The sequence below is a fragment of the Diadema antillarum genome, unplaced genomic scaffold (assembly GCF_040938485.1).
Source record: "Diadema antillarum isolate AM-2024a unplaced genomic scaffold, OU_Dant_1.0 seq00000688_RagTag, whole genome shotgun sequence".
Lineage (NCBI taxonomy): Eukaryota > Metazoa > Echinodermata > Echinoidea > Diadematoida > Diadematidae > Diadema > Diadema antillarum.
The window spans coordinates 514,515-658,693 of NW_027271593.1; the positions used below are offsets into that span (position 1 = coordinate 514,515).

The following is a 144,179-nucleotide window of genomic DNA, read 5'->3' on the forward strand; positions in this document are numbered from 1 at the left end:
GACTGTGGGACTAAACTCTGCAACATTCGCCGTTTGTGGTTGGTCTATCTCCCCTATACACTTCTTTTTCTACAGTGACTTAATTTGGCTTGTCAATCGAAGGTACAGATGTCAAATCTTACTGTTAAGTCATGCAGAGTTACGCCCTCTATCTCCTGATTCGTGACACTGTCTTCTCGGAAGAAAAGAGAAAGAAACCTTTGAGAAAGTCGACAGAATATTGAAACATTTGCCGTGTACAGAAGCACAGACTAGTGTGAAGGTGTTGATGAGTAAAAACAAATTATGTTTGTATATTGTTGATGCGTATATGATACTGACTGATTGCAACTAAGTTTTGAAAAGAAGTCTTAGAGAAAAGTCAATAACGAAAATAAAAAAAATAGAAAAAAATGAAAACTAAATAAAAACAGGAAAAAATTGAGAAAAATGAAAAAAGAATATTAGAAAACTTCATTAATATTGTAAGTTTGTGACTTACATGCACGCTATAGGAAGGAAATATTTTTACTCAAAAATAAATTTGAATCTTGTGCTATTTTCAAATAGATGCACTGAGAGTAGAATGTTACTATATATTTTCATTATACCCGAGGCAGTGTATGTTTCGTCATACTTCGTTGATGAACTTGTGAGATTACTTCCTTGCAGTAGCATTTAGTACAGGATGAAACAATTGAAATTCATGTAACATTTCAATACAACCTGTCTTACTTTAAGCAATAGAATATGTCAAGTGTTAATAAGTATATTCTCTTGAGATGGTAACAATCGCTCACAATGTACATTGCATACGTGCTGGTAGAATTTGTTTGTGTCATATTGTCAATAAAGAATAGGCTGGACCTAGGTATGTAACATGCAAGTTGATGTATGTGATGTATTTGCTTATACTGTGTCATAAATGTATGTCTGATGTGTTTGATATTCGTAAATGAGAGTCACAAGAATGAGCTTGGAATTGTGAAGCAAGAGAGAGAGAGAGAGGTGTGTTTGAGAGTGTTCAATGAACAGATAATATCCATAACAGGAGAACAGAAAAAAAAAATCCCCCGGAAACTATCATGCTGTACACCAGTAGTACTACCCATTATCTTCAATACACAAATATTCGGGCACTTTGAATATTGTACACAGAATAAGTACACATTCAGATCTAATGAAGTTATACATACTTGTTGTGATAAGCTGTATGTATGGATTAGATGGGATCCCATGTCGTGTGGTTGGTTTGGCAACATACATACATACCTGTTTAATGAAAGAAAGATATTATTCAGAAGGGTGAAGGTTCAGGTGCGAGTTTCTTCACTTTGTCGGAATTTCGGAGCTTGGGTATTTGTTCCATGTTCATCGCGTCACTGCCGGCAACCAGGGACAGCCTGGTGGTAGTGTCGCTGCTCGGAAAGCAGTAGATGACTGGTTCGAGTCCCACTGATTCCCTTTTTCCGACATGTTTGTTAATTTATAGATCAGCAGTTGCGATCTTAACAAATTCAATTTGTAGAGGGAGACAAACTGAAGAAATTCGCACCGGAACATACCTGTTGTTGAGTGATTCGATGTGTCTAGAAAACTAGTTGTGTCTGTGAAAGTAAGATGAAAGTGCTTATACTAGATACTAGATGACGAAGATGAAAATCTAAGAATTTAGAAGTGAGAACAGTGGGACACGAACAGCCAGAAACTATTGATCTTCTTGGGTTATTTCCTTTATGAATCTTAAGGAGAGAGTACAGGTCGGGACATAATTGGACCTCCTTTGGAGTGAGGTAAGATTTGGTTTCCCTATAATACAATAGTCGGTTATTCTATGGTGTTTTCTGCCATACTGAGGTGACTCTCAGTTAGGTCATGTGTTAACTTTTTGTAGGTGTTACTGTTCCCCTCAGAGAACTTTCTCACTCGCCTGCAATTAAAGTTTCATTCGATTGGACAACCACGACAGACCCTTTGGCCCGAATTCACGAAGGTGGTACAAATGAAACCATGGTTTAAACCATGGACAAAAACCATGGAGGGCCATGTGTCGCATGGAATATTTCGTTACGAAATCAAGTCATTTCGTCGATGAAATGATTATTTTGTAACGAAACGACAACATTTTGTAACTAAATGAACATTTCGTCCACAAATTGATAATCTCGTTAACGAAACGGTCATTTTGTCGACGAAATGACCAATATCGTAACGAAATATTCCGTGCTACACTTGGCGCTCCGTGGTTTTTGTCCATGGTATCATTTGTATCACCTTCGTGAATTCGGGCCTTTGTCTGCAGTTCCGATGATTACGTCACGGTTGCGGGCTCTGTAGGGCTTTTCGTTCTGCTTTAGTGAGGTTGTCCTGGTGCTTGGATGAATTCTATACACTTGAAATGTAAGAAGGTAGTAAAAAGTCTTACGAGAGCTTTCAAGCGTGTTTTACTTGAAAGGTATTCTGGAATTACTCAATATAGTTCTGAATGGATAAGAGATTAGTGTGATAGGGGTGCGTTTGTGAAAATGTCATAATGTGCTGGTGTATGTTTTGTCTGTGTGTGTATGTATCATGTATGTGTGTACTTGCATGTGCCGACCTTTTTGTCAGTTATAGTTTATAGAAAGAAGAGACAAAACGCTGTATTTACTTTTCCGGGGTTAGTTTTTGAATACGGCCCATTTCCTTCTCATTAGCCCCTTCCCTTGATAACTTTGGTTGTTTGTTTGTTTGTTTGTTTGTTTTGTCACTTTGTCATGTTATACTTGTCATACGGTCGGTCGTGGTTGTAAACTTGTATAGCTGCGTTTGTTGGGTCCGTTGATCGCGTTGTTTTTGCATTTCTCCGTTTTTTGTGGTACTCTACTTTTCCTGAAGTGTCTGTCGTGTCCTTTTCCATTCAAGTTCGGATTGTCTCGTCGAACGGTGTTATCTCGACCGGGGCTGCCAATTCCTCGCACTGTCTCTATTTCATCTCTTTGGAATTTGCGTTCTTCTTTCACGCTGAAGTGAGTTTATTGTTTGGTGGTAGTTAGCAGGATCAGTGGATTACCAGAACTCATTCTTCCGATGCTCGAGGTTTAGCATTAGTCACAGTAAGCCTTTCTTCAACCTGATGGATAGAGATTTGGTGCAATTGTTTAGCAGCCGTCGACAGCATCTTCTTCCTATAGGGGAATCCCAGTCTGGGAACTGAGGATATGCACGTATAACACGAGTTTATATAGTAGGTATACACAAAGATGCAAGAAATGTCGAGCCAACTGATAACTCCTATAGGTGGTGAATGCATTGTTTTGGCTTAAGACAGTATGATATTTCATTGATCCTGACGTGGATTCTGTTTTCTGTTTCCTTTATTTAGTTCGACCTTTCGGCCCTAGGCCTTCATCAGGATATGTAAGGGACGGCCGTACTCAAACATCCCAAGAAGTGAACGAATTTGTGAAGATTCCTCTCTTAGTAAGATTGGTGATGAATTTTATGATTCATTTCAATGTCGACTTTTTCATAATTTTCGTAACCAAACGCTGTAGAAATATCAAATTTCTGGAAACACCCCTACGCACTTGAAATGGATTCACTTTTTAATGACACTACTAAGGAGACATGTCTGTGAAGATGGCGAAATTCTGTAAAGAAATTGTTCAACATTTCGCTGTAATAAGTGATAGATCATTCAGAGTCTATATCAAAACAGTATCGATACAGTCAAATGACTTTCATTTTTTCTTTAAATACAATGATTAAAGATGATTTGGTTGGTGGACCTTTGGTATTACAACATTTTGTATATAGTATAATTATCAATAATTTCGTGTTTTAGTGCTCGCAGGCGGTGCCTGTAACGTTTCTGTCACCTTATGTCTGTGTATATGTTATCATATTTTGTATATAACAATAATTATATGTAGCATTTGAACTCGCTTACCCCAAATGGGGTGACTGAGTCAATAAACTTTCAAAATTCAACATTCAATAATATATGTCGATGGGAAGAGAGAGGGTATGGGTTAGTGTCATATCATAATGTCCAAATGTATCAACCACATAAAAACATAATTATACCTATGTGGTCTGTTTCTTGAAGTCATCACATAAAAGTCTTTACATAAATCTCGACATGGCCAAAGTCTCTCATAATAGGTAGCTTTATGAGACTTTCAAATCTATTTCATGAAGTCTCTCATAAGTGTATAAACATATGAGCGAAAACTCTCTCTCAAGACTTTCTTGAAGCGGACCTATAGGGTTGTATATTATTGTGTATGATACAAGGCTACAATAAACCGTTGAATCTCTGACCTACATACCTACATCATATCAGTATTTCGTTGCTGACAAAAATCATAATTTCATTCACAGAGTAAACTACATTTTCAAAGTTTAATCATTCAGAAATGACATTCCAGAGGTTTGATAAAGTCTCGTATGGTTGAAGTGACAAAAAAAGAGTCGTGTATTCTCACTTCCTTTATAGAAGTACACAGTTATTCCACAGTGTTCTACATTGAGTACAGGAAAAAGAAAGAACACTTGTTACGAAGTGTAAATTGTAATCAAATTTTCTGACTGACGCATGAACCACTCGCTCGTAACTGAATGTACTGAAGTTGAACTTGGCCCGTTAGGTAGAGCCTGAAGAACTTATTCATCTCTTGTTATAACAGAGAGAAAACTGAGAAACGCCTTTTGATTGTTATGAAAGGTAAATTGCGATTTGTTTCTTTGTAACTGTCACGAAACCAGCAGCTCACCACAAAGGGTACCGAAGCTGATTTTGACCCGCTCCGGTTTTGATTGTTACCACAGTAACGTTGTGCGTAATCGAATTTTATCCATCGTATAGTTTCGTACGAAACTCTCACTGTAGAGGTTAGATCGACCCACATACACATTTTGTTGATAACAACCATAGATTTCACTGTGCCGAACAGTATGTGTGTGTGTATTATCATCCCCTATGATCACCCTCGAAGGACAACCAACCGCACCCTGTGCGAATGTATTATAGTATATTATGCACCCGGTTTTTTTCTTTTTGTGCGCTTTATCAATGGTAATCGCGTGTTAGCAATGTTCCATCCACGAATCCGAGAGTTGTGTATCTGCGTATACTCTCCCATCACAATAGAAGGTGATGAATGGTATAAATATGCCTTCGATCAGACTTTGGAACCAGTGAAGCGACGACAGAGCCTGAGCGTTCCCACCAGACGTGATGGGAACAACATGTATAGCTATAAAATAAGTATTCCTATAGGCCTATTCTACCTCAAATTGTGATTTTACTGAAACATACGCTGCTGACATGTGATTATGTAGAGCAATTTTGTTCATTCGAATGCAGTCTGAGGCAGAACTTTGACAGAAATGGAGCCAAAGGACGCATCAGTCTCCGAGGTCCACCGGCCTGAGTCGTCGCCCCGGTCGTTCTGCAGTCCTGGCAAACTGTGAGTATCATCCCAAATGACATCTCAGCTAGAATCCGTAGGGTGAGATTGTCTTCTAAACTTTAAAAAATGTGTCTTGATTGTTATCTTATATCGTTTCTAGATCATGAAAAGATTAAACCTTCTCAGTAATCAGGCATCAACAATTAAAAAACCACATGAAGATCTGTATACACAATTTGTTAAAATTAAAATCAAAATTGACCGGATATTCTGCCGGATTTCTCATAATGGGAGGGCTATCAGGTTACTAAATAATTGTCCATGCTTAACATCAATTACATGATCTGAAAGGCACATTTTATGGACATGCCAGACAAAAACCTGAACCTAAAAATATGAAAAGAAAATATTTGAGAAATCCGAAGAAAAGAAACATCTTTTTACACGGCTATAGTTTCCCCATTGATTCTGCCCCGCAGCGCAGAATATGGCGAACATAAATCATTCAGACTGAATGGAGCTCCAAATAAGCAACAACAACAGCAGCAGCAGCAGCAGCAGCAGCAGCAACAACAACAACAACAACAACAACAACAACAACAACAACAACAACAACAACAACAGCAACAACAGCAACAACACAACAACAACAACAACATCAACAACATTCTTGCTCTGCAGTTTTGGCACTGCGCTTCAGTGATTGACCGCTGTATCGCAGTGCGATAATGTGTATCGTGGAGAAATGGAACCGATAACACTTTTATACTGAATACATGTATACTGTACTGGTAATGTATATCAGTTATACAAACGTTCGAAAACCTATATTGAACAGTCAATGGCTACTGTAAACGTTTTCCCCCTCTATGCTGAACCATAGGTGTGAGACCAACTAGACTCCTCTCCAGGTGTCCGATTATTGTAACACGTACAAAATGGGAAACTACGCAACGATCAGATTTGCATAGTGGCGGACGGCTTTTTTTTTTTTTTTTTTTTTTTTGCGCGTGACTATTTAAAGGACAAGTTCACCTTCATAGACATGTGGGTTGAGTGAATGCAGCAAAATTAGTAGAACACTTCAGTGAAAGTTTGAGGAAAATCGTGCAATCCGTTCAAAAGTTATGAATTTTTGAAGTTTCTGCTGAGTCACGGCTGGATGAAAAGACTACTATACCTTGTGGTGTCGCATGTGTACAACGATATAAAGAAAGTATAAAGAAATTCAACATATTTTCACTTTTCTTGCATAACAAAAGAGCACTCAACTTCTCTCTTTCAAAAGGCAGGGGGAATAATATTACCCTTAACCCTATAAAGCCCAAGGGGGGGGGGGCAGATTTTCATTCGCCACTACTTCGCCCTTAATCCAATTTTAACCAAATTTGGTGACTTTTCCTAAAATCTTATTCCAAATATTTTGATATGTAGTTTAGCTATATTTGATATTGCTGGTTGCCATGGCAACCATAAACTGACAACCATGTCGGTCAGATTTTACTTATTTTTCTGTTCCATTTCCAATTAACAATATTATAACGTCTGAAATGGGCGTTTCTTGGTTGAAATTTGCTGAAGAAGCAACACGTGAAGTAATTATGGCCCTGAAATGTTTTTTCTATTATTTCCCTTGTTTTTCTGTGACAACAGCATAAAACAATAGATATAATAGAGATACTTGAAAATAACAGTATTTTCCAAAGATTGCCGTTCTATTTTGTGTTATTTTGATTCCTTCACCCAAGTTATACCTCTAATATCATTTGTTTATCACATCATCAATCTGCAAACTTAAAATTCCAATACTATGGGAATATGAAATATGATAACTATGCATATATCTATCCCAAACAATACATCACAGGTCTCATAATGTATTTCTTTATTTTGTTATGAATAGCACCTCCATGTGGTGACCTTGAGAAATTTCAACCATAACAAATAATGAACTTGGACTTGCACATCATTTGTGGCAAATATGAAAAAATATTGGTCAATGATAAGACATATATACTGGGGATAAAGAAATTATACAGAAAAATCATGTTTTTAGCATATTTTCTATGTATTTCTTTATATTTTGGTAAATAGCGCCCTCTATATGTGATTTTGAAAAAGTTCAAGTATGCAGTCATGTAGAGTATGAGTTGTTCTACCCATGTGCCAAATATGACGATGAAACATCAAAAAATAACAAAGTTATATAGGGGGGCACTATGTGCCCCCCCCCCCCCCCTTGGGCCTGGGAAGGGTCAAAATAGCTTGGGCTTTATAGGGTTAAAATACATCAGTAACAAGTGGAAGAAATGTGCACTTTATTCAAAAAGTAAAGTTTTTATGACATTCTCTTTTTATTTTCCTTATATCGTTGTACGCATGTGGCATCATACACTGTAGTAGTCTTCTCATCCAGCAGTGACTGCACAGACACTTTAAAGATTCATAACGTTTTAACGGATGTTCTGATTTTTCCCAAACTTTCACTGATGCGTACCACTATAACATTGTTGCATTCACTCAATCCACATGAAGGTGGACTCAATCCTTAAAAGTTTTGTGATATAATGATATTGGGCATATAGTAATAGTCACATACTGAAATTTATTATGGCAATATCAAAAGATGACAACATGAACATCGACGAAAACATTAAAAAGCTCTTCCTCTTGCAATTGAAAATTACTGTTGCTTTACAGCTGAAAAATAGACATGCGGGGCATCATTTCATTTTTGTGAATTTATATAAAAAGATGTTTAAACTGTATATTCAAAGATGATGATGATGATGATGATGATGTTGAAACAGCATTTATATAAGTGCAATTTATCTGTAGAAACATTCAAAGGCGCCCAGCTCCCACAAAATGTCACACATCATTTACAAAGTTGCTGGAAATATATTTTAAGCCAGCCCCAGTTATTCCAATTCCCGACCCCAAGGAAAAGAATAATTGTGCAACATAAAGCGAGAAGAATGCCATTCTCCGTTCTATTTTGAAAGCCTACCAAAACTCTACCGAAACGCTCGATATGTGACGTCACTGAATGAACTCAGTACTAAAGCAAAAGCAGACTATGTCCTATACGCAATGCACACATTCAAATTTGTAACTGTTTTCCTAGGTGTTTGAGCGTTGTATTGATACAGTATTTAGCCGGGATGAATATTATATCAATGCAAAGTGAATCCTGAGGCTTTTCCATGTAATTTAAATAGTCCGCTATAAAAACATGAACAATAATTATAACTATCTCTCAAATTAAAGGTAAAATTCCATGTCCCTCATGCACTTGCCCACCCCGAACACTTTGGCCATAATAGTCACCGTCAACATTCACTTGGTGTTGCTTCTGTTGAGTTTTGCATTAAGCCGCACGGCCGCGCCACCCGCGGCCGGGTGGTTTGCTGTTTATCACGTACACTATTGTTAGGTGGGCTTTTCGAACAGAGAAATTATAGGTCCGGAAAAATTATAGGTCCTTGTCTTCTAAAGACTTGAATATGCCTTTCCAGTGATGGTTTCTAAGCTGGGCACTGGTGTAATAGTGTTCTGTGCCACCATTTCTTTGGAAGAATGTCACAATTAGCATAATTCGAAGTAAAAGTAGCGATGAATGAACATAGGATATTTCTTTTTAGCTATGAAACGTCGTCTGCTGCTGGTAGATTGGTTAAATCTGTTAGGAGGATTAAAATCATTCGCCGAATTTCCCCGAATTCATTCGAAGTGCTTTCATTACCGCAGACATGGTATGAATTTTCTCTTTACCCTTGTTGCATTCCCCGTTGTGGACTGAACAAAAGTCTTAAATGTTGTCATTTCCAAGATTCTAGCGTAAGCACAGGATATAATTTGTGCCAAACTGTAAATTTCTTTAAAATTCCACTTTAAGATGACGTCACTAACTTAAGGAATGGTTCCACAATGATGTAGGGATAGGAAAATACATGTGTACTCAGAAACTTATAACATTATGAAGGTGCTCAATATTTTTATGACACAGCTCAGCACTTTCTTTCTATTTTTTTTTCTTTTCACACAGCCACGCCCGATTGTTTTCCCGCTTTCCTGTGCTGATGGTTTTCATTCAAGTCGCTCTTATCGCACTGCTGACCTACGTTACCATTTATTTCTACGGTCCACCAAATTTTGACGATGCCTCGAGGGTAAGAATGAGATTTTGTTTTTATCTGAGGCAGGATCTTAAGAATATAGACCCTGCAACGAAGAATAATCGCAACATTACAAACCCAACGAGAATGGATTTAGGTTTTGAATTTTGCAACTGAGCTTCTGTAAATAAGGATTAGGATTCAATGTGTACAAAAACAAGCAAACAAAACACGCATCCAAGGAAAGAAAAATCAAAACCATACCCGTGTATATCAAAATTTCCTCGTCATATTAATATTTGTATTCACATTATTCTGCCTGTATATTCTTATCCTTCCTGAATATTCAAAGCGACATGTAGAAACATATTAAAGTTACCGTCTAAAACATTTCTATAAATCATGAGGCGAGTTGACGTACATATGACATGTGTGTGTGTGTGTGTGTGTGTGTGTGTCAAAGCATCATTCATATTCATTCTAGTCAGAATTTATCCATATTCTTCGATACCAATCAAATTGTACGTCACTAGCACCTCAAATGAAAACCAAAACACACAGATGCATAAAAACATGCAATAATGCTTTCATGTTGACATAATTATTCATGTTTCTGTATAGTTGTATGCTTGGACAAAATATTTTACATCTAAATCAACATGTAGAAACATGTTAAAGTTACGCTCTACGACATTTCTATATGAGGTGAGTTGACGTATACATAAAATGCATTTGTGCGAGCGTGTGTGTGTTTGTGTGTGTGTGTTTGTGTGTCAAAGCATCATTCATACTCATTCTTGTCAGAATTCATCCATATTCTCGATACCATTCAAATTGTACATGTCACTGTATAGCACCTCAAACAAAAACCAGCACAAACACTGCAAACATACATACAAAAATGCGATAATGCTTTATACATGTTGACATATTCATGTTTCTATAGTTGTATGCTTGGACAAAATATTTTGTTTTTCATCTCTGCGTGTCCCTGTACATCTCTTCGTTTTCTGTTGAGCAGGGCATTGAGGCCAGGGGGACGCCTATTCACGATCGTGTCATCCCTCTCGAAAACATTTTGACTGAGAGTGAGATTTTCTCACCAACGCTCACCTTCGACCAAGACATCGACTCGGCCATCGATCCCGCAACTACCCTACCGCTCACGGACCAGTCAACATCACCCCCTGATTTTACGGCAGCTGCATTGACCTCCACTCTGTACACTGCCGGGACACCGTCCATTCCTTTCTGTGGAAATCCTGGTACGTTTGACACCTGATAACGCGAAGGAAACACATACTGCAATGGGCTCTAATCTATCGTTTGAAAAAAAAAAAAACACCCCTATTGTGTTTTGTTGCAATTTTTCAGGGTCCTATCAAAACTGCCACATATCACTTGTGTAACAGATCAGCTCAGTGCCATAACAAAAAGAACCCAACTCGAAATCACGTTGACATTCACAATGCGATACAGAGGTTTTTGGTGTTTTGTGGTTACATTTAATATCAAAATTTGGATTTGGTGAAGTACATAAGAAGCGATTATTCTAAACTCAATCTTTTAATGTCTTCAAATTCTTCAAAACAGCGAAAAAGGTCTATGATACAACATGGTGTAAGGTTCGTTGCAGTTATGATATGATGAGGAAAAGGAATACCCAGCCAAGCACGCACAATGATTGTAATATGTCAGCATCAAGTAGCAATAAGTGAAGCAAAAGAAAGCAAAAGAAACATGATGCAACGTACAAGGTTTGATTTCAATTTTCGGTAGAATATTCCAGGCTCGAATCTCTGCCGGTGAGTCAACTATTTTTGTATATTGCACTTGTGACTATAAGCAGGAACACGTATGGATAAATATCTGACAGCGTTGGGAAATCTTAGAATGATAGGGTCCACTGGGAGAACAATCTTCAAACTGAAGACATATTGACGAGGATAATAGTAATTGTGACCGTGTAATACAAACCCAACAAGAAGCCGCCAAACATGGGATTTTAGTTAAGGCAAGATTCTGAAAGAACAGACTCTAAGCTTTAAAATGATGTATAACTCAATTCAAATGGACTCTCCAAACCTATCTAAATATTGGAAAAACACATACTCTGGAAAGTGTGAACTGGAGTACAGGTTCTATTTGTGCGCTTTAATCTTTACCAAACCGTGGTAGCTGTGCGATGAATGGGACAAAAAGAGGATATAAACCAAAGGAGCAACAACAGTAAAGAAATCATCAAATTAAGCTGAAATTTGGCACGTTCTATTAACACATTTTATCCATGAATAATGCCAATTTTCAGAGCAGTAGCATTATCTTTTCAAAAGTTGTTACATTTAAAAGTGAGGAATATGCAAAAGAATTTCAAGAAATGAAAAGGGGTCTCTAAGACATACCTGGTCTCACTACTTTATAAGAAAAGGGTTGTAGAAAAACTGCTGAAAACACGCTTTCCTATTCGTTTTATGATCCCAAACTTAGAAATAATGTAGAAAAGGAAGAGCTCTTTCAGGAAATATAAAAAATTTAAGATTGACTTGGTTGACCCGTTTCACCTTTTTTTTTTTGGGGGGGGGGGGGGAGGGGGGAGGGGGTGGGAGTCCTCACGTTAAATCAAGGAGTGCGACTCTTTTTTGGTTTTGTTATGGACGCTCTAATTTGTTATTGGTGACAATATGAAGTTTAATCGTCATCAGCACTATTCGCAGTATGATATCATCATGATCTTGGAATAACTCACTGATTCTTTGGTAAAAACAAACAAAAACGCTCTTATTATCTTCTACAGAGGGCAGCAGTTTCCGGGCTGTGTACGTCCCATCTTCGTATGCCGAGGAGCTCCTTGATGTTGAATCTCTTCGTTCAATGTGCCAGCAAGACGACACGTTCGTCCGCAATAGTTCAACTTACGACGAGGTGTGCAACAGGGCTGATTCGCTGTCATCTTGCTGTCCAACCTGGTCGGTTCCAAACTACATCAGCGCCCTCAGCGGTAGAAGCTCTTGTCACGATCTCACGGCTGCTGACGTTGCTTACGCCAGGGATCTCCTGCTCGAGTGTGCGCCGTACTACACGTCAGGGCACCTTCAGGCGGAATGTGGTTCAGGAGTCACGTGTCCAGGTGTGCCAACCAACTGCACAACTTACAACGCGATCTACGTCATTTTGTACGGTCTCACCCCTAGTGACTTCTCCACTCAAATCACAGAAACAGGCGATCTCACTCTGAAGACTTCCCTGCAAATTGTCTCTCTCGCCGGCAGTACGGAAAGCACGGAGGCCAAGACCCTGTACCTGGACGCGGTGGGTAGACGTGGAGTAGACAATGGCATAACTCGCATTGAGGCCATCGGTACTAACAGGATCGTCAAATTCACCGTCATTTCTGGTCCTTTGATGATGGATTTAATCCTAACAGGAATAGCGGGAATAGCTGTGTTTTTCATTCTGTGGATTTACTTACAGTCTGTTTTCATAGCGTTCATGGTGCTATTGGAAATAGTGTTCTCCTTGCTACTGGCTTACTTCCTTTACTTTGTTGTCTGCCGGCTAACATTTTTTGCGTTTGGAAACATGCTGTCCGTTGCTATTGTTCTCGGGGTAGGGGCAGACGATGCCTTTATATTCTATGACATATACGTGAGCATAAGAACGAGATATTCCGATAAAGATTCGCGGTTCATTCTGGAGCATACAATGAAGGAGGCATTTCCGACAATGTTCGTCACCAGTCTTACCACAGCTTCGGCTCTGTTCATGAACGCCACAGGATCTATTACAGCTATTCGTTTATATGGTGTGTATGCAGGTCTTGTTATTCTGTGCAACTTTTTATTCACCATGACGTGGTCTCCTGCCACTCTCGTTATATACGACAGATATATGAAACGTGGGACATCTGCTTCTGAAAATATCACGACATGGACGTGTCTCAAAACAGCGAAGAACTGCTGGATGAAGATGTCGCAGTTTACTAGTAAACTCTTCACAGAATACCTACCGTGGCTGGTTTTCACGTTAAGGTATCTGTGGCTGATTGTTTTCACTCTTCTGTCTACTGCTGCCTTTCTCGTTGTATTTTGGAGGCCGCAGCTAAAGCTGCCCTCATCGAATACCGAGTTCCAGGTTTTCACTCTAAGACACCCCCTCGAGATGTACGATCAGGTGTTCCGTCCCCAGTTCGACATCGAGAAGGCCAAACTGGCTCCGCTGCAGATAATCGTTGTATGGGGAGTCGTTCCCGTCGACAACGGAAGCCCGTGGTCCCCGGAAGAGCGAGGGTTCATACAGCTGGATGACACGTTCAATTTCGATGATCCTCAGTCACAGGTATGGCTGCTGGAATTTTGCTCTTCTCTCCGCCAACAAGGATTTTACCAGACTCCCACATACATCTATGAAGACTGTTTCATCGAGGGTATGAAGAGCATGATGGAGGCTCCTTGTGTCCCGGATGCTCTCGGAAGTGACCTTTCACCTTGCTGCAATCAAACGTCATTTCCGTATTCTACAGAGTTATTCAAAACATGTGCTCCGAAATTGGCGGCCCTTCGTTGTCAGCCGTTCGGTTGTCCGCCAGAGCTCCCTGGTCTGCGATTTGACGCGAACAATAACATAGTGGCATTCTTTGTCCAGTTCCAGAGTACGGCCTTGTCTCAGCTGGAGTTCGCTCCTGTCAAGGAGTATTATGACGTAGCTTCTGCCTGGGTCGCAGAACAGGTCAAGACTGCTCCTGCTGGACTTCAAGGTGGTTGGTTCGGAACCATCACACTCGCCCAGCCGTACTACATAGATCTCCTCATCCACTTGAGTAAGGACACGCCCCTATCGCTTGGTCTATCCCTCGCCATCGCTGCATTTGTTTTATTGATTACGAATAGAAACGCATTAATAGCGCTTTATGCTGTCTTGTCGATAGGGGGAGCAGTCATTTTGTCTGTTGCGATCTTTGTCCTTATTGGTTGGCCGTTGGGTGTCTTTGAATCCGCTCTCATAGTCTTGACAGTTGGGTTAGCCACTGATTTTACAATCCACTACGGCGTTGCGTATAGGCTTGCACCCTATAAGGACAGACGTTCTCGGGCGAGACATTCATTATCGACACTGGCGTCTGCGAATACCATGGCAGCCCTCTCTAGTTTCATTGTCGGTGCCTTAGTAATCCCTGCTGATGTACTCATCTTTGTGCAACTCGGCATCGCACTCGACATTGTCATCGTTTGCAGCTGGTTATACGGAACGTTTTTCTTCATATCACTCTGCTACGTTGCCGGACCAGAGGAAAACTGCTGTCTGATTCGATGCTGCCTAACGAAATCTGCCGTCGTAGCAAATAGACATGAACCAGAAGCAGAGGTAGAAAAGGTGGAAATGAGCCCCTGAACTAATGGATATGACAAAGTTGCTGCTGTGAAATACTATTTTCCCATGTGTGTGTGTGCTTTTTTTTCTCTGTGCTGCTAGTCGACATTGACAAGGAGACATCGTCTTTAAAAGAAATCAACCTTACTAAATGGGAACACTCATACTGTCATAATGACAGAATATTAGCATCAGCGTTTCATTTGACATCCTTCTCGTCTTCTTGCCGTCTTATGCCTTGGACCCTCGTTTAACTATACATATTTCAAGCCATATAGTTGTTTTTCATACACGTATTGCCGTAATGTCGGGAAGGTGGATCCATTTCCCTGAATAAACATGGTTATCTTAACTAATACTGTTTGTATATTTCTGATGATCAATAAAAATGAAATATGTATTTTTACATTGGAGAAATCGTTGTTGTGAAACTTGCAAAATCTCAAATGATAATGCCTACTCTATCATTATTATCATTATTATTATTATTATTATCATTATCATTATTATTTCGTTTTATTTATACAGGGTGGCCCCGTCAGTAATCAAGTACTGTTTTCCAGGGGGCCCTGTAAACACATACATACATACATATTGTAGGTTGGCATTAATCCTTACTTGCGACTCAAACATGCACGGTGTATCTAAAACTTTCCAAATGTATTGTCATTTGTTATTTGTATTTTTACAATAAAGAAACCATATACAGATAAAACACGCATGAAATTCGTTGATCTGTATGGTTGTCGTGAAATGAATGATGTAATGAATAATTGATAATCTCATTGTTTTCAAAGAATTTTAACAAAGTTTGGTTGAAACCATATTGAGGTCATCTAGGGGTGAATTTGTGTAGGACAGCCAAATAATGTATACCAAGATTCACAGGACGATGTCGTATAAAGTCAATCGACCGCTGGAAGGGCAGCACACTTGGCTTGGAGAAGCGTAACTCACTTCAACTTCAGCTGTGCGATAGGTCGATTGAATTCAAAAGTATTCACATAGAGACGCTGAGCTGTACAAACACAGATGTCACTAAAAGATATACGAACATTCGAATGTCTGTAGAAATCAAATCTTATTAATAAAAAAATATGGATATGGGTAAGTAGTAATATGCACTTCCCTATTTGAGATTACAGCAACGAACAAAACAGTAAAAAAAAAGAACAACAAACAGAAAGATACTTTATTTCACATGTTCCAAAGGGGAAGTTTGTATCCACCTCGATTTTGTTGGTATCATTTACTTCGACAATGACTCCCTGACCTTTAACAGAGTGCAAGAAACAGATGTAGAGGAAATGGTTTGATGATATGCGAATTTTCATACGTAATAACATTTCCGGTGTTTTCTTAAACTTTCCATTATCTACGGAGAAATGTTGGTCCGCCTAAAAACTGAGCCATTATTGCAATCAGTTTGAGAAAAGAAAATACGTTTAAGAGAAGTTTCGTCCTATGTGGGAGGCAAAATCTCCTACAGATCAGATTGTTCAAATTCGACAAGCTTATTGCAGACTAGATTACAGGACAAGTCCTCAAGTCGGAGGCGAAATACTCAATAAGGTACAGAATAATTTTACGTGATTGTGAAAGAAGAACATATTTCTAAGTCCTTAATCTTTAATAATCGTCATCTAAAGGTTCTCAGAAATCTGATTCCTTTGTAGCCAGCGGTGATAAAAACAGATTTGGATTTGGCAAAGATTAAGATACTAACCAGCCAAAGGAAAGTCAAGAAGCTGTCATGACTGTGATTCCGTTTTTACACACAAATACACACAAGCATTATAAATTGAAGCTGTCCATTACAGTTCCTCCTACGGCTGAATATTGATTCACGTCTTAAGTTCGACCTGATCCAAACGAATAAGGATTTATATGTTAGTGTAACTATCTCGGATATTCTTCGAAACCTTTCTGAACCCTTCTGAACTCTTCGGAATTCTTCGGAACCGTTACACGTCTGGGAATCTATCTTTTCCTTTTTTTTTTTCGGAGCCCATATCGAAGTCAATTTGATCCGATTTTTATTCAGGGGGACTCTAAATATGAGCAGCAAGGTAAGGAAATTTGATAAAACGGGTGGTGTGTGTGACTATTTTTCTAAGTGGGTCTTTATTAGCACATGGGCGTCATGGGGGGGGGGGGGGGTGGGCTGGGTGCGAACGCATCCCCTTCAGACCCTAAACAAACAAACAAACAAACAAACAAACAAACAAACAAACAAACAAAACATCTTCAGTCTCCGAGCCACCTCATCGGCGGACGTTAGATAATTAGGTTTGTTTTGTTTTGTTTTGTTTTGTTTGTTCGTTTGTTTTTATTGCACCAGGGACAAAGATTCTCGCGCCCCGGGCTCTGGCAGCACTGATTGTATATTTTTTTACAGTGTTTACTATTTATCGACCGTACTATACATCCGTACGGTACGGAGCACGTACACGTTTGCGTGTACGTGTACGTGCACGTGTGCTACAAGGACGAAGGGTCTATGTACAAAACCTCACTTCTTCTCACTATTCCAAACTGAGAATACAAGCGGGGCAAATCTATCATTGTGCCCCAATAACTCCCTGGACGAGAAGATTTTCTTGCTTGTTTGACATACAAAATGCCCCTATGAAAAACATCGGAGGGGCAAGAATATTATAATTTTGGCCCCCTCCCCCATAATTAATAATTCCCGTGATGAGAAGATTTTCTTGCTTTTTTGGCAGGAACAAAAGTTTCCCATGAAAATACTGAACGGGTAAGAATATTATTTGCCCTCCCCCTGAATCTAAAATTCCAGAGATGAGAAGATTTTCTTGCTTTTTTGAAAGAAATCTACCAAATATTTCATTCAAAGTGTGCACCATGCAGGTTGCTGAATTTCGATTCTAAAAATGCAAAATCTCTCTCGTGTTGGAGAAGCATACCTCTTCCCACACCCTCCCCAGTCTGGTCTATTTCCCATGGACTGAATACACCTTTACATTGACAGATTTACAAATTTTTCATCGAAAGTGTGCACCAGATCTGTCATTTCACTTAAAAAAAAAATGCAAAGGTTCCTTCGTGTGGGAGGGGATAATTATCTCCTTTCAATTAACTCTTTGCCCGCTTGGTTTCCCTTCATTTATTAGTACACAAAATTCTTGGGGGATTGAGAGCTTCATAAATTCCAAATGTCTTTTTGAGATATTTTCATTTGAATTTTGAAGATGTGAAAGCTTCCCCGTATGCAGGGGCATCGATCTCAGAGGACAAGGGGGAAAACACGCCATTTCGTCCCCCTATTCCCGAAATGAGTAAACATTTTTCTTATTGTGCAACGGATTGTTAAGTTTCAATTCTGAAAATGCTAAATCTCCGTCGCGTACCCTCCCCCGGTAGGTCTCCATCCAAACACTTAGTAATCTTTGGGATTGACAAATTTCCGAATATTTGATCAAAAAGCATGTTTGATATATGTTACTTGAATTCAAATAGGCCCCTATATTCAAAAGTTTCCTCATCCTCTTTAATCAATGTCCCCTCCCCCCCCCCCCCCCCCCGGCTCGGTTCCTACCCACAGATTAAGACTCCGCACATTTGGGGACTGACAATTTTTCGGAGTATTTCTTAGAAGTGTGCATCAGATTGTTCTATTTCAATGAAAACAAAAATGCAAAAGCTCCGCCGTGAAGGAAGGGGCTACCCCCTCCCACATCCTCCACCTGTCAACTTCCATGTATCACTATGCCTACGCATTGATGTTGCACACGTGGAAACAAGAGCTGAGATGCCGCGAGTTAGTCAAGCAGATATCTTTTTCTTCTTTTTTTTACAGGAAAAAAACAACAACAAAAAATCACCAGAAGGGTGAACTAGAATGTCTGAAAATGCAAAATCTCCCTCGCGTTGAAGGGGTGGGTGGGGGGGGGGGGTATATACTCCTCCCACCCTCCCCCGCTCGGTCGCTTCGCTTCCTCGCACATAATGCTATATTCCACCTTCAAGTTTATGCCTCCCCCCTCCCCAACATGAAAATAATTATGGTAAAAATGTGTTAAAATGAAAAGTTCATCATTGATTATTGTGACAATAAGAATTACTAGAATAAATAAGTTTTAAAGAGTGATCCCTATTCACCAAAATCACGATACTAATTAGCAGCCACTTAAATACTCTGTGAACAGAGACAATGAACAATAAAAGTGTTTTTCTTGTTTAAAAAAGTTGACAATTTCATAACTGAAAATGCGAAATTTTCGCCCCTACCGGGAAGAAAATTATAATACACTAATAACACACATTATTACATCCATCCACTATCTACTTATGAGTAAATTTAGTGTGTAGATGGTAGCCCCGCGTCTTCCAGTGTGCCCCTCAAACATTCCTTCAGTAAACCTTTCATTTTTCCTTTTCTTCTATGTTTTCTAACAATATAAGAAAAAAAATCATTACTCAAACAATGCGATCACGTTTAAGCTTTTAATGAGTAAATTTCAGACGAATGGCAAAGCGAAAGTGGTTCGCTCAGACTAAGCATTCTTCTCTTGAATTCTTGAAGATTGTCATTAATTCAAACGGGGGGGGGGGGGGAGAGAAAATAAACTGAAAGACTGAATTGTTATCAAGTTCAAATTTTCTCGTCAAATGGATGCAGCCGGCGGCATTTCTTCGACCAGGGCTCTCAGATCCTCCCACTGTACATTATTTTCATCTCTTCGGAATTTGCGTTCTTTTGATCGGATGCCAATGGCGGATCCAGAGTGGGGCACACCTGGCCCGCCCCCTCCCACTTTGCTTTAATTTTGTAAAAGCACTACCCGGATCCGTCCTTGGATGAGCGCTGTGCATTTCACGCTAAAGTGAGTTTATTGTATGGTGGCATATAGTTAGCAGGATCAGTGGATTAATTACACCAGAACTCATTCTTCCGATGCTCGAGGTTTAGCGTTGGTCACAATGAGCCTTTCTTCAAGCTGTTAGATAGAGATGTGGGGAAGGTTCTATCGATGGCATTTTTGAATGAGGCGATTGATGGCGAGTTAATAGTGGCGTCACTCAGGTGGTTCCACTCGATGACAGTAGACGGGAAGAAGGAGTTTCTGAATTGTTCTGTTTGTGCTCTTATTTGATTAAAGCACTGACTGTGCGAGAGGGCGCAGGGGTAATTAGAAGGTTCTATCGATGGCCTTTTTGAATGAGGCGATTGATGGCGAGTTAATAGTGGCGTCACTCAGGTGGTTCCACTCGATTACAGTATAGACGGGAAGAATGAGTTTCTGAATTTGTCTGCTTGTGCTCTTATTTGATTACTTACTGTTATTTGTCACTTGTCTGTCTAAGTTATTCACTTGATATTTATCGCAGTTTGTGAATTGCTTAACACGGATACGTCGTCTGAGTTTTTAGGTTGAGCAAAGGTTTGAATTGGGAGAGCTGGCACCAGTCCCCCCCCCCCCCCCCGACCACTTTGAAGAAGAGGGTGAGCTTGAGATTCCTTCTTCTTTCCTTCAGGCTTGGGAGACGAAGTTCAGCCAGCTTGTTTGTGATAAAGCCGTCATCTCTGGACACGTAATCCCCTGTTATGAATCGGACAGCTCTTCGTTGGACACTTTCAAGTCTGTTTATGTCCTTTTGTAGATATGGGTCCCAGGTAGTGACACCGTACTCAAGAAGTGATGTAACGAGTGAAGTATAGGCACTTCGCTTAACGTTGACAGGACAGAAGTAGAGGTTTCTCCGAAGGAGGGATAGAACCCAATTCGCCTTTTGCGAAGTTTTAAGTTTTGTGGTGTGAAAGAGAGTGACGCGGAGAACACCGATGAGGTCATTTGCCAATTAGTCTCCAAACACCTGTTCACAGGGAGCAATTTTGTTCATTCGAATGCAGTCTGAGGCAGAACTTTGACAGAAATGGAGCCAAAGAACGCATCAGTCTCCGAGGTCCACCGGCCTGAGTCGTCGCCCCGGTCGTTCTGTAGTCCTGGCAAACTGTGAGTACCATCCCAAATAATATCTCTGCTAGAATCCGTAGAGTGATCGTCTTCTAAACTTTGAAAATGTGTCTTGATTATTATCTTTTATCGCTTCTAGTTCATGAAAAGATTAAACCTTCTCAGTAATCAGGCATCAATAACTAAGAAACCACATGAAGATCTACAAAATTTGTTAAAATTAAAATTAAAATTTGCTAAAATCAAAATCGAAATTGACCGAATATTCTACAGGATTCTCATAATGGGAGGGCTAGCTGGCCATGCTTAACGTCAATTACATGATCGGAAAGGAAGATTTTATGGATATGCCAGAAAAAAAACTAAAGCTCAAAATAGGAAATGAAATCATGCGAGGAATCCGAAGAAAAGATATATATATATATATATATATTTTTTTTTTTACACGGCTAGTTCCCCCCCCCCCCCTTGATTCCAGTTTTGCTGAGATATGCTCTCGGTAAGACTGAAAGCACGTACTGATAATGCTCTAGATCGTCGTATGAAAGATGGACTCAAGAATAAATTGTTGGCAATCTGAAATTCGTAAAAGTACAGCTTCAAAAGAACCTTTCTGACAAAGGACTCAAAACTTATTCGACCTTCCATATCCACAAGTGGAATTGGTGTAAGACCTCCGAACGTGTCATTCTGGATGTGGAAACCTCCATGTGTATTCACAGGATTGAAAAAAAGTGTATATCAAACAGAGGCAACACATCCTTTCAAAAACAGTTTATAAACATTCCTTTTTCAAAAATACATGTGTCGGGTATGCGTGAATATTGTAATGTCCCAGAAGCAGTTGAACGTTTTCTTAGGTTATGCCCCAGATATACATTGTATAATAGTATAATAGATCTTTGATACTAGCGGAAACAGATACACCAGAAGACAACATCCAACGGTTATCAACTTCATCTAATTCAATACACCAAAAAACCCTTCTGTTATAAGTAAAGAGATCAGAAATATTTTAGATAGGCTTGAATCATTTCATGATTGTATAATCTGTACTACAGTGTAACTGTCTCGAGGCATCAGAAGAGGAATGTGTACATTATAGCCCAGTGGTTGCTTGCTTTACTGAAGAACCCATTCGTGATTATATTTGTATCTTATTAACATTGTTCGTTTGGTCTGGTTTCAAATCGGACCAATTAAGGTTCATGTGTTGGTAAGCATCGGACTCTACCGATGCCTGCATATCGGAGGGACCTAGGCCGTTAATAACGGCTGAGAAGTCTGCTCGAAACAATGAGCCGGATTGGCCGAAAGATACACTTTTTAAGCAGACGAATAGACGTACCGACAGCTGACCAATGACCCCTATGACAATCTTTACCTTTTTCGAGTAAAAAAAAAATAGAAGAAAATAAAATTTATAGGGATAATTTTTAGCGTAAATATTCTAAAGAAAATGAGGGACACCACAAAACACAAAACAACAACAACAACAACAACAACATTCCAGGCTAGAGTTTGAGTTAGGGTTATGATTAGGTTCAGGATTAGGATTAGGGTTAGGGTCATGGGAAGGGTCCGGGGTTATTGCCAAGGGGGTAATTGCACTAGTTCCATGGCGTACATATTCAGACTGAACGGAATTCCAAAAAAAAAAAAAAATCACAACAACAACAACAACAGAAACAATAAAATTTTCCCTTTACAGTTTTTAGCACTGATTTGAGTTTCAGTGAATGACCGCTGTCAGAGCATGGTATGTATCGTAGAGAAATGAAACCAATAACACTATACGAAATGCATGTACTGGATTCTACAATCTTTGTAGTAAAGTATGTCAGTTGCGCAAACGGTCGAAAACTTTTTCCCTCTGTATATGCTGAGCAATTTAGGTGTGAAACCGACTAGTCTCCTCTCCAGGTGCGCGGCTATTGTCATCACACGCACAATGGGAACTACGCAACTAAAATTTGCATAGTGGGCGAAACTTTTTTTTTTTGTAAGTGTGACGAAGTTTTGTGAAACAGTGGATGTTTGACATTAACATATACTGTGTGAAATTTATCAAAGCAATATTAACCCGTTCTTTACAGGAACCTGGTATACCAGGTTCCCAAGATGAAGACAAGAGTGTCTGCTTTTGTGGCCTAAATTAATGTTTCTTTGTGTTATAAAGTCCCCAAAATGGGTTTGATAACAAGGTTAGAGTTTATTCTATCAGCATTTGTTCTCCTTCTGTTGGAAGAATTCGCATATCACATTATTTTCTACCTTTGTTCTGATTTATTTCCCCCTTGCTCTGCTACAAAGCTCGTATGAACATGCACATTAGCGATTAAAGCTGATCACAGCACAGAACTTTATAGAGTTCTGTGGATCACAGTAGAATCTGTGTTCGCTGACCACAGTAATCACATTCTGGTGCCTGATTTGTGTAGAACAAAAGAGTTTGTGAGCCCTTCAGTGCACGCTCTATTCATACATCGCACCAGATCGATATTTCTATTGTTCAAGGGCACATGTAGTTGATCGTGGTATGGGGAGGGCGATGCATGCACCGCTTGACTGCTTTGGTGAATTTACCAACCTGTCCGTTCTCTGTCGACGGGCAAAAAGAATCTCGTGTTGGGACATTGAAGGTACTAGTATTCAGAGAATTGCGGGAGGAACGGGTTATAAGGTTATTACATCAGCATCAAGGAAAACATAAAGTATATTTAATATATCCTACGGAATAGCTCACGCTCTTATGATAGAAAAGTACGGTTGCTTTACAGCTGAAAAAATAGACATGAGGGACATCATTTCATTTTTGTGATTTTATGTGAAAAGATACCATGTTATGTTTAAACTGTACATTTAAAGATATCAGATTATTAATAACATTTCATGACATTGCAAATCGACTAGAAACCAGCCCCAGTTGTTTAAATTCCCGACCTGAAAGATTTGTGCAACACAAAGAGAGAAGAATACCATTCTCCATTCTATGTCGAGAACCTACCGAAACTCGCAGAACATAACTAATATTTGTGACGTTACTGAATGGACTCAGCAAGCAAAAGCAGACTATGTCCAATTGGTAATGCACATCTTCAAATATGTAACTGTTTTCCTAGGTGAGCGTTGTATTCATATTTTGCCGGAATAAATGCCATACCATGGAAAGTGAATCTATGTTTGTTTGTTTGTTTGCTTGTTTTTTGTGTGTGTGTGTCATTTGAATGATCTACTGCAAAAACATCAACAGTCCAGACAATCTGTCAAATAAAAGGCAGAATTTCATGCCTCTCTTGCCCGCCCTTGGTCACTTGGTCAGCATTCGCTTGGCCTTGCTACTGTGAATAAGCCGCACGGTCGCGCAGTCCGCCGCTGGGTGGTTTGCTGTTAATTCATTATACGCCATTGTTAGGCGGGCTTTTCGAACGGAGAAATGCGACGGTCCTTGTCTTCTAAAGACTTGAATATGCCTTTCCAGATATGGTTTCTAAGCTGCCCACCTTTTCTTTGGAAGAATGTCGCAATAAGCCCACATTCGAAGTAATTAGCCTCTTATTCAATAACAATGAATGTACTTGATATGATATTCGATTTTAGCTGTGACACGTCGTCTGCTGCTATTATATTGGTCAATTTCATTACGTCACTAAACAAACTTTGTCGAATTCATCCGAAGTGCTGTCATTGCCGTAGACAACTTATGAATTTTCTCTTTGCTCTTGTTGCATTCTCCATTGTACAATGAACAAAAGTCTTACATTTTGTCATTTCCAAGATCTAACAGAACACAGCAAGAGTAAAGGTTTCACTCTGATTTTCATGACGCAGCAGCACACTACTATGACGTGCACTTACCTCTCTCTCTATATTTTTTACACAGCCACGCCGAACTGTTTTCCCGCTTTCCTGTGCTGATGGTCTTCATTCAAGTCGGTCTTATTCTACTGCTGACCTATGTTACCATATATTTCTACGGTCCACCAAATTTTGACGATGCCTCGAAGGTAAGTACATTGTGTAGACCCTGCAACGAAGAATAATCGCAATATCTCAAACCCAAAAAGGATCCATGATAAAGGTTTTGTATTTTTGCAGCTGGGCTTCTGTAAATAAGGACTTAATATGTACACAAACAAGCAAGTACCAAACAACAGGCATCCAAGGAAACAAAATTCGAAACCATACCCTTTTATATCGAAATTTTATTTCCCAGTCATTTTAATTCATATTGACAGCAAACTGCCTTGACATTCCTACCCTTCTTGAACATTGAAATCAACATGTAGAAACATGTTAACCCTATAAAGCCCTAAGGGGGGGGGGGGAGCACATTGTGCCCCCTACCATATTTTCGTTTGCCACTCCCACACTCTTTACTCAATTTCAACCAAATTTGGTGACTTTTCCCTAGAATCTTATCGCAAACATTCTGATATATAATTTAGTTATGTCCGATATTGCTGGTTTCCATGGCAACCGCAAACTGACAACCATGTTCGTCAGATTTTGCATGAATTTCTGTTCCAATTTCAGTTAACAGCATAATAATGGATGAAATGGGGGTTTTCTTAGCTGTTATTTGCTGAAGGACCAAAATGTGAAGTAACAATGGTTTAATTACCCTGAAATGCTCTTCTTATTATTTCCTTTGTTTTTATACGACATAGGCATCAAACAATAAATATAATGGAAATAATCGAAAATACAGCATTTTTCAAAGACTACCCTTTCATTTTGCGTTATTTTCACACAAGCTTTGCCTGTAATATCATTTGTTTATCATATCATCAATCTGCAAACTCAAAATTTCAATGTTTTGGGAATATGAAATGTGATACCAGTATATGTACCCATTCGAAGCAATACATCATAGGTTTCATACATTTCTTTATATTGTAATGAATAGCGCCCCCACATGTTGACCAAGATAAATTTCAACCATTACAAAGAGTGAAGGTTGACTTGCTTTTCCTTTATGGCAAATATGAAAATGATTGATATAAAATAGAAACATATATACTGGTGATAAAGAAATAAAAAGAAAAAACATGATTTTAGCATATTTCCTATGTATTTCTTTATATTTTGATAAATAGCGCCCTCAATGGATGACCTTGAGAAATTTCAAATGTTGTGTCATGAAGAGTATATGTTGCTCTACCCATGTGCCAAATATGAACGTCATACATCATATAATAAAGAAGTTATATAGGGGCACAATGTGCCCCCCCCCCCCCCCCCCCCCTTGGGCCTGGAAGGGGTCAAAATAGCTTGGGCTTTATAGGGTTAACGTCACTGTCTAAAACATTTCTATATAAGATGAGTTGCCTTATACATAACGTTTGCTTGTGGTGTGAATGTGTTTGTGACTATGTCAAAGCATCGTTCATACTCATTCTTCTCAGAATTCATCAATAATAAACATTCTTCAATACCATTCAAATTGTACATGTCACTAGGATCTGAAACGAAAACTCACAGACCCATGCAAACATACAATAATGTTTTCGTACACAATCATGTTGACATATTTATATGTTTCTATAGTTGTATGCTTGGATAAACTATTTTGTCTTTCACCTTTGTGTGTCCCTGTATATCTCTTCGTTTTCTGTTGAGCAGGGCATCGAGGCAAGGGGGACACCTATTCACGATCGTGTCATCCCTCTAGAAAACATTTTGACTGAGAGGGAGATATTCTCACCAACGCCCACCTCCGACCTCGACATCAACTCGACCATCGCTCCACCGCTCTTGCACCAATCAAGGTCACTCCCCGATCTTTCGGCATCAATGCCTTCCACAGTGTACGCTGCCGGGACACCATCCATTCCTTTCTGTGGAAATCCTGGTAAGTATGACACCATCATCGCTCGATGGGAACATAATTATACTGCAATGGGCTCTAATCTATTACTTCAAAAATGCCTACTGTGTTATTGTTGTAACTTTCAGGTTTATGTGATTCTGGAAATGACTTGTCAAAACTGCTCAAGGCCATAACAACAACAACAACAACAACAACAACAACAACAAAGAAATCAACTCGAAATCACGTTGACATTCATAAACGACACATGGGGTTTTGGTCTGTTTGGTCTGTTTTATGTAAGAATTTATATATTGGTGAGGTATATAGAAGCAATTTGTTTTTAACTCAATCTTTCAATGTCTTCTTATTCCTAAAAACAACCCAACAGGCCTATGTTATGATTGATACATAGGGCTAGTAGTGATTAAATGATATATGTTAAGGAATCAAGCACACACAATAATTGTAATACAGCTCTATAACTATATTAAAAAAAACATACAGTTATTAATGAAGCAGGCCAAAACAAAGAAATATGATACAACGCATAGCACTTGATCGTATTCCTCGGTAGCTCGGCCGGTGAGTCAACTATTTTTTGTACATTGCACTTGTGACTAAGCAGGAGCACGAATGGATAATTCTCTGACAATGCTGGGACATCTTAGAATGATAGAGTTCACTGTGAGAACAATCCTTGAACTGAAGACACACTGACGAAGGTAACAATACAATGTAATAAAAAATCAATATTAATCGCCATCAGCACTTTTCGCAGTGTGATATCATGATAATCTTGGAATAACCCACATCCTTAGATACATGTAGGACTATTAAGTCTGCCTTCAAGAAACAAACAAACAAACAAACAAACAAACAAACAAACAAAACTTTCTCATTATCTTCTACAGAGGGCAGCAGTTTCGGGGCTGTGTACGTCGCATCTTCGTATGCCGAGGAGCTCCTTGATGTTGAATCTCTTCGTTCGATGTGCCAGCAAGACGACACGTTCGTCCGCAATAGTTCGACCTATGACAACGTGTGCAACAGGGCCGATCCTCTGTCGTCTTGTTGCCCAACCTGGTCGGTCCCAAACTACATCAGCGCCCTCAGCGGTAGAAGCTCTTGTCACGATCTCACGGCTGCTGACGTTGCTTACGCCAAGAATCTCCTTCTTGAGTGTGCTCCGTACTACACATCAGGGAACCTTCAGGCGGATTGCGGTTCAGGAGTCACGTGTCCAGGTGTGCCAACCAACTGCACGACTTACAACGCGATCTACGTCATTTTGTACGGTCTCACCCCTAGTGACTTCTCCACTCAAATCACAGAAACAGGCGATCTCACTCTGAAGACTTCCCTGCAAATTGTCTCCCTGGTCGGTAGTACGAAAAGCAACAAGGCAAAAACTCTTTACCTGGACGCGGTGGGTAGACGTAGCGTAGACAATGGCATAACTCGCATCGAGGCCATCGGTACTGACAGGATCGTCAAGTTCACCGTTTTTTCTGGTCCTTTGATGTCTGATTTGATCCTAATGGGAATAGCGGGAATAGCTGTGTTTTTCATTCTGTGGATTTATTTACAGTCTGTTTTCATAGCGTTCATGGTGCTATTGGAAATAGTGTTCTCCTTGCTACTGGCTTACTTCCTTTACTTTGTTGTCTGCCGGCTGACGTTTTTTGCGTTTGGAAACATGTTGTCAGTTGCTATTGTTCTCGGGGTGGGAGCAGACGATGCTTTTATATTCTATGACATATACGTGAGCATAAGAACGAGATATCCCGATAAAGATTCGCGGTTCATTCTGGAGCACACGATGAAGGAGGCATTTCCGACAATGTTCGTCACCAGTCTTACCACAGCTTCGGCTCTGTTCATGAACGCCACAGGATCTATTACAGCTATTCGTTTATATGGTGTGTATGCAGGTCTTGTTATTCTGTGCAACTTTCTATTCACCATGACATGGTCTCCTGCCACTCTCGTTATATACGACAGATATATGAAACGTCGGACATCTGCTTCTGAAAATATCACGACATGGACGTGTCTCAAAACAGCGAGGAACTGCTGGATGAAGATGTCGCAGTTGAGCAGCAAACTCTTCACAGAATACCTACCGTGGCTGGTTTTCACGTTAAGGTATCTGTGGCTGATTGTTTTCACTCTTCTGTCTACTGCTGCCTTCCTCGTTATATTTTGGAGGCCGCAGCTGAAGCTGCCCTCATCGAATACCGAGTTCCAGGTGTTCACTCTTAGACATCCCCTCGAGATTTACGACCAGGTGTTCCGTCCCCAGTTCGACATCGAGAAAGCCACGTTGGCTCCGCTGCAGATAATTGTTGTATGGGGAGTAATTCCCGTCGACAACGGAAGCCCGTGGTCCCCTAAAGAGCGAGGATTCACACAACTGGATGACATGTTCAATCTCGATGATCCACAGTCACAGGTGTGGCTGCTGGAATTTTGCTCTTCTCTTCGCCAACAAGGATTTTACCAAACTCCCACACATATCTATGAAGACTGCTTCATCGAGGGTATGAAGAGCATGATGGAGGCTCCTTGCGTCCCGGATGCTCTCGGAAGCGACCTTTCACCTTGCTGCAACCAAACGTCCTTTCCGTATTCTACAGAGTTATTCAAAACATGTGCTCCGAAATTGGCGGCCCTTCGTTGTCAGCCGTTCGGCTGTCCGCCAGAGCTCCCTGGTCTGCGATTTGACGCGAACAATAACGTAGTGGCATTCTTCGTCCACTTCCAGAGTACGGCCTTGTCTCAGCTGGAGTTCACTCCTGTCAAGGAGTATTATGACGTAGCTTCTGCCTGGGTCGCAGAACAGGTTAAAACTGCTCCTGCTGGACTTCAAGGTGGTTGGTTCGGAACCATCACACTCGCCCAGCCGTACTACATAGATCTCCTCATCCACTTGAGTAAGGACACTCCCCTTTCACTTTGCCTATCCCTCGCGATCGCTGCATTTGTTTTATTGATTACGAATAGAAACGCACTAATAGCACTATATGCTGTTTTGTCAATAGGGGGAGCAGTCATTTTGTCTGTTGCGATCTTTGTTCTTATTGGTTGGCCGTTGGGTGTCTTTGAATCCGCTCTCATAGTCTTGACAGTTGGGTTAGCCACTGATTTTACAATCCACTACGGCGTTGCGTACAGGCTTGCACCATATCCCGACAGACGTTCTCGGGCTAGACATTCACTATCGACACTGGCGTCTGCGAATACCATGGCAGCCCTCTCTAGTTTCATTGTCGGCGCCTTTGTACTCCCTGCTGATGTACTCATCTTTGTACAACTCGGCATCGCACTCGACATTGTCATCGTTTGCAGCTGGTTATACGGTACGTTTTTCTTCATGTCACTCTGCTATGTTGCCGGACCAGAGGAAACGTTTTGTCTGATTCCATGCTGCCTAAAGAAATCTGACGTCGTAACAACCCAGAAGGAAAAACCAGTTACACCAGTTGAAAATTTCAACAGGTTCAAGTTGATTTCAACTGGAAGCAGTTATCTGCAAGTGGTTCCAGTCGACTCCAACTGGTCTCTAATGCATTTCATGTGGACAGTCGGTACGAGTACATGGGATTTAAATAGGCACCAGTCCCCACAACCAGATGATAACTGGTCTGTGCCCATGTTTCCAGTTGCACCAGTTACACCAGTGAAAACCAGTAACGATTTTAACTGGTCTCTGCTGGTTTAACTGGTCTTCACTGGTTGCAACTGGTACCAGTTAAAATCAGTTGATATGTTGATGTCATATCGGTACAAGTTTATACCAGCTGAAATGAAATGGTTACCAGTTGATACCAGCTGATCAAATTTTGTGTACAAGTTGATACCAGCTGATCAAATTTTGTGTACAAGTTGATACCAGTTGAGGTCTTCCAGGTACCAGTCAGTTGACTCCAGTTGAAACAATTGAGTCGAATAACTAACCTAAAAAGATACTATTCATTGTGGTTCAATCAAGCTGAAATAACTGGATAAATTGCATGGCCAATTTTACACCGGACTGAACATACATATTTAATTCCCATGCATTCATTGACTAAAAATAATGGCAATTAAACAAAATTAATAAACTGATTAGAGTTGACTGGAAACCAGATGAAAGGTAACTGGTTTTGTATACTGGTCCAGTTGGAAAGTAACTGGTTCCGTTTACTGGTTGGAATTCAACTGGACCAGTAAGCCCATTTCAATTTCCAGGGTTACCAGTTGATTGGAACTGGTTCAATTTGTACAGTTGTAACTGGTATTTCTTTCTGAGAAGCCGATATGGACCAGGGGCAGGGGTAGAAAAGGTAAAAATGAGTTCCTTAACTTATGAATATGACAAAGCTGCTGCTGTGGAATTCCATTTCCCTACGTGTTTGTGTGTGTTTTCTTTTCTTTTCTTTTTATTGCTCTGTGCTGCTAGTCGACAGGATATCGTATTATAAAGAAATCGACCTTACGAAACGTCGAGAACACTCACATTGCCATAATGACAGAATTTTTAGCGTCAGCCTTTTATTTGATATCCTTCTCTTGCCGTCTTATGTCTTGGACCCTCGTTTAAGTGTAGGCCTACATATTGCAAGCCATTTTAGGTACATTGTATTTCGTAATATCGGGAAGGTGGATCCATTTCCCTGAATAAACATGGTTATCTCAACTAATACTATTTGTAAATTTGATAATTAATTAGGATGAAATATGTACTCTTTTCATTACAGAAATCGTTTTGCGAAACTTGCCAAATCTCAAATGATAATGCCTACTATGTTATACGTTAGCATTAATCCTTACTGGTGACTCAAACATGCACGGTGCATTTAAAAGTGTCCAAATATTTTTTCATTTGTTATTTGTTTTTTTACAATAAAGAAACCATATACAGATAAAACACGCATGAAGTTCGTTGATTGGTATGGTTGTCGTGAAATGAATGATATAATGAATACTAGTAATTGATAATCTCATTGTTTTCACAGAATTTTAACAATGTTTGATTGAAATCGATTTGAGGTCATTTAGGGGCAATTCTGTGTAGGACAGCTAAGGAAAGTCCATTGAGATTCAAAGGACGATGTTGTATGAAGGCAATCGACCGCTGGAAGGGCAGCACACTTTGACAAGCGTAACTCAGTACAGCTTCAGCAGTGTGATAGATCGATGGAATCCAATAGTACGCACACAGAAAAGCCGGGGTATACAAACACATGTCACACTGAAGTAACTGCATATGAACAGTCAAATGTCTGTAGAAATGTCATCTTATTAATGTAAAAATATGAATATAGTTAGTAGTAATATGTAATTTTCTATTTGAGATTACAGCAACGAACAAAACAGTGAAAAAAAACCAACCCAGCAAGATACCTTCTTTCACATGTTCCAAAGGGTACGTCTATATCCACCTCGATTTTATTGATTCAATTTACTTCGACAATGAAGTACTGATTTTTAACAGAGTACAAGTAACAGATGTAGAGAAATTAGTTTAACCTGCGAATACGTAATAACGGTGTTTTCTTTATCTTTGTCTTATCAACGGAGAAATCTCGGTCTGCCTAAAAATCTGAGCTATTATTGCGAGAAGTTTAAGAACAGAAAATCCGTTTGAAAGAAATATCTCACCGGATCAGATTGTTTGAATTCGTCAAGCTTATTGCACACTAGAGGATTACAAGACAAATCCTTAATCTTTAATAATCTTCATCTAAACGTGCTAAGAAATCAGATTGTAGCCAGTGGCGAATAAAACAGATTTGACTTGGCAATGATTAAGATACTAACCAGCGAACGGGAAGCCTGGGAGATGTCGTGAATGTGATTTTGTTTTTATTATATACACACAAATACACACAAGCACTGAAGCTGTCCATTGCAGATCCTCTTCCGGGTAAATGTTGGTTCACGTCTTAAGTTACACCTGAACCTTACGTAGAAGGATATCTTTTTAGTGTAGCTATTTAGGATACCCTTTTGAAGCCCTTCGGAATTCTTCGGAACCGTTACACGTTTGGCTATCTTTTCCTCTTTTTTTTTTCTGAATCCACAGCGAAGTAAATTTGATCCCATTTTTCTTTCGGGAGACTCATTAATAATATGAGCATTAAAAGACAAAAGTCATGTCCTTATATCAAACTGTGTCTATGGCAGTGGCACAACATTTGCTCGTGTGGCAATTTTATTATTTCTGTGTTATTTTCTCCAAGGACATAGAGCTATGGTTGGGGTTGTGCCAGGCTAGGGTTTTAGCTTTAGTTTGATGTGAGGATTAGGATTAGGGTGGGTTTATGTAAAAGGGTAGAATTTAGTCTAAGCATCAGATATTTCATGGGAGCAACTGTCATGTAGGAGTAAATGTCAAGGAACAGTGAGTCTTCGTCTGTCATAACAGAGATGTTTTTAATTCTGGGTGTTAATGTTCTGCAATGTATAACCTCTCCGATGTCTTCATGTTCACAGAAAACTAAGAACGCTTAAAAAGTCAACATATTAGAAATTAAAATCGATATCTGTAAGAGCTGATAGCCTTGGGAGACCGTGCAATTGGAAGCTAGCCCGGCTTGGAGATACATATTCGAAAATCACCGTAACAAATCGTGTACAGCTTTATACGCAGTTACCTGTATACATACGCAGTCGAAGAATCTCGACTGGTGTCGAACATACTCGCTGACGGGCAACTCTGTTCTAGCAGACCTGTGCTGGTCGTGGTTTTCAAATGTACATCGTTGGTGAGCGAATAAAGATCGATAGCATCTAAGCAATATTATCTCCCAACGCTATCGAGTCTTTGAATCATTTATGAAATTACTTTGATTGAAAATTATTTTCCAAGGGATAATTACTTCAAAAGCCATAGCATGTTGTGACTACAACTTAGAACCTCGTTGAAGAATACAACGACGGATGTAGGGCCCTACAAAGTATTTGAAATGCGATGTCCTGGACCATTTGCTGGTACACTGAGTGACAGAGTGAGGAATGTTGGCATCAGACTAGAACTTCATGTGCACGGGACCATTACCCGAGAAATCAGGAAACGATGATTGCCTTGGTTTCAACAGGTCTCCAGGATACATCACTCCCGACACCCATACCAAGCACACAGATAGGCCTATGTTTTCACGCCATTAAGACCACCGCTTTTAGTAGATTGGAAGATCAGGTCAGGGCATCTTATAGACTACCACCTTCATGAGGCAGAATATCAAGCAAATAACTCTATGGGATTATCTTCGCTAGTCTTCAACGCCTAAGTCAAGTAAGTCATTACATTATAATTTGCTCATCCCTGATGGCATGTGCATAATCTACCTACTTTTGGAGTATAATACATATCATGGATTAGGCCTATCTGGATTACTCTTTGGTAGGCAAAATCGACATAAATTTGCAAACAAACCTAATCATCGATTACTTAAGCAATTCACATAGAATTGTGAAATGACTTGTCCGTTTTCAGGACATTAAAAAGACCACTTTGAGTCCGTTATGCAAAGCAGAGTGCAAAGAGAGGCCAAAGCATGATAAATCTCAGTCATGCTCGTAGAAACTTCTTTTAGTTCACATGCACATGCTATCTGGGCAAACACGAAACATCGGGCTTCTTTAAAACGAATTCGCGAACAAATGCCGATTGACGTCTGACACAAAATGTGCCAACCTGTAGCTTTATCGCACACACATTATCATTATAAAGTCTGTTGCTGTAAGCGTTACAGCCCTCCTTTATGTGCAACGCACGCACATTGTTTGTTGTCGGGTATGATAGAACCCTGAAATGGCATATTGAGACCAAATTTACAGATCAGATCAAACATCATTTCCGTCAATCTTGTCTTGGTTGTCCAACAATGCCAAAAAGCTGGGGGTTCTTGGTTTTTTCTTGCTTCCTGTGGTCGACGTCGTTATTGGCGACATCGAGGGTTGTGGTACTTTGAGCGTGGATGAAACGTCGTTAGAGTTTGGCTCCGTCGTCGTGGTCTGTGACTGGCTGTTGTCGCTGGTACTTGGCGAGGGCGAACGAAACTTGGGCCAACGTGACCGCTGCTCGCCGGTCCCATAGAAGCGATAGATCCTGGAGCCGAAGGGTCTCCGTTGCAGTCCTGGCTGCAATCCATCCGTCTGGAGGTACATGCTCCAGAAGTACACGAGTGCGAGGAGAGTCCCTTGGTTGGGGGCGGTTACGGCCTGGTTAAACAGTGGTACAACAAATCACATCAAACTGATTACGAGTTGTGCGTAACTGACACATTAGAAGGATACTTGTCCTAAATGGTTCATTTTACTTTCTCTGGCAAGTGAGCACAGGGAGTTGGTGCCTTTTTCACATCTAAAAGGATAAGTCACGTATATCTTTAAATCACTCAGCCATGATATCATAGGTGAACATACAAACAGCCTATTGGTGGAAGCGTGGATGATGAATTTGCCGGTGTGCTAGTGAAAATATCGTGTGTGTGCATGTAAGTGAACACTTAATTTACAATAGTCCTCATTTTCTGCTGGAAAGAACACAGTGTCCCATAAGTATGAAAAACAATGCGAAACCGTCGAGTGTGAAAACATTTTAAACACATTGTAAAATTTCTTCACACTGTTATTAAATTTGAGCGTTTAAACAAAGGGAACACACTGTGAATAATAAATTTTCGTTGCTAATCATCAATTCACAGTGTGAAACAGAACAATACTATTTGAACTATCTATTAAAAACCACACCACAGTGTGGACTGTTTAATTCGCGAGTTGACCACATAGCCGACTAAGTGAACACACCATGAACACAATGTGAGACACTGTGTTCTTTCCAGCAGGCTTTTCGTGACATAGGATGTCATATCAACACTGCAAAAAGTCCGGTGTTAAATATGAAACACCGAGCTGGTGTTAAATTTCCGGTGATCTTTCATGGTGTTAGATTAACACCTCCAGGTGTCATTTCAAAATTTATTATTTTTTTGTAATAGTTTCTTAGTTACTGCACTTCTTGTTAATTTTGAACTTCAACAAGACGATAAAGAATTTTCCGATTAAGTACTTGATTTTTGAAAAAATCACAGTAACACCAGTTGGTGTGGTCCCCTATTGGAGCTGGACGGTCGTTGTACCATTGAAATTAACACCACCAATGTCAAATCAACACCATGCGGTGTCATTATTGAATTAACTCTAGCGCAGTGTCAAAAATATCACCAGCCACAGTGTCAAATTAACACCACGAAGTGCCAGGTGAACACTTTTTAACACCGTCACAATACATTTTCTACACCTGTGGGTGTGGTCCTCTATTGAAGCTTGATCGGTGTTAGATTTAACACCCATGGTGTTAAATCTAACACCGATGTTTTTACAGTGAACGTTACGTACCCATACGTAGAAAAGCACGACCAGGTTTGGAGGGCCTTTATCGCAGGAGTAGAAGTAGCACAGGCCTAGTACCGCTATGGTGATAGCTGTTATAGGTGATACGTTTCCAAAATAGATAATGAAAAAGGAGACAGGTTAGTGAGGTAAACAAAGTAGAGTGCTATGGCGTAGAAGATAGAGTTAATGAATTTACCCCACTCGAATTGATACGAACACTGAGTATATGTGGCAGAGTCCTTTACTAATGTATACATATTAATAAAATTGATATATCATTAGAAAGAAATATTATCGCCATGCAATTTCGCAGCTTTCAATGGTATATATTAATGTTATCAATATGATAACCAGATTTGCTGCTCGTCTTTAAATCTACAATATAACCTTGCTCTCACGCTATAAATGAACTATACCAGTTTATCATAGCTTTCCGAAAGACGCACTAGACCGAAAGCTACAGAAGATTAACTTACTTTGTCACTATATAAACAAATGAGCTTGCTTGCTGTAAACTATTTCTATTCTGCTACCAGAGCTAAACTACTATCAAAATAACAGTGATGATAATCTCAAGCGTTATTTAGTCTTATTGACTTCATGATATTTAATATCTGGCAATATTTTTACATTGCGACCACGAAGTGTGTCTTTCGACAGGCCCAGTGTATATAAGTTGCCTTATCTATAGGAAACAATGATTCCATTTTTAGACGCAACTCCATAAAGTTTGCTGTACGACATAATACATATAATTATACATGATCCACTAACAATGAAACTATACTACTGGCATGTGAGCACATCATAACCCTACGATCCCATTTGATCATATTAAAAACACACCAAGATGCTCTTTATACTTTAACGTCTGACGTCATGTGACGTCACATTCCGTGGTCAGTAATACAGGACTTACTCGGTGCCCAGCAGAAGAAAAATGTTGATAGGTAGAGTGAAAGCCGCGTCCTCAATGACTTGATTGCCAATTTGATCTTTTGAACTAATTCTGTTTAAAAAAAGACAGCAAATCATGAGTTAAACATGTAAAGATTTTATACATTATTCCGTAAATGACGTAAAAGTTATTTTGCATTTTATTGAAAAGTTCTTTTTAATCGTTGAACGGATCTTGGACGCGTGATTAAAGAAGGCCTGTGTATGTGTAAATAGTGCAACTCGTATCATATCATTATCATTTCTCTTTAAAGGAGAAATCCAGTCCAGGAATGCTTGAACTTGAAATAGCTCAACATTTTTCTTCAATTAATGTTTGGAAAGAATGTAATTCTACTTTGCATGCATGTCATAACGAAATCAAAGGTCTGAACTCTCGGTCTGGAAACACTGCCATCTTTTTTTTTGAAAGTAGATTATCAAATAGGACTCCAAGGGCTTCTAGTCTAAAAAACAAAAACAAAAACAAGAACAACTATTCATCTGTCACCGGGAAGAGGAAAATAAGCTCATTCAAAATTAAACATAAAATCACTCTATGTCTTGCTAAAATAAGTTCAAAATTCGTGAGAAATATAACTTGAGCATTACTTACCTTGTCTTGGTAATAATTTTCTGCACAAGCGTAGACACAGGATAAAGAATATCTGAAATCAAACGGATAAAAATGATTCGCAACACAATGTGAGACGAGAAATAATAGCAATTCCTGGTTGGAAGTCTGCTAACAAAATCACAAAAAAACACAAACAAACGTCAAGGAGAAATCATTACGCTCAGACAAAACATCTTACTGTCACGTGATAAAGTCAGCTTCAGTGTAGATTGCGGACTATTCAAGGTTCTCTTTACTTTTTGGAGCAGTGATTTAAAAAAAAACATAATCAAGAAATCATATTTGATGCATATGTGTAAGTCAGTTGTATCAAAAAAATCCTACCACATAAATCACTATTTTTCTCAATAAACCTAAACTGCATGTGGACGGTTTAGTCTAAAAATAATTTTATTACAACTATTTTCACATTTTGTATATTAAAAAACATTTAACATCGATTATACTAATTCAAATGTTTACATTGGTTGTTTCTATCCCTAATTCACATTTTATTACTATTTGAGGCACTAATGCTGGATTTTTGTTTCACTTGCATATAACAAATTATGCATTTAATTGTCAGGTCCCTGGGTCGAGTCTTTGTCTGCAACAGAGGTTGTTCCCTCATTATAGATAATGCACACTATGTCCTTCGGAAAGGACTTAAAAATTCAATTTCGTCGGTTTTCCGCTGATGGCTGCTTGTTTACAATCATCCATTGCTCTCATAGTAACCACGTCATTAAAATTATAATTCAACTTACAGGTTGGGTAAGTGTGTTATCGGATACTGGTCAAGTTCAATCAATCCACTACCTACAAAGACCGAAGAATGGGAAGAATCTGAGCTAAACTTACCACTATGAGTGTTCCTGTGATGAAATACGTTGCTATAGCTACGACGAAGCCAAAATTCTGTGCCAAATTCTTGTCATAAAATGTTGAGTTCTGCAATTTAGTTCAAGTAAAACAAGACCATTAGCGAAACATTGCCAAAAAATCGCCAAGTTTGTTTTAAATGTAAATATACATCTATCGATACACACATACCGCAGATTCTTCTGGAAAGTGAGCAATTTAGAATGAAAGTCGACCATCTGTGTTATAAATTCCATTAGCTTTTCATTGAATTACCCAAGATTTTGATTTACCTCAAATCAGCAATGTTTAACATTCAATGCCTGAGTAAGGTTAAGCTTGAGTTGCCATTAATGCTAAACATACTTGATGTGACTGATTTATTCTGCTTCTCAATGGTCATTATCAGTTTTCTCATACTTCCACGCAGTTAGGGACTACAGCGAAGATAGGAGTGTGTACATATTATCATACAAATATGAAAATAAATACTCTCTAAAAGACACATATAATAATCTCGATTAAGATGGCCGTATTACCTTGTTATCTGGATAAAATGTGATGGACGGGCAGCTGAAAAGCAACGCATAAAGAAGCATAGACAAAGATTGACGGATAGATGTAGAGAGAGAGAGAGAGAGAGAGAGTATAAACAATGTTTAAACAACGAACTACAATAATCATGATCATACAGAGTTTCAGTGGAAACTCATTGTATTTTTCATGGTGTATTACTATTTGCATGATTGGCACATTAAAGTTGAATCATATCTACATGTCAACATAATGATAAACATATGAATATACACAAATATATAACTTGGAATTTTCCACGTGTTGGACTTTGAATATTATAATTATAAGAAGAATGAGTCTCAAATACGCCATCTGTAGATCCAACAAGAAGGTTTTTGCAAAAACTTATCATTGTCCTAGTATACACTACACTGACGAAGGCTCGAGGCGGGTTGAAAATTTTGAGACAAAAAACCTTCTTGTTGGATCTACAGATAGCGTATTTGAGACTCAATCTTCTTATAGTTATAACACAAATATATAGATATATACAATGTTTATATTATCATGTATGTATTTACACACTATATGTGTATAATATGCATTATACACGCATTAACAAACATATGATTAGTGTGGGCAAACATAATTGTATACTTTCAGTCTTCATCAATGCCACAGTGGCCCCTTGTAATGCCTCAAGCTAAATGATGATCTCCTTCTCCTAGGTGTGTAAATGAAAAGTTTTCAAAGCGTTGTATATCTTTTTTTTTTCTGTCTCACTTAACGCCATAAACTGTCACATTCAATGCCCACTTGCGGCGTATGAAACTGCGCATGGAGATTAATGTTAAGTTTCTAGGACGCCGGAACAACATTGTATTATCGATGTAATATTTGCTATTATTCATCTTAAAATAAAGATGACTGTTATCGTAATAATATCCCTATACTTACATAGGACATAAAGCAATCTTGATCTTTTTATCTTTAAAGATGACGTACAATGAGAGGGGAAGAAGCGCTAGAGGCGGTACGGTCCTGTTAGAAAAAAAAAGAGAGAGAATAGAATAGGAACCAATCACATAACCTCTTTAAGATTAATTGTCCCTTGTCATGCTTGTTAGATGACAGATCTCATGTTGGAGTCATGATATTGTGATCATCGGGACACAAGTCTGCTATACAAACAATTATAATAAGACTTCAGGAGGACATGTGCTATACGGATTCAAACCCGTGCGCTAACAGCTAATTTGCAATAATGTTATTCAGCTGCTGCAAACAAAATTATGATGATGCAAATATCACACAGACGACAATACGATCAAAAATCATCACCGTGCACTTGCACCACCCACGGCTACCATAGCTGTGCGACATTGATGGTGATGATGATGATGACAATGAAGAAGTAATGATGAGGAAAATTATTGTATTTCTGAATAACTATATTGGGAACTCAATATTTATACTTAATAGAAATTTTGCAAAAAACTTGTTTAGTATACATTGTTATGTAATTTACGCATTCAACATTTGTAAAAGAAAAAATTAAAAGTTATGTTGGAATGGAAAAGTGAATGAATGCATGGATGAATGAATGAATGAATGAATGAAAACTTATGATGCGCAAAGTTCATTTACTAGAATGCTGGAAGGTGAAAGAACTGATGATGATAATAATGAGATGATGAAACCAATATCACGAAGTTAAATTCAACATTTTCAAAGTGTTAGTTGGCGTTCAAAGTAAATGTCACTTCCGGACCAACCCGAATCCACTTAAATATCTACATCATTTTACAAGATAAGATGGATCATCTTGGGCATTTTCAGTCTTGGATTTAAGGTCCGTTACCATGGGATAGGGGCCCAATAAGGGAGAAGGCGTGGCCCAATACCTCCGGACACATTAGGAACCTAGAATGACGAGCCGAATTTTACCTTTGATCCTAGATTGTTCCCTAAAAGTAACATATTCAAAACCTACGGTGTTTCTCCTCCCAGTATTAATAATACTTAAACAAACAAAAGAAAACAAAATGTTCACATGATGAAGCCCCGCATTTCGATGAAACATTAGTATAGCCAGTTGCGATGAATTGGTAATCACGATATTTGAAACTATGACAGTTGACCTCTCTCTATCAGTAGGCCTGCAGCCCATCTTGTGTTAAACTGGACTTATGAGCAAATTATCAATGTGAGCAGATGAAAAGGCCCTTTGGCTCAAAACAGACGTAGCTAGTTGTGTTTACAAATCTTTATGGAGTACAAAGTTCACTTCAATGTGGATTTCTAGGCATTCAACTATTTTTATCCAACTCAATCTAAACACAAATATAACAACAGGATGAGCGTCTCAGAAAGCTAGACAATCACGACCGTAGCTAAGGGTCTTTCCAGAGACAAACCTGAAATCAAAACTTTATAAGATGAATGATCTCACCATGATATAATGTAGGCGCATCGTGTTAGTCTTCGTGCTTCAGTCTGATCCTGTATACAGAGATGTGAAGAAATAAATTTGGCGGGTTTTTACTTCAAGGCGTGTAGTAATTAGATAGTAGACATTATCATGAGATCACTGTATCAGCGGAATTTGAAGTACATAATGAGGGATGGAATAGGCATATCTGGAACGATTGTCATAGCCGTGGGTTACATGACCAGCTTACCCTTCTGCGGGTCACATCAATTTCTCGTCCCTTGGTTTGTGTGTAAAATTTGTGGCAGGGTCAAACACTCACTGTGCTGAGGATAAGGCTTACTTTATCCTTTAATTGAACATTTCAGTTTCATTCTTCCTCAGAAATTTCTATCTGAATTACATATAGGTGTGCACAGGACAGAGTATTACACGCAAGTTATTGTCTCTGACCCTTTCAATGTTTGCAGGAAATTGAATACAGCTCTTCAAATCTCTCTAGAATGTTCTCGAAATATAAAATGTTGATTAGTTGAGCAGTTTTATATTTGCGTCGTTACATGGTTAGTGGGCTTGTCGGAGACTAAAAAGCAGAAATCGATTGCTGGTGCCTCTCCAACGCTCCAATCAAGTATCTAGTCTCAACAGACATGAGACAAACAATTATTACGTCATTCATGTCATAACATACTAATGAGTCCTTCAAAGTCCACGGTATTTGCCTACGCGATTGTTAGCTTCGGCAGAAACAATGAAAACGCAATCTTTTTTTTTTTAATTCTACGTCTATGAAACATAAGCCCGTTACACTGTAAACCAGGTGTGGGATGTATTTTTTCCTTTAACAGTTGATTTATCTAATTTATTTCTTATGTCTTACGTGCATTAATACACTAAAAATGATGGTAATAGACAACAAAACCGCAAAACTTTCACCTACCTAACATGACCAGCATACGGGTATGCCAGGAGCGGATCAAGGAATTCCGTAAAAAAAAAAAAAAGGGGGGGGGGGTTTGTACGCAGCCACAATTGTTTTCTTTTTTATTTCTTTTGTTTTATCAAAGAATAAGGGGGCGCCCGGTGCGCCCCCCCTCCCCCCGAACCGCCACTGTACGCGGAAGTGGGTTGTGCCTCTTTCCTTTTGTTGCCGTTCACTACTAAGGGATTGTATCGTCGAGATTTGACTCCTAAGTGGATTCAGCTCTTGCTTAACCTTACCTACATGTATTTATCTTTTATTCGTACATGAGCTCAAAGAACGATAACATTTCAGCATTCCCTTCGTATGGTGAAAAACGTGAAAAACATAGAACACAGGATTGCAACACAGTATTGCAAGACGCGGGGTGGGGGTGTCAAAATGAGACATCAAAATGACGAACTTACTCTGAGAGTGCTCCCTTTGTTGAGAACTTGAACCCTATCCCTTAGCCGCAGGTACACAGTGACGGTCAAAATAGCCATGAGGAAGAAGATGACGAGGTAGAATACCTAGAAAGTAAATGAAGTCAAAAGGTTGATCAAATGATGAATGAAGCTCCGGGATGATGTCATTACTATTTCAAACTTGCCGACAATTGGTCTTTTTGTATGTTGGTCCTGGGAAAGTTGGTGGGGAATCGCTAATTAGGTCACGACAACAGGTGACAGGTGACGAAAGGAGTTGTGCTCAGTAGCAAACATATTTACAGGGTGTTAGTAGTATCATCAATGAGTATTTGATATGGTACTGTGAAATGTATTTTGGTTACAGTACATTGAGTAAAGTATTGTAGTTATGTTTGGTAATGTCAGATTATGCATGTTTTGGTATAATCATAATGGAGGAAACACAATGATTTCACATAGTCCCGCAAAACTAAATCAATAAAAAAGCAATCAATAACAAACAAGACGTATACACTGTTCATCTTATCAGTTTCAATGTTGTCGAAATTGTTTGTTTTTTCCGAATTTGTCAATGCAACGTTCCCTATTTTGCTTGTCTGTAGGCCAATACAGTGCCTAATGTGCCTGTATATTCCTTTTCGTAAAGTCTGAGTTCAACTGTTTTAGAATGAACAGGTGGACCTACACTCGAAATAAATAATCTTCATCATAAATCCCAATGTATTCAAAACTGAAAAAGACACACATACAAGGCCCCAAACTAACGAAATTCAGACTTCTTTTAAATTGAATGCAGATACTTGGAACTTGGTTGCCTATCCACGAATTTGAATGACCGACGAGATTCATCTTCAGCTTAAGATGGATTTGAATGCTCATTGCTGAAATGCGTGCTCCTCTTTTAAAGGGACTGTACAGTTCTGGTTGAGGTGAGGATTTAGCTTTTAACGTTTTGCGAGATATTCAGAAACCACTCTATGAGATGTCAAAATCATGCAATTCTAAGGGGTATCAAAAGTTTATTCGATGAAAGCCGGTTTTGAAATGGCTAAGATATCCAAAAACAAGGTGAAACAAAGACTATCCTAATAAAAGGCGTGGCCTGTCACCTTTTATTATTATCACTTTTTTGGATATCTTAGCCATTTGAAAACCAATTCTCATCAAATAAACGTTGAATCCTTCTTAGAATTACATGTTCTTTCATATTTCATAACAGGTTTCTCATTATCTCACTTAGAAATGTTGTAAACCTGAACCCCAACCTCAGCCAGTACTGTACAGTCCCTTTAAATTTGAATGCTGAGAGAGTGAATTTGAATGCTCCGATTCTGAATTCCACTGGCCGGATTTGGAATTTAATTGCTGATCTATGCTATCATTTTGTATTATTACACGTATTTATATCAATGAATGCTCTTATAATTATCTTTGATACAAATTATTGTACTGTGTATTTCTAGGATTACCACTACACTACTATACGTTTTCCGCACCAAAGTTTTTGCAAAGTTTTTTTTTTCTTTCAATATCTGCACCAAAGTTTGGATTCAGACTGTCTCTTTTTGATCTTTTCTTAAAACTTTTTGAACAGTAATCATATTAGCATTTCTGCGTAGAGGCCTTTTACGTTTTCAAGCTTAGATCCAAGCCTGAAAATGGTATTATGTATTAAAAAAACAAACACACTAACAAACAAAACAAAGTAAAATAAACAACAATAAACGACAACAAACAAAACAACAACAAAACAACAACAAACATGACATACCAGAGCATTTAACATGTATTTTATAATTACCTCTTGTAGGGTAACCAGGATAAGATAGGCTTTGAGTATTTCATCTTCGATAGGCCTGTCAACAAAGAGATATATCATCACTGTAGTGATCAGACATGCGCAGTACCCGGCGCTTGCGAAAGCCATGTGGAACACCGGACGAACCTGGAAATAAATCAATGCTCAGGTCAATGTCTATTTCACCTTAGTTTGCTTGTTTATGTGTGTGTGTGTGTGTGTGTGTGTGTGTGTGTGTTCTTTTCTTGTTACATTTATCCAACACGGTCCAAGCGAAACATATGATGAAATCATTTATCCATTCTCGTATTTCACCCAGTATCATGTCTTAACTTACCATACAATTATTTTGTTCAAATTCTTTTTTTTTTTCAATTCTCGCTATCGCCAATGACGTAAAAAGTACCCGGATGTGGCTTTTTCGTCAAGATAGTGCACTTGGTAGCAAGGGCACTTCCGGCGCGGAGCATAATTTGCACAACGCTAGCGTGCGCGTACGTGTACCTTACCTATAGCGCAGCGCCGACCACGGATACTAGTATACTAATGATGCACAGGATAGAGTGTGTTAGTGAAGGTGCGGCGCGCTCGAGAGTATTGACAATGGTGCGACATGCACGAGGCGCAGCCGAGTGCATGTTTGCAACCGCTGTCAATACTCGAGAGTGAGCCGCACCTTCACTAACGCCACGAAATAATCCTGTGCATCATTAGTTTTATAAAATGGGTCGAAAACTAACAGCATTATTCACGTACCTTTGTGGGTCAATACCAGTCAGCTACATGTAACACTCGCTCAAAAGTCAAGATGTCCGAAGATGTTCGTCCCAAACATTTACGCACGTCGCACTCGGAAATCCCGCTCACTCACCTAGTACTGTACGTACGTATAAGAGTATAAGCCGATTCGCAATCTCGGCGCGCATTGCATTGTGGGTTTATGTCAAAGGTCATTGGAGATAAACAAACTTATAATAATCGTAGTCTGCACTTGAATCGTACGTGTGTACAGTGACGATTAGAATTCAGAAATGAATATTTAACTATTTATCGAAAATGGAGGCAAATGGGACGGAAAATGAACGTCAGCTAACCTTGGAAGAAATCAAATTTTGGAAAGTGGACGCTTTAAAGGATTTTCTTCGCATAAGAGGACTAAAAACGACGGGTTTGAAAGCGGAGCTGCAAGCGTTAGTCTACAGCGCAGTGCGATTTGGATACAGTGTGAAACCAAGCGAAGTTGAAGAAGAACGATCGCGGTCAAAACAGTATGCAGAATTGTTGTTCATAAACGGAAAACAAATTCCAGATCCGTTGGCGGACCTGAAAGATGACTGGTTGCCAGAAAAAGAAGGAGTGAAGTTTTGGCCACCCGTTAGTTATTTTGAAATAGCCGAGTGGTTGTTAAGCGAGGCGCCCTGCCCCAGTGAAGCAAGTAAGATGGAACGGAAATCGCGTGGTACTAGACCAAAAACGTTGCAAGAAAGATTACTCTCAGACTACAAAGAGGGAAAGGCCTTCTCTTACTTCAACAGCAAGTGGCTCCACGAAATATTCTACCACCCAATTTCAGCGGAAAGTGAAGTTTCTGTGTTGAAAGCACAATGTACTCCCTCATTGGCAGTAAAAAACATACCTCACAGCGTGTGGGTTGCCATTGACAAGTCCTCCGGAAAAATCTACAGTGCCTACTGTAGTTGCTTTGCTGGGTAAGAATCACACAAATTATGCAATGATGTTGTTGCCAGATAAACTTGCACTTAGACTCTAGTAAATTGCTGAATAATAGTTAATACGAAGGTAGACTATATTGTTTGGGACTAGGTGACTTAGGTCTAGATCTATGTGCCGTACAAATGGGCATCTAAATGAACCGTTTGATTTAAAAACCCAAAATACTTACCTTGTCTCTTCTTGCGTCCAGTTGTGGAAAATTTAGGTTTTGATGAGCGCACTGTATTTTTTTCTCCTATCCAATTGAATAAGCAACTTACACACACTCCTGCAAACACCATGTAACTCTATGGCCAACACAAATTTCAGCACTGCCCTCTATCTGACAGATTGATTTATTTAATTTGGGGGGGGGGGGGGGGGGGGTCCGCCAGTGCTAATCCCTCGAGTCGAGATCTAGTATATTTTAATAAAATATGAACAAGATCAGTGATCAGCATGATGTGAAGCACATCATCAAGATATAGAGTCTACATGTAACATGTATCCAATTGAAGGAGTGGGATGAAAAAAAGGATATTTTATCACTAGGGTGTACAGGACAATATTTTCCACAAGTTCGATAATGTTCATTTCTGTCTCCAACTATAGAAACTGCATGACACGTAAATTTGCACAGCTCATACCAATGGCTCCCCGACTGGGTAAGAGTAGGATGATACCTCCGTTTTGAAGTTTAAAACTATTATTATATTGTTGTCTATATATGTTAATTACATTATGATTTGTATTCTACTTTCTACAGTCTGGGATCTTCATGCAACCATGTTGCTGCACTGGTTTTCAAGTTGGATCATGCCTTCATGACTGGAGTGTCGCAAAATCGACATCTACCATGCACATCGAAAGTCTGCAGTTGGAATGTGTACAGTGGGGGTGCAGCTGCAGTTCTTCATGGCAAGCCAGTGTGTGAGATGCAGTGGGTGAAACCAAGCTATGGAAACAAAAGTAAGCATACTTTACTTCCTATTTTCAATACCCCCCCCCTTTTTTTTCTTTTTTTTTTAATCATTACATTAATTCATCCATGGATTATGAGTAATGGTTAGGAGGGATGGCATATTTCCCGATCAGAATCTTATTTCCCACCTAATTGTCCGGGAAATATAAATTTCTCCCATTGACTTTCTATGGTTTGGACAGGGTTCGGGAAATATGACCAAAAGTGGAAAATATGCCAGTGCCTGATGCCTGATGGTTAGCATGATCAAGAATTGATTTAGACCCCAAATTTATGATAAAGGAGAGGAGTAATAGAAGGTAACTTTTTTGTTTAGAATTGAATTATCTTCCTCCCTCGATAAATAGGCCAATATTTTGTTATTGTACATGTATATTAAAGGCATAGTTTAACAGTTTCTAGATTTAAAAAATCTGAGCTGCATGGTCCTACATGCTATCAGAGTATGTGATGGGGTGTAAAAATGCACCTGTGAAAAAATTAGGCTTCAATGTTATTATTTAGTGCTTCAAAAGAGTGAAAACCTAAAAGATCACCCCATAGACTACAGTACTGGAGTTATTATAGCTAGCGATAATAACTACAACTTTCATAGATATCTTGATAATGACTGGTTTTCTTTCATTATTTTTGCATTCTTGGCTGTTTTTTCATCCATCTGAACATGATTAGAGAGGTCAGGCTACACAGTTTTAGAATTTTTTAAATCGATCAGTTACGATGTTAAACAGTGGCTTTAAGCCGTGTGTTTTATCAAAAGAATTGGAAAACAAAAAACTACAATAAAGTATGAATCTAGGATGTAAATTTTTACTACTTGTTTAATAACTTCTGATATTTAATGAACTTTAAAAAAGTATATTTAGGTTGAAAGGCCTCTGAAGGAAATTATCAAAATTATTTATTATGTATTTTGGGGTTCAATGTTGATTCCATTTTTTTTTCTCTAATACAGGGAAACGCAAACAGCCAGTCAACACAGCAGTAAAGAGGCTATTCAACCCAATGGGAAGCAAGGCAATACCACCAGCAAGACAACTTGCGAATGCCATGTACCCAACTTGTGAGAGATCAACAGTATTTAAGTATTTACAGGATGAAGAAAGCCACAATGTGTCACCATCTGTGAACTACTCTCCTGAAGTAGACTTCAATCTGGGACAAGAGGTAGAAGTTGAAACAAAGAATTCAGTCGATCCCGACTGTCTGACAACTTTAGGTGGCAGGTATGAGACTGTAGAGTCGTTCCTGAATGGTTTGCCTACGTATACACAGGAGGAAGTTAATGTCGTGGAAGAACATACAAGAGGCCAAGCAGAAAATATACAGTGGGCAAAATTTCGTGCAGGAATGATAACAGCATCTAACTTGAAATCAGCCATTACAAGGCAAGCTACGCTCGATGATCCATGTTCTTCCAAAAGTCAGGACACAAAACCTATCATAGAAAGACTGATGGGTCGTTCTACTATTGATCGAAATTTACCGAATCTGAAGTATGGACGGATAATGGAGCCAATCGCAAGGAATGCATATGAAACAATCCAAAAAGAAAATGGCCACCAAAGTGTACAGGTAAAGGAGTGTGGTCTATTCGTCCATCCAATCAAGGTGTTTCTTGGAGCTTCACCTGATGGATTGGTTTCTTGTAAGTGCTGTGATGAGCCTGGAGTCCTAGAGATAAAGTGTCCTCGGACCATTGCCTTTGAGGAACCAACAGCTGAGAATCTCGACTATCTCACCATGGTAGATGGAGAAACAAAACTGAAAAACAATCACCAGTACTATTATCAAGTTCAGTGCCAAATGGGGATCACTGGACGCACGTGGTGTGACTTCTTTGTATACACCCAATCAGGATTCCATCTAGAGCGCATTTTTTTTAATAGAGAAATGTGGAACAAAGCGATGGATGTGGCCGAGAAATTCTTCTGCCAACACATTGCCCCTGAACTTGTCAGTAAAAGCCATGAACCGTAGCATAGTGTGTGCAGCAACTGTATTGAATATTGACAGTACTATGAATGGAATATAACTTAAAATATCTGGAAAATATTTATCATTCACACTACCTTTTACCCCTTAACTCTTTATGCGTTACTTTAAGATTACTTAAAGAGTGATATCCAAGAAAATGAACTTAAATACTTTTCTGAGCACATTAACCCTCTCAGTACCAGACCTTGCAAACTCCATTGACTTACTAGACATCTACATGCCTATGGTAATGAGAGGGTTAATAGTGCATTGAATTGGTCCCCCAACAGACCCAGCACCTTGGGAGAAAGGTATTGATTTTTTCGATTGTTCATTCCCAGAACAATGAGCAGTACTTCCTGCCTTTGAATTTCATGACAATTGTGCAAAATTGCGAACGTAACGCATAAAGGGTTAATGGCAGACAGAGACATTTGCAGCCTAAAATGTGAGATTTCTTCGGTTATTTATGTCTTTCACATAAAGCAGTTATCAATCTAGAACCTTGAATTAGTACTTTGTAATATTTTGTCTGAGCTAGTTCAAGGGGACATGACAAAGTCTCATCATTTTAAATTTTATCTGGTTAAAATGTATATTGCGATATCAGGCGACACTAGTTGATTAGTTTCCATACTTTACAAATATTGTATTAAAGGTATGATTCTAAGATTTCACACACATTTTGAGAAGAGTTAACATTTATTCATGCAAAGTTTTGTGACTTTTCAAGGTGTATGAACATATCAGGTTTTAGGCTGCAAATGTCTCTATCTTTAAGATATTTTTGCTAGTATCATTAATTTTCTGATTTTATTCATAGATGAAATGAAAAGATACGTGAACTTGAAATATCGAGGTAATTTTATTGGTCGTAAGCATATTGTGAGTTTGCACTGTTCAAGGAAACAAAAATCGTCATTGCTATACCTGCTACTACATGTACATGTACTTACATACATGTACATGTACATCACTGGGAAATACCTGTGCCTTGCCTAAATGACTGCATACAGATTCACACTCTTTTCTCATAGATTATTAATATCAAAATGCAATTATGCTTGCCATTTTTTATGCTTCAAGAGTTATTCACAATGACCCTGATGAGAACGATGTATTTGCTTTAATATGGAATTTAATAGACGCTAGTCTGAGATATGGAATTTAAGAGATGCTACTCCGAATCTTCACACAACTCGAATAATCGTATAAGTCAAAGAAAAATTCTGGTTCAGATAGGTGTAAACCAGTATTTATTTTATTGTGTAAAGCAACATTTGTGAAAGGATTTTTTTCTTGTTCATTTGTATTCAATTTCAGCGAGGTTGACTGCACGTATTCGTGTACTGTTCTACCTCTCCCCCCCCCCACCTCCCCCTTTTCTCACTTTTTTTTAGTGCTCTCTCAATCTCTCTCATGCATTCTTCACCCTCTCAACCCTTTTACTCTATTACTGCAGGCAGCTACTTATGACTTTAAAAGATAACTTGTGTAAGTACAGCACATAAGAATTTGAAGACTCAAATACAGGTGCATATTCATTACATGCATCTTTCTCTTTTAATGACATGGCCATATTAAAAAAAACATCTTTCAAATAGTTCTTTACATTCAAATTCATCATTCATGTAACCATTTTTAAAGGGAATTACTCAATGTGCAAGCACAAGTGATGGTGGGATAAACGTGACAAAACAAGTAGACTGGGAAAATCATGAGTGATCTATGAGGTTACATGTACATGTAATTTCTCTGCATTCTTGATAGCTGTTTCAATACAATGTCAGTATTACACCTACATGTACATGTAGGTAAATGTGTGTGTATTCTTCATTCTTAATTTATTTCCATCCAGTATCAGTACTAGACCTGTGTGCTCCCTAGATATAATTAAAGCAACAAACTTTAATGTACAAGACTAGTAGCCTGTAACAAAGTTTAAAACCTTTAAAATGATGGTAAAGGTTATCAGGTTTTTCATCAAATTGTAACTAAAGCCCACCGCGTACTATTGCCAAGATTCACCGGTCTTAAGACCAGAAGTGTGACGTCACAACCTTGTCAGTCTCCAGTCTTAAGACTCGGTCTTAAGACCAGTCTTAAGGATTTGACATGTCAAATTTTTTAAGACTGGCCATTGACCCACTGTGCAGAAAATGTATGCAATTTCATGTTACTTCATGGCTGAAGACCATCGTGTAGTGTTCAGCGGGCATTAAGGTTATGTGTTTTACTAAATTTTATCGGGTGTACTTACACTGTATACAGAAAAAGATCTACCTCCTCAATGTCTGAGCTTCAATGCATTGAAGACTGGCTCACTTCTAATAAAACAAAACACCTGAACATGTAACTGAATTACATTTTGTTTCATTTGTATAAATTTCTGTACAGACTCTCAGTAGTCATGGAATCACAAGATACATACATGTATTACCAAGTGCGGACCTAGAGCCAAAGATTATAATCATTATACAGGGAAACCCCGTTATAACGAGGTCCAAGGGACCGCCAATTTTTCCTCGTTATAACCGGTACCTCGTTATAAACGTATGCATTTTTGTACCATTTTGATATGTGCAAATGAAAATGGGACCAGTAAAATCTCCTCGTTGAAAGCGATATCTCGCTATATCCGAGCTCGTTATAACGGGGTTTCCCTGTATACTGACATATAATGTACAATTAAGCCCCCCTCTTCCCCGTAGAACCGCGCCTGAATATTACAATAATTTTCAAACAAGTGTTCAGCATTACTCCCACGTGCCGAAGATTGTGACTTGGCCTTGAACCAGAACAGCCTGGTGGGCAAGTTCCTGCCCTGCATGCAGTAGATGGCAGGTTTGAATCCCACTTCCAGTTTTTTTGTGACTTGGTGACTTGCGATATTCATTACAGATCGAACATGCGACCTTCACCACATGAGAGTAATGCCGAAATTTGTTTAACAAATTACAGTTCACTCCTATTAAAGCTTCTTTATTTACTATACAGGGCGGCCCAGAAAAAAACGGCCTAACCTATTTTCCACGGATTGTTTTTGCAATGAATGGTATCAGTGGATAAGGTAACATCTGATTAGAAAAGTGACACCAAGATGAGCAAATTTGGTTGAGTAGTTTTCATTTTCTAGTACATTTTGTCAGGTAATGTCGAGCCCTAAAAATTTTCTCGTCGGCTAACCCTAAACTGAAAATAGTGGATATTTGAGCGTACCACAGTTGTTTAGGGTAATCTGATTCAGTTGATAAATTGTATTGACTAGAGACTACTCGTAAGAATTGATCAACTTAATCTGATTACTCTTTCTAGCTGTGGTACGCCCGGATTTCCACCATTTTCAGTTCAGGGGTAGCCGACAAGAGAACAATTCTAAGGCGTGACTTTGCCCCACACAATGTACTATTAAATGAAAACTGCTGAACCAAATTTTCTGATCTTGGTGTCATTTTTCTCAGAAGACGTTACCTCATCCACTGATACCATTCATTGCAAAAACAATCCGTGGGAAATAGGTTAGGCCATTTTTTCTGGGCCACCCTGTATAACAATTGGTCAAAGTTAAATGATAAACACATTAGAAACCATTTAGCACCTAAAAGCAATGTTAGGTGCATTACATCAACAGCACCTAAGACAATGTGAGATGAAATTTAGAATGGATTGAGCATTGATTCTATTACACAAGCCAGGATTTGGAATGAGTGGGGGCACAAAGAGCAAATATAAAATTGGCACAAAATGACAATTAGATTTAGCTATATTAGTGTACACATTCAATGTTTTGGTGAATTCAAAAATTTTTTACTTGATCTACAGAAAGTGCTGGATTTTGTCCCAAAACACAATTAAACCTACTAGTACTTGCAATCATTTTGTACAACATATTTTCATTTATAATTATGACAAATGGCAAAATATCACTATAGGACCCTACATGTAGTACATACAATACCTATATGGGAACAATTCAATATTTCCAAAGTTTTCGGTATTTTCTTTTGAAAATGATTTAACAAAGCATTAAAATTATTCACCCAGCACCACAAAATAGCACATTTATAAAAAAATTTGATTTCATTCAATTTTTGCAATTTACCATAACTATCTTGTGGCTTAAAATTACAGAGGGAGCGCGCATCAACTTTGTCCCCTGCCTGGATCCACCACTGTGTTGTTTTGCTGTCTCTTTCAAAGCACGAGAGGGGGGAAAAGGATATGAAAGAAAATATTTTCGAAGAAATACTTTGTAGTATATGTAATTTTTTTTTTTTAAGTACAAAAGCAGTAAGACATCACTTTGAAGAATTGAAACTTTACTCTGTTTTGGATATATATGTACATCTTTTCCATTACAATTTTTTTTCAGTTATTTGACCTCACAAAAATATTTTGAATCATAGTCATGACATAAAACTACCACAAAAGTTTGTAGTCCACCTGAACATCACTTAATAAGATCTGGTTGCAGATTAACTAGAGCTGCACATACAATCAATATATCATCTGCGCTGGGTACAAGTGTGAGAGGCATTGTGTTGTTTAAGATTTTAAAATCTTTCAAACGATTAATTGCTCTCTCCACATGAATTCTAAGATTGGCAATAACTTTTGTCTTTTGCACTTTACTCCTTGTCATCTGACGCTTGCCTTGTGCAGCTGGTGGTATTTCAAGCGTAGCATGGTGCAAGAGTAATTCTTCCTGTATTGGAAATCCCCTATCGGCCATTACAACATCATTTGGGTCTAGGAGGCTTAGAAACCCACTTTCTCTGAAGATTGCAACATCAGATGCTCTTCCTCCGTAGGCTTTTGACAAGAAGGAAATATGCCCATTTGGCGTGATCCCAACTAATACTTTAATGGTATTATGTTTCTTATAATCTGACCAAGTTGATGCCTGCAGGTCAAGTGATCGTGGCCTCTCAATGAATATTTCCGTGCAGTCAATTATGGATCTAATGTTCCGGCAGTGCTTCCTAAATTGTATGGGCATATTAAGAGAGATGGATGATCTGTTTGGCCACACAATCAGAGGTTTTAGGGTCATTGCAAGGAACCTTAACCAAGTTGTAATTATCTGGGAGCATGTGCTGGATACAATTCCAAACAGCAATGCTAGAAACTGGACAGTCAAGTCTAATCGAAGACGCATCAGAACAAGTAGAAATTCATCCTTGAGTTGCAATTTTCTCCTTGGACCAGATTTCTTTGGGGTACCCTTGAATGGACGGCCTTTCCTGCTACATTTAGCACTCTTCCAGTAGCTCATTGTCTTTGCATGAGGCTCTACAAATTTGTACATGTCCTCAAATGCTTGTTTGGAGCTGATACCTGTACAATGGTTAACATCTTTGTCAGTACTTATGTTCTCTGCACATATAAGTTTCTTTCTGCAGCTCTTTGGTCCTTTGTTTTCAGTTTGTCTTGAAATTAATTTGTGTTGTAACTCCTTGACTCTGTGTTCAAGAGAAATAATTTTTGCCTGTTTTTGGATGCAGCCTACACAATCACAACTAGGCTTGCAATCACACTTGTAAGTGTACCTGTGATCCTCTTCAACCTTCACTGAAGCAGCCATGCCAATAGATGGACTTGGTGTTGAAGATGTAGTGGGAGTACGGCAAACTCTTTTCCTAGATTTGGTTGGCTCTTCACGATCTCTTGGTGGTGCACGCTTTGGTGCTATTTGCGGTGAAAGTTTGTATCCAAGATGAAGTACAGGATCAGGATGCGCCAAGGTTGGTTTCCCATCCGGGAAATGTTTCGAACACACTCTATCATGAGGTTTGTTTATCCAGTTTTTACCAGTTGATTGATCCTTTTGGTTCATAAGCTTATTCCATCGCCTTCTGCCATCTTGATCTTGCTTCTCAGTGGGAAATGGGAAGAGATGAAATGGAGGATCACAATCACAACACCCTAGTCCATTGAAAGTTTGATGCTTGGAGCATTTTCCCTGCTTCCACTTATCCAGCTGATAAGATCCATTGCTACAGCCGACAACTGCACACAGCTTCATGGTGATTCGAGCTGAAGTGGAAGAAAAGGAAACAAAATAATTTACGATACTATCTATCCAAACCATCTTTATGTGTAAAAACTAAAATGTGCTGGCTCTACTGCCCAACACACAAAAGTAGGCATAATTAATCATCTTCTAGGCCCAACTGAATTAATGCATAGCTAGTTGGGCATTGAACATGAAAGAAATATAACGATACACAAAAAAATATATAGCAATATAGACCAACATGTAAGGATTTTCGATAGTTACACCGGAAAGGGTTCTGTCAATTAAAAAAAAAATGAAGGAAGCAAAGACCAAAAAGTAGGTTGCATAAAGAAACAGTGCACAGTACCATGCCGGTGCTTGTCAAATCCACCACCACCATCCTGCGGAGAAGTTAGAACAATTGGAATTGTGAACCAAATCGACTGCTCCCCGCAGAATGGGGGAATCAGGCACTGTGCATGGTTATGCAATATTACTTGCAAGCCTCTTTCATGCTCTGACGCTAGACATAGATCTGATGACTCACTCTCCACAAATGTAAACAAGATGCTAAGACATACACGCACACCGTACACAATATTAAACATAACAACTTTACACTCACACCTTCAACATCTTTCTCACAGTGACAAAAAAATGTGCTCTCTCATCCAAAGACTCCCATTTAATTAAGGTTTTACAATAACATGTCATACTCATACTATAGGCTGAGTTTACACGTAGATCTATAGTCTTCTCTAGACCACTTCTACAAGTACAAGGTCAAATTACAAGTAATATGACCTTATACGGGCACGAACGTAAAATACAGTGGCATTTGTTTGAGTGCACACTCGTGTACAAAAGTCCCAAAACCGTACGGGATCATTTTGGTGACTATGGAATTAAAGTAGGTATAATTTTTTTTTCTTTTAACATTTGGATGTTACTGTTAGCTTATGTTTTCAGCACTTTCTGGATGTTTGATATTGATGTAAACTAACAATGAATTTGAATTTGCAAAAAGTAATTTAAAAGAGTAAATATTTGAAGCAAATATTCATGAAGAAAAGGTGGTGTCATTTACCATTACTGGGTATAGTAAGTGCTCTATGAGTGCTCTAGACCTAACAGTCTACATAACAATCAAATCGACAGAATTCAGAATTCAAACATAAGAGTATTTTTGTCAAAAATCCAATTAATGCAATCTCAAACATCAGTTCCTGGCCTGTACGTAACCATGAATAAATATTGCACCTGAAAACATATTCAACATTAGGCCTAGAAATCTATGCCATTTATAGAAGTTAGAACCTCATTCTTAACAACACTAACAGTCCCATCCATTATCTTTAATATGTGATGTTTTGTCTGAAAGCCACGTTATCCGGCCTACCTGTCCTAGCCTGGACCTAGCCCCGGGGACCGCGCCGCTTCGTGCGACGGCTGTCGCAGTTAGCCTGGACCTAGTCTAAAACTGACTATGATTGAAGATCGTCTAAAATCTCACAACGCAAAAAAAAAAAAAAAAATAAAAAAAAAAAAATACATGATTCATTAATATAGGAATATATAGATAAACAGATTATCAAAGGCCTAGAGTCAAGATTCACAGAATGTCGGCAAAAATTACCGTTCGTTGGTCCGCCAACATCCACAATGCATTCACGAATCACCTGTCGATTCGATCGCCCGGCCCGAGCCGCGCACGCATTGACTGTTTGGTTAATTTATCTCCAAACCCGATTTTCTCGCGCATGCGCAGTTACAACTGCGAAAAGGCTTATACGTACGCCACGTATACGTACGCCACGTACTGTTATGCACAAGAAAGGCCGCCGGCTGTTGTGGCAGCCCGCGGCCCGAACTAGAAGTTGTTTACAGGATTGACAGCGCGTATAGTAGCGCGTGACGCACTTGTAACAACTGATTGAGTGCGCACTGCTAGTGTAAAACATTGTGACGTACGTCAGGCCAGGGAGGTGGAAGAGAGACTCTTCTTAGTGCTTACCTGAAGAAAATAATGCACGCACACGTGACTCATTTCAGCGCTTCCAATTGGCTACATTCTTGAACCCATTTTATAATACATAATCTCTTTGAGTAGGCCCCTAACCGCCCGAGCCAGCGAGTGGCCAGGCCTGTCATACTCGTACACTGTAGTCCCCTCCGGCGGCCGGCCTTGCATTAGCATGCACCATGCGCACGCAGCGCATAAGCTAACACATACCGGTACAGCGTACAGTAAGGGTACCGGTTTTCGACACTTTAGCACATTTCCTTGCTTACCATCAATACTGCACCGTTTTACCTCGGAATTTCGATATGAAGTTGAGCTACAAAGGCCAATAATAATATGCCTTGAACGAATTCCAATTTGAATGCGCTCGTGTTCAATCTTAGCGATTTCCGTCACGCCGTCGCTGGCATCAGATTTCGACACCCACCATCATTCAGCGTGTTTCTACAGAACCCCAAATTCCGGGTCTATCGGATTGTATCCGATAGAGGGGGCTGTAGAAACACACCAGTAACGGTTTCTTTCCGATGCAGATTCCGATACCGATTCCGCTTAACTTAACCGTCTAATGAGGTAGTTCTTTCCGCTGCAGTTTCCAGTGTCAGCGCGCTGTAGAAACACGCCAGGTTCAATAATCTGATACTGACCCGGAAGACAATCACCAGTTTGACATACACGTGTACGGTAATGTGGCCATGACTTTCATGTGCATGCATGTTGCAGCTATTTTATCTAACGTTGAATAGTTGTGTGTCTCCAAAACGTCCGAGTATCAGGTTCTAACGTTACTAGTCACAATTTGCCTCAGATTTGACAAACTTGTAAAGAAAATACTCTGAATTTTAACATAAAGAAAAGACACACGAACAGGGGCAGGGGTGTTATTTTTACACAGTTGCGCTGTAATTTTAAAACCAAGGCAACTAGATTAGTATTGTAGTAACCGTTCTCATATAGACTGGTCTAGTTAGGCCTAGGCCCCCTAATACTTTTTAACGTTAGATTCGAGCTACTAGCGTTAAGCTAGAACCTATAGATCTACGAGTACGACTAATTTGTTACATTCTAATTGACAATACTATACTAACTAGCGCTAACAATACGTGTGAGATGCACATAGAATCTAGTAGGGGTCTATCAAAAATAGATATTCTCTAGGCCTAGAGGTCTAATACTTTTTAGTTCGGAAAAGACAAACTCTAAGTCTAAAGTCTAGCATTAGCAAACTAAAAGGGTTTGTTTTACGAACTTTTTGTCGTTATTCTAAAGGTTCGTTACTAGGGTCTAGTTTGTTAATCCGACAAAGAATCAAATAGAAATATGGATCTTGGTAGGGCCTATAAAAATACGACGTTTCGTTAGTCCGAAAATGAAAGGAAATTCAAACATTCATTTAGGCCTACTGAGTATCAAAACATAATTGAAGCACATTTTGTCAATCCAAAAGTGGAAAAAGTGAGTCCACTTGGGGTGTAACGTTAGAATATGTCTAGACCTAGTTAACGTTAGATTTAGAGGGAAGGTGCCTACCTAACAAACTTTACCGTACGTTAGAATCAACGCTATCTAACGTTAGCCGTTAAGTCAAATAACTGTTTTGTTAGGCATCCTAACAACAGCTACTTCTGTTCTAAAATCTAACGTTGACTTGGAATATAACTAGCAGTTCTTTAATGTTCCATAAACCCGAGTTTCTACCCGAATTAAATCCTACCTGCCCTAAGAAAGAGGTCTAACAGTTAGCACAGTTAACATAAACAGTCAACGTATTGTATAGCCCTCACGTTTAATAGGCCTTTGTTCTAACGTTACTTATAAATCCAATGACACACAGTCGATCCTTTTAGTTGTATCAAACGTTAGGCCGTTTGTGTTTAAGACTCTTACAGTTAATAGACTAGACTATGCTGAACGTTTTAACTTGTTAAGTTAGAGTGGTTCTCTAGGTCTAGGGCCTAATTTAAAGGGGCCCTGAAATTCAAATGCATGTTGATTTGTGTTGATTTAAAATACCCTCAAGTTCTCAATACCACTTTTGTGGTGAAACGGATATCTATTCTAACGTTAGAAACATTCTATTTATTTTTAACGACTTTTTCTTTTTATTCTCCAGATTAACGTTAGACTCTACTTGAGAACGCCCACAAAAAAAAAAAGAAGAAAACACCTTCCAAACTAACAGTAACACGTTACAAGTTCTAACGTTAGATCTACTTTAAGACATTTCTAATCAATATTATTCCTCATCTGTCAGTCATTGGTAAAGATAGTACCCGGTATGTAATGCAGTAGTAAAGTACGTCTACTGAAATATTTAACAAAACTATAAAAAAAAAAAAAACACCTTCCAAACTAGTTCTAGATTGACTTTAAGCCATTTCTAATCAATATAGACATGGATCTAATCAAAATAGAGCCTATAATATGGAATGTTTCTTAGAACCATCCTTATATTCCCCAAAGTGATGTTTTCAAATAAAATTGGATTTCAGGGCCCCTTTAGAAACGTTAGTAAAAGTAACTGTGGCATAATCGTGATATAGTCCCCACCGCTTCGTGTCCGTACTAAATAAAACCCTACCTAAGTCCTAACCCTATCCCTAACCCTAAACGCACAGGTGCACGTGCACTGTGGTGGGGATCTAGGTGGGGACTATATCACGATAATGCCGTAACTGTTAGGCCCAACGTTAGAATCTAACGTTAGGCCTAATGACAACTAGAAATGTGGAAATCACTAACATGAATAGTCTAACATTAGAGCTAACTTTTTGTAGTAGAGGGTGTCTAACACTAACACTAACAGCTAACAGTAGTAAGATAGTATCCAGTCGCAGTAGGCCCAACGACTCTTTACGCCTATAAAAACGTGTAACTTCTAGGCCCTAATCTAATCATTTTTTATCTTAACTTGTTAGCGTTAAATGTTAGACTAGAAATATGCCTAACGTTGGGCCTAGCCCAACAGTTGAGTAGGAGGTTCTACTTCTACTCTAGAATTGTAGAAACTAAATAGTTAGAATTGATGATAGAACTTACAGAACTCAGACGCGACAGAAGCTGTGTCTCTGTGAACTGCTGTTGTCTCGTCACATGTGATAATCCAGTTATAAAAATCCAACCTTAAGATCCGTGAAAAATTGACGAACCAAAGAATTGGTAGAAAACAAAACTACTAGTAGTTTCTTATCCATATAAACGTTGGAACTAACGTTAGAGTAGGAGCCCTAACGTTAAGTTAGATGAAAACAAATTCGTCCAGCAGCCGGTCGTGGTTAAACTTGTACCCACACTAGGCTGGGCCGGCCGGCCCAGGGCTAGGCTAGCTAGGCAGGCCCTGTGCTCAGTTAAGTTGCTCAGTTTCGTTCAATCGGTGATCGCATCCGCATCATCAGTAGATGCTTGACCTTGACCCAGGCCCACAATGCACCAGCCAACTTTCCAGACATCCGGTCACACCTGCATTCAGGTGGAGAATCGGATTCAAATCCGATTATGCGCTTTCTGTTAAAGAAACAACCCGGTTCCCCGTTAGCGCACTGTTTGATTACGCGCTTGCAAATGCTAGGTCTATCTACGGCAGTGAAATTTGGGGTTTTGAAGACCTCGCCCAAATTGAAATTTTCTTTTGTAGATATTGTAAGGAACTTCTTGGTTTACATAAGCGAACTCCGAATTGTATGGTTTACGGAGAAATAGGTAAAGATAGATTACAAAAAACAGTGACCCTTCGGATGTTAATGTTTTGGTTTAAACTTGTTAACAGTAGGTTTTCCTAATATGTCAAAGATAGCGCATATTTTGTATAATTTTTAATATGTTTTATCGGCGAGGCAAGAAAATTCGATGACATGGGTAATTAGGATAAAAGAAATATTTAACAACTTAGGTCTAACTGCAATTTGGAACAGCCAAGCAGCACATCTCACTTTAGCTGGCTTCAAAAGTTTAGTTAGTACCAGATTAAATGATATTTATAAACAAGAGTGGCATAGTAATGTAGACAAAAATTCTCAATGTTTAAATCATCGAATTTTTAAGCAGGATCTTCATTTTGAGAAGTATTTTCGACACCTTAATGATTCACAGGCAAAAATTTTATGTAAATTCCGTTGCGCTAATCATAAACTGCCAATTGTTTCTGGAAGATACAATCAGATTCCAAGAAACGAAAGATTTTGTACCCATTGTAATGAAGAGAAAATTGGTGATGAATTTCACTACCTTTTTCAGTGCAGACTCTTTAATGAACAACGAAAGAAATACTTAAAAAAATATTACTGGAAATACCCCAACACTATGAAGATGGATCAATTATTTAATTGTCAAAAGAAAACAGTCCTTTCCAATTTATCCAAGTTTTGTAATTATATAATGACACATGTTTAGATTATTAGTATTTTTTATCCTTTTTGCAAATACTACATGCCTTTTTTACAGGCTGTGCCTTCTTTACAATTGATTTGTAACTTATTTGTCTTTTCATTCTCTCCTCCTTTTTTCTTCCCCTCTCTACTTCTTCTTCTTCTCGTCCATATTTCCTTCCTTCTTGTTCACTTAGCGTATGAATTCATTTCCATATGTCTTTGTGTGTTTTCTTTTTTTTCTGTTTCTTTTTTTCCTGAACCAAAAGTCACTCGTATATCTTTTGTTAATTCACCAGTCTTGTGTCCTTCTCACTCTCCCTCTTCACCTCCATATATCCCTTCTTTCTCTCTCCTCTCTCTCTCTCGTCATATTTCCCTTTCTTTGTTTTTTTTTCACTATATATCGTGTATATACTGTATATTTCTGTACATTTTTTTTCTTTTCATCAATCGCATTTCATTCTTATTTTGTTTGTTATAGTTGTTTTGTACACTTTTCAGAGTTATTTGCAATTATTATTTATTGATATTATAATGTGCTATATGTTTTTCATTAGACTCCGATACCCAGAGTTTGGGTTGTGAGTAAATAAACTTTCAACTTTCAACTTTCAACTATCGGATTCTCTGTAGATACACGCTGATTTTTCGACACAATCACTAGCGCGCATCACGCATAAATCACATGGCGCGTACAGTACGCGTACACTGCATTGTGGACGCAAACCAGCAAAGTACCGGCGCAAGAACTTGTTGTTTCCTCTATAACGTGTCTTACTATGGGAATGTCGAAATCTGGGGCCGTATTCTGAGAGCTAATTAAGTGTCTGATTAGCACTTAATTACGGAATTGGTATTCTGAGAGCATGATTAAGTAGGGGGTATATTAACTACCATAGCAACAAGCGTTTTGGCGGGAAGGACCTACGCGTTTGCGCGTATCAATGCGCGTGCACCTCTGAGAGGACTTAATCACAGAGTTAATTACGAATCGGTATTCTGAGGGTGTAATTAAGTATGAAAGTTAATGGAAAACTTAATGAAACCAAAGAGTGTCATTAACTACTCCGATATCACGCAATACATCGTGTTTTCTCTGCCACAACGATGCTTACCGTCTTCGTTAACCGAGGAGCGGTTAAATGTTGTTATCTTGGTATCCGTAGAATTCAGAGAAAAAAAGAAATATAGCCGATCTTCGAGGAATTTTGTCATTTTATGTGAGCAAAGAGGTTGAGATCTTCGCGTGCGTAGGTGAGGGGTTGTAATCAAATACCGGAGTGTGCGCATGGAGCTCTTGGGTTGTAGTTACAAAGGGCGTGGAGGAGCGCGCATGGAGGGCATATTTGCGCGTGTAATCATCATTTTGGCTTCTAACAACGCGTCTGATTGGATGGAATAACAATTAGATGGGAGGGACCTAAGATAATTACAGGGGACTTAATCATACCTTAATTACGTCCTCAGAATACCGATTTTGCCCTTGATTAAGGGCCTATTAACTTCACGACTTAATCACGAAGTTAATTACAGACTTAATTACGACCTCAGAATACCACCCCTGGTGCCACATTCTCAAAGCCAACTCTTTCTACAAGTTTGCTCATTTATCACGAATTTAGTTATGAAATTACTAAAGACGATTATGAAATCAAACGTCAGGATTTGGCAAACAAACTGATACTAAAGTGAGATAACCGGCATGGGTGAATTTCATTTTACGGCGATGTTTACAAAATGCGTCATATTGTGTGAACCCCTGAAAATGGCCGACATCAAAATTTCTGCTGACACTGTGTTGCTTTTCTCCTAAATATTCTACCGTCGGATTATGATGACAAGTGACAAACGGTGTTTATATAAGACTAGAAATGTGATTGATAACTTGGTTGATTGTTGAAATCAGACGTTTGTACTGAGTATAAAATTTAATAAGAATTATCTGCTGGGTGTCGAAATCTGGGTCCTGTCGAAAACTGGTGCACTAACGGTACTGCTTGATCATGCGATCGATGTGCACATCACAGATCAGTCATCTCTGCATACGCTGAAAATATGCTGGAAAATATTCACCCACCTGGATATACAGTATATCGTCATGGAATACCCATCTTTCTTTTTTTATTTGTTCTCTGTCGAAATGTCGCGAACACAATCGGGAACGAACAGTGATCTCAAACTTATCCTGTCTCCGAAGCAATTTCTTCCTTCTATACAAATAATGCACAGGATAGAGTGCGTTAGATGTAAATACCCTCGAGTGCACTATACGCCTCCACTAACGCCACGAAATAATCCTGTGTATCATTTGTTTTATAAAATGGGTCGAAAATTCGAAAACTAACAGCATTTTTCAGCGTTTTTCACGTACCTTTGTGGGTCAAGACGTCCGAAGATGTTCGTCCCAAACATTTACGCACGTCGCACTCGGAAATCCCGCACATACAGTATAAGTATGATGGGGGTTGGGTTTCCGGACACTTAATTTCCCGCATGGAAACTTACTTATTTTACATAGAATATGCACCCTTTACCTTAAAGACTTGATATAGACTCCTCATATAGGCCTACTAGACAACATACTCTGAAAACGGCGTGAGAATTAACCTGCTAAATCGTTGGATTAGCCCTTCATAGTGACTCCATGTACGCGTCCGGTCCCACAACGCTTGGTCTACTGTACTGTACAAAGTGTACGTATATTATATATATAGTGCATGAGGCTGAATGCACTATAACAATATAAGCACCGACAAATTCTGAATTTGCCCCGAAGGCCAGTTATATTCAATGAGGCCGCAGGCCGAATTGAATATAATTGCCTGAGGGCAAATTCAGAATTTGGAGGTGCTTGGTACTTGTTATAGTGCAATAAGACGTCATGCACTATGTGTTATATAAAATAGCATACATACCCAGTAGTCTCAGGCAAGATAAATTGAAAAAATACGAAAGCCTAGATCATTTAAGACTCTACACGTGTCTAGACAAGCAATAATACCAGTTTCTTTGAACCTGTGTAGACAAAATCCTGAAGATCCAAATTCAACTATAGAGTCTAGGGTCTACGTGGTTATCTAACGTTTTTTAGGCCCTACGATAGGTTAGGTCAAGGGCCCTGGCCTAACGTTTTCTACTAGATCTACGTCACTTACGAGCGACAGAGCTAACGTACAGTTAACACTTGACCTAGCCCCGGAGACCGCGCCGCCAGGCGCGGTCCTGGCGGCTTCCCCGCAGTTTCGCTTATGTGAGCTCCCCTATTGCCACATGCGGCGACTTCACAAATAAACAATAACTAAATTTCGATAATGAACACAGTAACAATCAAAATTGAAGTATAGATTACTTCATTGGCTTGGTTCTCACCAATTCATGTGGAAACTGCAAAATTTTCCACATTTTTTAGGAGTAAGCGACCTGCCCCAGTGAGGAGAGCCTTGCTGCCATTTTGAACGTCTATCCATTTGCACGCATCTACGCATGCGTAAACAATGACGTCATCGGTAGGGAAGCTCAAGGATATGAATAATGCATAATTACTCAATGCATAATTACTCAGTGCATAATTAAAAGGTGAAATGAATATGCATCAAACAGTTCATTTTCAATGTTTGCAATACTGTAGTACTATTTTGTATACAATTACACGGCTGGCTTAGTTACAACTACTAACAGTCTAGTTTATATAGAATTGTGATTTGAATCACAGCATCATGGATGCCATCTTCAGTGAGATAGAGGAAGAGGTGGGGTTTCAGTTTTTCCTTGTTTTTTTTCCCCCCATCGGCCGCATCGTCGATGTACATAATACTAGTAACATTGTAAATGAATATTCATGAACTCAAGTGTGAAGACCTAGGGGGCATTTCATGAAGCATTTTGTCTGACAAAGTTGTCGGACAAATTCGCTCTCAGCCAATCAGATACAAGGATTTCAGTAGCTTGTAACAGTTTATCAGAAAAATATCCGACCAAATCGCTTCATGAAATGCCCCCCTAATTGATGTGCATGATCAAGACATTATTATCATTATTATTATTATTTTGTAAGCGATTCAAGCAGCATTACTGGGACACATTTCTTCGGCGTATTAAGGGTACGGAAAAAAATTCCAGCAGCATGTTGTTGTTATTTTATTTTTTTGGCGTGTATCATTCATTTATGTATATTTACGTCTGTAGCAAGTAATACGTAGCCTTTTGTCAAGGCCCTCTCGCTGTATGGTGTGGAGAGCCCAGCCGAGTGGGGTAGCGCTGTGCGCTCGGATGGACTAGCTTCGCTCGTCCGTTCGCTCTTCCGTTACAGCGAGAGGGCCTTGACAAAAGGCTAGCAATACAGTTCAAGTATTCCGTGCGCTTGTGCAAGTGATTGTGAATTCTGTGAACATCGGTGAGCTGCTTATAAGACATCATTTTGTGCATCACAAGCAATGAAATGCATCAAACAGTCGCCGATGATAGTCATTTAGGTTTCATCGACCCATGTAAGTATTCCTAGTAGTTTCTGTTGAAAAATTAAGGAAATATAGCGCCGCAAAGGCACCCGTTTGTTCAACATGAAGATCTTGAATGGGAGCACGGCGCAGCCGCCACACTGCGTGTGGCGGCTGTCGCAGTTACACTTAAAGCCCAAACAAAGTTCTGGTACGCCTGCAAAAGTTGTCAAATTTCGCTCCCAAATGTGAACGTATGCTTAGGAAATGTGCAGGATAACGATGTTATAACAAGATATTCGATGGGTAACGACGAAAATGCGAAATACTAACCAAAAAGGTTCAATCTCAGGACTTACCCGAACGGGGTCAGGCTAAACTCGGACTCGGGGATAACTCGGCTTCGCTTTGACGGCGGGATGAGTTGTAGTGGTTGTCCCTCTGATTGTACCGTGTTGTCCTATGGGAGCGGCCTGTATAAACTAGCGCTTCGTGTTCTGGCTACTCGCAGTAATGGTCCGAGTTGTTACAACGCGCGCATCAAAAACCTCTTTTGCGCGCATGCAAAATTAGTGTGCGCCTATCAAGCACCTCTAAAACAATCAAAGGCGCTTGATAAACAACAACAAAAACTCCAAAGATCGCGCGTCTCAGCAACTGAGGACCGCGCGCTGTCATTTTGGTTTTGTACAGGATTACGTTAGCACGCACTTTCCTGTCCATTCAGTTAGGCCTCATTTGGTATTATGCAGTGGCCAGTAGAATGTGGCGATCACGAACTGCGTGTAAATTGTCTGAAGTAGGGTCGAATTTTTCCCGAGACCGAGTTAGTCTGGAACCTTCTGGAATAAAAGTCGATAAGGTGCGGGATTCAGTACTCGATGATTAAAATGAGGGAGCAAAAACCGATATCAAATCGATAGTGGTTTATCGTTGGCAATCGTTATATTTTGCGTGCACTATAATTTTTGTCATGCACTGCCGGCCTGTATCATAAGTATGTATGCTATTTTATATAAGAGTATACGTACGCCACACATGTTATGAACAAGGGAAGAAAGGCCGGCCGGCCGGCAGCCCGAACTAGAAGTTGCTTACAGGATTGACAGCGCGTATGCATGCAATTCAAAGGAGCCGCCGCGCGCACAGACGATCGGCAATAGGATTTAACACGCAGTGCAATGGGACTAGAATAAAGGAAGCACATATGACTCATTTCAGCGCTTTCTATTGGCTACATTAGGGAACCCATTTTATAATACCTACTAGTGCTACTACCACTACTAGTAAGTCGCGCGTCCACGTACTGCACTGTGGAGTCACCCGCAAACTTCACCCACGCAGCCACGTTACGTCTCGCATGCCAGTAAGGGTCCTATTTCTGCAGATTTTTTTCATTTATTGTCGTGCGAACAACACATGGCAGCTTCGCAGCAACAACCAATAGTCGTATTAACAGAAAATGCAACAATATTAGTAGAACACATCAGTGAAAGTTTGAGGAAAATTGGACAATCGATGTAAAAGTTATGAATTTTTAAAATTTTTGTGTTGGAACCGCTGGATGAGGAGACTACTACAGCTTGTGAGTCATATGCGTACAACAGTAGGCCTATAAAGAAAATGTAAAAGAAAATTCAACATATTTTCACTTTTTTCGTATAATAAAAGAGCTCTTGACTTGCCTCTTTCTAAAGGCAGGGGGAATAATATTACCCATAACATTTGTCGGTAGCGAGTCAGGGGAATGTGTACTTTTTTCAAAAGATGGCATTTTGTGAAATTCTCTTTATATTTTCCTTATATTGTTGTACGCATGTGACATCTACGTTATTCATACACTGGAGTAGTCTTCTCATCCAGTGGTTACTGCACAAAAACTTCAAAAATTCATAACTTTTGAACGGATTGTCTGATTTTCCTCAAACTTTCAATGATGTGTTCTACTAATATTGCTACATTCTCTCAATCCTTATGTTTATGAAGGTGAACTTGTCCTTTAAGAATGGAGAAATTTCAAATCATATTAAAGCTGTAATTCAAGTCGAGAAAATCGGAAGTACACGTAGAATACAGTCGGTTGTGTGTGTAGATAGCATTAGTCACGTATCACGCGCGTACGAACGGAAGTGACTTTGCTACCGGACTATCCCATAATGCACCGTAAATGACGCTTAAATCAACATCCGGGTACTTTTTACGTCATTGGCGATAGCGAGAATTAACTCTCTTTCTTTGTAATATTAAGATCCTGTACAATATACAAGGTGACAATACTTTCAATACGTTTGTTAAAACTACTTTAAATAACGTTTATTATAGGCTTCATAGTTGTTACCATCCCTATATCTCCTGAAATAAACAAACAAGAACGCAGGCAAGGACAAAGACTCTGTACACATCTTGAATACTTTTTCTCCATTATGTTGTTAATTCATTTATTACAAAGAGAGTTTTAATACAAATTATCAAGTCTTTAACGTACTGCCCTCATCCATTTCGGGGATGTTTTCGTGTAAAATTATAAGTTATGCAGTATTTTTATAGTAATAAAGAATGATAATAAATAACACTTACATAGCGCCTGATACTGACGTTTCTAAGCGCATTAATCCAGAAAGGACATTGACTCAAAATACAGCATTATGAACATTATGATACAACAACAACAACAATAACAACAACAACAACATTATCATATTGTTTGTGTTTACTTTATCGAGCGACTCTGATTGTCTTTGTCGGTACACCTCGGTTCTTTCCGAACACCTTTCGGCATCTCTCGGTAACCCGATGCCAGAGGGCGTGCCAGTAATCGGCTCCTCTGGACATCCCGTCCTCCTATTGGCAAGTCATAATCATTATACACATCGGAATGCGGAATACTCACCTCTGCCGTGTAGCATAGCTGTCGTGAAATGGCGTGCAGAATGACAGCAAATGAACCCACGAGGCCAATTACGCCGAAGGCAACGCTGATAGCAAAAACCTGAAGAAGTACGGTGTGAGAATAGAGGTGCAAGGTGCTAGATTACGTTATTATGTCATTGTATCATTACGTCGTACACTTTGTAGACTTGTTTTAAAGCGAAAACAACTTAATTGAAATTGAATTGAATTGAATCATCACATCCATGCCTATATTACAGCACTGCATCAATTAGAATTTGGGCATCGTACACTGTGCCATGAAAACTGGTAAACACTAAGCTGTCTTTTAGGACACCTTGGTCTTATGAATTCCCTTGCTGATAATGTGAATGTTAGTCTTCTTAATGGAAATCACTTGAAAAAGTGGATGAAAAGAATTGATCAACTCTGTCCAGATGTTATCATACATAATAATGTAACGTTATAGACAGACATATACATACATGCAAATAAATGAATTCATTATTTATAGATAAATAGATAAATCTCTCTCTCTCTCTTTATATACATGTACTTGTAATATAAATATTATATTATAATTACTATATCGTAATATATTTTATTATATTATACTATACTATATTATGTCATATATATATATATATATATATATGTATATATTAGGTTATGTGTGTAGGGGTGTGTGTGTGTGTGTGTGAGAGAGAAAAGACAGAATTGACAGCGCTGTCTTCTTTATTTCATGATGCATTGGCAAATAAGATAACTGATGAAAAGAGGTCTTTTGAATTTATATGAATCGCAGTGATCCTGGTCAAAAAACTATAGCATCGTCTCGACCTTCAAGAGCCGGACAGTGAATAAAAAATCAAAGCACAAAAGACACCCTAAGAAGGTTGTGATAAAAGTATGCAACGTCATTATTTAACGACGTGGTCATTCAAGTCAACCTGTAATAACCTTTGTATTGGAATTTGCTCTCTTATACATGAACGTAGAAAAAGATCATTCCGATTAACGTAGGATGCCATGAGAATTCTATTCTCAGGTCTGAACGAGATTTCTCTCTCCGCTTTCGACACAAATATGATAATCTTAAAGCTAATCTGATATACTTCAATATATCGCTTGAATCATCATCTCGAAGGCATACAAACACTGCAAAAGAAAAATAAAGAAACCGTTTTATGCCTTTAAAGGGGATGGCTAGTAACTGATCAGTGGGAATGCTGGGGGATGCTTTTTCCAATCCTCATGGGATTCTTTTGAGAGTACATTATATATCTACTGTTGTGCGAAAATTAACGGGCCGTTAACAATCGCCCCGTCACTGTACAGGCATGCTAACCTGGAAACATCAAGCTGCACATTGCTTGAATATGAGACCATTCTGAAGCAAATCATTTTCACACAACAATAGATTATACTCTTAAATGAATCGGACAATCATCCCCCAGCATTCCCACTGATTCTCACTGATCAGTTACTAGCCATTCCCTTTAAATGATATAATAAATATGATTCGACATACCTTATTTACAAAATCCTATACCACAGAAATCTTTGTCCTTTATAGGTACATACCATTTTGGTCTCTGAAATTTATTAGGGTTCCCAATTTCAAACGCCATAACGATATTCTTGACAAAAGAAAATTTAAATATATATATATATATATATATATATATATATATAAATATATATAATTATAATACATATCTGGATATGTGTGCATATTATATATATATATATACATATATATATATATATATATATATGAGGATATGCATTATACACACACACGTACACACAAACATTAATACATTCATATATATATATATATATATATATATATATATATATATTACATGAATGACAACCATATTACGTCTTGATTAAAGTGTAATGCAGGTATCTGAATGGCTGCTTGTACGCACCGTTGTGTCGTCTTGGTCTGTGACATTGAAAGGAATGCAATCTACGTCAAACGATGTGGAGTTCGTTGGACCCTCAGCCGCCATTTTTTACTTTCCTTGAATTCGAAAGCTCGATCTTTTGTGGCATGGGTTGACCGTGCTAATCTCCTATGACTCTGTATAGGCCTCGATACCCTCTGCTTCGTGGTCAGTCCAGTCTGGCTGTAAGTAAGACTTGAAATAAAAAGATGATTCACTTTAAATAGCTACTAATAATCAATACAACGCCTATATAATATGTTTTATGTATTTGGAAACCACTCAACAATAACTCGGTTCCTTTGCCCTGTCTTAAAACGAAAACAAAAAATGTATATTGGAATGTTTATGGCCAGTGGAATAATATGCCTTACGTGCATATTTGACGTCACTGCGTGTTACGAGTAGATACAACACAATCTTTAGCGAGTATGTTTCAACATATCTGGACCTTACAAATGTCGTAGTTAAGAAAAGAATAAATAAAGTTTACACTTATTTCAGAAAACTGTGTACTACATTGCTATACCCCTTATTTGGTCGGACATCAGAAGCAGAATCCAAATATTGGAAGAAAGGTACGACTGTCTTTGGCTAACGTTATAGTGGTGGTGAACCTGTTAGTTCTTTATGGTGACACATTTATCACCGATTAGAAATCTTAGGCAAACAAATGGCATATTCATCAAACCTCAGCAAATAAGGCCCGTTTTATCTCTCAAAGTATCCAAAAGTTTATGTCGCTTGAGAATGAAGTCAAAATATTTTAATGTAAGGGCTAAAAAATATATTGATAATGTCGTGTCTGAAATGACGAATAAATAATGAAAAGACACAGTCAACGCGATTTATTTACACAAGCGAAGAGGTGCTCAACTTGTTTAGACAGGACGGTCGAAGTCCAAGAAGAAACTTTGGAAAGGGTATACCTTACATCTCTAGTTGACAGTTTGTTGTATGGACACTTCACAAGCATGTAGTTCATACAAGTAGTCCAGTGCATGTTATGATACTTATTGCCTGAGGAATGGTGTAAAATTGGTTATGCGCTTGTGTGCGCATTTTGCGTCCCTTGCAATTCCAGCTCCTATTCGTCTTTAAAGATACCTCGAAATATGAATGACGTTCCGTATGCTGGAAGGATTAAATCTCCTATAACATCCATTCTCCTTGACGCTCCTCCATCTACACATTGGATGTACAAGTCATTACTTTGTAGAAAACAACCTAAGTGAACTCCTGCAATCAGCAATCTATTCTCTACGTAACGTCTTGAAATGTTGCAAAGGTTTACCATAGAAAGTTCAGAACGTCCTACCAATTGATAGTACTCGGAGATTTAGGCAGAAAACACATAACCCTTTCCCTGAATCATAATCTCTGGCTTACAGTATACACCTGAGTGCAAGCCTTGCAATTACCTTGTTCGTTTTAAATCAGCTGCCAATCTGCCCCCATATGAATTTAGATATATCAAAATATCGAAGAGATCGTCAGTCACATTAACAAAACTTAATCAACATCAAACTAGTTCTCACCAATGTTTAGCTGTTTTTTTTTTGTTTTTTTTTTGAGGGGGTGGCACCTGCGCACTTTACACTGTAACTCCAAGCTCTACCGCGCAATCTGTTGATCAGGAAACACTTTAAGTCCTTTTGTTCACTGTTTGTCATTACATCCTGTTTCTTAAAGGAAACCAAAACAACAAAAACAACAACAAAGAGAAATGAGGATTGAGTGAAAGCAGCAACATCAGTAGAACACATCTGTGAAAGTTTGAGGAAAATCGGACAATCGATGTCAAAGTTATGATTTTTCAGTTTTGATGTTGGAACCACTGAATCAGGAGACTACTTGAGTTTATGACATAATGTGTGGACAACAATATAAAGAAAATATGAAGAAAATTGAAAATACTTTCACTTTTCTAACGTAATGAAAGAGCACTTGACTAATGGGGGGGGGGGGGTAATTACTACCGTTAACATAATGTCAGGATCAAGTTGATGGCGTGCATAATCTTCATGAAAATGATTTTTTTTTTTCACGGAATTCTCTTTATATTTTCTTCATATTGTTGTCCACACATGACGTCATGAACTCTAGTAGTCAAAACTTTAAAAATTCATAACTTTTGCATCGATTGTCCGATTTCCTCAAACTTTCATTGATGTGTTCTATTAAGTTTGCTGCTTCCTATCACTCTTTGGGTTTTGGTTTCCTTTAATGAGATGTACATTGTTTGCATTGATAATGCAATGCTAGTGAAGCACACGAGGAGGGTAAAATCTATAAATCACTGTTTTTATTTGTGCAATCATAACCATCATCATTGTCATAAGTTTTAGATAAGGAATATCAGTCGTACTCTTCAACTTTACATGTCTTTACATGTCTAATCTGTGTATATGGTGGACACATAGTAACAAGCACAAACAACTACGACGACGACAGCAACAACAACAACAACAAACAACAACAACAACAACAACAACAACAACAGCGGCAGCAAGTCGACTCCATTAAAAACCAAATTGCAAAAACTTGTGCAATACCGGGATACTTTGTAATTAGAACGATTTAAGCAGAGAAGACCCATTTTCAGCCGGCAATACTGATTTTTTTTTTTTTTTTGGGGGGGGGGGAGGGTAAATGAACGTTGGCAGAGTATTACGAGCTATACAGCCATGCTGTTTCCATGAGATTGTACAAACACATACACACACACACACACACACACACACACACAAATGCACTGACGAGTTTGCAACGATCTGCCTTCATTAGAACACCAGTGTTGAAATAAAAGAAGAAGAAGAAGAACAAGAAGAAGGAAAACAAAAACACCAGAGTATGAGACTGTCGTGCATGATGTACATACCAAATACTTGCGGCACAGGTACCATTTACAAGGTATTCGAAAGAGATATAGATTACAAGTGAGACCGAAAGGAGGTATATTGTATTACAGCTAGGCGAAAGAGAGGAATGGACGTTCCTTAATTCTCATCGCTAGGACTAAGATCGGATGAGTTGTTTTCAAGGATGGAAATGAGAGGACACGAAGCTTCAGACAAGAAAGAAGGCTGTCAGCTATTGGATCGCAGGATGGATTCTATGAATCCCTAAAACTTCATCCATTCTACTTCACCAGGTTTCGGTCGACGCTTGGCTGCTTAATTACAGATTTATCTCTGGTTGTGCAGTTGGTGGCGTACACGTGCTTACTTCACGCAAGGGGGGGGGGGGTAATCCGCCCTTATAACGTCCGCACAGAACGGGTATAATACAGTGTACGAGTCTAGTCAAATGCTGATGTTTAATAGATAATCAAATGAATGTTCAACCTATCATGGAGATATTGACAAGGTTTTGTGGTTCATATTGAGTAACGCCTTTACGGACAAGACCTGCTGTCATCTATAAGACGTATAGGCGTACCCTCCTCCCGAAATATAGCAGATAAGGATTTATAAGTCCATTTATTCGCTTTAACTGACTGATCGCAATCTCAAGCTGCACAGCGAGACCCTGGTGGAAGGTAAATACCAGTGGAAGGTAAACAAGGAAATATTTTTACCTGAGATCAGTCGACTATTGACAAACTGCGCAGATAATGCACGTTCGTGTGGGATGGCTGCGGAGTGAGGTTGGGCTAGGTTTTTAGTGAATCTCTTTGGCAATTCATAACCAAGAAATATATAATGTTTACTAGTACTCACTGAAGCTTCATTCTAGGACATCCACTGACAACATACGGATCACATACACATATCATTGTCAGTAGCACTACTATACGTGCATAATTATGTACTATTAAGTAGGCCTATATTCTTATCAAGCTGGGTACAAATTATACATCGAACATCGCTTTTCTAGCAGGTGCGCAAAGGTCTATAGGGTTTGACAGCCAGCCCCATGCAGATGTTTTATCGCATATTATCTTTCATGTGACACAATAAAACAAACAGTCAGAAGTGGAAACGATAACCTGTGATCATATTTTGCGCAAAACTGATAGGACAGAGCAGAGTCTCTGACATAGATAACTACAGTTCAACACCTATTTTCTAAGACGACAGGAAAGAAGTTCCTTACCTCTTGCTATCAGTACGTCAAGGGGTCCACTAGCTTTGGTACCCTCATTGCTTCCACCCTGAAGGCCAAGTCATGAAGGAAACGATCTCCTGCTCGATCTCTGATTGCGATTATATTTGTTCGCCTGGCAAAGTCGTGCTGTTTTGAGACGGCTATTATCGATTGCTACATTCGTCGCGTAACACCTGCACAATACAGTATGTCGTTGTCTTTAGAACTAGCTCACCTGCCTATGAATAGAAACCAGCAGTGAGGAGGCGGGTGAACAGACGACTTTGTTGACTGAGTTGCGCAAGAGGCTCAGTGGTGAAGCCTTGTGTTCCTGAGGATAGTCAAGAGGACAGCGTGTGCACCTTTGAGTTCGCATTATCAGTAGAAGCGCCTTGGTTTGATCTTTGCTTGTTGACATGTGACTTCTATGTGATCATCTTAAGACTCTTTGTCGTAGAGGGCGATTTAGCCTTTATTCTATAAATATAAGTTAAATTCGATTACTGGTAGCTTACCTTTCTATATTTCCGGATGAAAGTGATTCTTATGCAGTTTAGAGGAAGAACAACTCTCATCGTTGTTATCAACCCTCATGATGTACACTATATGTCTCGATCGAATCCAAAATGACAATGTGAAGTTATAGGCGTTTTTTCTTTTCTTTCATGATTTGATTCCTGAGAGCATTAGTTCATGGACTTACAGTGAGCAATTGTTGGGCCTTGGTAAATACAATCATAATCATTGGCATTGTGTGTATAATATGTGTATATATAAATATATATATATATATATATATATATATATATATATATATAATTATATATATATATATGGGTCAGAATTTTGAACGATGTACAATTGAGCCAAAACAAGGCAAAATTTAAAAAGTAGGAAATTCTCCAAATCATTCATCTTACCTGAAAGAGTATAACTCAAGCTTTAATATGAACCCAATTATACTAGGATTTTCCCAGAGGAACAAGTTTTTATTCACCGCTGAAGTTTACCATGTCCAGAGCAGCGAGCGTCCGTGAGGAATAGTACTGCACATACATTTGAATACCATTTAACATAGTTTCCAAAGATCTGATTCAGTTCAAAATCCTAACGAAATAACTTAAGGGACATGTGTACGTGATTGCAGAATATTAAGCTTGTACTCTTAACCTGTACGTAATGGTAGACAACTGATGATTTAACTAAATTCGTCATTTCTGTGGAAATATTGCTCTTCCGATAAACACTTTCTTAAGTTTATGCGCATTTCACAGAAACTCAATATTTTCACCTCTTATTTCACTATCCCATACTTTAATCGTCACTCCCAAGTAGTAATATACCTTTTTAAGATGTATCTCATCTGGGCAGTCTCTATAACCCAACAAACATAGCATAGTTTTCATCACGGAGGTTCGCATGTAGCTCACGGACGTTCGGAACAAACAAGATATTGAACAATGCAGCTCTCTTGAGTTGGAAACGCATTCTACTCCCAAAAAACAGCAATTTCATGTCGAGAACAAACTCCTCTGCAAAATCCTGAATAGACAATACCGATTCTCAATTATATAAGCTTGTTTATCTTCTCATACTGAGGAATCAAAGAAAACAATTTTTCCATCTCTCGTAAATGAACGTACAAACGTACGTGTAATCTCAGTGACGTAGTCCATCCTTGAGAACGAATATATTTATCAAAATTTCGTTATCATGAAGTAAATATTCAGGTCCTATACTTGTTATATAAAGTCTACAGTGCAAAATTTGCTTTTTATATAACGAACATGGTCACAGCTAAAATTATGACAAAGAATTGATATAGAAAAACAACAGAAATGTGCTCCGTTACAGAAATACGAATTTTAGCTGGGGAGGGCAAACGAATACGTTAGGAAGAAATCCCTCTGTGTTTGCTCCTTGTGTTACACACTGTTACCGAGGAGAATTTGTGTTATTATATTAGTCAGAAATGATAATAGGTTCGATACTGCGAAGTTTCGTCATAACAAGACACAATAAGTCCATATAACTTGGATGGATGTTTGTGACTTCGATATTATACAATATGGTTTGTTATAACAAACCTTCTGTAGCGCGTCATTTCGGAGGCTCGTTATTCATACAGTTTGTCAACACGAAAATTGATAGAGTTCGTATAATTATGAAGCTATTTTATTCGGTAAATGATAGGAATCTCCGAAGGTTAATCGAAAGGCTTATTAATTGGAACATGAAAAATTATGTTCGCTTATTCAAATGTGGAGAAACAAGTTAACAACTAAAATCCTCCAATTTCAAAACCTCATAATAACCGTTTTCACCTAAACGACTATCAGGCCCATTCCACTTTTAGAAGAACGGACCTAAAAATAGTGATCCTTAATATCTATTTTTCGAAGTACATTTCTAATAACAAACCTCCTGAATTAACTACAATTTTTTTTTCATTTTGGAATAACAAACCTTTGGACATCGGAGTAACGAATCTTTGGAAGAGCGAACGTATCAAAGTGCAACCTTAAACCTATTCTTAATCATTACTTTTTTAACATGTGTTTTCAAAGTAAGCACAAAAGCACAAACAAATTGACGATCTCTCTGTCTCTTAAATGTAAAATTTAAAAAAAAAATCTTGGAAAAAAATTACAAATGAATATTGCTTTTCATTGATGAGTATAAAACAACGCCATGTGATGATAAGCGGAGGATTTGTGTGTTTTCATCAGACAATAATTGTATACTGCATGATTTTTGTTCGCTTGTGACGGCATTTCAATGAATAAAAAACATAAACAAACACACAAAAATTCTACAGAGGAATTTGGTATAACGGGAGTGCACTGGCAATTCTTTTCTCTGTGTGTTGGAGTTCGATCCCTTCTCTGTTTCTCAGTCATTTTCATTCAACTGCTTCCACGTCCTTTTGAAAGTTTTCCGTTTCTTAGTCAACACACGCTCATTACAGACTTCTTCCGTCATTATCCTGAATGTAATTGCGTAGCACTTTTCGGATTTGTTTTGGTTTGTTTTGTTTGTTTTTTTTTTCTGTTTGGTCGCAGCATGTTCAGGCTATTGAGGGAATGAGAGAAAAATCGTCATGAAGAGAAAAATAAGAATGAATTAAGGCATTTAATATCATGACAACTACAGCGAACGTCCGTTATGGAGACCGAAACTGGATGTGTTCTGTTTGAGACGGCAGCTACCATACTCAAAAGATAAACACTTAGAGCACCTGTCACTAAAAAGTGGCACTGATCTTCTTTCTCCTACTATGTAATCCATTGACTTATTCAACAAACGAACATCCGTGAAAAAACGTTTTCCGTTTGTTATTACAGGTAAATTGAGTGCTGAACGCTATTCACTTTCGGGTATGAGCGGCTCGGTGATTTGGTAATATTTTTAACTAACATTAATCTTATGTGCAGTGATATATTTTTAATTGTCAGAAATTTCCTTTCTCGGACAGAACGTCCGTGAGCGAAACTTTCAGAACCTGTAACAGTACAAATTGTCTCAAGAACCTCATTTGAAAGAAATTTAAACGCACAGAAATTACAGATTACGCAAAATTCCATTTTCCTATAACTTTGTTTTAAGTGTTTAGCTGTTTTTGTATAATTAGAGGGAAAACAAGCGTAAAATTGTGAGTAAATTTTCAATTGTTTTTTCATCATGATCACATAACGCCTTAAACATTCTGAAACTATTGCTCTAAACTCATTGTTTACTATGTAAAACTTTATTTGTCGCTATTCGATCCAAAAGTTTTAAAGAATACAGGACACTTTCGGGACAAGTTATCCCTATCGGAGGGATTGCATACGTCACGGACGTTCTCTGGAATTATCACGGACGTTCGTTCTACTACTAGGGTCATGTTCCAGGACGGATAACTAATCGGCAGAGAGTACCTAGCCTTCCTAACTCTTTCAAAAATTTGAAAAGGTATTGTCAATGCAAATTATAAGAAATTTGACATCCTTACAACATATGTATTGCTCAGAGGGGGATCAGGAGGTGAATTTTCAGAGAAAATTTTAATTATTTGCTTGGTTTTTGGTGAATTGCATGGTCCAAAAACTGCGGACGAACCTCTGTCCGCTCCAAAAATGGCATGCAGCTCCTCGGCTAGAGAGCCAAAGGTAAAATGCACCTTCGCCATCAAAGCAAGATGGTGTCCCACTCGAAAACGTTTTAATCATCACGGACGTTCTTTTTTTCTTGGAGGTTCGTCTAAAAATATAATTTCGGTTCCTATTTGACAAGGGATGGACAGAAACTCAAAACAAACATATTATCGTGTTGCTAGATCTTAGTTGATTACGACTCAGAACAATATCGCCAATAACGTTTCATGGGCTACGATCTTTATTAAAAAATAGCGGAAGCACGTCCGTGACGAAAACTGAGTATAATTTTGCATAAAAGAATATTACGTCCCATGTACAGCCAGCAGACGTACAATTTTTGCAGGATATGTTCATTAGGTGGAACACCAAATTTTCGTATACGTTACAGTTGGGACAACAAAGTAGAATTTGCAGCAGCGATAGAAATAAAAGCATCACGGACGTTCGTCTGTTTAGGACTTTGATATTTTAATTGTTCTCTGTAATTTTATACGTGCTCATAAAGTTCTTATAATTTTGTGGTACATACCCATGATATGTCAGATCCAGAACATGGTCAGATATTAGATGCCACGTACCATTAAAAATGCACATCATTAGTTTGAAAAACAAAAATTATTGTGAAAATAGCGTTTTTACCGTAATTTTACGCTTTAAGTCCTTGTGAAATGTAAAATATCAGGCAAAAGTCAACCAAACCATATATTTCCTGAAAGGAAATTTACCAATCTTTGAGATGACATGAAAAAATCTGGTTTCTTAGATCATCCTGGCGTGTTCTAAGGGAAAGAATGTCATAAGGTACGAAAATTGGCAATTGTACATCGTTCAAAATTCTCACCCATATATATATATATATATATATATATATATATATATATATATATATATACATACATATCATGCATTCCATTTTTATTTTCACAGGGTAGCCCTTTCAGTTAAAAAAAAACCCTGAATATTAAAAGCGTGTAAAACAGATCTTTTTCAGAACTTTTATGGGAAAGGGGTTCGTTTGCGCAAACATCGACCATTGTAGTAAACGTACCAGATCAAACCGTCATCTAACAAAAATTGCACTATTACAATACATCGCTCTAACTTCATGTATCAAGTGTTTTTAACAGGCATGGCATATGCCATTTTACAAGTGTGAATGAGATAGCCTAATTGATTAACGTCTGGGGGAAATATTGTGGTGAAATTTTATAGAAACATACGATAACTAAGGCTTTGATATCAACAACCGCAGTAATGCTAGTGGTAATGGTGATGATAATTATGATAATAAAACATTAATGATGATAATTAAAACTGTTTGATAATAAGATAATAAGATCAAGTGATAATATATTCATCCAAGAATGAGGCACCACCCAGGATTTGAACCCACCACCTCGTATTTCATATCCACTTCCCAGTGCTTTCATGCTTTCTCATAACAATTCCTGTAAGTGGATTGGGTGAATGCAGCAATATCAATAGAACACATCAGGGAATGTTTGAGGCTGATATTCCATTCAAAAGTTACGATTTTTTGAAGTTTCAGCTCTGCCATTGCTGGAAGAGAGTCTACTGTAGTTTGTGATGTCACATGTGCAGAACAATACATAAAGAACATGATTATAGAGAAAATTCAACATATTTTCACTTTGCTCACAAAATAAAAGACCACTTAACTTGCCTATTTCAAAAGGAACGAGGAATAACATTACCCTTAACATAATTATGTCAGTAACAAGACGAGGGAGTGCGGAAATCTTTTCTCTTTGAATCAAATTTTGTGGAATTCTCTTTAGATTTTCTTTGTATTGTTCTACCCATGTGAGCGCACAAACTATAGTAGTCTTGTATTCCAGCAGTAACTGATTTTCCTCCAACTTTCACCAATACATTTAACTGATATTAGGCCTACAACATTCACTTAGTCTGGTACGGTGACCTTGTCCTTTAATGCTTCATTTATTTTGATTATAACTGCTGCATGATTTAGATAGATTGTGAACTGTTTCAAGTCACTTCGTCATTACCGTTATCATTATCATCATCATAAGGGGCAGCATCATTATTGTAAAATCATAATCATAATGATACTGATATTGCCTAAGAGAGCAAAGAGGAGAGTTGAAACAAATGAGATTATGAATCCAATCATATATATTTATTCATCTGTTTCTCAATTTGTACAATGAATTTAATCATTTCGAAGCGAAAGTAACAAACTGATCAAGCAAATTCATTATCATTTACATCCATTACAAGTATTCGTAGTTTGGCGCTCTTTGTACAGCAGAAGCGAATTTCACATAAGTTTCATACTGAATAAATTATCTTCACACTTGACGCTAGTCCAAAGAGAGAAGTTCTTTTCTACATATTGGTAGATACCTCGTTAATAAGTTTCATTTTCCGACCATCTTCAATACCCCTTGTACGTACTTCTGTGGTATTTCTAGGGTATTTTCATTTATAAGTAAAGTATATCCTGTCTTATCATGGCGTCAATTGCTGATCAACGCATCAAAGGCGACTAGCTTCATGGTCCCTTGACAGGTTTTTGATTCAGACGACTCGCACAGAGTCTACGATACAGTTCAACTTAAGTCCGAAAATTTGGCGTAAATGTAAATACTCACTCCTGAGTAATACACGCCAGTAAAACCAAAACAACAGTATTAAGGCTTCGAGATAAAATGCATCAAACATTACTAGGGAAATGTTACCCTGGTATCTTCGTTGAAAAGTAAAACCAGTGACCTCAGATCGACCTTAGAAAGCAGGATCTTTTGTTCCTGATCTATTTGCTTGATTTAAATCCCTTGTATGACTCTTCTGGCAAACTCGGAATATTATCATTAAATTGTTCGACCTCAAAGTCTATTCGTTTCCATGCAGGTTGGAATAGAAGGTTGCTCTGCGCTAAGTACAGTTTCATGCCGAAACCGAAACAGACATTAGTTATTATACTGCCCGTAACTGTAGCACTCAGCAAAAATCTCATCAGCATAAGAAATTGACTATGAGAGCAATTCTCGCAATAATGCAACTATAATCATGATTGCAAACAATTTCCAAGGATTGAAATAGCAAAGGAGGGTAGCGTTTTCACATTGATGAATGTGTCAATCTATAAGTTATCACATTCATGGTCAAAACTAAATGAAAAATATGCCTGTTATGATCCTAGAAAATTAGGATATGATAAAAATATCATGTTGTAACCAATTGAACAGAAATGTCGAGTTCTATTTCTCTTAATGAAAGACGGTGTATGGATTGATGAAAGACTTGAGGGCAAGTGACTTTGACAGGTAGAACCTCAACAAATCGATGCTACTTTTCAATCCCACTGAGATATATTGCATATGTGTTCTTCATACAGCGACAATCATGAAATAAGGTGTCTTCTGTAAGAGTTTTCTTGTAGTGTACTCGAATAATTATCTTTACAATGTTATCCCCTGCAAGAAACTCTTCCTCGAATTGAGATGTAGAGCAGTTACAATACGTCTTCAGTTACTCATTTCTCTACTTGGAAGAATTCGATAACGTCACACTCCTATTGCAAGAATGATAAAACTTTTTCTTTTTGTCCAAAAACGCAATCATAATTATTGTCATGACGGTATCGTTACGACGGTATAGTTATGATATCGTGACGCAGTTTTGCACTTCCACCCATCGGAAACCTTATGATAAAAAAAGATCAGATATCCACATTACATAATTCACAACAGTTTGAAACGTTTCGAGATTGCATGAATCAGTTTAAAAAAGAAGAAAATAATAGTATTAACGTAAGACTCGAAGAAAAATGTTTAAAATAATGCCTTCATTCACCATCTTTGTCTCCCTGTAACTGACATGTCTAATGAAAAGACGAAGTATTTTTACAAATAACCTTTGACCTGACACTGAATCGGAGCTCGTGGAGTACAGGATCGATCATTCTCACAAGGCGTAATTTGTTTTGCCAGTCTTTATTTATAAAGAAATTAAAGAGATATCTTAGAATAATGAAAGTCCAACTTCTCACGAAAAGAAGATGTTTCTCTGTGTCCGTTTGGTTTTGTATGATTGTGTAGAATTACAGGAAGCTAACTCCGAGTAAATCTATTTCCACATGCAGTCATGACGCGCGTACTGCGTTGTATTTTCATATGGAACCCACAATAAGGTTCAATATTCTTTATAAAAATATGGTCTGAGGTACGCAATCCCCCTGGTATCCAAAGTTTGCTTGTATGTTGTTACGTGATGTCACTCCATGTTGCCGAACAAACGCAATTTTGCTCCATTATAGTGTGAGACCAAAATTATTAGCATTTGAACGATGTTTACTAGTAGGTATTGGTGGATAGGCATGGCGTCCAAAATGAAAGTAAAACAAACTCTGGGCTATTCATTGGTTTTGGTTGGTTCAATTCCTCAATACCGAAGTTACACGAAGAACACAAACAGTTTAGGAAATCTTTATATTTTTGTTGAAAATTTCACAGAAAAACTATTCTGCTCAACATGATTATTATGTTAAGAAATAATTATGAAAGCGGAAAACACACAGAAAAATTGTGTACCCTGCTTTTCTTTTACAAAAAAGAAAATTAGACTGATCACGCATCTAGAGATAAAACAACAACAGCAACAACAATAACAACAATAGTCAGAGTGTCAAAGTTCAGTGCACAGTGGGAAGATTCAAGGCTGCCCCGGAGGAGAAGGACGCCCATCATAGCATGTGTCTCAGTGCAGCACAAATTGACGCCACGAGCAGCAGGTTGGAGAGCGACACCTGAGACGCAGCCCCGCTGCCGCTGCCGCCGCTGCCGATGTTTGCCCCACACGCTAGCCAGTCCGACGCGAAACTTCTCGGCGAAGAGACGAAGTACACTTCGTTATCTTTGAAACTGTAGACTTGCCTCTTCTCTAAAAAGTAGCTGACACCACCAGCTGTGGATACACGATATGAAAAAGAACAAAATCCTTGTAAATACTGACGTAGTAATCACGATACACATATATGGTAAACTTATTGTGATGTACAGTTTGGGAGCTACCAGTGCACACCATAAATTGAAGCATTTGATCGAAATTTCCAGACAATTAAAATCATCACAAGGACCAAAATAAAACTTTCAAGTGATACCTTACTTATAACATAACACGAAGTATTCTTGGAGTTATGATTAGAAATATCCCATATTTTCTCAATGTATCCTTTAGCAGCTTTAACCCCAAATATCTGAAGTCAACAAGAATGGAGTTAATTCGCTTTGCCGACAAAAACTCTCCCAAATGACGTCATGTCGACGGGCCCTCATCTGTCGACCTGACCATGAAGAACGGTTCGAAATCCAATACTTCCCAGAGATGCGTTCAGTATCACTTTACGATTTCTCGTTTAGACAAACATGTGAATGAATTTACGTAGATCGCTTCTTGTAGATTTTGGTTGACAGTCAGACATGACGACATTGTTCAATTACTTTCAGCATTTCATTGTTTTTACAGATAATCAATGGCGCTATATAAATGCTATTTATCATCATCATAACTACCACCACCTCCACCACCACCACCATCATCATCATCATCATCATTATCATCACCATCATCACCATCATCATCATCACCATCATCATCATCATCATCACTATCATCATCATCATCATCATCACTATCATCATCATCATCATCACTACTATCATCATTTTCCCAGTCATAGTTGTCATTACCATTAGTTATCAAACGGAAAGTCTATTTTTCTCGTGTTGGCAGAAGCTCTTCACAAATTCGAGCCATGGTTTAGTTTGGGTTGAGATGAGTCCAGACCCATATGAGCAAATCACATAAAACGACTGGCCTCGTATATGAAGACTTAAAAAGGAAGTCTTGCTCAAAGCAATTATAAAATAAGTGGTAGGTCTCTATAACACATCTCTGTGGTCCTACCTTTGCCCTGCGTCCACACGGCGTCGAAATTTCCGACGCGCCCTCTCCAGTTTGCCATAATAGGTCTCGGGTAACTCGGATCCACTCGCATGGTATTCTCGTTGATACGCCAGTAGCGTCGTCCGCTGAATAGGTAGATTTTATTGTTCCTTGCCCATTTGAAAGCTGCTTCGATCTTATTGGTAGCGATTCCCGTTCGTTCCCGGATGTCCATGGGCTGGTACACCCCTCGTGAAAATTCCCAGATCTCGTTACCTGTAAGCAAAACAGAAGTTACCAAACATTCCTTTTTACCGCGGTGCAAATGACAAAAATCATGCTGATTCGATCTCTGTTTAACTAGTCACTCTCAGTCAAGTAAAGGTGCTTCAAAACTATTCCTTTCATCTTTGTTGAATCAGTTTAAAAGACATATTTGCTCGAACCATTCAAGAGGAAAGGACTGAACTTATAGCAACTTCTTTGAACAAAACAAAGAATAGGAAAGTTTTAAAAGACTGCCTTGAGGTAAGATGAATGTTGCCCACGCCAGAATGTGTGACGTCAAAACTTAGATGATATACGTTTGACTATATAAAACTATGCCCATTCATGAGGTGAATATTGATGCATATTCATGAGAGGTCACCTGAAAAGAACACCATTCTTTGCTGGCCCCTGAACGTTCTGATGAAAGCTGCGTCGGGCGGTGACTGCATATCAATGAACACGGAATCGGTTGCCATGGCGACTGAGACTCGCTCTCCCGCCTTCTTCACCCAGAATTGCTCTCCCTGCCAAAGTAGAAAACAACAGTAGAAGTGTGAGATGATGTGGGATTTCCCTGTCTTTATATCATTCAAGAAGTAATTGATAATAATTCATGCAGTTATTCATGTATTTGTGGCTATCAATCAAAGTCGTGAAAAAACTGAATTACACGTGATTTCGGATAAATTTCAATAATATATCGCGTAGAAATACAAGTACAAAAAGAGAAACATATTTTGAAAAGTAGTGCGACTTTACTCAATACTTACAACAGGATTATAGAATAAACAAAAGGCGCAGACTCATGTTTAAAACCTCCCCGCTCATTTTTATCACCTCTTCACTTAATTTCATCAGTTTCTATGTCGTCTGGAGAAGCTTACAGCGTACAAAGTTTCGTTTCGTCACTTGTCATTTATAATCGGGATTTTCATCGTCAATATGATTTAAAGTTCAAGCATTAAAGTTCGTCAGAATCGTCACTGACGTTCGACTCTGTCGCTGAGCGAGTGTAGAAGGCTGGAAGAAAATCGTCGTATCTTTTTTTTTCAAACAAATTCATTATGTCTTCATTTAAATTCGTCAAGTTTTACATTTGTATAATCATGGTTCTTAATATCCAGATCTGTAACTTTTCCACTGTTTTCTGTGTGTCGGTCGAGTTTGTAAACTGATGTAAGTCAGTGCCCCCAAAAGAAAAAAAAAATAATTTGTGTATAATTATGATTAAAGAGAATGTAAGAATGTGAAATGTTAAATTTGATGAGTAAACGATTTGGTAAAGGCATTTATTACAACATTATGCCGTATATCTGAGAGACAATTTTGAGTGAAATTCTGGTGAAAATTGGCTCCAAGACGAAAAATCATTTTGCTGTCTAGTCTCTTAAAACCTACGAATTTGAATTGAAATTGTCAAAAAAGCAGGCAGCAAAGCACGAAATGAAATGGTAAAAAGATGAACCTGAAACAAACATTCGAATATTCTGGAGTATTCAAAGCTGAATGAAACAATGACAAAGATGTATAAATAATAACAGTGTCAGGAATGTCGCCAATGCCTATGATATCAATCGGAAATTGATCAAAAATCAGGACCTGTTGCTCATGTTGAAAGGTAGTTTGTCGAAGAGTGTATATTCGTCCAGTGGTGGTGAGTTTTTGATGTGTCATGCCATCATCAATACTTTGTTTCTTTGGCCTTCTTTTATCATTTTGTCTCGTGATGATCATAGCATCACTTGTTTAGAATGCGTTACCATTGCAATGGCATTGTGCATAACGACATCAATTTACGTTCTATGTGTTTTGAATAGCAGTGCTTGGCAACAAGAAATAAAATCAACCCGCCTATGTTCTTACGTCAGTTCAAAACGCTGACCTTTAGGCAAGATCGAAAGCAAGAAATGGAAAGACAGAAAAAATGAAGAAGAGAGGTAGAGGTATAGGTAGAGAGAGAGAGAGAGAGTGAGAGAGAGAGAGAGAGAGAGTGTGTGTGTGTGTGTGTGTTTGAGAGAGAGAGAGAGAGAGAGAGAGAGAGAGAGAGAGATGGAGGGTAGGGGAGGGAGAGAGAGATATTTGGGGTGGGGTAGGGATAGCAATGATATAGTATCCGACCAGAGTGATACACTGTGATGAATAAGATAGAAATATGAAAAAAAAAGTATATTTTAAACAGTTGTGGAAAGCAAAACATCAACATTTGAAAAAGAGAAAGCAAATGACAGACTGTAAAAATGTAGGGAATAGTGGCAAGGAGAAATCCTTTGTCTGCCCCCTCCCCGAAGAAACTTTCTCGCATACGCCCTTGTACTCGAACCGCTGTTGCCTGGACATCACGCGTATAGCTATCATGCCATCACAGTGTGGAGCTCGAACTCCGCCTCACGTGACGCTGCTATATGAATGACGAAATCATCTCCCTGGCTCCAGTTTGACACTGATATGCTATCTGAGCCTTCTACAGGTATTAACTGGTTACCGATGTTGCATAGTCATGCGCCTATGACATTATTTTAGGCACATTATCATGCGGAAGATGCCGCTGTCAGAAGATACCGCTTTCGCAAACGGGGGATTTGATTTGATATTCTTTAATTTAGCTTGTTTTCTGTATTTCTCACCAAGTATTCAAACGGGCAGGGTTTGCATGATCAAAACACAATAAACCGGTTTACTAACATATTCAATTTTTTACATGTCTTTCTGACAATAGTTCTTGACAACCTGAAAGCTTGCCCGCGGTTGTCCGACGTAAAACAACTAACAAGTTTCTAATGTAATGCAGACTGGATTCCAAGTTGTTTGGAAGCCTCTCTATTGCGTCCTGATAGGTGGAGATACAGTTTTTGTGTAGAGGTTGTCATAGTTGTTAAAGAAAATAATGAAACATAAGAAAGGCTTACGCTGAAAATGTAGAGCGCTGGACCTTTGGTGCCTGTGAGAGTGCCGTGAGCAACCGCCGAGACAGGGGCATTGCACACAGATCTGTCCCTTGGTCCCCTGTCGGGCACATTGGGCCGACCTGGTGGAGGGCGGGGCCTATTCGGGGGCTGCGGTCTGGCCCGGGCACCTGGGGCAAGATAAAAGAAAAATGAAACAAAACAGTGCTTTACAACAAGTCATAGTATGGATAATGATGATGATACTGATGATGATGGTGACGACGCTATTACTTCCGCCAAAACAACAACAGCAACAGCAGCAACAGCAGCAACAGCAGCAACAGCAGCAACAGCAACAACAACTACTACTACTATTACTACTACTTTATTACTACTACTACTATACCACTACTACTACTACTGCTGCTATTACTACTACTACTATTACTATTACTACTACTACTACTACTACTACTACTACTACTACTTCTACTACTACTACTACTTGTACTACTACTACTACTACTACTACTCCTACTCCTACTACTACTACTACTACTACTACTACTACTACTACTACTACTACTACTACTACTACTACTACTATAGGTCTACTACAACTACCGACACCATGACTGCTGCCACTTCTACTACTACTAGTGAAATATACTCCTGTAGCTTTTACTATACTTGTATCAATATTGATGATAAAAAAATATATTTGGGCTTGTTTGCAGGAATTAGCGTCTACAATGTTTGCTGGTCCTTTTCTTTCAAGAGAGCTCTGCCGAAAATCAGAATTTCAACCGGCATTAAGAGGTAACTATTTTGTACTTCATCGATCGAAAGGGACCGAAAAGTAGGTGAAAACTGGTTCCCCCAGTCATACCTGTTTTAAGTTTTTTATCCTAAGCATCCTTTATCAAATGAAAAGATTTTCTAACACGATTTAAGTGGAAACATTAGTGTTGAGGATTGACTTACCGTAGAGATTCTGAATGCCCCGGATGTCGTCGCTCGGCAAACGGAATTTTGGTTGGTAACCTTGATAGTAGGGCGCCATCAACGCTCCACTAACTTCAGAGTGGGCCAACCCAAGACTGTGTCCGATCTCGTGCGCGGCAACAATGAATAGATTCGTGCCTGGTATGAGACGACATAAAGAGAAAAAGAAATGCTTAGGAAGAACTATCTTTGTTACAATGACAGGTGGAATTGTAAAATCTTAGGCAGGAGGAAGTTGCATTCATAGCCAGAGATAGTCAGATAGATAGATAGATAGATAAATAGATAGATAGATAGATAGATAGATAGATAGATAGACAGATGGATAGATAGATAGATAGTCAGATAAATAGATAGATAGATAGATAGATAGAGAGAGAGAGATAGAGAGAGATAAGAGGATGGACAATATAGATACTTAAAAAGAGACTGAGCGAAGAGAGATGAAAAAAAAAAACATTTCCGTAATAATACTTAAGGTCTTTTAGTTGCATCAGTATCATCTTGATCATGGTAGCATGAATCAAATATAAATGAGCATAAGCAGTATCTACAGATACATATCGTGCATATTATTATTGACATATAAGCAGACACGAATAAATGTATGGTTCTCTTAAATGCGTAGTTTCTATTAGATTTGTCATGTTATGTCAATATTCAGTTGATTTAAAATCTAAATATTAGTAAATCTGGCACAATTCTTTGTCATTCTTCTGTACCATGCCGTGTTCTGTCACTGAACGTCTCGTCTTCGTCGAAATGGACGTCGCCGCCGATGCCGTCACCCGGAAAGTAAGCGTGTGCCAGCGTCCCTCCTGGCCCGTCGAACGCGTAGCCATCTCCGTGGGACTCCCGAGCAAAGAGTATTATGATGTCCGCATTAGGAAAATTGGTCTCAGAGAAGTCCAGGCGAGCAACGTCGCTCCAGACCTGGAAAGATTGTGCCATGACTCGCCGAATGGTGGCGCGACCCAAATCTGGCGTGAAGTTCTTGATGCTGTCGGTGTAAAAAGGTAAGTGTATGATCAGGTTGGCTGAATTCCATCAACAGTAAAGACATTGTCGTAGCATGGACATTTTGAATCTATTTTTAGCTCACCTGAGCCAAAGGCTCAAGTGAGCTATTGCGATCGCCCTTCGTCCGGCGTCCGTCGTGCGTCGTCCGTCGTCCGTCGTCCGTCGTGCGTCGTGCGTCGTGCGTCGTACGTCGTGCGTAAACTTTTTACATTTTCATCTTCTTCTTGAAAACCCCAAGACCGATTTTCATCAAACTTGGCAGGTAGCATCCCTAGGGGGTTAGGAACTCAATTTGTTAAAATGGGCACCATGCCCCACCCAGGGGGCCCCCAGGGGGGCCCAAACCCCCCAAAATTAAGGAATCTGTAAAAATCTTCTTCTCTAGAACCAGAAGTGATAGAGCTAAGTTAATACTATGAGTTAGTACATTGATGACTGTAGTTTCAAGTTTGTTCATGGCAGAATCAGGGGTGCCCCCCTTGGGACCCAGGGGAGGGGGTGGGGAAGGGTTCTAATGGGGCCTAAATTGTACATTTTCATCTTCTTCTTGAGAAGCCCATGACCCATTTTCACCAAACTTGGCAGGTAGCATCCCTAGGGGGTTAGGAATTCAATTTGTTAAAATGGGCACCATGCCCCACCCAGGGGGCCCTCAGGGGGCCCAAGCCCCCCAAAATTAAGGATTCTGCAAAAATCTTCTTCTCTAGAACCAGAAGTGATAGAGCTTAGTTAATACTATGAGTTAGTACATTGATGACTGTAGTTTCAAGGTTGTTCATGGCAGAATCAGGTGTGCCCCCCTTGGGACCCAGGGGAGGGGGTGAGGAGGGGTCCTAATGGGGCCTAAATTGTACATTTTTATCGTCTTCTTGAGAACCCCATGACCCATTTTCACCAAACTTGGCAGGTAGCATCCCTAGGGGGTTAGGATCTCAATTTGTTAAAATGGGCACCATGCCCCACCCAGGGGGCCCCCAGGGGTCCCAAACCCCCCAAATGAAGGAATCTTTATAAATCTTCTCTAGAATCAGAAGTTATAGAGCTGAGATAATACTATGAGTGAGTACATTAATGACTGTAGTTTCAAGTTTGTTCATAGGAGATCCAGGGGTGCCCCTCTTGGGTAGGGGGGGGGGGGTGGTTGGAAGGGTCCAAATGGGGGCCTGAATTGTACATTTTCATCTTCTTCCTGAAAACCTCATGATGGATTTTTGTCAAACTTGGCAGGTAGCATCCCTAGGGGGTCAGGATCTCAATTTATCAAAATGGGCACCATGCCCCACCCAGAGGGCCCCAGGGGGCCCCAATCCCCCCAAATTAAGGAATCTTAAAAAAATTGGGCCTTTATTGTACATTTTCATCTTCTACTTGAGAATGCCTGGTCAAATTTTGGTAGAGCTGTGAATAATTTAGATGAGTGACTGCGTGAAAGGTGAACTTGCGATACTCAGGTGAGCGCTAGACCTGCGGGTCTCTTGTTTTTTTTTTAATTTAAATTTGCCGATAAAAGTGGAAAATTGCAGTATTAAAATCAGTGAATAATGGCACCGTATAAACAATATGTGGATTACGGATATTGGGTTTGCGGTTCACCATGTGGTAGTCCTGAAAAGGACTGTTGGAATAGGAGATGTGATCGTTTCTATGTTACTTACCATTGTCAAGGTTTGTATGATGAAATTCAAAAGACATAGGGATCTTAGTGTACAATCAGTTTAATTCAATGCACTTTTACTGATAATCATAGAAATGTAGAATATCTACAGTATAAAGTGTGACGGGGAGTTCTGATAGAGTAGTTAAACTTTTGACTTAACTGTGATCCCTTTGTAAATTTGAATACAGATGTATTAATATAAAAAAAAAGTCGAATTCAAAATGTTTCATGATAGTAATAATTCATCAACAAGTAAGGTCAAACATAGGTAACTACATTAACAATCAAAACAAACAAATAGAACAAAACAGTGATTAGGGACCAGGGAAAGAGCGCTGTATTACTCAGTAATATCTTAAAAATGAGCTCCCGCGTGTTGGAAGAATGTGGACAAATCCAAAGTCTTACTATAAAAGTTTTAGAAAGCTCTATTTAGTATATTATTGGGTTTCTTGGACACATACGTATAATCATGTAAATTTTCATTTGAGTTAAAATAACATTAACTAGAATTTATTCAATTTTGGAATAATCGGATTGTGGGAATATCTTGATTTTCATAAAAATAAGATCGCCGCAACGCATTTGATATTTCGACTTCTTCGTGCATCAAATACATATATATGAATTGACATGAATGCACAATAGAACATGATATAGTGTAGGGCATGCATAGTTACATAGTATCAGCCGGGTTCATCGTGAAGTCACGAGTGCGCCATATTTGGTAACAGGCAGATGCACATATTTTTAATGATTTTGCATTTTTCTTTTTTCTTTTTTTTTTTGATGTCGGCAGTCTGATGGCTAGACGCGGAGGAGGTATTTTCCATCACAAATCTTGGCGGACTACCCCCCCCCCCCCCCCAGCCTGGCTGAATGTTCTTAACATGAATCAGAGAAAGACGACACAACAGCGGGGAGTTGAACTGGCTCCAAGATTCATTAGCATCATCACATTACAGCACTCTGTCGACGTTTCAGCTGTATTCATTTACTCAGCATTGCTCAGGGTAAAAGGGTGCTAACAAATTCAGAGCTCCCTACAAGTGTGAGGATTTTTAACAATATCGCCTTCATCTAATTGCAGATTTCCGGCCAATGTTTTAGACATTCACACTAGCCTGTTATTAAACAGTGTTCAAGACCCCAGATGAAGAAATAAGGAAAGAGTTTGCGATGCTATGATGTCTGTTTATTTTTGTTTTTTGAATCGTGAAAGAATATCAGCTGGGCGGCCAAAGTAATAAACAACTATCATCAACTGGTTATCACCTCAGACTGGGTCATCACTATGGACGTGCACAGTAAAAAAAAAAAGAAAAAAAGAGAGACAGTACAATGATTCTTAACATGACGAATATTTGGTATGAAGCCGTGGACGGAGTTAGGTACTAGTATTTAAGGTTTCTGTTGAGCCGAGTTAACCCTTTCCATTCTGAATTCTGAAATGCTCATAGACTTAACACGCAGGCTTCAGGTTCCCGTACGGAACGGGCTAATAACGCAGAAGACCTCAGATGCAGACCTTTTTTTTTTGACCTCCATTGGATACACATGTTTCGTGACTATAGTAGAGAGAAAGTCACTCTAAATTGCATACGAGACACGTTCCCAGACTGCAGATCTGCGTGGTAGGTTTTGTACAGGAATCCATCCACATCAACCACAGCTAACTTGTTCTTAGCAAATTGGTAATTCCTGAAAGTTATAAACTTTTCCTCTATTTACTTTGACATCTTTGTCATGGGAATGAAATGTGGTCCGGAAAATATCATTTGATTTATTCGATCTTTATGTATTGCAATAAGAATTGTAATTACATTGAAAAAAATGACAATAATGGTAGCAGTGAAAATAACGATTACCATTATTATTGTTAATATCGTAATTTATGATCATAATAATCATGATGCTAAGAATAACCATGATGACTAAAATAATGATAATTGTGATATATTATTATTTATTATTATTAACAACTTTAAACTGAAATAAGAATAAGCATCATGCCTGTTATTAATGCTCTCGTTATTGTTGTTATCATCATGAGTAAAATCATTATCATTTCCAGGAGTTGTGAGGCATAGGATATGAGATGAGCCCCAATTGAATCTACTTACGCCCATGTCAGCTTCCTCTTGGTCCAGCCATGCTGGATGGCGAACCGCCTCCTCCTTGTCTCCGACGTGTCCACCGGCCTGTCCGAGTTGCCGCACCGCTTGCTCTTGATCTTGGCCAGGGTGGCGTTGTTCAGCCGGCCGGTCTCGGCGAGGCCAGCCATGCGTTGCAGTCTCCTGATCGCGCTCTCCTCATCCTCCTGACTAATGACACCTTTTACGTTGGCCAAGTACTCGTATTTCTTCAGGAAATTCTGCGTGTGGGAGATGAAAAAAAGAGGGAAATTATATAAACTTGGAAGTGTCTTGGAAATCAGGCACAATGTTGTCTATAGAATAGAGTACGTGCACTAATGAATATAAAGACACATTGACATTTTTATTTTGCCCATTTGTTTTCATTTCACTTGAAGTACCTCAAAGACTGTATAGTATGAACCGCAACAATATTGACTTTTGCTACTTTTTGGTTTATGCATTGCTTGACTGCAGTGTCCTTATCATTCGTGATATTATTCTCACTATTTGTGCCTTTCTTCTCTGATATAGATAAAACAATGTATACTTAAATCATTATGAAAATAAAAGTCAACTCGATCACTATAGTGTAGTCTGGTTGTGGCATTCCCAGAGTATTATTCTTTGAAGTAGATTTCAAGTGGATATGCTACGTATCGATACTAGATCGTATCCTACTCCCATTTGAAACTTGCCTGACATCCTACACTTTACCCGTTGAGGACGGACTGATTTTGCTATAACACGTATTTCCCATAGACTCCTGCCCGAGTATACTCGGGACTAGTCTTCAACGGGTTAATACTCTCAGTATGGGATACGCTAAGTTTATCGAAATTGATATCCGATCTGATCCGAAAGAGGTGTGCTCATAGTATGTAATTATATTCTAAGGATATTCCATAAACAGGATTCTCCTTTTAATTTCCGGTTCTCTCCGGACTACTAAGAATCAAGCGCAGACTCTCAACGATGGATTTAAGTACAGAGTGCAGCATAGGCTTGTAAAAACACGAATAAAAGACGTATGCCTGTGCACAACGTAGACTTGAGTCTCTATCTTTAGGCGGTAGATAAAAGAAACGTTTTAATCAATGTCATCTATTTGATTCCAGTGTAGATAGAAGCAGAACTAAAAGCTGAGCTAACCACACTTTGTCAATTCATTCTCTCGTCATATACTTCCTAATTTTGAGTGGTCATTCTCCCATGTTTCGATGCAAAAGCTATAATTCAATGCAAAAACAAGGTAATGGCTAAACCTACGTTTATGTATTGCATGCTATAATTATGACAAAAGGTTGACTATACATTTAATGTACGATTTTCAGGAACAACTGCATATCACTCGAAGTATACTAATGGCATTCGTATAAACACATGTACATTCAATTGGCAGCTCAACTGGAACGCTGCGTGACTGATACAATGCTTTTAACCTTCAACTGAACAAATACTGTTAATGCTGATGTCTCTTAGAAAAATATGATGAATATTTGTGACGGCAAAAGCATATCATTATTACAAGCTTGACGAACCAGACGAAAGAAAAAAAAATTGACACTGACATGACTGATAAACAGTGGTAGACAATACCTAACAGGCTCTGCGTATATTTTCGAAGGAATATGAGAACAATGTATAATAAAGATTAGTAGATCTTGCAGCCGTCGCAATCTTTTGATTACATTGTAGCACGAATCACGAGACTTTCTTTTAATAGTGAGAATGATTGTGTTCACCTGTTCAAAGATATTTACACATTCTTCAATTCTACGTAAGCTGGGTTCTGCTGACTATTGCGCTGCATCACAACAATTATCTACCATTCCATACGTGACTATTGTCGCATATTCACAGCATTATTCCCTCCTGGGAAGAACACATTGTCCCACAGTGTGAGAACCACAGTGTGAACACAGTGTGAACATAGTGTGAACACAGTGTGAACACAGTGTGAATACAGTGTGAAATCTCCTCACACTGTTAAATTCGAGCGTTTTAACAGTGTGAACACAATGTGAGTCGTCAATTCACAGTGTGAAACAAAGCACTGGTATACTATGTGAACACTCTATGAAAACCACACCACATTGTGAAATCATCTTCACACGATTAAACTCGGGCGTTTTCACATAATCGAATATATGAACACACTGTGAACACACTGTGGGACACTGTGTTCTTTCCAGTAGGGTACTTTTAACATGTTTATAATAATTTGAGATGACAGACACTGCCAAATTTAGGCAGTGTATACCGCGCAGATTGTTCATTCGTTGTATAATCATATTCTTCCCTGTGTGCCTGCCTGACATTGTTTCGCGTTGAAAACTCGGTACCCCAAACAGCCAAAGCTAGGAATAGGCCAGTCTGTTTGAGTGGGTCTCAAGCATAGGCCTTCCCTGTCATTCAGCCTGCCCACGTGATCATAACTAACAAATTCTCCTAAATCACCCTTAATTCCTCCCGGATATTGGGTGTTGGAAACGTAACCATCAGAAAAAGGGCTACCACTAGCACACGCCTTATTCACACGATGTTAATAGCCACACTGCTCTCGTGGTAATCAACATATTCATAGTTTAAAAGTTATGAAACAGTTCAAAGAAGAACATTACTGCCAATTACATCATAAACATCTTCTCGATCATGAAATATAGTTACTCAATAAACATAAAACAAGACAGTAACATTTTACGAGAGTTTAATCCATGCACGTATAAGGTTCATCAGATTTGGTAATGTTGGCAAAATCCAAAACATTCTTTCTATAACATAATAGTATACAATATATTTCCTCGCAGATATATTGATATACTGTCAATTACGCTGTCATGATGCATATTGCAGCCAGTATTCATTAGATTTTGTAAATGCTTATTGATGACTACCGTTGTTTACTAACTGTTGATTATATTGCGCTGATGGAAATGGCTGGCGAAAAATAGCCCGGAAAGTTAGTGTAGGACAAGCTAATAATAGGTGGACTAAAAATAACTTGAGTGAATCTTTCCAATTTGTTTTTCATAGTCATGCACGCATTTACAGCAAAGGTGTAGAGTACGGACGGTCTATTTGTCATTAATGTCAACAGTTTATCCCTGTATGATAACAACTAATCATATCTTAATTGTTTTCAGTGCGCCTCCACGCAATTGTCACAAGCATGACAAGTATACATATCAATGCCAATCTGTTGTAACTTGAACTATTCTCGGGGTTCCAACTTAAATCATGTGCTGTTTGATCGTGCTGAGTCGCAGCTACACGTCATTGTGAAAACCACAGAAAGTCGTATCTTGTTTTAGCACTTTCGCTTCGAAATCAGATATGATAGGACTGAAGTTGAGATGAAAAAAAGAGAAAGAAATTGATGTGGATGACTCACAGAGATAGGAGAATTAAGAGATTACTCTATGTGACGTTTATCGAGATATTCTTTACAAAAAGATGTGCCGTATTGCAGTACATTTCAGGCATCACATTAAAACTGCTATACTGAATGCTATATTTCGTATCGAAAGAAGGGTAATCATGAAAATTGAAATTTTCTGATTTTGCATTCTCTGATGAGAAAAAAAGAAGATATCTACAAGTATATGTCCTCATATCGTTGGTTGTAATTTTGGTAACAATATTGACATTGATGATACTATGTTAAAACTGATTTTTTTTTTGCATGTATGTTATGTATGTATTGTATATATATATATATATATATATATATATATATATATATATATATGTTGCGAATTCACGTATTGGCGCCAATGTAACGAAGAATAAACCGGTAATGCAATATTTCGCCAATATAGAGTTTATTGAGCAACTCAATAAACTCTATAGCAACTCTTGAGTTGCTCAATAAACTTTATATTGGCGAAATATTGCATTACCGGTTTATTCTTCGTTATATATATGTATATGTATATATATATATATATATACATATATACATGATTATATATGATATATGTTCATATTTCTGTATAATCACATCTGTACTGTATATTTATATCTATATTTATATACTTACTTACAATTGCTCATTACAATATATAAAGCGTAGCAGCTGATACTCACTACTTTCACATAGCATTAAATCAGGTACAATCAGATTATGATAGGCCTACCTGCCTACTGCCGATGTCGGTTGACCGTTTTTGCTTCAACTTCTTCTGAATACATTGCTTCCACTTTATACTACTACTACTACGATTACTACTACTACTACTACTACTACTACTACTTACTACTACTACTTACTACTACTACTAATACGATTACTACTACTACTACTACTACTACTACTACTACTACTACTAATACGATTACTACTACTACTACTACTACTACTACTACTACTACTACTGCTACTATTACTACTACTACCACTACCTTCAACTTCCACCTTAGTTGTCTTCTCAACTCCTGATACTTTAAACCCTTGTGAAACACTAGTCTTGAATGCATTGCTATACGAGTGTGAAACTTGAGAGTTATGTATGCATAATGCTTATATATTGTATAGTCATAAAGGACAACTGATAATGGTCAAGAAATATTAATCCTGGGAAAGATAAGTCAATGGACAGGTCAGTTGCAATCTGCAGATGGCATTTTGGGAACTTTAAAGGGTGTGTACAGTTCTGGTAGAGGTGAGGATTTAGCTTTTGACATTTTGTGAGATATTCAGAATCCACTCTATGAGATGTCAAAGAGCATGCAATTCTAAGGGGTATCGAAAGTTTATTTGATGAAATTTGGTTTTGAAATGGCTGAGATATCCAAAACAAGGTGGAACAAAGAGATCCTAATAAAAGGCGTGGCCTGTCGCCTTTTATTATTATCACTTTTTTGGGTATCTCAGCCATTTGAAAACCAATTTCTATCAAATAAACGTTGAATCCTTCTTAAAATACCATGCTCTTTCATATTTCATAAGAGGTTTCTCATTATCTCACTTAGGAATGTTCAAAACATGAATCCCCACCTCAACCAGTCCTGTACAGTCCCTTTAAGGTCTTTATAGGGACGGGGTTACGACCTTTCAATGTCGAATGTTGTTCAAGGAGGAAAGCGCCGAGCTCTCACACCCAGCTACGATAAGGTATAAAGTGCGTCTTCTTGTATTTTGTGACAGCACCCAGCTATCAGATACAGTCGGGGCTTAACTCCTCACTTCCTGCCGAGAAAAGCCGCCTGCGTCACTGACACTTGTGATCAGGTACGGGCAGGATGCTACCGCTTAGCGACCATCGCAGAATCCAAACACAATAGGGAAACTCCTAAATATGGCAACACGTCTTCCACCTAGAACAATAACCCGGAGATTTTGTGTGCAATATACGACAAGAAAAAAACAAGCAAACAAAAACAAATTAAAACAGTGAAATAAACAAAGCAAAAGAAACACAGGACTAATAAGATGAAAATGTCAATTTTCACGAAGAAAATTGGAATAAATCATGTAAGAAATAACACCTTTTCTTCTATTAAGAAGGCTAAGTCAGCAAACAGCACCAATGATAGAAATTTGTATTACAATGATATCAGGCATGCTTTTCAATGTAAACTAACTTTTGGCTTGATTTCATCAGACCTATACTCAGTTCTACAACAACAGTTTAGAATATGAGTGTGATTATTAAAGGAAGAAGGTTAGTGGTTTGTGGCCAGGTACCGAATTTTATCAAACAGTGTATCGTTTGCATAGTGATCAGGGTAGAATTGTAGCTACGTGGTGAGGATAAAGACATTCGACGCATGCAGGCAGTGTATGAAAAAAAAAAATGTGTCCAGATTCTCACTGGATACAGAGCCGCTATATTGTCAAAGCAAGAAACAAAAACAAAAGTAAAAACTAGGTCAACATAGGTATTAAAACAGACAAGCAAAGAATGGAAATAAGCAAAGTAGTGACGTCATGTAGTCCGAGGGAATGGCATCTAACACACTGTTACTTATTTTCATATGGCACTGCTACTCGCAGAAGTTACAATAAAAATCGGCTATCAGCATTTTGTCGCAAGCTAGCGCGGTATCACCTTTTCGTCTACCCTAACACCATATGAATGCTTGACATTTGCATTTTTTTTAAGGCTCTGAAAGGTGATACTATTTTTCCCCACAAGTTCATCCGGAAGGCGGCCTTTTGGACGAAAATAACACGAGACAATGTTAAAGTCGGACAGTTTCCAACATTTAGCGCAGAGAGCAACTTAAGTTCCGTTAACAAGTTAGTGTAAACCAGTGTTGACGTATCTTTCATGCATACCTCAAGGGTTTTCCGCTTGCTGCATGACACGAAAATGTTCCAACCCCCCCCCCCAAAAAAAAATGACATTATTTTGGCATCAAATCATAGACGGATCAGAGTTTCATGGGGCATCTTTGTGTCTACGGGACCCCCTAAGATGTTTTTGAAGTGTGAGTTAATAATATCCAATGAATGTCACATGGTAAGGTGGTGGATTGGTTATCGTTAAGAAATTTGTTAGGAAAGGCAAACTCTCACACCAGTCAGGCAGGTGTCAGATATAAACCCTGTTTAACGAAATAGCACAACTTTTTCACGGAAAGGTTTTCAGCAAAATTATTTGACAGGGGATATGAATTTAATATGTTGAGGCATGCATGTGTAATGGGCACACAATTGGAGACAAAGTGGTCAAGTTTCGAAAGTGTCAAGAGCCAATTTCTATCTATGGTGCATGTTTCTGGGCTTTTGTTATTTTATCATCAATGTTGTATTCCCTTACACCTACCCAGACACTTCTCACGTGTTTGTTTGTTCGTTTTCGTGAGCGCAATTGCAGTGAAAACAGCTATGTTCAACCACCCTTAACCTGCTTAATTTACTTCATTTATCGAACAGCTGTTGAAAGAACTTGATATTATATCATAATTTATCAAATAGGCGTTGAAAGAACTTGATATTATATTATATAGCTGCCAACATGTAACAGTAGATGTTTTGTGAACACAAGACCTAGTTGTTGTGTCGTGATCAAATGAGTAGGCCTACACATTACAGATGAAGTAAGAAATGCAAAACAGTTACTGAAGGTGGTATTATTAGAACAACAGCAACTAAACATACAGCAGAAACATAATTTTTCAAAAGCGACTTATGACGAGAGACTATAAGATATATACTGTGTGTGAACTCACGTATGCATACGCAACAGGTCAATCTCATTTTCACACAGAAGTTAGTCATATAAAATGTAAAGATGATCGTTTACACTTAGTCTATTGTGCATAGAACCTTTCGTTTAAAAAGTTACCCAGTTTTGATAAAGGATGGGCATTTTTGTCTTGTAAATGTTGAACTCAATACAAGGCTGGTGTACGAACATGATATCTACGATTGTCTTTATCGCTAAAGGTGACGTATCAGAGACGTCAGGCTTGAGGCACCTTCTCTCTTGGGTTTAGGTGCTCCGAATACGGGAGGTCACCGGTTCCGTTTCCAGAGAGATGGGTAAAGGGGAGCTGGGCGGGGGAGGCGGAACTCAGTTGACGTCAATATATTCGTCTTCAAATTTCATCAGAAAGGGATTTCTTTATGACAATTGACATGGGAACAGCTTGGTGTTTTTTTTTTTTATAATACACCGATCAGTTTTAATTCCTGTGAAGTTTGGGAATAAAGGTGAGTTTTTAAAAAATTCCTTTTACTTGCAAACTTCCATCAAGGTTTCTCTTTTCTCAGTTTCTTGCTAACGTCATAAGATCTACTTCGTGAAAATATATCTTTCCTGTTCCTATCTCTCTTTAAGCCTTACTATATATGGTATAGGATAGATTGTTAATGACGTGATTTTATATCTTTGGATACATGTATGTAAACAATCGCTCAGATATGTACACAAATCTAGCAAATACCAAAGTTAAACAATACAATCTTTATGACGTATACACAACGCAAAACCCACGCACATAATTCCGCAGACATTATTCGGCACCATAGATTCAGAATGAGATCCGTTCTAGGGTGCAAATTAGTGTGAGTAGATGGGTGTGCCTGTGACTTGTAAATGCACTAATATAGGATTCGTGTCACCTTACAAGAAGAGACAATTATTTTTCTGCATTTTGAACGTACAGTTCTGGAAAGATTACTTATAGCGGAGTTATAGGTGTAATGGTATTATTTACCATTCGCAGATGAAAAAACAACATTAGTGCTTCAAAATAGTTTTAAAATGTGAATTAGTGGTAGAAACAACCAATGCAAAAATATTAATCAGTATAATCAATGTTGAATATTCTTAGATATGCAAGACGTGAAAAATAATCTTAATAAAATTGTTTCCACAATGAACCGTCGACAGTTATAGTTTATTAAGAAAAATATCATTATCTCCTTATATTTCAGGCTTTATTGCGAAATCTTTATATGGTAGGATGTTTTGTGATACAACTGACGTACATACTGTATATGCATCAAATGTGATAACTCAAACATTTTGTAAATCACTGCTCCCAGTGGTACACAGTACCTTTAAATCACAATAGAGTTGAAAAAGCCTAGTTTTACTTTTTATGATGTGATATTTCTAGAAACCCTGGCACTAAACAGTCAGCTGGAATATTTCCAGCTGCATTGTCTATAAAAAGCAACAGTGTTGGACTCAATCTTTGTCATCCTATGGGGGCGAAAAATAAAAAATAAAAAAAATCAGAGAACATTAACAGTAACGACATCGACCCCACTATGGGACATGCTCCTGGTTATGTTGTTTGAATCATGATTCTAATTCTGGCTCGAGACGCAGTGGCGTGCCTCCAAAGTGAAAGAGAGGGGGAGGGGGGCAGAACAGAATGCAGAAAGACCATACCAAACTACCTAAAGTGAGGCTAGAGTCATGGAGCTGCAACTTACTACTAGATTTGTAGTTGAGCAAAGGGTGTAACGAGAATGTGTAAGAATTGGGGGGGGGGGGATGGTGGTTAAGGAGGGGTATTACGAAACTTTTTAAAGCTAATCCTCCTCAAAAAAAAAAATAAAAGCCATTGAATTTGCAACTTTTCATCATGTTGCGAAAATCTATGACATCTGGGCACAGTTATACAGTGAAGATGTATAGAGTGAAGATAAGACACCACATTTTGAATTTTCGATCGAACGCTAAACATTTCTTGTTGCTTGAGTATCATACAGATCTCGTTATGACTTCCTCTTTTTTTTTAAAGATCGATTCGTACAGAATAATATTTTTTTTCCGTCTTGATAGTTGTCATACCAATTAAGCATCCTTTTCTGATATCAACTGGAGTCGTGACCAAAAAGAATCTTTGGAATGATTGGACTAAGGACGTTTCACTCTCACGACGAAACACAGAAGGTTTGTGGTCTTGATGAACAATGTCACATATTCGTCGATTTTTAAGATTTCTTGAGGACATTTGAATCATAATCCATTATTTAAATATTTCTTCCGGCTTCGCTAAAATGTTTTTGTGAAAGTTTCTATATTCGCATCATGTAATATGATATTGATTTGGTTACTTTTTTCCTTTCCGTTTTTAGAGATATTGTCCTCGTTTGCATTTTCAAGTATAGAAGGAAACTGGTCGTATCGCTTGAATCGAGAGAAATATCATGTAAGGCCAAATCTTATATCTTGTTTTCCTTGAGATAAGCAAGGAAAAGCTAAATCTCAGCTCACACTAAAAGCAGAAGTCTTAAAGTGCCCAGCTGCAGGGAACATGTCATCGTTACAAAGAAAAAGCTGCTCTTTTAAAATTTTGTCTGTCGAGGAAGAACTAGAACACTCACATCTGACTGACCCCAACCGAAAACAATAGAATTAAACAAAAGACACGTATGTTTTTCTTTCGTTAATTGCATTGGATTAACGAATTACACAACAAAATGATTGTGAAAAGAAATACGAAGAACACTTCAAAGAATATTTCGCACAAGTCCCCAAACATTTAATGCGTTACAGGAGACTTGATTAACTACCCAAGACTTGCTGGGGTTATTTTGGTTCAAGCAAAATGTTATCACGAATTTCCAACCCCTACAAAGATGAATAACGCTGCACGTCATAATCACATGAACTTCCGTGTGCCCTTCCCACTGCAGAAAATATCCTCCGATGGACACGTCAAGATTACGAGACGTCTTGGTAATGGGTAAGTCACTCATAGATACCGCCTCTATTTCGATTTGAAAAAAATGTCAAGTTTACTCAAACATTTAATGTTTAAGTTTCCTGTATGATTTAATAATGGAGATGTATTTTTAGACGCAGGAGTGAGAACTTTTGGTGGGTGATTAAATCCTCCGGTTGAGTAGGTGGTCTGTATAAGTGCTGCAATGTAAAGACCGTCAAAAAATAGATCCCTCTCCCCCGCTTATCACACAAGCCCAATTCCGTCATTGCCGACTTGAATGTAGACCAGGTGAGACTGAATATCATCACGTAGTTACATTATTTTCGTTTTCTTTCTCCCCCTTCTCTTAGTGTTTCCCTCCCCTTTTAGGGCAGAAAATAATCAAGTCAGTGCTGTTGACATAAAGTGTACCATTATAACACCAAGGGGCTGATGTCGCTGATAATTATGATGTGCTTACTTTGACTGGGTGTCTGTTATCAGCGAATGTATATTGAAGATTTCATTCTTACACACTCTATAGAAAAGGGTAATAACAGAGGTTTGGCTGCTATTTGTATTGCTGTGGGTTACGAACAATGACAACTGCATAAATGATGAGAAGATGAGTTGGTTTGAGCCATAAAAGATTCCTTGTTCCAAGGAGGTACTTATCATACACCTCCTTGTTGGTTATAATTCGTTAGGATCTTCTGGTGATGTAAGTTTAATTTAAACGCGTTCACCCTTTGAGCTAAAAGTGGGATACACTGGGCATACGGGACAAGGGTTGATACTAGGTCCCGACTGCTAGAGCCGCAACTAATTCACGTAGTCACCTACGTCACTCATCGCTATTACACAAAAGAGGATAATCAAACAAGAAAGAGTTGTGACAGGGTTTCGACCCCTTGTTCATCCTGGGCTCGGAACAGTCAACGCATTGCCTGTTAAACAGAACCACTATCACTGACGTGCGTAATGCGACAAAATGAGAAAACAATGGGACGTCCCAGTAAAGGGGGGGGGGGGGAGTGGTGGTGGTAGAACAAGGAGGACAATAGTGCCTTGGGTTGCCATGGTTGCAACTGTGGGAGGATCACGTATGAACGTCTTCAACTCTGAAGCGGGTTACGCAGCGCGCAGCTGTCTGGCAAAGATACGCGTAGTCAACAGATATATTCATCCGCCGACTCTTGAGAACAGTTTTCACCCCCTGTTTGTGAGTCCGTGATCTATTTTTGGCTGAGACTGGTAGGACCTTGGCAAATCTTAAGGGGCCTCCAGTACCGGCTCTTTTCTGTAAGGACCTCAGAAACACTTCATCTGATCTTGTGTCAAACAAAAATGCGTGCCAGAATTCAACATTTTCAACACATTTTTGTATTTACTGCAGAACGGAAATACTGGAAACTGAAACTGAACGTGAAATGCTTAACGGCATACCAGACATGACGGGGATCACTCTTAAAGGACAGCTCCATTATTGGGGACTCAGGATCAGATGATGGACGGATAAAAGCGTCAGACAGGGATCTTTCTCGAGGACTGACGCAGAGAGAGGGAGAGAGAAAGGGAGGCTGTGGTTAGTGCTTCCAGGCTAAGTTATGAAAGGGAGAAGGATCCGATGCAGCAACCTTTACACTTGGCGGCAGAGAAGTGGGAGAACGTGAGGGTGATAATGCGATGGCATTACCACCGAAGAGCGCGTGAGGGAACTAGTTTTTACCTCCCAGATTACCAGCTTCCGGTAATTTGTGGGATGTCGTTGTTCGGCGGCAATACTGCCGAAAGACCGCAATTGTTTAGCGCACATCTCAATGTTCTAACAAACATAGGTAGTCTGGCCAGGATATGTCCACTAAACCCGAACACATCAAAGTTCATGAACACCATTGCTCCTATCACTTTTGTTTGTTTATTTGTTTGTTTTCTTGCCCGCCCCAGTTATCTTGGCTACTTAGTTCTGGCAGAAGACCATGTGCAAAGTGGATACCAAATTCTAGCTGAATTTCATCTGAGACCATCATGTAACTGGTAAGAAAAAAAGCCTCTACTTTGCTACTTTTAAACTGGACCCATGTTGAAAATGAGAGGATCAGTCCTACATTCCTGGCATTATAACAGGAAACAAAACAGTTTAAGTTCCATAGACTGGAATTTAACATCCTAGAGCTTTGATGTATTGTACCCATCTTGAAAGAGAAGGAGTGAAATTTAATCCCTAATCCCTCCTTGGAGTCAATTGATTTGTCTTTTAATTTCTTTTTTCCATTTTCTTTGGAGGCAGGATGTTAACTACGAATGCTTTATGGCTATCTATTTGAGTCTCTGATTACATTATAATGACATCTTGATAGATATATCTTGTTATGATTATAAAATCATATAGAATAACAAAACTATATCTATTATCCCTGTTGGTAGAACTCAAAGTCCTTCAGTGTGAACACATTGTGAACACAGTGCGAAACATTTTACACTAATAAATTCGAGCATTTAAAAATTTGAACACATTGACAATCATCAATTTACAGAGTGAAATGGAACATTACTATGTGAACACTCTGTGAAAACCACACCGCAGTGTGGAATCATCTTCACAATGTATTCACAATGTCAACAATATGTTCTCATAGTCGGCAATGTGAACACATTGTGAACACATCGTTCCGAATTCACAAAGGTAGTTTAAATTTAGACCAAAATTTGAATATAAACCATGGTCTAAAATAAGTGTGAAATAAAGATATAGTTATACCTTTAACATGTGCGTATCGATGCACGTTTGTTACTGGACGTCAAAATTAATTTGCATAAACCATGGCCTAACGAATTCAGGCCATTATGAAAACACTGTGAGAAATTGATCTCTTAAGCAGGGATTCTACTTTGTCTCGTACGTCTCTTCAACCATCGTTTGTACGTACTAACTGGTGAGTTTTTTTTACTTAAATAGCGAGGCAAAAGTATGTCTAATGATCCCGAGACCTGCTTTGATTGTGATTACTTTATTCCTTACCTTGTGCCCCTTCCCGATTAACCAAAATAACCCTCTGGATTGATACGCTACCGCGTCTCTATTAATCTTCTCGCTTATGGTAAGATCATATTTCTGAGTCACTGTACTATTCCTGAATTTCTGCATTCACAGATCAACTCGATCATGAGTTCGTGGCAGCTTATGCTATGCTGTTTCTAACATAACCTCCTAAATTTCTATAGCATATACTTCTCATCTTATCTATATGTTTTTTCGTATATCAGTTGTATAATATACTATTGCTCGTGTTTTTCTACTTGTGTAATACTTTGCAATAATTTTGATTATTGCATTTGTCATTGTCTGCACATTTGGAATTTGTGTTTGTTTGAATGCGGAAATAAAGCAAACCAAACCAAACTTGGTGATTTATACAGGAATATCTGTATGGTTTGAAACTTATAGATTTGTAGATCACAATCAAGAATTGGAATGTCTACAAGCAAAACGCTCCTGGAAAACCCCAAACAAACTAACAAAAAACAAAACTTAAAACAACAAAACAGAACTTAACAAAAAAAGGGGGTAGGCCTACGTGAGTGAGTGGAGCACACGGCAGGACATGTGAAGATAGGCGAAACGCTAGACAATACCCGGATGTTTACCCTTCTATGCCATGAATATACAGCGTGACATTCCAGGGTTGATTTATCAATTATTTTCTCTCTTATATGAAGACGACATTGTATAAACAATGGATAATTTACGAAACCAGAAATAATTCACAATTTCTTGTTCGTTCAATATACATGTGTGTGCAATATCTTCCCACAAGGTAGCTCACTTAATTGCCTCATTAAGGCGTCCGGTATTCCAAGAGGGCACAATGATTTACTCTATCTTGCTTTCTACAGTCTGTACTCTCCTTCTGTGTGGAGTTATACCCAGGCATCACTTTAGATTTAGTAACAAACACCAATTTTATTGAACTCGACCCAGCTTATCGTTTAGCTATGACTTACATTCCAATCACAATGATATTGGATCGATCCTAATTCGGAAAACAAAGATGATACTATACAATTCCACATACCACAACAAGGCCCAACAATGATATTAGTGCTAGAAATAAACTGATAATAATGATGATACTAGTGATGATAATGGAATAATAAATCATGACAACGAAAAGTTTGTAGATTATATGTCTTGATTGGAAACAATCTTCCATGTAGCTGGAAGGAGAACATCTGAAAGATGTTAGGTTAAAGTAAATGATGAATGATGATGATAATGAAACGGCATTTATATAGCGTCGTTTATCTGTTAGAAACATTCAAAGGCGCCCTGCTTCCACAAAGTGTCACACATCACTCACAAAGTTGTTTGAAAAGATAAGTCGTTAACGATGTAACTATATGTCAATGTTTATGTTTATATTCATTTCCATTATCCTGGATCTCATGTTGATATCATACGTGACCTCATCCATCATAAGAAAGGAGATTGCCATAAACCTAAGTATGAGGAATTTGTCTATTTAACCAGGGATTCATGTGTAAACGCTTGTAAATTTGTCTTGTCAGGTTTGACGTTTTAATACTTCCCTAATTCATGTTGAAAAATCTTCCCTATGTGCTCACATATGATCGCTTTGGTCACATGAGTGTTGAGAACAATGAAAGGAGATTGAGGGAAAAAAAAGCTGAGAATACACCGTAGAACAAAACAAACAAACAAAAATAAGCGGTCATACATTCGAATAATATTGATTACAAGGATAGGGAGTCTACAGTGGGTCATCATTCTGAAACATTAGCAAATGCCTTTGCTGTCTTTAATTCGTGGGAAAGTCTTTGAGGAAGAGTATTTGATCGGCACTAATTGGACATGTCCACACACAGTCCTGGCACATATGTAGCGGGAGGAAGTGTCTCATAGTGGACTAACAAACACACATGAGCCGATCATCATGGTCGAGGAACAGCCCGTATCATTACTGAAACACGCCCTTTCATTCTTACACGAGGATTGAATATCATCGGCCGTTTAACACAAATCAAAACGCCAAGCCACATTCGAATTGACTTTAATATCTAGGATAGAAACAAACAAATTAACAATGATCTCAGTTGGGAATTTAAAATGTTATGGCGTTATATTTTATTACAAGTTTTTGTTTTTTCGAAAAGGTGATAAAAGTCTCCATCGCACGTGCAAAAATACTTGACGTGGTCACGTCATCGTATCTCATGTTAAAACGTGACTTGCGCACAATTAAAAAAAAAATAAAAAGGTCTCCAATGCAGGACAGATAAGATAAATCATATTCGTCATATCAGATTATTGTACAGTTGTATTTACGCAGCAATAACTTTTTTTTTTTGTTGTTGAAGGAATTGTCGTTGCTATATTATTGGTCGAAAACACTTTTGTGTGCGTATGTTGATTCACAATAATGTGAAAGCTTTTAGATTGTAAGACCAAAGCTCGTTAACTTTCCAACTGTGGTTGAGGCCAGTTCACCCTTGGATGAAAACATATGAAACTTGGAAAGGGATTATTATCTTATTTTTCAATTTCACATCCAAGGTTTGATAAAACGTTCTGTCACTGTTTGATTCTTTTCCAACTCAACGTGATCATACAGTGGTAGTTTAGTTTAAATCATCAATATGAATAATCAAACTAATTAATACAACGTAATTTCGTCAAAAGCGCTTGTAGAAAACTTTCTTTTTTATCAATCGAATCGATTTGAATTCGATCCAGTTCAATTCAATCTCTATACGAAGTGAGTGCAGAAACGTTGCTGACGTCATGGCACGCAACGCCCTTCTAATGCAGGCAAGTTTCTTTTTGCACCGGGTCCTGCGAGAACTGAATCACGTGTCAACAAGTGCACGGGAATATCATCGAGAGCTCAATCAGTTGCCATGAGGGTCACGTGCTCGATGACGTCACTATTAAGTATAGGCCTATCCCGTGTTATGAATGATATGCTGTACTGATGACGTCGTGTTCTTTGTTGATTGATTCCACGACTCGGAATCGATCAGCCAGAATGAAGCCATGGATGATCACCATTTGATTGCCTCTTACCTTAAGATAGGCGACGTCGTCGGCGTCGAAGTCCTCATCGGAGTCGTTGCTGTTATATGAAGGTTGTGACTGGCCCTGGGACTGGCCCTGGGACTGACTCTGGGACTGGCCCTGGGACTGGCCCTGGGACTGGCCCTGAGAAGGGCCTTGAGACTGACCCTGAAAGTGACTCTGAGACTGGCTTTGTTGCTGACCGGCGCCGGCGGACTCAGCGGCGCTCGCGTCCTGGTACTGTGGGTAGTAGTCGTTGTAATTCGCATAATCTCCGTATTTATTGCCCCAGAATTGTCCGATTACACAGGGAAGAAGAAGCAGTCCTAGTAATAACACCATTGGCCTTTCGGCTCCTTTTGTAGAATTCCTGACAATCATGTTGGATTTGTATTTTTTTTCTGTTTTGTTTCGACACTCCTACAGGGTGTCAACAGCAAACAGAAAGCACTTAAAGATTGTTGTATAATCACGAGAGACTACCAACAACTTCACACATTTAGCAGAGTAGAAGTATTCAAAGAGTTCACAGTGGGAACAGACTTCAAACTTTTAGTTTTCCCGTCCTTGAAGACACTTTTTGCCAGTCTTGTTCCAGAACGAGTACTGGCCTAATGGTGTGATGGTTCACGAAAAGTTGCCGGGTCGATCATTCATGCTAACTCAGTCGTTCACCAGCTCTCTCGGCAGAAATGTGGCTGAGTGTCAGAGGGTTGGTCACGGCCTGAAATAAACCGGCGACTTGGCAGTCTGATCGCTGGCGAAATTGAGAAAGAACGAAAATATACCCCGGCTCTTGAGAAGGGGGAAATTGTCGCTTAGCAGAGATGATTTCGAAGTGTCTATGTCTGTGCATGTGTGTGTGTATTTGTGTGTGTATGATTATGTGTATGTGTGTGTGCGTGGCCAGGACTTTGCTAAATTTTCGTGATGAATAATACCCTATGACGGGAAGATAGTAATTACTTCTCAGCCAATCAGAATAGTGAAAGCAGGCCGAGCTGTGAGGGGGAAGGAGGGGTCGTGCGTCGATGAGTAAGAACTTTCTTTTTTTTTCTCCCCGCCGCTCCTTAGCAAAACTGACGTGGAGACGATACTTAGAAAAGGGTGGATCTGGTGGCATAACTGTAACCCTTAAATTGATGTGTATATACCTTCATAATACGTGAAAGCTATCATCAATTTCTGCCGTTACGATTTATTCCCGCAAAGGTTAAAGAATAATGGTGCAGAGAAGCAAATTTGTTGACTGAGATTTTAACAGGCGAAGAGGAAACGTGAAGGTCGCCCTCGACGTTCTGGATCTCTAGCTACCGCTATTGTAAGCTCAAAATGAATTGGATTCAACTTGACAGGCATGACATGTTAAGCAATGGTAACTTGGCTAATTCATGCACACTGTCAATAGACATAACTTAGCTGAACGAGCGAAGATCAAAATAGCCTCTCAATCATACTACACAAACTTTGTAAAACCAAGGACAGCATCTCGTTGACATTCTCCAGTTTGACCTCACTTATTTTGATCCTTAACTTTTGTGCTTAAAATTAGGGTCAAGTTTATAAGAAGACTAACAACCTCCCCTAAAAATAACGACAAAGAACAGACAACCCCCCCCCCCACCAAACATGTATATGAGTGTTGATCACTGCAGTCAAACATGTGTTTCAACATAATAATACACATCGTAAGTACATCGTAATACGTACATCGTAGTACGTTTTCTCACACTTAACGAAAGCATAACCAGCTGATAACATTTGTAGTTTTCAGAAAAGCAATAACAACGGTTAAGGTCAAGTATTACTATCTATGAATGAATGAATGAATGAAAAAAAAATGTTAAACTGAAGAAGACAATACTAATAATGAATTGAATGATGATGAACAAAAGACAGAAGCACTCAGCCTCCATCCAAGAAAAACACACATTCAAACAAACACCAACCAACCAACCAACCAGCCAGCCAACCAACCAACCAACCAACCAACCATCCATCCAACCAACCAACCAACCAACCAACCAACCAACCAACCAACCAACCAACCAACCAAACAAACAAACAAACAAACAAGAGGAACATAAACAAAGAGGTAACGATTTGCATATATTATTATGCAGCTGGCCTTAAAATTGATGGACTTCTGTCATTCTCCACACATCCTCTCCCAAGTTCAGTTTCAATTTTATCAGTGTTATGTAGAGAAGAGAGTTAATCATGCAGTATATTGGGTAATAGAGCGTACAGTTTTTATAATAGCAAGCATGGCACTCTTCTGTACCTTGATTCAAGTTTGTGGAGACGTAGACCGTCCTGTAGTAGACCATGTAAATAAAACGATAAAAATATGAATGAAATTCTGTGAAAAACAAAGAAAGCCTCTGAGATTGTTGTATGTCAATCTCTCCGAATAATAAAGAAAGTAATTTACGGTTTCCCGCCCAGCTCATAATCATAGCATTGGACGGACTGCGATATAAATTCCAGCATATCGTAGAAATAATTGGTATGTATTAATTAAAAAAAAAAAAACTTTGCGATGTTTTTATTGTCATGCTGATTTTTATATGAGTGTTTTATGTTGAAAAAGCTGATCATCGCAAAAATTTTGCCGTGAATAAAATGAAACGAAATGAAAAATATTAAAAATGAATGTGAAGAAAGGCAATCAAATAATCAAATCAAACAATGATATCAAAGACTACTGTAACACTACTCCGGATAGAGAATGTAATGCAAAAACAAAACGTAATAAGAAAATTTGAAAGACGAGCTCTCATACGAAAGAATATGCCGATATCCACAAGAAATAAAAATAAACTGTCAGTTGTTAAACTTCTTTGAAATAAAATAACTAAACATTACATCATCTCTTTTTAAGTGAAACTGTTGACTCGCTGACACTTGAGCCTAAAAATTATCGAATTTGTCGCAACTGTTAAGTTAACATTTAAAGATTTAGTGAAGCTATTATCCTTTGAATCTTAAATCAGATGTTTTTTGGTGAGAGAATTCAGTCACAATTCAGCGCCTGGTTGTGTGACGATTTACATTGGATGAGAGCATTCTCAATATATTGTATGTGAAGCATAGTCAGAAACAAAAACAAATACAAAACCAAAAAGAAAGCAACAATGAACACATTTTGCCTAGGTATTCATCCTATCCAACTTTCTCTGAGGAACAGGATTTTGTATTTGCAAGTGTGTGTTTTTATTTTCGTGTATACAGCTCATCTTGACGCTTATATTCCGTTTATTCTTTCCCGGTAGAATTCCCTCCTAGTTCGAAAACATGAAAAATTACAGCTAAATAGAGCAGCGTGGTGTGGCAGATAGAGCTATGTATTTGTAAATGTAATAGGTTTGGGGTTCGAATCCTGCTGGTTTGTTCTTAGACAAGATGTTTTGGCCTCAATATCCCTCTTTATCCAGATGTATAAATTGGTACAGTACCTAGTTATGCTGGGGTATCAAAAATGGCGGAGCCCTCTCTCTGCATGGTAGAGTGTATAGGGTTATCACACACGGAAGAGACTTCCCTGGATGAATAAGACCATTTGTCAATCTTGTTATCATTATCATTAGAAAGGATACAGCATCGGTAATAATGGCACATGAGGCTTGAAGTGGGTGTTGGGGTTGTGCTTTTATCGTCTTTCGCCTCTTTCTTCTCCTCTAATTTCTTTATTTCATTTCTTTCATTTCTTCCTTCTTCTTCTCTCAATCCTCAATCATCCTCACTATCTTCTGTTCAATTTTTCGTCCTTTCTGTTTCGTCCTTTCTGTTTCTGTTTAAAAACTTCGTATGCAGCATAATGATTCATTCTTTTTTTAATATATTTGTGACTTTCAAAACTGTTGTTGCTCGGTAATCTCACTACTCTTTGTTTATCAGTGAGCCCGTGCTTCTGTGCCTCCAGTGCCCTGGTTATGACCCATCGTTTCCTTCTCCTCCCCCCCCCCCCCCTCTTGTCCACCTCGGGATTTACTACCTTCCTCACTGTCTCTCTATCCTCTCATCTATCTTTCCTTACAAGAGAGCCGCCTTGTGTTTGTCAATGTGCGTTGGTATGTGTTCATGTATGTGTGTAGTACTCTGTTGTTTTTTTTACTACCGCTAAGGGAAATTGTTGTTGTTGTTTTTGCTACTATATGTATGTTTTTTTTTGTACGAGGGGACTGCATTCTACAAGCTCTGCTTTTTAGCAGTCACCTCCCTTTCCAGCAATATTGTCTATGCATTTACCACAGTGCAATGAGTTATTTTTTGTATCTCTGTTGGAAATTTGCCTGTATCTGTTTTACAATGTTATTTCTGTTCATCGCATTGTGGTACTGATTTTCTGACATCTGTGTATACGGATGTTTCATTATACTTCCAATTATTTTGTTTGTTGAAAATGAAATAAATGAACTTGAACTAATATATATTTTTTCATCTTCCACCTTCACATCTCCTACATCTTCTCCTCTTCCTGCTTGCACTCCTAGTTCTTTTTCTTCTTCTTCTCCTCCTCCGTACTTGTACCCCTTCTTGTTCTACTCTTCCTCCTGCTGCTATTTCTTCTGTTATTTTCTCTTTCTCCTCCTCCTTTTCTCCTTCAATTATTATGTTCTTCACTCTTTCAGGCTTCGTTGTCGTCTTCTTACTTCGTCATATGAGGGTAAAATGGCACCTTCCTAGATTTGCTAAGTATTTCGTCAAACTCATTGATTGATTGCTTAATTGATTTATGCATTTATTCATTCATTTATTAATTAATTTTGCTTAAATCTAGTATACTGAACTGATCCTCTCGCTGGCCAAGATTCAGCCTGCCTGTCTGCGATTATATACTAGACCGCAGATCACAAAGCGGTTGTGACGTCAATTGAATACTTTGATACAGCCTGGAAAAAGATGGCTGCTTTTTAGATTGTGACTAACCCCGATCCCCACAAAACACGCCACCCACTTAATCATCATTTTGTTTGTGTCGGAAGTCTGTTTTAACCGATCAGAAGAAATAGCCCGACATAAATTACCACCCCTTGACAGCTGGGATTGCTACGGCAATCTTGTTTATGAAGGCTCATCTTTGCCAACTTCCGGTCTTTGAGATTATGTTCAGTCAGTTCATCACGTGTTAGTGGATTTCAGAGTTGCCATTATTATCCAGACCTTTAGGTCTCCTCCCGAGTTATCAAAATATTGTGATATTTTCTCGACTTTGTGAGTATAACGATTGAGTAGGCCTGGTAGGTTCGAGTGTTTTATTCTACGTAGTTAATGTGGTTCATTACGACTTGAACACCGCCATGAACTTGTACAATGGCGTTATGGGGGTTGTGCACGGCGTCCCTGGTTCAATGACATCGTTTCGATGAATTGCCAAGGCCTGATAATAGTGATAGGAGGACATGGCATCCCATGATTTATTCTGTATTCTAGGCTGATATCATGGCTGCTATACAAAGACGGCGACTTGCCAATACAATTTGATGCCAAGCATAATGAGAAAGTGAAGGTTACATGAAGAATGCAACATGTAGCGCGAATGACGTCCAAGTGGCCATGTACAAGGCAACGACTCAAGAGTTTGGAATTCGTTACACTTTTCAACTTCAATCCAGATCGCCCCATGTCTTTAGTTTAATACCCGTGCTCAGAGAGAGAGAGAGAGAGAGAGGGAGAGAGAGAGAGAGAGGGGGGGGGGGGAGGGAGAAAATTCACTGCGAAAATACTCCCCAATACCCCCAAAGATTAAGAAGAAGACCAGACACTTACATAAAAGATGCTAGTGATACGACACCAAAAGGCGCTTTAAGAAACGAAGGAAAAAAAGTCAGGAATTTTTTCATTTGAACATGTAATTTTTTTCTTTGTTTTCGTTTATCAAGTAGAAGCCATGCACCATTGTGTTTCTTGGTACCCGTTAAAGGTGACTCCATGTTTATTATAAAGGGACCTAGCACCTTCCAGAATCAACCTCTTTACTTTATTTGACATCTGTATGATAGATACCCACTCCATCTCAAAAAAGTGGATGTTACCAAAGCTGAATACTTCCTCTACACCTGAATACATATTTGTATAATCCTATGCTTACTATGGAAAAAAATTCACTACTGTAATTCATCGCATATACAGTATAGTTAATAAGTAATCTGTAAAGTAGTTTATAAGAATAACACACACACACACACACACACACACACACACATATATATATATATATATATATATATATATATATATATATATACATACACGCACACACACACACACACACACATATATATATATATATATATATATATATATATATATATATATATATAAATGTTCATCTTGGAATTTTCCACGTGTTGGACTTCGAATGTTATAATTATAAAGAAGAATGAGTCTCAAATACGCCATCTGTAGATCCAACAAGAAGGTTTTTATTCACAAAATTTTCACCCCGCCTCGGGCCTTCGTCAGTGAAGTGTATACACTACACTGACGAAGGCCCGAGGCGGGCTGAAAATTTTGTGAACAAAAACTTTCTTGTTGGATCTACAGATGGCGTATTTGAGACTCATTCTTCTTATATATGTTTGTGTGTGTATGTGTTTGTTATATTCTTACAAACTACTTTGCATATTCCTGAAAATTAACATAACACTGTTTAACAACAATATGTGCGTCACTGAAATGTAACAAAATAACTTCTGAAACTTCCCCCAGGATTGAGGAAGATCTCAGTAATGTTGGTTATATACTGCATGTGTACAGAGTTGCAGAATTCATAGTGATTGGGAAGAAGAATTGCAATGAACAAGGATGATGACGTGAGAGTTCACGCAAGCAGAACAAAAGAAGAAAGCATGCATGAATTCATGCTGCACATGTCAACTTGTTAAAGAAACGGCATCGTAACAGAATTATATTGCGGCATTTCTGTAATGTGTACTCCTCTTATACCATCATCATTGTTAAGTGTAATTCGTTTTGGGGTTTTCAGAGTACAGTAGATTGGTTTGATCTCTGCGCAAGGACCACAATCAACTCCACAAAACTATAAATGGAGCTGCCGATTTATGACGTATGTGATGTGATATCATAAAAATCGTCTGGGCTTCCCCTTTAAAGACACTCAGTCGTGGCGAGTGGTTTGTGCGGCACGGAGACGAACGCAACACGCTGCCTCCCCCATTCTGTATCAAATGTAGTGACCCCCGAATGAGAATAGCGCTGGCTCAATGGGTCAGCAAAAATACGTTAGGCTACAAGAGAGCTCCCTGTGCTTATCTCCTAACCCAAAATGGCTGTCCCAGCGAGCCACGAGAGCTTCCGAATGGACGCACACTCTCAGTGTGCATGCGCATGAAGAGAGGCCAAAAGAGCCACGCGTCTTCTGGCCTCTCTCCTCCAATCACCGCAGCTCGCGGTGACAATATTTGTGTATGATGCGTACACACACACACACACACACACACGCCGCAGCGTCTTCTGGCCTCTCTCCTCCAATCACCGCAGCTCGCGGTGACAATGTTTGTGTATGATGCGTACACACACACGCACACACATACACTAAAACTTGTCTCAGTGGTAGCATTACACAAACTTCGGTCGTTCGGAGTTTACGTACCATGAGGGATGGCGATCGGCTGCCTTTAAGACGAAAGAGAGGAAGCGCGAAATCTACGTTTGATTCATTAATACTGAATGCCGCTTCATTCTGTGTGAAGATTCATCTTCAGCTTTGGAACAGTCAGGAATGCGACACTGGAAGTAGAGGGTCGTTGTTGTTATATTTTTCATTCATGCATTGTTTGAATCCTGGCTGTCGCTCCGTGTAAGTGGGTGGTGATGGGCGTTCTTAATTATGAGTGTAATTTGCTATCATTACTGAGTCCTAAACATTAATTGATCGCACGCAGGAAGTCAAAAATTTGCCCCTTCTGGTGTTCTTTTAGGTGAGGTTGTAGGTTTACGCCCTATCCTATCTATTACAGTGAGTAACGGTGAGTTCGTTTACAATGCACTCAAGCGGAACATCTTTATTTATTAGTACTTATTTTTTAAGCACAGTTTATACTCATAGTTTTAAAGTCCTAACAAAGTAAAATCTAAATTGAAATTCACATTGTGCACATATTAACAGAGCAAGCCCATATTGCATGTTCTTATTCATAAAATTTTGAATAAAACAAATATTGGAGGCATAACAAAGACAGAAAGTATTACGTATGCATCGTCCTGACATGAGATGTTTGAAATATCTAAAAATAGGACAGTTATGAAACTTAAGTTTTCTTATGTTTTCATGAGACAATGAGTGTCAAGCAAGTATGCAAATTAGGCGAAGTGATGAGGCCATAAGTTTTCTATTGACCTCCACAAGTCTTTTTCAAACTTTCCTCTTTTTTTGGAAACAAAATCAGAAACAGAAATTATTCTTCCTGTCAGTATTTGTTTTGTTGTAATTGCGGGGAAGGGATTCAGTCACTGCAGTCTTGGCATGGTTGTTACTATGGTATTTTTGTGAACAAACCAAAAATCGGAGGTTGTGGCATTACGACATCTTCATCTGAACCAACATCCATTGTACGGTTGTGGCGAAAATCACTATTCCGTTAAACCATGTGAAAGTTAAAATTTCATATTTTTATTATTTGCAGAGCGCGTTCGTTGTGAAATTTTTACTAGTCTGTTTGCAGGATGTTACTAAATTGATTGAAGTCAAATTAAACACAGATGTGAGGAAATCTACTTTCAGAAGATATTTTCACATAGGCAACAAACAAGTAGAAGTGTCACAGTATTATGCCTTTTCGTTTGGGCAGGCTTCATTTATGTTCGTGCGTGAAAGAGGAGACAATGGTTAGTTTGGCAACTTCTTAATAGATGACAATTTTCCATGGCTTTCTTTACATTTTTTGGGGGGTCATCCTTGCAAAAAAAAGATCATTTTCCTTATCATGCATTCATTTGCGCGCGCGCGCGCACACACACACACACACACACACAAACATAACATATATATATATATATATATTATTCTTATTCTTATTCTTATTACTATTATCATTACTATCATTATCATTATTATTATCATTATTATTATTACGCTTTATGACTTAATTTGTACATCTTACAAATTTGTAAAACAATGTAATTACGATAGTATAATTCATGATTTGTATTACATTTGATTTTGTTTTGGATGGAAATAAAGTATGATTGAATTGAGTCGAATTAAATTGAAACTGTTTTGACAAGATATGGCTTTATGTCACTTAGAGGTAAGCATCAACTCAACACGTTACCTTCTATATCCAGTTAAATGTCAGAAAGGGAGTATACACGGTCATTCTAGTTTATCTGTGAAAGTTGACTTGCCTTCGTACCCGGACGAAACGATTTCATCAAGTTCGAAAGCAGCTATTTTCTCGATGGTCCAGACATGTGACCGGGTTAGCCTAACCCTCACCCGTGCCTGGGCCTATCATCTGACAAGCCAGTGAGTGTATCTGTTACCATGACTACGATATTTCACTGACGTACTTTCAACTATGATTTGCACATTTCTGAAACGAAAAGTGCCCATTAAAATATTCCTTGTTGACTCTTTTTGTATTTTTCACCTTTTCCTTTATTTCCCTATTTTGCCTTACCTTTCTGTCTTTCCTCAGTTTTCCATTTCTTTTCTTGTTTGTCTGAACCTGTCTTGTTCTAGTTCTTCCCTTGTATTTGCCCTGTCATAAGCGATTCATTCTATTCTTTGGTCTTGTTGCATCTATATAAATGAGCCCTTTCTTACCCTCGCTTTTTTGTCAGGCTATTAATGCCCGATGGTGCGTTTAATCCCTTACAAAATATATTGGAATAAAGATGATCTTATCTATTTACAACAATATCATGTGGTCATCTCATAAACCCTTTGTGCCGTTAATACATGCTTTGGTCAATGTATAGTTCATACACATTAAAAGTAACCACGTGGATCATATTTAGTTAACAAATAGGTAAGGGCAAACATAATGCTTTAAACATCATTTTAAAAACCTCCGCGGAATTTTTCAAAGAGCATCAATAACATTAAGAGAGTTCAACATCATGACATTATCGTTTTCTGGCTGTGTTTAAAGAATGAAAAATCCTGCAAAATCTGTTGGCATTCATTCATTTTTACTCACATGATTATGTAAACATCTTTTTATATTGTTTTACCTGCTATCTATTTTGATCGAAGTGAATTCTGCACAAATTATTCCTGTATCATTAGTATCATGATTTTATACCTCATCGCATAGGGTCATTGTATTTCTAGCAGGAATGGAGAAATCGAATCAATCAAATAATCAAAATCATGAAATCGATGTTTGATATTCTTAAATGCAATAATAACAGATGATATATTCGTATCTCTCTCTCTCTCTCTCTCTCTCTCTCTCTCTATATATATATATATATATATATATATGTATATATATATGTATATAGTGTAGCCAAAAATTATTTGGACACCTTAAATTTTATCTTAAATGGATCTGGAGTGATGCCTTTTGAGCAACAATTGTTGATCAGTGGATAAAGAGTGTTGTAGTGATTGATTTCATGTGGTAAAGAGAAAAATGAGATTATATCTACCCAAATTATGAAATGATCAATGGAAAAGGACTTTTGGGGTCACAAAAACATTATTTGGACATCTGGTATTTGAGAACATTTTCTAATTTCAACAGCACCAGTGGACAAAATATTAGCATTCTGCTGCAAGGAACAAAATAGTAGAATTATGCCTGAACTCCTTGGCATGCATCAATGCCCAATACACCTGCTGTAGGACAAATGATGAAGATGTTAGGCATTAATACCAGACCATAGCTTGCCTAACGTGGTACATTCTTTCTGCTATTCATAAGCATCTGCATCATACCTAAGTAAGGCCATGTGCTATAATATCATGCTGTATAACACATTAGTAGTGTCTATTCAGCTTTCAAACATGGCTAAAACTGCTGAAATGGCCCACGCATTGCGTGAGAGGGTGATCAAGTTTCACAAGGAGGGACTTTCTGTCCGTGAGATTGCAACCAGGTTGGATATGAAACGCTCTACCGTGCACTACACCATCCAGAAATTCAAGAAAACTGGGGAAATCAAGAATCTGGTAGGCCGTGGAAGGAAGAGGAATACCAGTGCAAGGACAGACAGTTACATCAAGAAGTTGGTAATGAAGAACAGGAAGATGTCGTCAAAGGAGCTTGTAAAGCAGGTGGAGGAGGCTACTGGTGTCCGGGTCTGCATGCAAACAATCAAAAACAGGTTAAATGAACGTGGGTTGCATGGGAAGATTCCTCGCAAGAAACCGTTCATCAGCCAGAAGAACAGGCATAAAAGCCTGAAATTTGCCAAAGAACATGTTGGCAAGAGCATGGATTTCTGGAAATCTGTCCTGTGGTCAGATGAGTCGAAATACAACATGTTTGGCTCAGATGGTCGTCAAAGAGTCTGGCGAAACTCTGCATAAGAATACAGCACTCAGTGTCTAAACCCAACTGTGAAGCATGGGGGTGGTAGCGTAATGGTGTGGGGTTGCATGACAGCTGCCGGTGTGGGCAACCTACATTTCACTGAAGGGATGATGAATGCCGAGATGTACCAGGAGATCCTGTCCACTCAGATGATCCCCTCTGCTAGAAGACTGCTTGGGCGCCGTTTCATCTTCCGACATGACAATGACCCAAAGCACACTGCAAAGCGAGTTCAGACCTTTCTCCAGAAGAAAAAGGTGAACGTCCTTAAGTGGCCCCTACAAAGCCCAGATATCAACCCCATAGAGCATCTCTGGGATGAGCTGGAGCGGAGGCGTCCCCCAGAACCGCACCCAGCAGCAAGCAGAACTTAAAGAACATATTTCAGCGCACCTGGGAGAGTCTCGACCCAGCGATTCGCAACACCCTGGTTGAGAGCATGCCACGGAGGCTATGTGCAGTGATCGCAGCTAAGGGAGGACCAACCAAATACTGAAAAGGACACGTTGAACCTGCCGAGGTGCCACAAACCACTACATGTCCAAATGATTTTTATGACCGTAAAACTGGAAAAAAAACACCTCTGAATTGGACAACCAGTTAGTATGAAACTCTTTTTTTATTATTTGTGCTCAAATGGAAGCCTGTAATCATCATGTTCCAGCCAGTTAATTAAAGGGTGTGTACAGTTCTGGTCCAGGTGTAGATTTAGCTTTTAACATTTTGCGAGATATTCAGAAACCACTCTATGAGATGTCAAAGAGCATGCAGTTCTAAGGGGTATCAAAAGTTTATTCAATGAAAATCGGTTCTGAAATGGCTGACATCTCCAAAAACAAGGTGAAACAAAGAGATCCTAATAAAGTTGGGGCATGTCGCCTTTTATTATTAGCACTTTTTTGGATATCTCAGCCATTTGAAAACCAATTTTCATCAAATAAATGTTGAATCCTTCTTAAAATTACATGCTCTTTCATATTTCATAAGAGGCTTTTCATTATCTCACTTAGGAATGTTCAAAACATGAATCCTTACCTCAACCAGTACTGTACAGTCCCTTTAAAGGATATGTCGACTGAATATTTTCTATCCAAGTTTGTTTGATTTTTTCTGGTTTCCAGATAATTTGTGTGTGTGTGTGTGTGTGTGTGTGTGCGTGTGCGTGTGTGTGTGATTGTTTTCTGTTGTGTGTGTTTGTTTATGTGTGTGAGGACTGTTTATTAAGATTTCTGGCGGATATCTTTGCGAGAGGAAACCCTCTCTCTCCCCGATGTCATAACCAAGAACGAGACAGCCCCATACAATGAAAGCACGAGATCTTGAGACTTTCTTTCCCTCTGACAGGTTTCTGGACAGCAGTCCAATCAATTAGTTAAAGTCTACAATTTGTATGGAATTAACTTCTCGATTTGTGAATGACATTCACATAAAGGGATTGTTGTTGGAAAATAATATAGGATTAATGTAGGTGCGATCAACATAGCGTAACGATTCACTGACCGGAAGTGATACATGGTCATTTTTACACCTGACCCATGTCCGCGTAATCATGTTTACGCCAGACTGTATAGAGTCATCCGCTCTTAGCGCAATTGAAGTTTAGGATGGCACCTAGGCGATAGTCATCCATTAGATCTGTAGAAATACTCTGTAGTCGTCACGATTAAACAAGTACTCGTCACCATGGAAGCTATAAGATACCTGCCTGCGGTGATGCAGTGTAAGACACGGTCTTTCCTGCGTCCATCTTCTTTTCCTGTGCTCACAGTAGTCGTTATGTTAGGATCAAGTCCGAATGTTATACGTTCGTCCTGAGTGGAAGCAAGATTATTCAAGTATGGATACATTTTCCATTTAGGCACGACTTTCACAAAACACTAACCGGTTTTTCTTGAGTTGTCTGTACACATGTATTATTATTTTCATACCATTCCAAAAGAAAATACTGTTTCAATGATTCTACTTGGGGTTAATTGTTGCCTTTGTATTCATAGAGGCTTGTCATCACACAATGAAGAAATGAAATCGTTTATGAAGAATCACATAAATTAGATTAAACCGATTTGTCATTGTACAAAAAAGGAAGTGAGCAATACTACACAGAAGACATCGTAATCTTGTAACGAAGTGAGCTAATAAACACACACACACACACACACACAAGAATATATATATATATATATATATATATATATATATATGCATACATTTTTAAGTCAACATGATTCATCGAAACTTCCGTTGGTCTTAATCTATTTTATCTCATCTGCTGCTCTTCTTTAGCAATGTTTTTATCTTAATCAGACAGTGCTCGTCATTACTGCGTGTAATTCTCCCATCTTTATATTCAGGGCTGCGTTGAATATTTAAGGCTGTGACAGTTGTATTTTATCTGCTTACATTTTAACTGGAAATAACGTATATATATGATTATTATGAAACAAATCTAATCCAGATTACATAAATTATTGACCATTGCATGAATACATCACATTGAACTCCTCAGCGTCAGGATTGGATCCTTTGAATGGCCCTGTGCAAGTCTTTGACCTACTAGGTGCCGTCATAGGTAATTCAAGTAATATTCTACTAATCACGTGATCAGTGACAATTTCAATGTGTTTCATACCGCAAGCACGAATAAACATCGCAGTTGTGTGTGTCTCCAATGACGTGTATTTAATTCTCTTGTGGTTCTCTGTTTGTATTTCAGTGACTATTGCATGATTTAGCTTTGTTCAGTTTGTTCGAGGCGGTTCCATCACTGAAATCATATTAGATGCCTGCATCAGTTCACTGGCAATTGCTCTCTTTTGTTAATCTTGTTCAAATGTGATATAGACCACACGTGCAAAGTTCATTGAATTTGACCTTCCATTGTTTGTAGTTTGAAATGACAGCGACAGGCAGTTATAGCAGTGATTTTTGCCTTGCAGCTTATTTGCGATTCGTTTTCCGTCAAATGTAATACTGACGAAACTCTCTGCGATGACATCACCCTATTCAGCTCTTGCTTTTAAAGGGGGGACTTAGGGAACTTTTTCGGTTAATCAAGGTGGTTTCATACTACAGAAGGAAAGGGGGCAATGAATAGTAGCCTGGTGTTGTATGGAAGCTGAATTTGTTCGGCCTTATTGAGATATATTCTTGCCATTTGTGGGGACTACACTCAATTTGTAAAGATTGTATGAATTCATTTTCTCTCATTGCGATCTGAAAATGGACGGCGGGAGGATCAAAGTGAGTATCTAGCCCTACGAAACACAGACGGACTATGTCTAGCTGCTCTTGTAGTGTCTTGGCCCCCTTCCTTTTCCTGCAGTACTTTCCTGCCTAACCCAACAACATGACTTGCTGTGATTCAAAAGGAGTTAGCACTGCGATGACAGGCGCCCCCGAATTTTAAGTCGGCCATCTTGACTGACGTCACATCCTGGTTACGAGCCGTTGCGTTGTTGCCGCACACTCACCGAGGTATATCCTGGGTGCGGATAATTTTAGCAGCTCTCTGTGCCATTTTTAGCGCGCCTGTTCCCCCCTTGCCCCACGTGACGATGTTTCCACACTTCTTGCCTGTTATCTCGCGGTGCTGTGCCGCGCGTGTTGTGATCGTCCTGCGCGCGAAACATCGTGACGTCTGAGTTGCCATGCCAACAACGACGTTCGACGAAAGGGTCGCCTTTAAGTGACACTCCGTTCCGTGTGCAAATTGTTGCAAACAAAAAAAAAGTAAAATCAACAAACAGACAAGTGACATTTTTTGACAAAATTGGTATAAAGGCAAAGAAAATTATGAGATTCAAAAGTTTAAATATTTGAAGAGTTTGTTCGCAAAAACCGATAAGTCCATTTTTGAAGATTTTGAAGTACGGTCTCTTTCATAAAGTACAAAACGATACCTTTTAAATGATATATTGGTCACTACATTATAAAGGTACATTTTTGAAGTTATGGTCAAAAGAAGCAAAAATTTTCTTATTTTCTTGACCTTTAATCGCAAATATCTCCATTTGGCAAATATGGACTTATCGGTTTCTGCGAACAAACTCTTCATTTACAAATGTTGGTACTATATATGGATGGAAATTACGAAGGTGAAGGTGTAACCCGGTGAAGCTCATTTCTTATTGCATGCACGTCTTTACAAGAACAGTGTTTGCTTTAATGATATGGTGAAGCGAGCATTCAAAATTAGCTTTACTGAAGAAATAGGTCGATTTACAAAAAAAAAAATAACTGTAACGGAAGAAGACAGAAAAAGAGTACACGGAGAATGGGAAGATAGAAAGCCAATCAGAAAGAGATCAATAAAGAAAAAAATGTCTGAAAGAAGGAAGGAGGGAAGAAGAGGAAAGAGAGGACAAGAAAACGCACAAAGGATAGTGAGAGCATACAGAGAAATAGGAGAATGGAAAACGAAATGAAAAGAGTTAGAAAGAACAGTGCAAATGGAATTTAATTCAACGAGGCAAACTTTACTCTGTCTTTAAAAATCAGAAGATATCCCTCCCCTCAAAGGGACGACTTAGTTTAGGTTGAGAACTAGCGTTAAGGTTTCTAACTTTTTTTTTCTATGAGATAATGAGAAACCTCTCATGACATATGAAATACCAAAAGGTTCAACGTCTATTTGATGAAAAATTGGTTTTGAAATGGCTGAGATATCCAAAACAAAGCCATCCTAATAAGAGGTGTGAACTACCTTTTATTAGGATCACTTTGTTTTATTTGTTTTTAGACGTCTCAGCCATTTCACAAACGATTTTCATCGAATAAACTTTGAATATATATCTTTTAGGATCGTATTTTCAGCCACATTTCTTATGTGGTTTCTCAGAATCTCCACCAATACTACATTATCCCTCTATCGCTCTGTGTGCCACACTCTTTGCCCTGTCCATACTTCTATGTATGTGCAGTGATGGATCGGGGGGGGGGGGGGGGCACCGGTCGCGAGCCTCCTTTATTTTTGCTGAAACAAAAGAAATAAATAGATTTTTTTTGGGGGGGGGGGGAACGTGAGCCCCCCTTTAATTTTGTAAAGGCGCCCCCTATTAACAAAATTCCTTGATTCGCCCCTGATATGGGTAAATTTTGTGCACATTATTTGACTCATTGACACGATAATGGTTAAAGAAGGGGCGGACGAGGAGGATGAATGAAGGAAGGGGTAGCTAAAGAATCAAGTGAGTGTCAGTGCTGGGATAGTTCCAGGCAGGGGGGAACGATAGTCAGTTAATCTGTGTTGCTCTGCAGAGGCACGGCAACGGGTAGGCAATTATCCATAACCAGTCTATAGAGGGCACCATAACCAGATGATAACTATGTGTAGCAGAGAGTGATTAAGGAGCTGGGGTGGCTGATGCCAGCTTTACTTCATGGAGGACAGCTTTACTTCTTTGGGGACAGCTTTACTTCGTTGAGGACGAGTCCCGAGTATCCTAGGGCAGGTACCTATGGGAAATGCGTGTTGTAGCAAAATCAGTCCGTCCTCAACGGATTAAGACTTGGGTTTTATTGTACCGTTCTTCTGTACGAGACGAGACAGTTACATTGTACAATCATAATTTATTTTTTTAGTATTTTTTTCTCTCTTTCCACCCAGAGGATAAGTTTGTTTATTTGTTTCTTCTTATTGTACAGGGAGTCTGGGACCTGTTTTATTTGTAGGAAGGATTTTCATTGAATGGATCACGCGCAGTAATGAATTTTGGATCTGTTATTGGAGCATAATGTGAAAATTATGACCGCTTGATTCTTTTCATTATCATTTTCTTTATCATTCAAAGTGTCCTTCCATTGGAACTGAAAACACGACCGTTTAGCTTTTAACGGTCATTACGCTTCTTGCATGAATTCCTTATTTGCGTTGATATAAAAAAGAAAGATGCTTTGTTACATTCTGTAAGAAAACAGTTTTCCCTTTCCAGAAGTTGTGCAGGGAGCCATTTATTTCTTTTTTTAAAACATACATTAGTTTGTTTGAGAAAAGAATAATGTTCCCATTTATAATGTGTTAATTTTGTAAAAATTACGTCAAGTCCATGAATAGACGATTTGGCTGAAAAAAAAAAAGATGTGCGTTTTTTTTTGACAATCGAGTGTGTAATATTATACTTCTTCCTGTCCACATGTGTATTTTATTGATCTATTAGGTTTAAACGCCTAATATTCCGCACACTTGTCTTGATTGCACCTAAACTTTAAAGGGATAGCAGTGGTGGAGATGAGGATTGAGCTTTTAACTTTTTGTGAGATAGCAAGAAGCCACGTATGAAATAGTACAGACCATACCATTTTAAGAGGAATTCAAAGTTTAATTTGGGAGAAAATCGGTTTTGGAGTGGCTTAGACATCCAAAAACAAAGCGAAACAAAGCAATCGTAATAAAAGGTAGGTCCCACCTTTTATTAGGATTGCTCTGTTTTGGATATCTCAGCTATTTAAAAACCAATTTTCATCAAATAAACGTTGAATTCCTCTTAAGATTACATACTCTTTCATAAATTATTTCTTCAGAGTTTTCTCATTATCTCACCCCAAAATACTAGAAACCTGAAGTAGGTTACATGAACTATAACCAAAGCTGTACGATCCCTTTAAGGCTTTTTATTTTTCATGCATATATTCATGTGGTGTGAAGAGTTAATACTTTTTATCTTATTCCTCTATTGTCTTTAATGAACTAGGGAAAATTATATTTCATTGGACGTTATCTCTTTGCGTAGTCTAGAGACTTTGAGCGTATATCTTTTTTTTTTTAAAGAATAACATCTAAAAAATATTGTCTGGCGATTGCATGAAACTTTCACGGTGACGGGCCGCTCTAATTATGATACTAAACACAATTTTAACAAAACTGTCGTAAGGGTTACTATGATATTCCTCTCAGAACTTTTTTCCACTTCTCCAAGAATTCCAGGAGGCAGCTTAAAGTCGGAGAAGAATCATGAAGTTTGATTGGATAAGCTTTGAATATGACGACTAAAACCGTTGCTGTTACTCAACGGATTTTAGTCTGTCTGTAATAAACTTACAAAAGGCATTTGTTACAGATGTTCATTCGCATAGTGAATAATCTTATAACAATTGTCATTATTATAGGTTGTTTATCTTGCAACGTTTTAACTTTTATACTTCATAATAAGGCAATTCTAAAATTATTGAAGCTTTCCACGTCCCCTCTATTTGTTGACGTCCACTCTTCCCAAACAATGTTCTGTGAAGCTTCCTTCACATATCGAATGGAATCATGGAATATAATTTGTTTTAGAAATTTGTTTTAGAAATTGAGTAAAAATACATGGTCAAAGTAAAGAGAATTGTTGGAAAATAGCACAATACAAACAAAGAAACAGGTTGATTTGATTGAGCGCATACAAAAGCGAGCCTGCAGGATCATCATTGGTCGGAGCTATTCCAGCTATTCAGACGCTAGGGACACTCTGCACCTCCCCACCCTTAGTGACAGGCGGCGAGACCTCTGTGTGTCCTTCGCGAGGACCCTCCTGGATCCCTCCTCCAAGTTGCACCACCTGCTTCCGCCACCCCGTAATCACTCACACAATACCAGAAGTAAACAGAAATTCACCACTCTCCGTTACAGAACTGAAAGACATAAGACCAGTGCTATTCCTCATTTAATTCGTTTGTTAAATGAATAGTTATGTTGTGTGTGTGCGTGTGTGTGTATGCGCGTGCGTGTGTGTGAGGGTGTGCGTGTGTTTGCCTATGGTGTATCTTTTAACAACACATTGTAAATTAAGATCCTTTTTAAATACATGTACATGTGTAGATACTGTATAGAGTGTGTGTATGTGCTAATGTAACCGAGTTTAATGTGATAGAAGTGTTTGTAGCATCACCTGCACCAACAAATGGAAGGGACAGAAATCCAAATCTCAAGAACAGAATATTTTTTTAATGTCCATTTCTGATCTCCAAACATATGGTTTGTTTGTTTGTTAGTTAGGATGTTCTTTTTCTGTCACCTGCCGTTTTTTTTTTTCAGTATTAATCATTTTTTGTCTGATTGAAATGCACGCTTGTTTGTCTTTTTTTAAAATGATTTGAATCATTTGATACGTGAAGTCTTTTTTCCCCTGCTTTATGTTTTAACAAGTCTATTGATATAAATGTAATGTAAGTGATTAAGGTTTTTTTTTTTTTCTGGTGAATGACATAAATGCAATATATTTTTTGGTAATTTCTAGTATTTGAGAAATGTTTATAACAACCTCTGCATCAACAAGTGCAAGTAACCAGTATATGTAAAATAAGCACAGAATATGTTTTTATGTTCATTGTTGATTTCATTTCCAATTTTTCATTTTTCCTCATATGCCATGTGCCATTTTTTAAAGTCTCAGGCAAACTTTTCTGACTCAGCCAGTGCAATACTGCCATACACTATAGTGCGATACCTGCCTTCTTATGTTCTGTGTTATGTGATCTGTGATATATGAAGATTTTTTTGATTTTTTTCTTTTTTTATGTTTGACCAATTGTTTTGAAATATGAAATCAATGTTTTAAGTAACAATGATAATATATAAGGTTTTTATTTGGGGGGGGGGGTGGGGGTGAACGTGATATTGATTGTTGTAAGAGTAATACGTTTGTAAATGATAGTTTTGTTGTAATGATACCAAATGTGTGGTTATGATAATGATAATCAATTTTGGACACTGTTAGTGAATAAAATGAGGTAGAAGTAAAAAGGTGAAAGTTGGATAACGTAAAGCTTAAAAATAGGAGAGAGAAAATGAAGAATAAGAAGAACAAAAAGAAGAGAAAAAGGAAAACAGAGGAAGATGAGAAAAAAGTCGAATTTACAGAAATTTTTAAAGTAATCGTGATTATTTATGGTAATGAGAATAGTGATGTTAAAGGAAATTGTATATGTATAATGGGAATGGTGTTTTAGTTTTGAATGTTGATATTGTGTGACGAATATGTTTGATATGCATTTTTCATTCTATGTATTTATACAATTTTGTACATATTTTAAAGTAACGTGCTTATTTCTGTAAAATGTCTGCAATCCAGCCTGCGGGCTGCAATGGACATTACTCAGTAAAATACCCTTTCAATTTAAGTCTCTGTGCCGTTTGGACCATGAGATATTTGTTTCATGCTCTTTATCACACAGAAATGGTCTTGCCCCTCTGATGGTCAGCTAACCTACGTGACTCAAAGCTTTACCTATCTGTTGCATTGGTTTCACTGTTTTCTTTCAAAGCAATTCGCTTGTCCACTGTGGTATTACTTTACACTGACCGGACTACTTACATACAGCTTTGGAACCTACAGAGAATATGTATTTCTTACGAAAGAGGAAACACTGCCACGTTAAGCCTGTTTAGTGTACGTGGAGTGCACGCGGAAATAACTCACGCAATGATCCTGAAATGTAAGAAGTGAAAGTATATTAGAAAGTGGGTAAACTTATACGAAGAAAAGGAAGTTTCTAAATTTTCGCTATTTGGAATTTCGAGGTTGAACTCTGAACAAACTTATTTGAAAATCGAAAGTGTCTATTTTTGGCACATCGTGCATGATATATTATTATGATTACTACAAGAGAAAGGTACATAGATAAATAGATAGATACTATACCAGATTCGCAGCTAAACAAATTATGTATTTAGAATTCAGAAATTACCGCACTAAGAAACACTCTTACATAAGCTGGTATAACTCCACTCTTAAAGCTATTACATTAATAGGCTTTCAGTCCAGTCACGTACAATGTTCAAAGTACCACTGCTGACTTACCAGTGTTTCCACTCAATGGTTCTAGAACATCTAAGTGAATCTATAGTGAAGTATTTGCCTTCTAGCAATCTCAGAAAGATCTCATTATTCTGTTATTATATCAAGTTGTATGGAGATAGATCTTTTGCTGAGTCATTTCATTTTTTTCATTTCATTTATTTCCACATCCTGATAAAAAACATACAAGTAATACTAGAACAAACACATACACAGTAGAACATTGGAACAATACAGAAAAATGTTCAACTTAAAACAATTCCACACCATACAAACACAACATAAAAGCAATTCGTTCAGTTTGTGGGGGGATCAACATAGACCGTTTGGTCTTTCTATGGCTGATCCCAAGTATTACAGCTAAGATAGTTACATTGATGGAATACAAACAAGAAAACTATACTACCGAAAAAACACATACATTTAAGAAGGCAAGAGTCTCCATAGTGGCATGCTTATACACTGAATAAAACTTGAGACAGTCACTGCCCCCTTACTTTCGAATACCAGCCCATCTTATGTGAAGGACTCATCCGCAACATCCAAATTTCAAACCATTCTGAAAATATATCTATGTGACTGTTTCCATTTGAAAGCATTATTCTGTCCTATTTTTCCTCCATAAAGCGCAAAGAGACGCATCGACAGTGATATGCGCCATATCAAAACGTATACTATTGTGATCATCATGAATAAATCGATCGAAAGATGGATGGATAGATGGATGGATAGATGGATAGATGGATGGATAGATGGATGGATGGATGGATGGATAGGTAGAAAGATACATAGATAGATAAGCAGATAGACTGCGTATGTGTGTGTGTGTGCTTGAGAGAGAGAGAGAGAGAGAGAGAGAGAGAGGGAGAGAGAAAGAAAATTATGCTTATATCCGTAATGCCACACAAAAAAATTAAAGTGTTCATGTAACTATTGAAACCGTACGCTCTCAATCGGAACAAGGCAAAAGTTATCATATAACAGTGTATAGGCATTCATAACACTGTTATGCTGGTCAGTCTCCGCAATGGTGTGGTAAGTGTCCTGTTTGAATGAGGCATGGATTTATGCAAAAAAAGAAAAACTTTGTCTGTCGATGTACATGGAATCAAAGCAACGCTATAAAAATATGAATGAATCTGATATCTTGTTATCTCAACTATGAGAAGAATTCTTACAGAGTTTGAAATAAAATCTACCTCTAACTCTGCAAAATGCAGTTGCCTTTGACAAATCAAAATATATATAGTACACATTTTGTTTAAACCGAATAGGAATAAAAATAGCTGCTAAGTTTCAGATTCTTGTTTTCACGAAACAACATACATGTAATTCGATATTCATATGAATTGGGAGGAAGGGTTGTTTGTGGGTATAACCACACGCGTATAGTACAACGTGGCTTCAAAGTCTTTTCTGTTCTCATTACATATCATGCAGCTCCCTTCCGAGTCCGTAATACGTGGAAATGATAGAGGGGAGAATGTGTCAAGTCGTTATAGGGCTTTATGTGTAAACCTTTTCCTTCGTACTTTCACTTTTTTCGTAAGCAGAAAGAACGTCATTTGCCATGGCAGGCATGTAGGTTTTAAAATTCATTGAGATAAGCATCTTTGATGTAATGATTATTCATAATGTTTTTGTAATCCTCGTAAGTACTGCTTGCCAGCACATTCACCTGACAGCAACAGAGTGCTTATTAAATCCTAATATTTAGCAAAAATGAGATAAAAATGTGTTAATGCATTTATTGGGGAGGAAAAAAAAATATAATAGATGCTTCCAACTGTCACCTGCAGGCTTATTACGCAAGTACATTAATTCTTTATTTGAACATGAATCCCATCATTGTTACGTCGGGGAAAGCCTATAGGCCTACATTATATCGCTATGAAAAAAATAAGTGACGTGCCTAACCAAGTGAGCAGAAATAAAGATCATTTTCTGAAATTTGGACGTGAGCTAATAACAAAATGATCCATTAGTGTGGAAGTCATATTATTAGCCCACTATGCATAAGGCTATGAATCATTTCTAAAATTATTGGTCAGTGTACATACATACGACTATCTATCCTCTTTTTCTCTCTCAACAAATATTTATATCTGTATCCATCTAACTCTCCATCTATCTTCCTTTCTATCTATCTATCCATGTATCTATCTATCTATATATCTATCTATCTACCTATCTATCTATCCATGTATCTATCTATCTATCTATCTATCTATCAATCTTGTCAGTCTGTCTATTTATCTATCTATCTATCTCTCTTATCTATCTATCTATCTATCTATCTATTTATCTATCTATTCATTCTGATAACTATTAATATACACACACAGACGCACACACACACAGGCACACGCACACACACACTCGCAGACACACACACATTCAATCCTTGTGAACCACAATTTACGTGTATATCGTGACGTCATCCGATGGAGTGGAAATTATTGACCATAGGAAGGGGCTTGGAAAAGAAGAAAGCTTAAAGGCATTATTTACCATTTGCAGATGAAACAAAAACCCAGCTTTAGTGCTTCAAAGTAGTTTATAAACATGAATTAGGGATAGATACCACGAATGTAAAAGTATAATCAATGTTAAGTGTAGCTTCACTACATTGGGTGGGGTTCGTTCTTGTAAACGCACTGTTGCGTCACCGGCACACGACCAGTCGTCAAGAGAATAATGAAACACTGTCCAACTCGTTGTTTGCTTGAATCAATAATCCAGGCTTGTCCTGATTTGATGATTGATTCATCAAAACACTCGAAGAATCACAATTGAACATAGATACACCAATGCGTATCCAAGTGATGTGATGTGAACTCATGGTTCAATCATGGGATGAAGTGTTGCAAGGAAGTGTCATGAAGATTTGAAGTGTCGGGGTGAAGTGGTTTACTGTAACAAAGGAATATATGTATATACACTTTAATCATACTGTAATGCTACTACATACGGTACATAAGCGTCGTTATAGCTCACCTTGTGTATACTTGACTAATATTACTAATAAGCACTAATTAATCATAGTACGGTAATTAATGAACATAAAACATAACACCTAAACTGAATGATATTTACAATGTAATCGGTCAAAGTCTTATAACTTCATCATTCTGAAGGGTTCACTTCATAACCTTGTACTAATTATTATGTACTATACCTGTCTAGGTAACATGAACGGAGTGTTTATAATCATTACATAATACAGTCATAACAATGCATGGAATTATGTGTGTGTGTGAATCTCCTTCAAATAATTGAGATTTAACATACAAACGCTGTAAAGCTTTACTACTAACACTATACAACTGTACACCTTTAATTATATAACAAATCATGATGACAACAAACATTTCTTCTTATATCACAATTGAGTTATGACAACCATTGATATGTGGCTGAAATAACAAGTATTAAACTTCTATCTCAACTTACCAACTGTTTGAGAACCCCAGTCAATTGTTGCCATACAGTCCCATACTGTATTTTGCAGCCTCCACTGCTTCGTTGGTTCTGACTGCCTTCTATCACCGAGAGTTGCACAGTGAAAAAGTATCAGAGGTTTAACCTGTTTAAAACCAATTCTCCCTTTTCTCTATACAAATTATATCAAAAACCAGATTTCTAGAAGTGAAACTACTTGAAACAGTGCCGACAGTGGTGCTAAGTGCACTGGGTCGGGCAGACTCCCCTTAGTGATCCGTCATCTTGACACGGTTAGTCCTCTTTTGACCTCTGTCATAACCCTTATGACCCACGTTTCCCTATGAATATATTTGAACTATACACATGTCAGATCTCCTCTACTGACATCTCATTATTCTGAATGAGTGTAGGCATTATATAAGTCAAATACAGAGGAAAAATCACACTTCTGCCGCTACATTAAGTATTGTTGAATATACAAACTGTGTAAAATAGTTATGATTAAATCGTTTCTAGAATAACCCGTCTACATTATGGTTTATTGAGAAATGATAGTGATATATCCTTATACTTCGGGCTTTGTTTTGTGATACAACTGACCTACACATATTCATTAAATGTGATAACTCTAATTTTTTTTTTAATCACTGCTCCCAACAGTAAACAGTACCTTTAATTCTACAAAAGCCGACATGCCATCGGTAAGACTGGTAGGCGAGAGTAAACAGGTTGGTTTTTAGCAGGAAGCCACATTGTCTTACGAGGAAGTGACCGCCAGACGCGGCGAATAAGGACACGACAATGTGCAAAGCTCCACGGTATGACCAATAAAGCCTAGACTGTTCGTGATATTACATGCGTGCGTTGCATTCATATTATGCTTACTTTCCTTATATAGATGTGTGGAATACACCTGTAGAAAGGCCGCAGGGATACCGGAAACTGAAGCTGTTGCTGTTCATCCTCGGCTTGAGTGCTGTTTCCGTTCGGTTCCTGTTTTGATTTCATCCTTCGTGCGGTGGTGCGTAATACTCACCAGCTATGTGATTGATGTATTTATATCGCATAGTTTCGATGGTATTCATAAAAAAAAAATGATGAAGGTAAAGGAATATCAATAAGTACAAGAAAGGAGAAATACAAATTGTTGAAGAATTCAATGATAGAATGAAAGATTTCTTATATAAATAGATAGATAGATCGATAGCTAAATAAATAAATAGATAGAAGCATACATAAATGTAAACAAATACATCATTGAATCATAGATAGATAGATAGATAGATAGATAGATAAATGAATAAATAAATAGCTAAACAAAAAAAATGAATAAATGAATACATAGATAAACAGAATATTGATTCCTTATTATATCTACAAAAAGAATGAATCGCTATCAAGCGCATAGTCTCTTTTCAGACTTCCGTTTGACAGATGATAATCTCAATGATGTCTCCGTCTTTCCACTGACACAAACTGGCGCATTCGTCATTAGAAGCAAAAGTCGACCTATACTCCATGTAATACCAAAGCTACAATGTTTCATTATTGAACTTTGAAATAACAACTGTATTTCGAAGTCTAGACTACAACAGCATTAACAATGATGTGTGAAACAACTACGATGAAAATAGTATTTTCATTTGATGTCAGAGTTTAATTAGAGAAAAAGAACCAAAACAATAACACGAGACTGTGATCGAAAAAAAAAAATGTGATGCCGTCATATTAGCTAGAAAGAATAGATGCATTTCAGGCTTTATTCGCATAGGAAGGATCGATATACTGCCACTTTCGAAAGCGATTCCAGATTATCCTGTTGATCGTTTAGACTAAGTATAATGCAATAATCTGATGGATTGAAGGCTCGAAAGCCCGTCAGGTAAACCGATTTAAAATAAGATCGAGGACTCAAGAATAACCAGGTACGTTTGAACGATTACAAAATGGAATTGTATGGCACAATACTTGCCCTGGTGTGGTAACTCTCAACGTTGCCGTTACAAAACGCAGGACTGCTGGATTTTGACCCGATGTCTGAACAAATAGGGCTTATACGTGCTGAGACCGTCACCTGAGGGTATCTTTGGTCTGTAGGGTTGTAACAACCGCTTCTAGAGAACGAAAACCCTTCCTCCTGCCTGCCTCTTCTCAGCCCCACACAATCCCCGCGTTTTAAGTTGTGATTGCTTGTCCTGAATAAAACCTCCCTGGTCATACTATTATACCAGGGAGCTGAGACGTTCACCTCCCTGTTCATACACACACGCTGACACGCACACACACACAAATGATAACATTAATAATAATAATAATAATAATAATAATAATAATAATAATAATAATAATAACAATAATAATGATAATAATAATAATATATATATATATATATATATATATATATATATATATATATATATATATATACTGTATATATATATACTTCTATAAAGCCCTTACGAAGGTCTAAAGAAAAGACCGAAAGCTTCGGGAAATTAACTACGTTGAACTATAGCTATGTCCGTTTAATACTTCACCTTTTCGCACTATAGCGAGCGTGCGTGTGTGCAGCTAAACAACATCCAAACCCTGATGTGTTTCGTAAAGAGTATCCACGTCAATTAATTCATTTCTCTTCAATCCTATCCTCGAAGCCAACAGTTGCTAGTTCTCATTAAGCTGGGTTTCCTTGCTCGTTTATTCTAATGGTTTTTATCTATTGTTATTCCCTGCGGCATCTTTGGTAGAGCATTGTGATACAGTTCGCAGGGTTACATTATAGAGTTAAAGCCGCAAGAACTCTGACAGCCCCTGAATCAGGAAAAGTCATCTGTACGTCTTGAAGGGATATTGACCCTGGACTGTCGCTGCAGATGGGGAGTATTGAGACGCTGGGAACAAAAAAGCAGCAGCAATTGATTCACTGTGAAAGTGAAAAACCGTCGCAAGATAAGTGGCTGTTCTTGGAATATCCGTATCATGAGAAAGGAAAGAATATTGTAGTATACGTACTATTGTAAATGCAACCGTTGGCTTAACTGAAGGTAGCGAAGGCAGACTGGTTTTAGTTACACTTTTACACACTTGAGAGAAGAATGAGAGTTTCATCACTCCCAGTCTGTTTGCAACATAAAACTTCAGTAACCATTTCATAGTTATTTTCATCATCATTTCGTTTGGCTTTGTAAGAAATGGAGTTTATTTTCTTGGTAGCACAAGCTCTAGTCGGATACACCTTCATGTAATAAGTGTGGAGAAAAAAAAAACAACGAAGAGAAAGGATGAAGCATGCAAACTACCCGTGTAGACTGCAAATTTCAAGTGTTGCCCGTCACCTACAGACCTTTGTCACAAATATGAAATTGTGTCTTTTATAGCCCAGCTAGAAACATTGGAAATGAAACAAGTTACAAAAGTATTGTAGAACAGTTTACAGGTATAGGGTTACGAGTCAAAACTTCCTCTAAAGAAAAGTTCCTGGAAATTTGTATGATATGACCTATCATGGCCATTACCGGAGTAAGAGAACGTGAGACTTTCTGTTTATATAATTTATTGTTATACTGTTACACTACTGCATAAAGAGTGAATGGAATTGTATCCAATAAGTCATTCATTCTCACAATTGTGTAGAATATCAATTAGAACAACCAAAAAATACATATGTCTTTCTTTGAAAAATGTTATAATAATGATAAAAGTGGCTATTTGTATACAGCGCAGAAGTCCACCTTTCGGTGCTCATGGCGCTTCAATGAAAAAAAAGAGAAGAAAAGATAAACGTATGTCGATATACACTGTGTGTGCAAACATGACAACAGGGAAAAGAATTAGAAACAACAAGCAAACATATACCAGATAAAGAACATATATCCCTTTTTGAACATTAGGGATTGCAGTTACAAAACCCTTAGAGTGAGAGGAACATGTACTGGCATACGTTTGGATTTGAATATTTCTGTAGATGACAGTTGGCGTAGCTGAATAGGTAACTGATTCCAAAATTTCGGTCCCTTAACAGAGAAAGCACGACCCCCCCCCCCCCCCCCCCATTTATGCATTATTCTGGGTGTTTGAAGTAACAATGCATCTGATGATAAACGTAGACGTGTCGGTTGTATTTGGGAATAGAGTCACATACCTGTATGGGGGGGGGGGGAGATAGTGAGCTGAATGATGTGCTAACAACATAATTTTAACATTTTTTTTTTCTTTTTAAGCTGGCAGGTAATATAAAGAATTGAGAATTGGTGGTATGGAATCAAACTTTTTAGGTAAAAGTTGACAACCGGGCGGCAGAATTATTTTTGCAACCGTTGAAGTTTTGTGACATCTTTCTTTGGAAGATTACAAAGAACTAATTCGAAAATCCAACCGACAAGAAATCAAACAATTAATAAGCATCTCAGCTGCGGATTTAGATAAGAAATGTTTTATGAAACTTGAGTTACGCAACTGATGTCTAACATGCCGCGGAACTTGAGCTATATGACTTCGAAATGACATTTCCTGATCATATCACGTAGATTACGGACTGTTTTTGATGGACTGATATAAATGATACCAATATGGACACGACATGATTGATAATCGACCTTACTTGGTATGCGCTTTGAAACCATTAACGAAAACTCAGGTTTATCATCATTTAGTTTAAGGCCATTGGATGTAAGTCAGATTTTCAAGTCTTGCAAACAGTCTTCAGGTTTGGCAATAACAAAGAGAGATAAAAGTTGCATATCTATCTGACACATTCCCAAAGTTTCCAAAGTCTGTGTTGGGATTTCTCTCAATAACACAAATATTATACGAACAATTCAATGACATAACATAACACACACACAAAAAAACACACACATACACACACACACACACACAAGCACAGACCGAGGTGGAGACAGAAGTAGACCTTTTAATGATTTTCCTTGTATGAGTGAGTGTTTTATAGGGGGTTAAGTTGTTATAGGGAGATAATGACAGAATGGATTCCTCTTCATTACTTGAATAGTCTTCATCAGCAAACGCTTGCCTATTGCACAATGCACTGTATGGTATTGATTATGACAACATCTACTTTAGAACACAACGAGGTATCAGATATCGAAGTTGCATACCATCCTAATTTAGATTTGATTGTATAAATTCCCCTTATAGACATATAGAGACACACACAAAAAGAACATCGTGGTTCCGTATTTAGAGAAACGGCTTACAGGCAAATTTGATTGGTTGCATTAGAAATAATTAGATCACTGTGAAACTTCGGCTCTAACAGGTCTCCCTCCCCCTTTCTCCATTTCTTTTCCTTTCTTTTTCGGTGAAACCTATCCCTATCTATTGATTGACTTGATTTAACTCTGTTGAATGAACCTGCTGATTGAAGCCAACATGAACACGATGCGACATTGCGTCAAAACTGCATCAAAACGGCATCGTAGTAGCCGGCTCTTGGTGGTAGAGAGCCCGTTTATAACAATCTCTCTAGAAAAGACCAGACGACATCGACTGTATTCTGTTTGGTTTGCAATCATACACTGTACATGACTCACCATACTTGACCATGCATGGTGTAACTTGGTTGACTTTCCATTTAATCACTGACCATAATAGGTCCAGCGCAGTTACTATAAAAAGAAGACAGAAGAAAAGAAAGGGTGACACTGAGCGAGGCAGTGGTAGCAAAAAAAAAAAAAAAAAAAAAAAAGATGCCAGGCGGATACAAAGAACTTGGTCATTACAATAGCAAAACTGCGTAAGAGGCTAAACAGGATGAAAGGTTAGTGGATAAGGATGCATGGTTGAATGAATTTGAAACGTGATTATTGTGATTACTAGTACTACAATATACTCATCAGGGAGTGGGAATATTCACTTCTGTTTGCAGAAGGCTGCGTTCACATAGAAGTATACGGTATTCGATATTCGCTATTCGCTATTCGGGCACCCAGTGCACCATCACCCGCACCGTCAACTCACCATCCCATGCAGTGAGGATTTCTTCTTCCTACATCCCAGTAAATCTTATCACCAATTTCTAAACTGCATCAGAATATCAGTCCACATGCTTATTTTTGCTAAAGGGCAAATCCAGACCATATTGTCATTATTTCATAAACGAGAGACGGTATACGCTGCAAGAAAATCGAACAAGCTCGATTCCCACTATGCTATACTTTTCTATGCTATTCGGTACCTTCGAATAGTGCCCTCTTATGTGAACCGGTGTTAGGAAATCCTATCGTTCGAGTCAAGCTATTCGCGTGCCCTCGAAAACGAGCCCCGAATACCCGAATAGTATACTTCTATGTGAACGCAGCCTTTGGGTAATTGAAATATTCTTGCATCTCAGTCTTTCAATTGCTATCACTGAGAGTGAAAACATTTACCAGTGAGAACTTGAAACCGACTACTTCAGAGTTGCCTTCGCAGTCATCGTAATTGGTCAAAATATTCATGAATGTATAGAATGCACAAGCGAGGAGATGAGAGTTTAAATATTAATCGACATTTTATACATAAACTAACATACAGTGACCTAGAACATTATCCACTGGCATTGTTTCAGTCGATAGTGAAGCTCATGTTAATTGTCACGTGAAACCAAAATGATAATCTAAACTATCAGAACGTGACTAGCGAATACAACTAAAGGGGGAGGAGAAGGAGAAGGGATGGGAGAGGGAGGGGGATGGGGAGGAGGAGGAGGAGGAGGGGGGGGGGGGGGTTGAATGAGAAGAGGAAGAGAGACAACACAGAATACCTACCCTTCCGGAACTTGCGGTCAGCCAACACATCACTTTTAATGTAGTTCCTCCTATCAATACCCAATGGTACGGTTCACGATCTATTCAGTCAGTATCCCCTCGGCTTTGGAACAATAATTTACTTAAACATATAAAACAAACAGACTCAACAGACAAATTCAAATCCATGTTAAAAACTTATTTGTTTATTGAATAGTTTTATGTCTCATGCCTAACCATCTCTGAAACTGTACATTTTTCTTCTTTCTATCTTCACAGCACTTAGAGACATTTCATTTGATATGCGCTGTATGAATATTGTGAATTGTTATTATAATTATTATTATTGTCATCATTGTTATTACTATTACTAAACAGAATTTTACCATCGACATTGTTGGCGATTGTCAGTCATAAGAGCTATAGTGAAATGTTAGAACCTGGACATTTTTTGTTTGTTTCGAACCCGGTGATAATATTAACAGCAAAAGTAGCAGAAGTAGTAGTAGTGATAACAATAATAATAATGATAATGATGATAGTAATGATAATGATGATAATGATGATAATAATAATAATAATAATAATAATAATAATAATAATAATAATAATGATAATTATGATAATAATGCTAATAATAACAAGATTAATAATAACAATAATAATGATGATAACAATAATGATAATAATGACAATAATCTCTTCTCTATCTAGGGTGACCGCTTCAGTGTTGCCACTGCTCTACCAGAGGGCCCTGGCGTTGTCAGGTACCCATAATATATATATACCTGGGTCGAGAGGGACATGTACGTTAAATCACCTTGTTCACGGACGTAAAAAGCACTGGGCCGAAATCGAACTCGGGCCCGTCGTTCGATTGGGAGTCCGGAGTTTTATCAACTAAGCTACAAAGACCCCCCCCCCCCCCCCCCCCTTACAGTACGCAAATGCAAGTGCGAATATACTTTAACAACTGGAACAACACAAAACAAAATGCCTGGAATAAAATGTTTCGTATGTGACAAAAATCTAAAACGGCATTTAAACGCTTCATCCTGCTGGCCGGGAAGCGCTTGCTTTAGAAACAAGACACCAAACGGGTTAGTCATCGCACTCTTATCAGCGATCAGGATGCGATGTGATGTTTTATGATATGTGATGTGTTATATATAAAAACATATATACCTGATACGTGTATATACATATTATGTATATTACGTATGCGTTGCTGACAAAGTATTATGGGGAAGCGTTTTCTCATAACGCCGAAAACCATATTTCCTAGTCCAAGAATGGTGCTGACGCTAGCTAATAGTATGACATTCTTGACCACAAAAACAAAACAAAACAAAACAAAACAAAACAAAACAAAACAAAACACGTAATGAACAGAGATTGTTCTTTTTTTCCCCTGTCTATGGCTTCATTCTGTCCTCCTTTAAACACTCTTTTTTCCTTGCTTTCATTTCTGTGCTCCTTCCTGGGTAATGGCCAATACTTGCTAAAAGAGCGTGATTATGAAGTCGCGCTGTTAACAAAGCGTACTGTGCCTGTTTACGTCAACCATGGAGCTACAAACTTAGCTCCATGCGTCAACCGACCACATTCCGCACAGGTGATTTTTCACACACGCTTGCTGCAGCGCTCCACTGTGTACACCGAATTGACTGCCCGTTGATCAGGGTGGGGGCGGGGCTGTAGGCTGCTTCAGCACCTACGCAACGAACCCTCCGCTGGAATCGGTAGCGTGTTCCGCAACGCTCGCTCAATAAGTTATTGGACCGCTGCAGGAAATTCCGCAGAAGTAAATTAGCGAGTGGAAGGCACAAGAAGCTACCCAACGTCCCGGTGTCGAGTATTATATACCTATTACAGCACTGTCTTGTTATAGTTGTCGTGTTACCTCTGTTCGTCCTCCAGCTCTTGCTCCTACTCCTAATCACCTTCCTCTACGAAGACGGACCCATCTTCACGTAAAGCCAGCCGGTGGTTCGCGGCAGATTCGTAGTGGAACCCGCAGTAGGCAGGAGCTGTCATTTTTTATTACCAATGATTGTTACGTGACGTTATGGCTACTCTACAGAGGCAGAATATCATTCGCTAGCCCAAGACCGGGGTAAGTTGCATTGACGAGTAGTTTTACATCGAGCGTGCTGGAATTGTTATTGTTGCATACATGTAGTAGAAACCGAGGCATGCAGGGTTTGTTTGAGGCATTGTTATGAAGCTTTAGATGGCATACTGGAATGTTCAAGTCAAGTCTCATACAGATCGAGCCGGTTTGCTCATAAATGTATGTCATGCTGTTTTACACAAGCTTTGGCAAGCCGAGCTTATTCACCCATTGGTGTCTGAACTCTGCTCGGCCAGGCAGGGAAAGCGTTCACGCAGTCTTACGTCATATTGATACATCTTACTCCTAGTAGAAGTTTTCCACTTCTATACATCCTACGTCCTCGTTGAAGCAAAAAGGTACGAGGCGAGTAGTTGTAGTTGGA

At 38.4% G+C, this 144,179-nt stretch overlaps 5 protein-coding genes across 5 annotated transcripts; 3 read left to right on the forward strand and 2 right to left on the reverse strand.

Annotated features, from left to right (window-relative positions):
• The first annotated feature begins 5,352 nt into the window (after positions 1-5,352).
• On the forward strand, positions 5,353-14,914 carry LOC139737269 (protein dispatched homolog 1-like). Its single transcript, XM_071647946.1, has 4 exons — positions 5,353-5,432; positions 9,424-9,547; positions 10,515-10,758; positions 12,288-14,914. Exons 1-4 carry the CDS (start codon positions 5,353-5,355, stop codon positions 14,879-14,881), a joined length of 3,042 nt encoding a protein of 1,013 aa, XP_071504047.1. The 3' UTR covers positions 14,882-14,914.
• A 5,844-nt stretch (positions 14,915-20,758) lies between these two features.
• Positions 20,759-30,335, forward strand: LOC139737270 (protein dispatched homolog 1-like). The gene is made up of 4 exons (XM_071647947.1): positions 20,759-20,838; positions 24,683-24,806; positions 26,425-26,653; positions 27,526-30,335. The coding sequence occupies exons 1-4, from the start codon at positions 20,759-20,761 to the stop codon at positions 30,333-30,335; spliced, it is 3,243 nt and encodes a 1,080-aa protein (XP_071504048.1).
• Positions 30,336-34,280: 3,945 nt separating this feature from the next.
• On the reverse strand, positions 34,281-75,340 carry LOC139737297 (uncharacterized). The gene is made up of 13 exons (XM_071647972.1): positions 74,987-75,340; positions 70,871-71,083; positions 68,935-69,033; positions 44,552-44,695; positions 42,748-42,852; positions 41,380-41,429; positions 39,885-39,968; positions 38,951-38,984; positions 38,412-38,501; positions 37,551-37,602; positions 36,918-37,007; positions 36,002-36,087; positions 34,281-34,822 (listed from the first exon to the last, which is right to left on the reverse strand). The coding sequence occupies exons 2-13, from the start codon at positions 70,952-70,954 to the stop codon at positions 34,445-34,447; spliced, it is 1,296 nt and encodes a 431-aa protein (XP_071504073.1). The 5' UTR covers positions 70,955-71,083; positions 74,987-75,340; the 3' UTR covers positions 34,281-34,444.
• LOC139737261 (uncharacterized) lies at positions 45,453-49,827 on the forward strand. Its single transcript, XM_071647937.1, has 3 exons — positions 45,453-46,257; positions 47,028-47,230; positions 48,199-49,827. The coding sequence occupies exons 1-3, from the start codon at positions 45,605-45,607 to the stop codon at positions 49,221-49,223; spliced, it is 1,881 nt and encodes a 626-aa protein (XP_071504038.1). The 5' UTR covers positions 45,453-45,604; the 3' UTR covers positions 49,224-49,827.
• An 8,505-nt stretch (positions 75,341-83,845) lies between the features above and the next one.
• On the reverse strand, positions 83,846-110,592 carry LOC139737298 (macrophage metalloelastase-like). Its single transcript, XM_071647973.1, has 9 exons — positions 110,429-110,592; positions 110,221-110,317; positions 94,008-94,258; positions 89,930-90,207; positions 89,187-89,345; positions 88,224-88,390; positions 85,697-85,841; positions 85,053-85,323; positions 83,846-84,053 (listed from the first exon to the last, which is right to left on the reverse strand). The coding sequence occupies exons 1-9, from the start codon at positions 110,590-110,592 to the stop codon at positions 83,846-83,848; spliced, it is 1,740 nt and encodes a 579-aa protein (XP_071504074.1).
• Positions 110,593-144,179: the final 33,587 nt, after the last annotated feature.

What these genes read in the sequence shown, in the direction of transcription:
- LOC139737269 (XM_071647946.1), top strand. Translation starts at nt 5,353, where the DNA reads ATGGAGCCAAAGGACGCATCAGTCTCCGAGGTCCACCGGCCTGAGTCG. An exon ending in ATTTTGACGATGCCTCGAGG is followed by an intron (nt 9,548 to 10,514) that starts GTAAGAATGAGA and finishes TCTGTTGAGCAG; the next exon opens with GGCATTGAGGCCAGGGGGAC. An exon ending in TCCTTTCTGTGGAAATCCTG is followed by an intron (nt 10,759 to 12,287) that starts GTACGTTTGACA and finishes TATCTTCTACAG; the next exon opens with AGGGCAGCAGTTTCCGGGCT.
- LOC139737270 (XM_071647947.1), top strand. Translation starts at nt 20,759, where the DNA reads ATGGAGCCAAAGAACGCATCAGTCTCCGAGGTCCACCGGCCTGAGTCG. An exon ending in TTCTGTAGTCCTGGCAAACT is followed by an intron (nt 20,839 to 24,682) that starts GTGAGTACCATC and finishes TTTTTTACACAG; the next exon opens with CCACGCCGAACTGTTTTCCC. An exon ending in ATTTTGACGATGCCTCGAAG is followed by an intron (nt 24,807 to 26,424) that starts GTAAGTACATTG and finishes TCTGTTGAGCAG; the next exon opens with GGCATCGAGGCAAGGGGGAC.
- LOC139737261 (XM_071647937.1), top strand. Translation starts at nt 45,605, where the DNA reads ATGGAGGCAAATGGGACGGAAAATGAACGTCAGCTAACCTTGGAAGAA. An exon ending in TACTGTAGTTGCTTTGCTGG is followed by an intron (nt 46,258 to 47,027) that starts GTAAGAATCACA and finishes TACTTTCTACAG; the next exon opens with TCTGGGATCTTCATGCAACC. An exon ending in ACCAAGCTATGGAAACAAAA is followed by an intron (nt 47,231 to 48,198) that starts GTAAGCATACTT and finishes TCTCTAATACAG; the next exon opens with GGAAACGCAAACAGCCAGTC.
- LOC139737297 (XM_071647972.1), bottom strand. Translation starts at nt 70,954, where the DNA reads ATGGCGGCTGAGGGTCCAACGAACTCCACATCGTTTGACGTAGATTGC. An exon ending in CAGACCAAGACGACACAACG is followed by an intron (nt 69,034 to 70,870) that starts GTGCGTACAAGC and finishes GTACTTCTTCAG; the next exon opens with GTTTTTGCTATCAGCGTTGC. An exon ending in TTTCTTCTGCTGGGCACCGA is followed by an intron (nt 36,088 to 36,917) that starts GTAAGTCCTGTA and finishes CACCTATAACAG; the next exon opens with CTATCACCATAGCGGTACTA.
- LOC139737298 (XM_071647973.1), bottom strand. Translation starts at nt 110,592, where the DNA reads ATGATTGTCAGGAATTCTACAAAAGGAGCCGAAAGGCCAATGGTGTTA. An exon ending in GGGCATTCAGAATCTCTACG is followed by an intron (nt 88,391 to 89,186) that starts GTAAGTCAATCC and finishes ATCTTGCCCCAG; the next exon opens with GTGCCCGGGCCAGACCGCAG. An exon ending in AAAGGTAGGACCACAGAGAT is followed by an intron (nt 84,054 to 85,052) that starts GTGTTATAGAGA and finishes TGGTGGTGTCAG; the next exon opens with CTACTTTTTAGAGAAGAGGC.